The 115720-nt window shown below is 34.9% G+C and overlaps 7 protein-coding genes, 3 long non-coding RNA genes and 2 pseudogenes across 14 annotated transcripts; 4 read left to right on the forward strand and 8 right to left on the reverse strand.

Moving 5' to 3' along the window:
- Positions 1 to 6085: 6085 nt before the first annotated feature.
- Positions 6086 to 10123, reverse strand: LOC133674764 (UDP-galactose/UDP-glucose transporter 7-like). 4 transcript variants are annotated; one of them, XM_062095988.1, is made up of 8 exons: positions 10036 to 10123; positions 9625 to 9667; positions 9377 to 9482; positions 8899 to 9144; positions 8375 to 8485; positions 8117 to 8275; positions 6817 to 6960; positions 6086 to 6598 (listed from the first exon to the last, which is right to left on the reverse strand). In XM_062095988.1, exons 1-8 carry the CDS (start codon positions 10106 to 10108, stop codon positions 6434 to 6436), a joined length of 1047 nt encoding a protein of 348 aa, XP_061951972.1. In that variant the 5' UTR covers positions 10109 to 10123; the 3' UTR covers positions 6086 to 6433. The 4 variants fall into 4 exon arrangements, with proteins under 4 accessions (XP_061951972.1, XP_061951974.1, XP_061951973.1 ...); XM_062095990.1 differs by lacking the exon at positions 10036 to 10123 and adding an exon at positions 9822 to 10021; XM_062095989.1 differs by lacking the exon at positions 10036 to 10123 and adding an exon at positions 9822 to 10021 and having other exon boundaries at positions 9625 to 9727.
- A 1660-nt stretch (positions 10124 to 11783) lies between these two features.
- Positions 11784 to 19372, reverse strand: LOC133674610 (ubiquitin carboxyl-terminal hydrolase 18-like). Its single transcript, XM_062095821.1, has 11 exons — positions 18882 to 19372; positions 17006 to 17204; positions 16828 to 16916; positions 16590 to 16675; positions 16325 to 16487; positions 15957 to 16080; positions 15031 to 15188; positions 13966 to 14050; positions 13593 to 13805; positions 13253 to 13314; positions 11784 to 12820 (listed from the first exon to the last, which is right to left on the reverse strand). The coding sequence occupies exons 1-11, from the start codon at positions 19157 to 19159 to the stop codon at positions 12115 to 12117; spliced, it is 2163 nt and encodes a 720-aa protein (XP_061951805.1). The 5' UTR covers positions 19160 to 19372; the 3' UTR covers positions 11784 to 12114.
- A 12898-nt stretch (positions 19373 to 32270) lies between these two features.
- LOC133674241 (histidine kinase 5-like) lies at positions 32271 to 37726 on the forward strand. The gene is made up of 11 exons (XM_062095271.1): positions 32271 to 32573; positions 33020 to 33924; positions 34023 to 34079; positions 34192 to 34419; positions 34503 to 34596; positions 34682 to 35019; positions 35274 to 35682; positions 35855 to 35958; positions 36129 to 36935; positions 37081 to 37248; positions 37494 to 37726. The coding sequence occupies exons 2-11, from the start codon at positions 33214 to 33216 to the stop codon at positions 37614 to 37616; spliced, it is 3039 nt and encodes a 1012-aa protein (XP_061951255.1). The 5' UTR covers positions 32271 to 32573; positions 33020 to 33213; the 3' UTR covers positions 37617 to 37726.
- Positions 37727 to 37913: 187 nt separating this feature from the next.
- LOC133674243 (glutamate receptor 2.8-like) lies at positions 37914 to 42849 on the reverse strand. The gene is made up of 5 exons (XM_062095273.1): positions 42172 to 42849; positions 39689 to 41007; positions 39258 to 39570; positions 38752 to 39158; positions 37914 to 38660 (listed from the first exon to the last, which is right to left on the reverse strand). The coding sequence occupies exons 1-5, from the start codon at positions 42443 to 42445 to the stop codon at positions 38082 to 38084; spliced, it is 2892 nt and encodes a 963-aa protein (XP_061951257.1). The 5' UTR covers positions 42446 to 42849; the 3' UTR covers positions 37914 to 38081.
- A 4349-nt stretch (positions 42850 to 47198) lies between these two features.
- LOC133674244 (uncharacterized) lies at positions 47199 to 48142 on the forward strand. The gene is made up of 2 exons (XR_009835173.1): positions 47199 to 47450; positions 47834 to 48142. It is a non-coding gene; the product is annotated as an uncharacterized LOC133674244 (long non-coding RNA).
- On the reverse strand, positions 47972 to 52011 carry LOC133674242 (glutamate receptor 2.8-like). Its single transcript, XM_062095272.1, has 5 exons — positions 51709 to 52011; positions 50039 to 51378; positions 49595 to 49907; positions 49119 to 49519; positions 47972 to 49024 (listed from the first exon to the last, which is right to left on the reverse strand). Exons 1-5 carry the CDS (start codon positions 51977 to 51979, stop codon positions 48386 to 48388), a joined length of 2964 nt encoding a protein of 987 aa, XP_061951256.1. The 5' UTR covers positions 51980 to 52011; the 3' UTR covers positions 47972 to 48385.
- Positions 52012 to 58733: 6722 nt separating this feature from the next.
- On the reverse strand, positions 58734 to 65325 carry LOC133674042 (glutamate receptor 2.2-like). 2 transcript variants are annotated; one of them, XM_062095000.1, is made up of 5 exons: positions 65004 to 65323; positions 60645 to 61990; positions 60200 to 60512; positions 59684 to 60090; positions 58734 to 59581 (listed from the first exon to the last, which is right to left on the reverse strand). In XM_062095000.1, the coding sequence occupies exons 1-5, from the start codon at positions 65278 to 65280 to the stop codon at positions 58991 to 58993; spliced, it is 2934 nt and encodes a 977-aa protein (XP_061950984.1). In that variant the 5' UTR covers positions 65281 to 65323; the 3' UTR covers positions 58734 to 58990. The 2 variants fall into 2 exon arrangements, with proteins under 2 accessions (XP_061950984.1, XP_061950985.1); XM_062095001.1 differs by having other exon boundaries at positions 59384 to 59613; positions 65004 to 65325.
- Positions 65326 to 74925: 9600 nt separating this feature from the next.
- On the forward strand, positions 74926 to 86282 carry LOC133674643 (uncharacterized; annotated as a pseudogene).
- Positions 86283 to 89560: 3278 nt separating this feature from the next.
- LOC133674259 (glutamate receptor 2.8-like) lies at positions 89561 to 93988 on the reverse strand (annotated as a pseudogene).
- Positions 93989 to 94801: 813 nt separating this feature from the next.
- On the forward strand, positions 94802 to 96700 carry LOC133674369 (uncharacterized). Its single transcript, XR_009835216.1, has 2 exons — positions 94802 to 95643; positions 96396 to 96700. It is a non-coding gene; the product is annotated as an uncharacterized LOC133674369 (long non-coding RNA).
- Positions 96701 to 98568: 1868 nt separating this feature from the next.
- On the reverse strand, positions 98569 to 99141 carry LOC133673790 (uncharacterized). The gene is made up of 2 exons (XR_009835063.1): positions 98917 to 99141; positions 98569 to 98782 (listed from the first exon to the last, which is right to left on the reverse strand). It is a non-coding gene; the product is annotated as an uncharacterized LOC133673790 (long non-coding RNA).
- A 3416-nt stretch (positions 99142 to 102557) lies between these two features.
- Positions 102558 to 108067, reverse strand: LOC133674230 (glutamate receptor 2.8-like). Its single transcript, XM_062095258.1, has 5 exons — positions 107752 to 108067; positions 104520 to 105865; positions 104075 to 104387; positions 103553 to 103959; positions 102558 to 103450 (listed from the first exon to the last, which is right to left on the reverse strand). Exons 1-5 carry the CDS (start codon positions 108035 to 108037, stop codon positions 102869 to 102871), a joined length of 2934 nt encoding a protein of 977 aa, XP_061951242.1. The 5' UTR covers positions 108038 to 108067; the 3' UTR covers positions 102558 to 102868.
- Between the last annotated feature and the right edge of the window lie 7653 nt (positions 108068 to 115720).

Genomic DNA, 115720 nt, shown 5'->3' on the forward strand with positions numbered 1-115720 from the left:
AAGGTGATGCAAGAGGATTTTTAGAATAAAATTATTTTTCTTAGTTATTATTATTTCTTATTTAGTTGAGGAAAATATATTTTTATGGTGCTTTTACTTTTTTCTATTTAGTTTAGGAAATCAAGTATTACAATTGATAATTTTTTTTTTCCTAATTTGTTTAGGATTTTTATTATTTTTCCTTTATTTTTAGGTTTCTTAGTTTGTTTAGGTTGGTTTTTTGGTTTATTTAGGGTGTTGTAAACCTCTTAAAAGGTAGACCATGATAGAGTTTTCTCTTAAGCAAAAAAACTATGAATTAAGATTCTTGTGTTCTACATTATTTCATCTATTAATTTGTTTTCTCTTACTATTGTTCTATTGTTTATGTTTCTATCTGTGTTGGTATTAGAGTCCAACAATCTAGGGTTATTGCTCGTTGTATGTTGCAATCCCGTGGATATGTTTTTGCTTGTTATGTGTTGCTAACAACTATGGTAGAAAGAGGTTGCAGAGTAAGGCATAGTCAATGAAGTGATGAGGGGGTTCTCCCCTTGCAAAGAAATGTCCAGGGGCTTGTGATAGAAGATATATAGAGGCAGATCACAATGTTTACTCGTTCGTTAGAATATAGAGACCTATAGGAACAGAGTAAGGAGGAAAGTGATCATGGATCGCTGGGCAGCACCATGAATCCATTCAGAAGAAAGAGTAAAGTAGAAATCCTATTTATTGACAAAAAAAAAAAAGAGCTTGAGATTTTGAATTTAATATCAAAATCCCTGAATTTGCAGGAACTGTACGGGAAGAAGATTTCATTAATTGATTGAACAAGTTTTTTACTATAAAAAGGTTCCAGAACAAATGAGGTTGAAATTGATTATGATTATATTGAAGGATCGATCTTCTGCCCAATGAAAGTAATTAAAGAGATCATGAAAGAGACAAGGAAAATTGAGAATCAGTGACTAGGATAAGATAAAGGAGTATTTTTTTTTTCCTTTTATCTATATGCAAACCCTATACTAACAACTTCACATATTGAGACAATGAGGTAAATTTATTAACAATCATACTAATGACTTGGCATAAATGAAATAACATTTGGTATCGAGATATCAAAGCATTTTACCGCAGTAGATCTAAGACATGTTATGTTTGTTATCTTTGCGAACAATTTTGAAGGCATATTAAAGGGCTTTGACATTTGAGAAATAACATGTTGTTAGGGTAGTTAATAGGAGTTTTTGGGCTTATCAATACAGTATTGAGGACCCAACAATAATCAAATGCCACCCACCTCCAAGCCAGATCTACTCAGAAAACTCAACAGATAATAGATTAGGGTTTTGGTTCCACATTTTGAATTTATTTATGGAAAAATTATTTTTCTTAGTTTTTTTTACTTCATGTTTAGTTTAGAAAAAATATTTTTTTATGGTAATTTTACTTATTTCTATTTAGTTTAGTGAATCAAGTATTGAGATTGGTAATCAAATTTATAGGGTTGAACTAGGTTTCGATGGTGGTCTATAAAATTAATCAATTACACTAATTTATTCTAAACTTGCTAAATGGACAAAATGTCTAGCATTAATTATCGAGGGGTAAAAAAATTGTCAACTTTGCTTATAGAGAAGGTCAAGAACTCTTTTCTCTCCTCTTTCACAATTCTTTTTTTTTTTTTTTTGATTTTGAAGAACCTTGGCCTTTGGAAGATTCAATAATGCCAGCCAACAACTTACACAGCCCGTTTTCTCTTGTGGCTTCTTTGCCGATAAATAAACTCTCTCAGTAGATTTCTTTGTCTTTAGCGTTAGTGCTTGATCCAAAATGCCATCGACATTATGCACTAATTTTTTGACACATTGTTAAGCAATCACAAATTAACCTTTAATTATTATCGTGGGATAAAAAAAAATGTAGATAGCCTAGACAAATAAATTATTTCATATTTATTTTTCTAATCAAATATATTTCTATCATCATTGTATACATTTTTTTTTATCATAGAATAATAACCAAACACGGATATATCTAATGTTGTTCCTTTGAAATTTAGTAAAATTAATTTATTTTTTCCCTTGATTGTGTGTGTAATATGATAAATAAATTATCATGAATCTGATCCAAGTAATAAATGTTCAAGTTTCTTTGAGGTCCCAATTCCAATATAATCTCCATGCTTCATTAGCCCAGACTGCTCTGAAAGAATACATATAGTTAAAAATAAAAACCCTATACTAAGAAAATGAAAATGTTTTCTAGAGAGAATTCAACCTTTGCACGAAGCATGTGTTCGGATAGCCTAAAGTCTTGATAATGTTGGTAAAGACGTGTTGGTGCACTATTTCATAGTGAGGTTTGTAACTTTCCATGAATTTAATTGGATTTTAAACATGTTGTTTATATATAAAAAATATTTTTTTACAAATTATTTCAGAATTCAAATTCGAAATGAAATAGAACTCAACCCACCTCTTCATTTTTCATAATATAAATGCTCAAATGACAAGTCATTTGAGAGTATAATAAGAAAAAATAAAAGCATCCCATATTTTGGTTTATTTTCTGCTTGCTTGGTTGGAACTTATCAATTATTTGTGGATCTGTCTATGCAGCAGCATGCATGTGAGCTCGAGAAACTCAGCGCAGTGAGCTGGAGAAGCAAGGAGGATCACAGTGAGCTGGAGAAGCAAGGAGGATCCTCTCACAGACACTCTGCTGTAAGCCTTCCAAATTCTACACACAGACACACACACACCGATGGGATAATAAATGCAGAAGTAGAAAAATATTAGGAAAAAGAAGGAAAATATCTGATTGCATCTGGGCTTATCCCAATGCATTGGTTTTCATTAATTATTATTAGGGAAATTAATGAGGTCAAGGCAGAGTCAGCGTTGGATTTGGATCACATAATTAAGATATTGGATTGAAAATGCATAGAAAACTATGTATTTGTGTGTTTGATAATTCATCCACTGTGTTTTTTAATTAAAAATATATTTAAATTTTTAATAATTAAATATTATAATATATAAATATATTGAAAATTTGAAAATTTACTTATTTGTTCATTATTATCTACTTCTTTTGCAATCGAAAATAATTAAGATAACATAATCTCATTTATGATTACATCCTCTTTAGACGGGGGATAAAAATATTTTTAATTTAAAATATATTAAAATAATTTTTAAATTTTTTTTTAGTTTTAACATAAACACATTAAAATTACTAAAAAAAAATCTAAAAATTATCAATTTCATACAAAAAAATAATAATCTGAAAAGCATGTTATAACTCACAAACAAATACTCACTAAAACTGCCCAATTTCTTGAATTATGAAAATAAAGCAAAGTGTTCACTCCTTCACCCAAAATATAAATACACGAAGAACCCTAATTTTTTTTTTTTTATTGTGTAAGTAATGAAGAAGAAGAAGGGAATGATAAATTATTTGTTCTTGCTGTAATCCAACATCTCAAATCTTAATCATGAAAAAGAAAATCAAACGACGACGGTAACATCACGAGGGTAACATGACACAATACGTACAACCATTGAGACGTGACATCTACAAGGATGGAGATTTGAAGCCATTGCTATTAATTGTGATATCACTCTCAAAGACGACTTCTCGTCTTCTTACTTTGTGATTGCCATTGTTGGTAGTGAAGAAATTTATTTATTTATTTATTTATTTTTATAAATGTAGTTGTGTTTTAGATCAATGTTTATGCACCGACATTGTAACATGATTTTAACAAGGTATTTGGAAGGTTTTGAACCAAATAAATATGTATTAAACTTAACCGAATTGATAGGTTAATTCAGAATTTAATCAATTTTGATACATAAATTAGATTGGATTTTTTAAAAAAATTTATATAGAGAAATGTTATTCTAAACATAAATTTTAATTATATAAAATATAAAAAAACATAAATGAATTAGAATAATTTTTTAAAAAATTAAATACATACAAAATAATTAAAAACAACCATGGTTTAAAAAAAGCTAAATTTAAAAAATATAATTTAGAGAGAAGGTGTATTAATTTAAATATGAATTAAAAAATTATTTAAAGAAACACATATAAAAGTATGATTTTCATTAAAAAAAATGTAAAATTAAAAAAAAATCAGGCATTGCTAGACTTGAAAATTCAGGCTAGCACCTAGCTTATTTAAAATCAAATTAATAAGTTTTAAAATTTATTTAGTACCCTGGATTTAATAATAATGAAAAATAAATCTAATTACAGAGATTTGGTTTTGGCATTTGGCACTACCAGTAGCCATCCCTAAAGTAAAGGCTAAAGCACAATTTTGGAAGCCATAAATAAAGGGAAGATGGAGATTTAAAGTCCTACAAGCGAAGGGACACCAACCCACAGCCACAGGAAATGCCCCACTTGCCCACCACAATTTGCCCCATGAGCCCTCTTTTTTTCCTTCCCCGGCGGCCTCAATTGGTATAACAAGGCAGATTATACATGGACCCATCCACTTTGGAGTTTACATCTTCCCTTCAGTCAATTCATCTCAAATGTTTTCTAGTGGGACTGTTTAAACGGTGTGTTTGATCGTGTATTATGGTTTAAAATATTTTTTATTTAAAAATATATTAAAATGATATTTTTTTATTTTTTAAAAATTATTTTATTTTAAAAAAACATAATTTATATCGCGTTAGCAAACATGCTATATTGATGGAAGATTTGGTCCTCTATTATGCATGCCAACATGGACCAGGTCATATTGGTTTGATCAAAGACAGTGACAAAAAAAAATAAAAATAAAAACAATACCATGTGCTTAGATTTTATTATGAACATGACGTTGGAGGGATATGGGGGACGTTGGAGGGATATGGGGGTGGGGGGTTGTCCTCATATGATGTGCTCCATGATTGTCTGTTAGGGTTAAAAGTTAAAACTTAGGTTAGGACGGAAGGTAAAGGTAGAGGGAAAGTATGGAGATAAAGGATGGAATCGTCTCTGTTTTTTTTTTTTTTCAATAGTTTGGGGATGGTGGATTTTAAGCTTGAGCTAATGAACCCTAAATCCCTAAAATGTTGTCAGAGGAATTCGTTTTTCAAGTTGAAAAGAAGTCGAAGAGGGACTCATAAAGAAACGGTGGGAAATGTGTAGTAATAGCAGAACATTTTCCAGTACGATTCTTGAAATCATGTTCGGTTGCTATTCAATGTTGAGTAACCTCCAACAACAGAAGGTCCACTTCTTGCTGAACCATCCATGGATACCACCAGTTATCACCAAGCTATGGCCAGCTTTCATTAGGCGGAAGAGTTATGGCGAAACCATATTTGTCCTATGGGCATTGTATGTCCCACCCACATTCCATTGCCATATTTTTCTATGCATCACGAAACGGTGATGAATATCTAATCTACTGAAAAAAGGAAAAGAACGAACGGCTTTTTCGAACTTTGAAATGATTGCTCAAGCTCTACAAGACTCCTAGGGTCATGTTATAATGTAATGATTCCTCAGGAATCTCTAATGCAGATGTGAATGGCATTATTTTGATTAGATTAAGGATATTGCGAACAACTAGCTCGAGTAGTTGAGTACCGTCCCGTCCAAATGCTAGGGAAAGAAATGAAAACACTCGAGACTTCAAAATTAATCATCCATGAAAGAGACAATTGAGAGAGTTGAGACAAGGAGCAATGGATCAAGTCAGAGAAAATTGGTATGAACAATGATTTACACTTGATTGGACTGATGAGAAGATGTTTTCTTAAACTGGGGTGGATTCATTTTGCCTATGGCAGCGAATAAGGTCTCTCACTTTCTGTCATGATTATTCACCTGAATGTACCATTTATTGTGTGCCCTTCTAAGGGGGTTAAGAGCGGAGACCATTCCAGCTGAGTGGACAGATCTTAGTATGGGATGAGTGTTGAGGAACTCTGGCGTCTCAGTTTAACTCCAGGATTTGCATTATCATGACGAATTGTCTCCAGACAATCACAGAAGTAGATTAGGTCATATCATTTTCGCCAGCTCTGGACAAGAACCATCCATGGCAACTGAGAATCAGACATAATGCCATTACAGAGTAGAAAGTAAATGAGCTAAGAGAAGCTTTTCATTTCACAGAATTAAAATGCTTTGAACAACATACTGCGGCTAGAATATCAATTTCAAGCACAATAATCCAATCTAAATCAGCCGACAGCATCAATCATTTCGATCGTGACATTTTCTCACTGAAATCAAGAGCCTGTAGCAAGGACATGCTATAGAATTGAATATTCTTTAACAACATAAAAATATTGCTGTACTTCATTTTTCACCCCTTTTGGTTGTTACTATGAGATCATTGTGAATGATTACAGTGTAGGGAAATTGACAAAAATCAGACAAGGAACTGCCTGAAGCAGCAATTCATCACCGTTGGTGATCCTCCAAAGCAGACCTATTTGTGATGTGCCTCTACATCTGATACTTGCCTTGGAGGTTTGCTCATCTTCTGCTGGTATTTGGCATATGAGTACCACACCCCACCAGTTGTGTTGATAACCAATCCAGTCACATTCAAAGCATGGACTTCCACGCCACCCAGTACGACAAAACCAAGGGTCTGAGCAGCAAAGGAAAAGGAAACTTAATGCACTTTTACATTTTATTAAAATGTAACTAATGATGCAGGTTCAGTTCAATTATTGAGAAGCTAGGAAAACAAAAGGGTAATGGAAAAAACCAAAACAAATTGGTTTAATTGTTAAAATTTCAAGTTTTTTCATTTCTTCTTGTAGGTTCTCTACAAAGACAAAAGCAACAAGGGTTATATGCACATACCGTGGACCCAACACCTTTGAGAACTCCCACGATGGTTGTTGTTAGAGCTGAGTTGACTATGGTACACAGGAACATGGTGAAGTTGAGAACTATGCCCATTACTAAAGAAATAACGAGGATCACCAAAAATGATAAAGAATTACTCTGCAATAAAAAACAGATTTCAGGTTAGAAACCAATTCTAAATAAACTGCACATGAGCGCAAAGTGCTGCACTTTGTAGAGGAAAAAGAAAATTTGAACTGTCACTGCACTTTATAGATGTTTTGATTGCCATTCAATTTGTTTCACAGCAAATTAGATGATCAGGTTAGAAAGATTTACCAGGACACATACCATATCAAGAGGCAAAACAATATTTCAGACTTAAGAGAAGGCCATGCATGGGGAAGCCTAGAGTTTCATGGATACACTAGATGATGGCACCTTGAAGCACGATAAAAATCTAATGATTGAATAGGGCATGATGCACCGGATAATAATGCTATAACTTTCAAAGGACTTAAACTGAGACGGGAATATAAATGGAATATGATCAATAATAACTTTGGCACTTAAATTTAGCACAAGTACGTGAGGTCAAGGTTTCAAGATTGTTCATTACATGAATCCAATTTTGGATTACAAGATACAATCAATACCCTCACCCCACCGTCAGACTTGGTATTCATAAGACATGATGAATACCCTTACCCTTGCACTGCCCTCGTAAGAAAATGAGTTCTTAGATATTAAAAATGTTATCCTGAAATGACCAAGTTTTATGTTGTCCTGATTTCAGTAATCAGGCTAACACTGAAGACATAAATCAACAATCCCAAATTGAAAAATATGAAATACAGGACTCTAATTGAATGTGGCTTAAAACCATTCAATCCTTTTCAGTGGGGATACCAACTGGAAGGACAATGATTGAAACTTACATAACTGACTGCTCTCTGAAACATGTTTGACCAATGATGTTGTACAATTGACATGAAAAACTGATGTGTTAAGTGGAACACAGAATTTTCCAGGTAATGTATAATCCCCTATGCAAAATATATTAGACTGGAATTCGATGATGTTAACTCCCTGACAGAAAAGCCCAAACTCTCATATAAAACTTTGAAATGTTAAACGTTTTGAGCATCAATTATTAGATCAAAGTTCCATTTGTAAACAATCAGGAGAAGAGCATATGCAATTACACAAGAATAGCATGCTATCATGCTGAGAATAGGCTTCAGAACATCAGCATGCCATATTTTCCTAGCACAATCAACAACTGAGTCTAAATAAGAGGGGTTAAGATTCTAACCTTTGCAAACAATAATGCTAGAGAGTTTGGAAATTCTCCTGTTGCTATGATGAGAAACATCAAGAATGGAAGAGAAAGAAAACTGTTATAGAACATTATCTCAATAGAAGAGAGGCCATCCTCTGCACCAGATCTTTCAACTAACACAAGGTACATTGTCTGCAGTTCCAAAGCACAACTGCTATTAGTTAACAATGAGAAGGAACCATCGTGCTTCATTATTCACATCCCTAAGCAATTAAGGAATTACTAGCAAACCTGAAAGAAAACAGAAGTAAGGGCCATGCTGTAACCCCAAAGGTCAAAAGAAAAATCTCCAAGTGCTGCTATAATAACTCCAGCAGCAATTAATAGCACAGAGAGAGTAACCTGAAACATGTAAATGTGTCAATAATTTGAAGGAACTTCACATATTCAAGATCTCTAGTCACAAAGATGCCTTGTCAAGGATTCAGTGGGTTGATAACTAAATTGTGTGTATATAACATAACAATTGGTCTTTCAGCAACAGATATCTGCTAGTTGAACAGCGAGCTTCCTTTTTCATTTATAAAATTAAAAAATCAACACAGGTGGCACTGCCTGAATTGGAGCCAGAAATGTGAATTATGGATCATTCCGTCAATATCATTAAATATAATCATTCGACTAAGAACAAATTTAAAACAACAGCATATAAATAAAACAATAGGCAAAACAGAGTCCCATGTATATCTAAATACATTACAAAAGAACACGTAACTATATAAGTGCAAAGTGGTTTAATAAGTGGCAGCGCAAACCTGTGTTGTAGGTTTTCCCTTTCTTGAAGAAAATCCAGCTATAAGTACCGCAAGTGGTGTGAGTCTCTTTATTGCAATATACATAGGAATATTAACTCCTTTCAAGCTAGCCAAAGCAAATGCCACATTAGCATTGTAGAATAGTGAAACCGGGAGAAGTTTTTTAGCTGTTTGCATATCTACTCCCCTTGATCTCGTATACCCCATTTGCCTACCAAAATGTATAAGCAATGCTGTCGCCAGTTGCTAATCCAACCAACCAACCAATTGCAGCATCCATTATCAGTAATCATAATCACCGAAAACACACATTAGAACAACAACAACAACAACAACAACAAAAAGCCTAAAAATCTTCAGTACTCATCATCATGTGGATCCCACAAATATCCACGATACAACATTAGCCCTGATTTTTTTTTCCAAATAACAATACAGTAAACAAAAGGGTGTATTACATTTTTGAAAAGTTCAATACCTGCAGAGTGAGAAGGGTCATTGAGTGACCATATTGCATCAAAATGGCCTTATTGATAAAAACCATAGCCATTGAAGCAATCCCATATGATACAGCCGCAACCAAACTACATCCATTCATTCACACACAATCATCACTAACATGCATTCAAACAAATCAATCAGATAACAAAATGTGATTAAGGATTACACGCATTAATTAATGGGCTTCGAATTAAGAACTCAATAATACAATAATATAAAAAAAACCTCTTAAAAGGACTTGATTCTGCTTCACTGCGATTCTCCATTGCTGTCAATAGAACCAAACAAAACCCAGAATTTTATAAAAAATAACAAAGAAAACAAAACCCTACAAAATAATCAAACAAAAAGCATCAAATTAGAGAAGCACGTATAAAAAGAAAACATAAAAGGAATCTGGGACATCATTAAAAAACAACCACCTTGGTAAAAACAATTTTTTTTACATCACAGTAACAAAAAAAAAAGAATCTTTTTTCTTGGATCAAGTGAGAGGTTTTAGTGAGTGGTTTTGCTGGAGTGGAAAACCCATAAAAAAATAATGGAGGGTTTGGAAGAGAGAGATGTGGAGTGAGGGATTTGTTGATAAAATAACATGTCAAGGAAAGGGATAGACAAACAGCTGGCAACACCCACGGGAGAAATCGCCATCAGATGAGACATGGTTTTGCTTTGTTGCTGGTTCCAACCTATCTTCCACACTTATCATTTTCAAGATAAACGGTCTACAATGTCAACCGCTACCTAATCACATCATTATTGGATCCACTCTAATAAATAGCGCACCATTACTGTAATTATTATGTAATGTTTGTTTTGTATTGTGTTTAAAGAATGATAATTTTTTTTATATAATTTTAATGTATAAATGTTAAAAATAAAATAAAAATATTTTAATGAATTTTAAAGTGAAATATATTTTTTTAAAATATTTTATTACCATAAAACAAGATAATATATGTTTGTTATTGTGATTGATTTAAAAAATTAAATTTAAAACAAATATTTTTATTTATAATTAAAAAAATATGTTTGGCTAAAATTACTTTATGAAAAGTAGATTTTCAAGAATAAAAAACAACTTCTTTTAATTTTTATAAAATTAATATTTGAAACGTAATTATACATGAGATCTAGTAAAAAAAAAGAAACTATTTTATAAACAAATGATTTTTTTTCTGATTGGATAAAAAACATAAGTTACTACAATACCAAACACGTTTTAGTTTGTGTTTAATATTCTGATAAGTTTTAAGAAAATAATTTGAAAAAAATTAAAAAACCTACAAATTATAGTTTTCTTTCAAACTCCAGTTTTTACCATAATTTAAAATGAAAAGTAGATTTAATTAATAAAAATCAAATAACTTTTAAAATTATAATCAATTTAAAAATATTTTTAACCGCACCATATTACAATATCAAACGAATACTATGTTAAGGTCAGTTTTCATAGCTACTTCTCATGCTTAGTAATTTAAAGGGTGTTTGGGATAATAATAATAATAATATTTTTTCATTAAAAAAATATATCAAGATATTTTTTTATAAAAAATAAAATAATTTTAAAATTTCAAAAATTAATTTAAAATAAAAAATAAAATAAAATTTTAGTTGTACCGCTGCCCAAACAATACAGTTAAGAAGTTACAGCTGGAAGTTCTGTCTAATCCAACGAAGCGGGAGATGCTAGCAAAATTACTAACTAAAATGATTTCTTATAAAAACATGACAACTTTGAATATAGATGATGTGTTTAAAATGGATGGAAAAAATAGTTAAGTCTCATGTTTAGAAACATGATTAAAATATTAATTATAGTTTTTATTTTGAATTCAATTAATTAATTAATTAATTAAATTCATGAATTTAGAAAAAAATATTATATTATATTATTAAATTTATTTTATTTTCTATATTAGTCTAGTGACAAAAGGGAGAAAAAAAGGAGAAGAGTGATAAAGAAAACATGTAAATAAATATTTTAAAAATACTAGTTTTAACATTAATTTTTATTTATGTAATAAAATTTAATTCTTAACATTTAAAATAATTTCTAATATAAAATTTTAATAAAATCTCTAAATCAAATTTAATCAGAGGCTTGATGTTAAAAATCTCGAAATTACAATTTTCGGCGGTAAAATGGTTAAATGCTGGCCTGAGCTTAGGCCCCCACAATTTTTGGCGGTATAATGGTTGAATGTTGGCCTGAGCTTAGGCCCCCAGTTTGGCCAACGGTTACTATAGCCACACGTAACTCAAACCAGCCCTATCATCCTAGGCAGTTCCAGTTCAATTATGCATATCAGTCATCATTCAATCAGGAAGGCCCTTTTAACTTGTTCTTGACACACAAAAAACAAAAAAAAAAGAGAGATTCCTGGAGGAGAAAGTTAAACAGTAAATTCTTCATTAATCAACCTGTCATTTGCTTACCTTGGACCAGACTTTCTTAGCAACTTACATGGTAGACTATAAACAAGTTCCTGCTCATGATGATATGGCATCCTCCTATTCTGTCTCTTAGATGAAGGCAAAGCTCCCCATCTAGAACTGTTACAAATGGAATCCGAGATTTCTGCAAATAATGAAACCCCAGATGAAAAATGCCCAACACAAATTTTCCTTCTATGATTGGGATCGTTTAAAAAATATAAACAATTGATTAGGGATTTTGATGATGCTTCATTGTCATCAACAACTATCTACTGTTTATGCTCTTTTAGCTCCATTTGTGTCCTCGCCATCCGAATCATGGAAAGGTGGCTGACGTTTCAAACTATTAGGTTTTGTTGAAATCTCTTCGTTCGAGAATGAATGAATACTGCCATTTACTTTGATATCCTTAGCAACAGCAGAATCTGATTCGTACATAACTGTATCTGAATGGTCCAAGGAATGCTCTATCACAACAGCTTCTGAATCAAGTGCAGTTGAGGAATCCTTCTTTAAGTCAGAAACCCCCACTGGAATCAAGGAACTGGAGCTGGAATCAATTCCATTCATATCCTCTGGAACTTCATGAATAATCCCAGAACTCAAAGCAACTGGTATGTCCCTAGGATCCTCCTCCATAGCAGATGAAGATAACTCAGAATTATGATTAACCCCTGAATCTTCTGCGTCTTTCATGTCAGCTTTAGATGGTGACTCATTTTCACAGGATGAAACACCCTTTGAAACTGCTGTGCTTGACTCAAAATTTACCACAGCATCCTCATGACATGCACTTCCAAATTCAGAATTTCTACTTTCAGGTGCGGGTGCTAGGAACCCAGAACTTGTGGCATCCGTTGACTCCATTGGTGAAAGGTGTCCAGCTGGTTTCTCAGTGCAGGAGTCTAATTCTACTTTCACGATTGATTGCTGCTCCTTTGAGGGCTCAATGGTTCTGAGACATGATGGTCGAACAGAAACCCTGCCCAACATCAAGCAAATATAGTCTTTAGAGCACAACCAGAAAGCATTTATGGAAAAAAAACAGGACTGCATTTGAACATAAGATGCTTGTATGCCCCAATTCAGATCAACAAATCGCAGTATCATTCTGCTGTACAATTCTTCCGTCACAAATGTCATGAAGCTTAAATAAATGTTTCCAACAAGGAAACCAAAAATTTCAACATTCCTTTAACATAAATTAAGAATTAGAATCCGCCTTTTATGCTTGTATTTTCCTGAAGTTCTAATACCATCAAGTTTTGATGCCATGGTTTTAAAATGTACGCATGGCTATGAACTCCGAATTATCTACTTCGCCAACAACTGGTTATAGCAAGCTAAATACTATATATAAGCAAAGCAAATGTTGCAGCAGTCATAAATAACCATCAGACACTAAACTGTATACCTGCTGTATAAAAGCATATAGGCTCCCTGAGAAAGCACCTCATCCAATTCAACACTAGAAACCTGAGAAAAGCCAAAACCACAGTTAGAGGAAAACAAGTCCAAGTAGATTGCAACATCTTAGCTGTCTTGCTTTGCTGTAATAATGATGGCATAGAAATATTATAAAGCAGGAAATCATTTCTTACACTAGACTTAAATAAACAAGCAAGAAGGTTTCACATTATGATTTTAAAAAGATTAGGCTACCAATCCTCACAAGTTACAGTTAATAGATCAATTTAGAAGTGCATAAAGCATGTGCATGCACACTCACACAAACAGAGCGAGTGAGTTTATACCTTAGAGTCATCAATTCTGTGCCAGTTTCCACGGAAATCCTTGGTGTAGCAGATGTAATGACCAAAAAATGATGCATTTAGCATGTCAACATGGACAACAACTGCATAAAGCTTGTACACATCTGCGCCATCTCCTTTTTCACTCATGTAGGGGCTCAGGTCTAAAGTCTCAGGAAAAGTTACCCTTTTGTTAAGTTTACCAAACCTCCCACTCTGCAAAGGTATGTCCACGTACAATTTCAGAAGTTATAAAAAAACTCTAGGACTAGAATATCACAAACTTGATGAATTTTCATAGAAAAGGTAGTTTAGATTCAGAAAGGTAATAACGAGGTGGAGATATCTGTAACCATAGAATGTATACAAATCTGACCTGGAATCTCTTTAACGCGATTGTAAGAACATTCGGAGCTCGTTGAATGGTAAGACGCTTCCATGCCTTGACATAGTCATTGCACCTATAAACAGTATAAAATTGTACCTTAATCAAAGCAGATGCACACGTCAAAAGATAATAAGTGCAGACTTGTGATCCATTTCACTGCTATCCTTGTTCTATTAAATTCTGCTGGGCTCCAACTATATTGGAAAATTTGCATGAAAAAGGGAAAGATTCCATGGCAAGATATATTTCACTTTCAATTATTAAACCATCAAGACTTCATGCCAAACTATCTGGAGTTGGATTATTAAACCTTAACAAATCATCCTTTCATTCTGTCTGGTCTAGGGCCATATTTGAGCAGATATTTAGAGACCACATCCTTACAACTAAGAAGTCATTTTCATTCTACACATCTACAGAAGCCATATTCGGCCGCGGTGAGTGGATTACATTGAACATTTAGTGAGGCAATTGTAATGTCCGTGTTAATTGTGCCAGAGCAGAAATGAAGATCAATTAACCAATAAGCACATTTTTCCCCTTTTTTAAGAGAATATTTATAATACCAAACCAAAGAATGACTAGGAAGAAAAATAACACACTACTTGACTGAATTCAGCATCTACCATCTAGCTGCCTATCTTTTCTCAAAATGCAAGGGAAGAAAGATTTGCTGAAACCAACAAACCCCATCACCATCCAGGGAAAAAACAACTCCTCAAGACTCACATCCCAAACTGGCTGGAGCAAGATAGATGCATATGCTTCTTCCATGCAGTCTAAGCCATACCAAAATTCATATTTCAATTGCAGCCACCTCCATCAAATTTCATCACAATTTAAAATTACTAGTAGAGTTATAACAAGGGTGGAAGAATCCAAGAGGACAGAACTCCTAGTCAGTCACTTTAAAGAAAGATGGCAAATAAAAAATAGAAAATGAATAAATAAAGATTGTGTGCAGAATGAAACAAATATGGTGAAGAAATGCAAACAATAAAGTAAATGATTTAAGCTTCTGGGACTCAGAAATCACAGATTAAGCAGCCATACCCATCACATTTGTACATATTTTCTCCATGGAGCCATTCTTTGTCTGTGAATTGATTGAGGCATTCCTCCAAGGATTCAGCATCACCATGAATCTCAACAGTTAAATCCATCATGTTCTCAAACTGATTTGAAATCTTATTGCACTTTGTACATATCACCTAAAGAAGACGAAGCATGTTAGGACAGCATCCCAATCTAAAGATAGGACTAGTCCAATCATTTTTAGAAAGTTTCAATAAAAGAAAGCCATATTTGCATATATGCCAAAACAACAAGGAAAGATTTATCACATTGCTAAACAATCTTTCTCATGCTAGACAATTCTAAGTGAGAAGCCTGCTAACAAGAAGAAAAACGGTATATGCATTTACTAGAATAGTGCCAAAAGTTTTCTAAAAGACATTTCGAACAAAGAAAAGGATCAAAGTGCCTGATAGTTTTCCCACATCCTCTGGATTTATTTCTATCTACTGTACATGGGAAACCTCGTCGAGGGCATTGGTATTTCAGCTCTGTTAAGTCTTTCAGATGCAAAACTTCTTTTATTTTCTTCATTTTAAATAAGTAGAAGAAGGTGTGATCAAGATAGGCAAACATTTCTAAGCCACTTCTAAATTGGCATTTAGCTTTTCTCCTTGCATGTGACTCCTGTATAAAACAGGAGCAGAAAAGTGAATGCCATTTTTTGTTTCATGTCAACCAGCACCAGATATCAGACTTCTAGAGAACAGCTCAGTTCAAGAGTCCATCAACTTCTATTTTATTTTATTTTTTTACTATCTGTAATGACTAATGACAGAAAAGGATGACAAGCTCTGGATAATGTCATGACAGTGGAATTCAATACAGTATATACAAGCTGAGGAAAAGGAGTTTTCACAAACAAGAACAAAATCAAACAGCTTCAGTATAACAGGATGCATGACCTGAGACTGGAGGCGACCCCCAAATATGTGTTGAATTATTGTAGTCTCTTGGGAGGCAGGTTCAACAGCTTTTTCTCCACCAAATTCATCAAGGCAAACTGATTGCATTGTATCAATAGCAAACCTGCAGAAAAGACAGAAAAAAGCTTACAATATTGAACTGGGCATAGCATCAAACACAACCACAACTTATTCTGCAGTCAATCACTTTCTTCAACTTATCCTTCCCTGTTATTATATTTGGAGTGTGACTATGTTTTGGGGTGGGGGGTGTTTATCTAAGAAAAGAACATGGGTAGAAATTATGTAAACCAGATGAAACATGGGTAGAAAATATGTAAGCGAGTTGGCAGGCCAGTAATAAGAACCTCATGAACTCATGAGCATCCTCCTGTCTTCCATAGCCAAGATTACCACCAATATTGCGTAACCGAGACAGAATATTCATCGGTGAAAAAGGAAGTGCACTTTGGCTTGCTCTTACAACATGGGATTGAAATTCACAAAGAAAACACCAATCATTATGTCTACCTGCAAAGCAAAGATGAAAAATTGTGAGAGGGAAGAATTGTCCAAACCAGCCCCAGAAAGGAGGACAAAGGGGCCATATATAATTACAATTTCTGAACTTACATTCTGTTTGATGACCTTTCTCCAACAAGTAGGCAACAAGTGGCCTAGTGTAAGTGAGACATTGCAGAACCACATTGGCAAAGCAACTGTGCAGCAAAAGAAAAGGAAAATTGAATAAAAAAAGAATATGTGCCCAGGTGAAAAATATAACACAACTAACAAATGTTTATGTCTGTGCCCATGCATAGTTTTTGCTCAAATGAACAAATAAAGGGGTGTGAGGATCACAAACACATACCTGTTTCCACAATTTAAGAGCCCACAGGGAGGGAATCTGGGTTTGTCTGAGTTGTAAAGTTTGATGAATTCATCATACGGGAAAAGAACCTTGAATAGAAGTGCATGTTAATTGCAGAACAAGAATTCACTAAATAATCTAAATAAACAACTAAATGAAAAAAGGTTAAAACATATACCTTTCCTGGCTTCTTTATAGGCTTAGAGTTAGAACCTCCACTGGCAGGAACAAGTGCAATGCTAGAAAAACTTTTGCTCCCGCCACCTGAAGGTTTAAAACCAAAGTTTGATTTTGCTGTTTGTGATGAGTTTGCTTTGAAATCCTTGCATTTTAACTTATGGCCTGCTTTCCAGTGTGCTTCTTGGCATCCCTGTGAGCTGGGGCAAAGGCAAAAAGAACAGTTGTATAATTTAAGATGCTGAAAAAAGAAAGAAATATGCACCTAAAACCCACATATTAAACTTAAATCTCACTGAAAAGGATAGGCAAACCAAAAAAAAATAAATTAATGCATCAAAAATATAAACTTAAAAATAGACCTAAAAAACCTAGATGTAGAAGGCAGTACAAAAACACACGACCAATTATGAGGAAAGATAAAAACACAAAACAGGTAATTAAACCTTCATCATCAAATCATTAAAAAGTAATAGCATATTATATCATAACCTACTATTTATACTTCCAATTTTGTCTCCAATCGCTAGAAATATTATCTTCTTGAAATAAATCATCCATGAGTAACTAGCAGTCCATCAATTACCCTAAAATTGCTAATTAAGATTGCAAATCAATTACATCACAAATGGTTAAGGCACAAAACCAAAGAACAGGATGAACCCAGTAGTTTCTAAGCATAAGAAAACACCTTAAACACAAAATAACACATTTTTAACCAAACCATAAAAAACAACCCCCCACCCTCTCCCCACAGATTAAAAAAAAAAAAAACACCAACAACAACACTCATAATACAATTAATTACTTACAAATCACCAATTAAGCTGTTAAACCAAAAACCATAAATGATTAAGCTCACAAAACCAAAAGAACTACACAAACGCAAAATTCCCAAATTCAAAAACCATCTTCAAAACAAAAAGATTGCATTTCTACCAACAAACCATCTAGCACAAGCTAGATCATTACTCTGTAATAACTGATTAAGCTAAAATGTGCATAATTAAGCCAAACCTTCCAGCACAATCAAGTTCACTACTTGCCCTACTGATCACTAATTAAGCTAAACCTATTCATTCAGCACACAAAAATCACAGTTTTATGAACCCCAAAAAAAATCACCTATAAGCTTTAGAAACCAATATTAACAAAGACTCAATTCATTCTAATACAATTAAATTACCCTACAATTACTAATTTAAGCACACATCCATTTAAACCATACATAAACAACCTACAAAAACCAGAAGAACAAGAAAAACCCTGGTAATTTCCAGATGTAAAAGAGCACCTTCACCACTATAAAAACTTAATCAATTTCAAATGCCCCTCCCTCGAATCACTAATTTGGCCACCAAAACAATAAAACATATACAATTAACCAACAAAAACAAAAAACAATAGCATTTTTACCCCGAGAACAAGAACCCTCAAAAACTACCAAAAAAGAACCATAACTACAATTAAGCAACAACAAAACATTAAGAAACAAATCGAGCCATGCAGTTATTTACCCTTCAAATCACAGTTTTAGCTTCAAAACCCAAAAAACAACATAAACCCATTAATTCCCAAAATCATAAGAAACAAAACAAGATTGCTATTTGACCAAGACCCAGAAAACAAGAAACCTCAAAAACACTAAAAAACCTTAAAAAAGGAACCATAACTTCAATTAAGCAACAAGAAAACATAAAGAAACTAATTGTGTACCACACAATTAATTACCCTACAAATCACTAATTTAGCTACAAAACCAGTAAAACCATATAAATCACCAAAATAACAACAAAAACCCATTATTTTCCAATATCAAAAGAATCCAAAACAGAAAACCCAACAATCAAGAGCCCAAGAAAATAGCAAATACTTACCAATATCTCACAGATTTGCAACGAGAACACGTTTTAGACCCCGAATTGCCACAATTAACACAACGAAGAGAATCCTCTTCAGCTTCCATTGCCTGGTTAACAATACTTGGATCAATAACAGTGTGGTTACTCTCAGCCGCTTCGAAATTGGCGTCGACTTCGAAATACTTCGACGCCGTATTCTTAACGAGGTGTAACAAACCTAAACCTATTATAAAGACAGTGAAAATAAATTGTAGTAACCAATTCAGATCCACTGTTATTCCACCGACATGCATCTACACTTTCCTTTTTATTCTTATTCTTTTCTGCATGCATTAAGCGATGAATTTTTTTTCTTTATTTTTTTATTTTTTACATGGAAAATAGGTATTTTGAGAGGAGAGAAAGGGTGTGTTTCCTTTTGTATTTGGAGTTCCGTGTTTTATTAGGGTTTTTTTAATTCCCTTTTGGTGTGAGGGATTTGGGGATTTTTTTTCTTTTGCATGGAAACAAGGTGGGTTGATTAGCAGGGTAGTTAATTATTTGCTAGTAATTAGCCTTAGGGTACGTTTGTTATCGCCTAATTTGCTAATAATTAGCCTTATTTGTTAATGGGTTATTAGTGTATAATTAATATTGTGATAATTTTTATAATTACAATTAAAAAAATAGCATAATTTACCGTAATTTTAAATATGCTTTTAAAATGTGCTTAATATTGAGATGATCTAGATTAGCATATTCTAAATAAATCTAAATTCAAAAACGATGAAAATGAATTTGTGGAGAATTTTTTATTTTTTATTTTTTGAACTTGACAAAGATGGATTCCTTAGCTGAAAAGAAAAGAAAAGAAAGAAAGAAAGTACTGGTTTTTTTTCGCCCTTTCTTCCCTTCCAAGCTATGCTTTTAGTCGAATGTCTTCAACTTGGGAGTGCTACATGAAAGAAGTGACAAGTGAGAAAGACTGCATTTTTAATATATATATATATATATATATATATATATATATATATATATATATATATATAAAGACAATGGGGAGTTCAGTTGACCCAGTGTTATCATTTTTTATTTTATTTTTTTGATAATGGAGTGTAATCAAGTAAAAACCTCCCATTTTGTTTTTTTTTAAATTATTTTATTCATATTATTTTAATCTTTTTAAAATAAATTAATCTAAAAGGATCTAATTGATAAATCCCAGGTTAGATTTGATAAGTATGGATAAATCAACTCCGCTTGGTTAGGTTTGGGAATCAATCCACGCTAGCCCTTTCACAAGTGATGCTTCTTTATTTCTCTTCCATATATGTTTGCCTGAAATTGCTATGGCAGAAACGATGATTAGCTGAAATTGCTAATTGTGTACGAGAAAAATGATGATTAGGTAGTTTTTGATGTTATAGTTTAACCACTCCATGAATGTGTGTGTGTGTGTGTGTGTGTGTGTGTGTGTGTGTGTGTGTGTGTGTGTGTGTGTGTGTGAGAGAGAGAGAGAGAGAGAGAGAGAGAGAGAGAGAGAGAGAGAAGCCCGTTGGCATACGCTACGATGCGAATCAGAGTACTTCTTTTTAAAAAAAAATTAAGTCTACATATTAATAATATGTCTTTTAAAGAATAGATTTTAATCATAAATTTAAAATCAACTGTATATTAATATAATATTAAGATGAAACATACTGGATCTATCTAGATCAATTCGGGTTGACAAGCAAAACTTGAAAAGATAATCTTGAAAAACATAAATTGAAAATCTAAATCTTCAACTAACTTAATATTAAAAGACAAAATTATTAAAAAAACAGAACAATTTTAAAAAAACCATGTGAAGTTAGTTAATCAACCAATCTCGCAACGTAAGTCATACATGTTATCGGATTTAATAACTTTTTTTTACCTCATAGATTATTTTTCATTTAATAAATTTATATAACAATAAAGCACATGAAAAAAAATTGCATGAAATATTTTTTTTTAAATCATGCAAGGCGTGTGGGACTTAGATAACAAGTGGAATATTGATAACAAATGGTCAAATTATTATTTTTTTGTTGTAAGTTAAATAAAAAAAATAAATTATTGATAACAAAAGGTTTTGAATTGAGAGACAAAAAATGAACTAAACAAAAAAAAAAAAGACCAGATGTTGTGGTTGAACCCTTCAAACTTGCGATCCGGGTTATGAACTCAACTAGATTTAATATATATTTTTTATAAATTTATAGTTAACCTAAATATACTTAAAAAAAACTTACTGAAAAATAGGCTAGTGGTGTGGGCTCGTGGGCCAACACCCTAAGCTTGTGAAAGGATGAACTTAGGCGCCTAGGCATTCAAGTCCAAGCCCGCATGCTCGGGCTTGTAATTTTTTTTTTTCATTTAAAAGGATAGACAATATATTGTTTGTTCCTATTTTTTATGAAAAAAATAAACAAATGACATATCATCGCTGTGACAATCTATAATCTGGCCATCACCGAGGTGACCATAAAATTAGCTCTATGTGATTCTTATAAAAAAAAAAACCTGTTTTCAACTCATTTTAACTCAAAATCACTTTTAAAACATCAATAAACTAACATATCAATCTAATAAATAAATAAAAAAGTCTAAATCAACACCCCTAAATGATTGGATATAGATGTTATGTTTGAACATAGTAGGTGACACTGGCATGACAAACACCCCTAACTTTTGCTAGATGTGACAACATGAGCTTAGGTTATGAAGCCCAAGTCCATGTATCTTGATTGCAATTAAACCTGGGCTTGATAGCTCGAGTTCAAAAGGAATGGTTTTTTATATTTTAAGGTTTTTTATTTTTTTCAAGAAGATTTTTGTACCGTTAATTTTAGATTCAATATCTTTCCATTAATTCCTTGCAAGTCATCCTACCTATATTACGTCCTCCCACCCAAACGTGGTGCTAGAAAACTGGAAGAAGCAAAATATGGATCCGTCATTTGGTATACTTTTCGTTGAACATTTACTAAACGTTTCTTTCTTTAGAATGAATGTACAGTTATCAAACAAGTAAATAAAAGTACGCAAGAAAACCAACTTGTGAATTAATTAGGGATTAAGCGTTCGGGCCCTTCAGTTCCAAGGTGAGGCGAGTCTGATGGTTTCCTTGATGCCACAGATAGCTAGCATTGGTTTCCTTGTCACGCTGTACTTCTTGTGTTGGGAAGCCACAAGATAATCCATAGAGAAACATCACAAAGCAGAGTTCAAAAGACCATACACAATTAATTACCCTGCAAATCACTAATTTAGCTACAAAACCATACACAATTACCAAAAAACAACAAAAACCCATTATTTTCCGACATCAAAAGAATCCAAAACAGAAAACCCAACAATCAAAAAACCCCCAAAATGGAAATACTTGCCAATAAATGACAGATTTGCAACCAGAACACCTTTTAGTCCCAAAACTGCCACAATTAACACAACGACAAAAACCCTCTTCGGCTTCCATTGCCTGATTAACAATACATGGATCAATAACAGTGTGGTTACTCTCAGCCGCTTCGAAATACTTCGACGCCGTGTTCTTAACGAGGTGTAACAAACCTAAACTTATTACAAAGACAGTGAAAATAAATTGCAGTAACCAATTCAGATCCATTGTTATTCCACCGACACATCTACACTTTCCTTTTTATTCTTGTTGTTTTTTGCATGCATTAATATATTAGTCAAGATTTTTACCATTTAGCATTCGTTTTTTTTCTTTAAAATATATGAGCCGATAAATTAGTAGTTGTTCTTGTTTTTTTTAATGACTTAAATAGATTTTCTTTTCTAAAACAAAAGTGTTGACTTTTTTTTTTAATCTTCATTTCATTTTTGTTTTTGAACCTGACAATTATGGGTTTCTTAGCTGAAAAGAAAAGGAAGAAAATACTGAATATTTTCCATTCCCTTTCTTCCCTTCTAGGCTTTGCTCTTAGTCGATTGTCTTCGACTTGGGAGTGCGAGGTCTGGTGCTACATGAGAGAAGTGACTAGTGAGAAAGACTGCGTACGTATTGAAGGGGGGGGGGGCTTGCATGGAAATAATCTTTGCTTGGTTAGGTAATAATCTGTTGAAGTGATTAAATCTAGGACAAACCCATTAACCTTTTCAAATTATTGTCAATATGTCCTTATAAGAAAATGTTTTTTTTTTTGTTTTGTCAATATACAGTGATAGATCTCCATGGCCACGAAAAAAGGGAGAAATTGAAGAGTTTTGAGGAAAGAAATTGAAAAAAGACAAATACTATCATACTGGGCAAAGCTAAAAACTAGTTGCTGGGCTTTATTTTTTTGAAAGCATTAGTTGATAGGCTTAGAAAGGTCTCAGACCAAGAAGATTTTAGAATAGACATAACATGGGCTTAGCCATGTGAGCCATGACTAGTTCAGCTATATCCAATAATGAAAGAACATGCAAGCTTTCGTAATTACATCCCAACTCAAAACATGCAAATGGCTGTCGTAACCGAGTGAAAAAGTTGGATAGTTTTGAATACTCAGTTAATGAATCATGTAAAAAGCCTAGCGCAGACTTGTTTGTGAATCAAGAGGAGAAATTTAAATAAATCTTGTCGAAATCGTTTAGTTTTTTATTGGTTCATTGTAGGACGGGGAATTTATTTAACACTTCGATAAGTTCATGGTTTTTACTGCGAAGAAGTGGGCTGGTGGTTTGAGCTGGTTGAGGAAGGAGAAAAAGGTTTAAAATGTTGTCAATTCTGTTTCGGTAGGTGTTTTATTTTTTCAATTGGAATGGAATGTTTCAGTTTCAGAGTGTTTCGGCGTGTCGTTTTATAGTTGTACTGTTCATATATATATATTCAACAAGATTTTTATACTTGGATGATTTAATTAATTAAATTGAACAAGATTCAATTTGATTCAATAGTTTTTCAAGAGCGGAACAAAACATGTGGAATGAAACCGGAACGTTCATGCCAGAATTTAGCCAAAAAATCCGGAACGGACCAAGATTTAAAATGAAATGAAAATTATTTTATTTTGTTTTGTTTTTTGAATTGTTATGGAATGTTTCGTCCATTCCGAACAAAATAAAATGAGATTAACAACTTACTTAAAATAGCTATCGTAGTCTATGGAAAGTAAGATATGTGGTGCTTTTGTGATCAAGCAATATTTTGTCTGATTGTGAGTAGGTGCAGAAAGAAGGAGAAAAGGAACAGAAAAGGCTAGTAGCTCCATAGATTTTAGGATTGTGTGATGCACAGAGATATGAAACTGTTTTTATCAGCAAGCAATCCTTTTGTTCTAAGCTCCTGGTTTCACTTAGTAAGAACCAAATCAAGTACAATATTATACTATCTACAAACGAAAGTGACATGCAATTACTTAATTATCATGCTAGCTAGAAATTAAAGAAACCCTAGCTATCAGAAAGCTAGGCAAGAAATCCCGGAGTGGTGTGTCCACTACCCATATATATTATGAACATCATTCTCGATCAAGAACCCTTCGATCTAGCCCCCTAATGCTTTAATGGGTCCTCAATCATATCTTCGGATGGCTACGAAAACTCTTTCGACATGGATGTAATGTTCTTTCTAGCAGAAAATTAGCTAGTATTTTCGAAACCAAAAACCTATCAACATAATTTACTAACCATAAAAAATAATCTTTTAGATCTTTTAATAGCATCAAATTATGGTATAATCAGATATCTTAAATGATTTTTTTATTTTTTGTTGTAGCATATTGTTTTTGTTTTCTATGTTATTTTTTTGAAGTTTGTTTCTTTTTTTTTCTTTTTATCTCTATATTTTCTTTTGGCTATTAATTTAATAACCTTTTTAATACTTTGGATGATCATCATCCAATAAAAAACCATTCATTTGCACCTGGTGGGCTTGGGAGATCATATATCGACTCAAAGTGTGTGTGTGTGTGTGTGTGTGTGTGTGTGTCACTCACCATGGGTACAAACACCAAATTACATGGAGAGAATATTGAGAAAAGCCATATCAAATCAACATGGATATATGTCCTACAAGGAGTGGAAATGTAGGGTTCATGGGGCGGGCATTTCTTTTGTCATGGAGGTGTCAAGATCACAATCTTTCATGGTATGGCGCTTCCGGGGTTCGAGGGATTTTTACACACTAATTTATATTGAATTATGTTTTGGCAACAATGTTGCAATTTGCAAACCATTTTTTTTATGATACAAGTATACAAGTGGTAGATGACGCAAGAACATCCATGCATGATTGAATAATGTACTTTCTTCCACTTCTTTTATTCCCAATACTCTTTGGCTTTACATAGTTTTTTCACTCTAAGATTTGGCTATCCTCTACTAAAGTAGCACTATAAACAATCTAATAAGATTATGTTTATTTTTACATTTCAAAAGTATTTTTAAAAAATTTTATTTTTTTTATTTTTTAACTTTAAATTAAATTTTTATATATTTTCAATTCGTTTTGATATGCTGATGTCAATAATAAATTTTAAAAATAAAACAAATATTATTTTGATGTATTTCCGAGTGAAAAACACTTTAAAAAACAACTGCTACCACATTATAAAAATTAACTCGGTGGGTTAATCCATGAACCAGTCAAGACTTTACTTAAATTTTTAATTGTTTTAAAATCATGTTATTTTAATTTTTTTAAAAGAATTTTGAATGATATTATTTGAGATTAATCTAATTAATCTATATACTAACTTGTGATCCAGATTACATTTAATAATTTTGTTAGTAAGATGGTAAAATAAAATCTCGATCGTTAAAATTAAGATCAATCATCAACATGAAAGATCATATTACTATTAACTTGAATAAAGGGTATCCTCTTTTTTGCAATGTTGTAAAGTTTGGTTTCATTTGCATAATAATGATGCATCACATGGTGTGTGATGGATGTATTCGATTGTATAGGTGGAGCTGCCCTCATGGTAACATGAACACAACAGTCTTACTTTTCCTCTCTTACATGGAGACGTTGACCCTCCATTGAATCTAAACCCACTTTATTACTTCTTTAAAGAAGGCCCACGCCTTTCTATACAGGGGCCCACTAAAACTTTTTAGGGGTAAAATACCTTTTAGATCCTACACTTCAATCCCTATAGTTTAGGTTTTTCAATTATGATTTCATATTTTGAAAAAAAGCTTTTAATCTTGTTTCTGAAGCTTTTGGTATGTTGTCTGGGGTTGCGGTTGAATTTATTTATTTTTTTAAATTATTTTGATATAATATTTATCATATTATATCAAAAAAATAAATATTATTTTAATATATTTTTAAATGAATATCATTTTAAAATGTGATCTCTATCGTATTTTATTCTAATCGCTGTCAAATAGCTAACACAAGTGAAGAATCAATTCCTTTGTTTTTTTCTTTTTTTTTCATGATTTTCCACTTTTTTTTTTCCAGGCTTCTATATACATCATAATACCTCGCAACAACCCTTCAAAAATCCAAAAAAAAAAAAGTGGTCTTGTACTTTGATTTCCTTAGCCTTTTAAAAGGCAGGAGCTAATCAGAACCTTTAGGGACTACAATATCAATATTAAAAAATCTAAACTACAGGGACCAAAGCAGAATACTGCCGAGTCCCTAGGAGATAAACCATAGCTTTTCAAATCCAAGGAATTCTTGCATTTTAGTATTGATAAAATAATAATAAAATAAAATAAAAAAGAAACAAATGTGTGGAATTCTTGCATCAGCAAGCAATTTGTATATTATGATTGAGAGATAATGGTGGTGGGTCGGCTGTCCATAATAGCAATAATAATAATAATAAAATAAATACTTACTACAAGGAAGCATGTGGGTCAGCATCCCAACTCAAACACATCTGTACTGCCTCCTCGTGATGAATATTTCTTTAATTTTCGTCTTAATAATTTTATATTTTTATTCACTGCACCAGCAAATTGATTAAAGGCTCCAATCCCAAATGATGAACGCGAGCAAAAGTATAGTATTTGTTTGGACTTGCACACTAGCCCAGGCAGACGAGTCTGCTATGGTTAATTTTAGCACACCCAATTGACATTTGCCACACCAGGCACAGAATTATGAGACCCAGCATGAATCTTGTCAGGACTCGCAAAACCCATGATGATCCATGCAATTACTCCTTGAGTTTTCTCAGATTTCTTTTTGATAATTAATGATTAGTGATTGTTAATCCACTTTGCACTCCTTGCTCCTCGTATCTTTAATTTGTTGAGCAATGCATTTAGCTAGCAGCTAGCTGCAGAGGCTATTTCTTAAATGGATTGTAGCATCAATATTAATTACGATTAATATATATATAGGTAGATTGGTTATACTTTCGAACCCAATTCATATATATATATATATATATATATATATATATATATATATAATAATAATAATAATAATTGTTCATGAAGACTTGGTATACAAAATTTGTTTCCCAAATGAAACTGCTAGGGCCTCTGAGAGTGGAATAGGGATCTATCCTATAGTTTAAAGTTGTGTGCTGGGATCTTCCAAGCTATTTGGAAAGGAGTTTGGAATGACGTTTTTTAAAATTTAATTTTTTAATTTTAAATTATTTTTTGATTGTTTCATATACTAATAATAAAAATAATTTTAAAAATATAAAAAAATTATTATTTAATATATTTTTAAATATTACACTCGCCCTTAATTTACAAAGTCATATTAAAAATCAATATCTTAAGCAATTTAGCATAATGCCGACCATGAAAAGAAAAATCAAGAGGACATGTGTCTTATTCCTCCGTATCTAAAAAGAATTATGGACATGTGATGGCAAAGCATACAACTCTTGATTAATTATGCGAAATTAACCTTATTTTATGTGTGTGGGGGGGTTTTATACTTAAATATGTATTAAAATCAAAGCTAATCCGATCAAATTAAATCTAAAAATTTAATATTCAATTTTTTTTTAAAAAAATATATTATTTTAATAAAAATAATTTATCATAATTGACTTAATAACCTAATCATCTAGATTTTTTTTTTATTAGGTCATATAATTTATTGTATCTCTACTATTTATTTTTCCATAAATTAAATTTCCACATCACATCACATCAACATCAGGCAAGAATTTATGAAATACCAATGTGAACTTGTGGAAAAACTTCACAAACAAATCCTCAATTGCATGAAAGCGACACGTGTAGTTCTTCAAGGTCGGTAGGTACGAGAGCCAATCACATTGGTGTCAATTTCTGTAGTTAATTATACCATTATGATTTAATTAATTAGCAGCAGCTCTAAAAATAAAATAATTATTACCATATTTGATAAACACATGGAAAGGGATTGCATCACGTTTACCAAAATTTCTTTATAGTTAACTAATCCATGTATTGAGGATGCTGTCTCGACCAATCATCTTTCTCTTTTAAGGCTGATTAATTAATCTATATATCAGTGTCACTAATCTCACTTTCACCATCCTTTCTTTATGATCATTAAAGGGATTTAATTAATTTATTCCATAAAAAGGGGATTCAATTATTTAATAATTAGGTGGAGCTAGCTTGCTAGGACGAACTCGATTAAAATATGCTTAAGCAAAGTGGTTTCTCTGAATTAATTCTATTTTATTTGAGATTTTAAATTAACCATAGGTTCTACGAAAATAGTTGACATTCATTGGTAATTTTACTCGATTAAAAATTCTTTTTGTGTTACATGATTTTGAAGAACTAAAATCAAATCATCACAAATTAGAATACGCTATAAAATTACTTGAGTTCTAGCTCCTCTGATAATAAAGAATTATCTTAATCTAAAAATTTAAGTTGTTGGATAAGATTTTAAAATATAATTTATATTATTTTTTAACATACCCAATTAAATAAAAGCATTTTGGATTTGAAACTTCTACAGATTTATATTATCTTGTGCTTAATTTTTATCAAATAAATAAGGATGATGAGATTTGAACTCGTGACTATTTGGTTATCAGGACTCTAATACCACGTTAAAAAACCATCTCAACCTAAAAGTTTAAACTGTTGGATGGAGTTTTAAAATATGATTTATATTATTTTTAAATAAACATTATTAATTATCTTGGATTTAAATTTTATCACCATAAGGTAATTTTTCATGAATAAATAGCCAATTCAAATTGTGAATTAAGATTTTATATCCAAAAATATATATTCTTCCGGAGTAAAAATCAACATCATGTTATTCTAATTTTCTCCGACGGAAATTCTAATTTCAAATGAATAATTAACGTACGCATGATTCTATGCTGTGGATGGCAACAGATTGTTCTGTGTCAATTGCGTATTTTAGAGTTCAAATAATAGAACACAGATATTGGCTATAAATTAAAATATTGTCTTTTGAAGACCAAAAAGCTGATCCCTTGCTGTGTCCTTTCAATCATCATTCCATCTTTTATTTATTTTTTCCTTACTTGGACTCTGATTTAGAGTGCCGTACAACTTGGAAAACGTTGGAATTAATAATAATAATAATAATAAGAAAACTGTTTAATTAATGGAATATCAAAATAAATCATAATAAAAAAATCAATGGAATATCGCAGCAGACTCAATCCGCAAGGATTACTTGGGAAAATAATTTGTAATAGAGTACTGCACACACGAGAGGATTAATTAGAGGAGCCAGGAATTAATTAGAGGATTGCATATATATATATATATATATATATATATATATAAACAATTGCCATGATAAAGTTTATCATCAAAGTATAGATAATAAAAGTAATTATCAATAAACCCTATACTAAAATATGAGAGTTTTAATTATTATTTTTATGAACTAAGTATATTGATATTTATTTTTTTACTTAAACCTATAATTTAAGATAAACCCAGTACCATCGAGAATCAATCATGCCAATTCCTTTAGATGACCTAAGTCACATGAATCATTAGAGGCATTCCATGTAGTTTATACTAGTTAGGTAACTCGTGTTATGCTGCGGGTTAATTTTTTTGGGATAAAAAATATTAAAAAAAAACTAAGACTCAAGAGCGTTGGGTTTATCTGCAAAGCTAAATCCAAGAGCCGTGGGACTGGCTGCAACGCCTGACCTAAGAGTAATATTTATAATATAAATAATAATATTTATAATATTAATAATGATATTAAACTTGCTTGACCTAGATTTAAGTGAGTCTAGCTGCAACGCTAGACGTAAAAGCCTTGGATGTCGGTTTAACTGCAAGGCCGTGTCATGAAAGTGTGATAACTAAATAAAAAAATTTAATATTAAAGAATGAAATTAAACAAATAAAGATTAATTGAAAAGAAAAAGAAAAGGCAAAGCACTATTTCAATGAATAGTATTTTGGGAGGAGGGGTAAAATAAAGCCCTTTCATGAGATTATGATAATCCAATAAAAAATAAACAAAACAAATTATGAAGTTTAATTCTCAATCAAATCCATATTAAAAGAAGAAATTTAAAGAAAAAAACTAATTAAAAAAAGAAAAAAATCTGAGTCAACTGAGTTAACCCACCAAACCAAGTTAACCCATCAAACCTAGAATCTGTGTTATGAGAGTATGATAACTAAATAGACAAAAATTTAATAAAAAAAAGTAAATTAAAAAAATGATTGATGGAGGGAAAAAAACTATATACCTAAAAGGCATCTACCTTTTACTGTGGATTTGCACAATAAAATCCACAGTGAAAGGGGATTTACATAGTAAAATCTACAGTAAAAGGCGGCTAACCCCTTTTAGTTATAGTTAATCAATGGAATGACAATTTTTTCTTTTCTGTTTTTTTGGCAGTATAAACTATAGGCATTGCCTTTTTTTTTTTTTAATAGATTAAACCAACTGATCACACCATTGCCTTCGAACTAATCTAATTTAATGTGGGTTTGCTAATATAAATTATTTAAACTTTTTAATTTATGTGTATTTTAGTGTTCCTTTCACAAAGGTTACGTAATTAATGCCCAACTTGATGACTCCATTGCTTATATATAAATCAGCTGTAGCAGGCACCGTTTTGCTTTTGCGTTTAGAACTTTGTCCAGCTGTATTTCAATAGTATATTTAATTTTAAAAATATTAAATCAATATTTTTTAATGATTTTAATATATTTATATAAAAAAATAAAAAATTTTATTTTAATACAAATAATAAATAGATATTGCATGGAAGGATTGTGAGTATGAGACTTCAAATTAAGTGTAGTTTTGGTTGTTTTTTAAAGTATTTTTTATTTGAAAATATATTAAAATAATATTTTTTTTATTTTTTAAAAATTATTTTTAATATCAGCACATCAAAATGATATAAAAACACCAAAACAATTATTAATTTGAAGTAAAAAAAAAATAAAATTTTTAAATTCTTTTTTAAAATACTTTTGAAACGCAAAAATAAAAGCAGCTTATTGGATTTTTGTATAATTTAATTCCTCACAAACCATTTCTTAATTGTTTTTAGATTTTTAGCTAAACAATGTTCAATCAAATTGGATAGGACTTGTTAACTTCAAGGCCCGTGAGATTAGTCGAGGTACGTGTAAGCTGATCCAAACACCAACGTTAAACTAAAAAAATAAAATTGGATAGGACATGAGAATTTCAATTACATTACTAGTGTTAAAAGCATATTGAAAAAACACGTTTAATCTAGTTTTGTTAGGTCATATCTTCACGTCAAAGACCCCCGAATTTCAATGTCAAAAGAATACAATCTCAAGCAAAACCCAAATTTCAATGGATTAGGTAGACTATTCCATGTTTAAAGCAAAAAATGGACCGACAGAAATTTTGGTTAAAAAATTAAATGGGTTAATTTAAAATAATATTGTTTCACGATTTTATTTTAAAAAAAGTTAAAATAATATTTTTTTACTTTTTATTTAAATCAAACCAGATCTCTCGTTTGAGTTTTAATTAGTGGACTAAATTAATTATTAACCTTCTAACAATTGTAGATGCATTTGACATAAACTTTCCAGCAGCTTCCCTGTAAATGGAGTGCATTCTCAGCATACAAGCTCCCATTTCCTGGCGCAGTAACCATGCGCCACCCCAACACGTATCCTAGGAATAGTATAAGGCGGGGAACAAGGAGAGCTTCCTTCCCATTTTAAAAAATACTTGATCAAAAACTTTCCAAAAAAATAATGAAAAATAAAATATCTCTCTCAGAGAAACAGGAGCAAGAAAACAGAGAGAGCAAGCTGGTGATTTCCTTTTTTTTTAAGTTCTAGCCATGAATGTGACCTTAAAAACGAAAAAAGAAGAAGACAGAAACTTTATTGTATAAATTATTACACAAATTAAAGATTGAATAAAAAGGTCCAAATTTAAGGAATTCTCTAATATTTTTGACCTCCAAATGCACATGGCTTCTTGATGCTCGTACTAGCTAAACTATAGTGTTGGTATTATACCTTCTCTTCTCTCCACATTTTTTTTGGTTATCTTTTTTTCCCCTCACATGCTCTCCTCTCTCTCTCTCTCTCTCTCTCTCTCTCTCTCTCTCTCTGTTAGTGGCTGATTATTCATTGACAACTAACGACTCAGTAGTTAAGACCAGTATCCAGACTCTTCATCAGATCTACAGTGAAAAAGTTTTAGCCCTTAAACTTTCATTTTCTTGTCTGCCCATGTGTTCTTTCTTGATCTTCTTTGCTTCTTGGTTGCATGAACTTTGATTCCATCACCATTGATTCACCAAGGTTAGTCGGCTCCTTTGTTTCTTGAATTGTTTTCGTTGATGGATCTTTTGCTTTGTACGTGAAATGTTTTTGACAATGACATGTGTTTGCACTTGTTGTCTTCTAAAGTTACTCAAGGTTGGATAGATTAATGACGTAATGCAAGGATTCCTTTGTTTGGTTGATAGAATGGAGAGCGAATTCTTTTGTTTGGTTAACTGTTTTAAATCAATGAATCCTCCTTTCTCTATAACAAGTTTTATTGTTTTTTGATATTTGGTTAAATTACTATAGCCAATCGACTTCGCTGTAATTTTTATAGCCATCCAATTTTGCTGTTGTTGCTTCTTCTGCTCCTCCTTTAAATTCATGATCTTGCTGCATGATATGTTTGCAGATGCTTATTTGATTTCCTATTTCTGAAGTGTAGGATGTGATTTCCTCTGGTAATTCATTTTGTTCTGTAGGTTCCAATAGGAATTCATAATTTTCTAGTCAAAATAAAGTGCTTCCATTTCATGGTTTTGGAAGCTTTTCTAATGCGAGCAAAGGGTTTTAAAAGGTTGAAGTTTTTGACTGGTTCCGGGGACTAGAGTGGCGTAAGTAGCTTGATTCAGTAGCCTTTTCTGGACAGAAGCAAAGATTTGATGCAAGTAATTTAATGGTCAGCGAAATGGAGAACGAACAAATGGAGGATATGGACATTGAAGCCCTCCCTTCAATGTGGCCTGAAGATATTGATAGTTCAAAACCATATGTAGAGAAGCCGGTAGGGGATCAAGATATGTTAGAGGAGGTTACAATAGTTGAGGAGCCAACTATAGTTGATTTCCACCATCTCGTCGAGCTCACCAATTACACTGATAGAGGCTCTTCTCAGTTGACGCATCTTGTTCAACATTGGGAATACAAGCATGCAAATGCAGTCCGCCTTCTCAGAGAAGAGCTTGACATCTTAAGCAAACAAAGGGAGGAAGTTGAGCTCAAGAAATTGGAGATCTTGGAGGATTTTCGCTTTGAGGAAGAAAGATACAGTGGCGATAAACGACCGATTTCTATATTGGATGAAATAATTGATTTATATCAAGATATTCCTCGGAGAAAACGTGATGTCATTGTTCAAAGCAAGAAAGTAAACATAGATGCCGAATTCGACACTGTTGCATACTGGAAACAACGAGCAAAGGATTTAGAGAAATTGTTGGAGGCCAGTGTCCACAGAGAGCAGTTACTGATGGAGAAGTTACAGGAAAGCTTACAGAACTTGGAAAAGCAATCCTCACCAGTTGAGGAGTTGACACAGATTCTGAAAAGGGCTGATAATTTCTTACATTTTGTGCTTCAAAATGCTCCTGTTGTTATAGGTCATCAGGTATTAGGAGTAAAAATGATGAAAACCTACATATTCCTTCTGCCATATGGCCAATTTCTAGCTAAAAGGTCTGATTTGCTGGCAATTTCTTCTTTCAGGATAAGGATTTAAGATATCGCTTTATCTACAATCAGTTTCCGCGTTTGCAAGAGGAGGTAAGAAATTGTAATCGAGGCAGGGTTTTCGTTGTTCTTCTTCAAAGAATTTTGTTAGCTAGCTGGAGTCGCTCTGAGTTACCTATCTATATTGTGCATTTCACATTTTCAGGAAATTTTAGGAAAAACAGATGTCGAAATTTTTTCAGGCTCAGGAGTGAAGGAATCTCAAGATTTTAAGAAAGAAGTTTTGGATAAAGGATTGCCTGCAAAGAGGGAAATCACATTTGAGACAGAATTATTTGGTTCAAAGACATTTTTGATTTATGTAGAGCCAGTGTTTAGCAAGTCCGGAGAGACGATCGGTATAAACTACATGGGAATGGATGTAACTGATCAGGTAAATAATTCTTTTTCATGGTTATTTAGAATCTTCATTATCATGGAGAAGTATGGGCATTTATGTTCCTGAATGCACAACAGGTGAGGAAAAGAGAGAAAATGGCACAGCTTCGAGAGCAGATAGCAGTACAGAAAGCCAAGGAAACAGAACTTAACAAAACAATCCATATAACAGGTTAGTTTTTCGGCGGAAAATTGTGCAGTGGTGACTTCTGTGGAAGAGAATCTCAATCTGACCTTGTCTCTCTGCACTTTTTCAGAGGAAACAATGCGTGCGAAACAAATGCTAGCGACCATGTCTCACGAAATAAGATCTCCACTTTCTGGAGTTGTCAGCATGGCTGAGATTCTTTCCACTACAAACCTTGATCGCGAGCAAAGACAATTATTGAATGTGATGATATCTTCAGGAGACTTGGTTCTTCAACTTATAAATGATATACTCGACCTTTCCAAGGTTGAGTCAGGTGTTATGAAGTTGGAAGCAACAAAGTTCCGACCAAGAGAGGTAGTAAAACATGTATTGCAGACTGCTGCAGCATCATTGCAAAAGATTCTGACCTTGGAAGGACGTGTAGCCGATGATGTTCCCATTGAGGTCAAAGTTTCTTAACACAATGTTTAGCTGTCTTTTTTGAGGCAGCATTTTCTTTGAGTACTGCGTTTCTACTAATTGAATCTGCAACATAAATCCTTCTGTACCGTTTAGCTCTGTCAGAAGGCAAAATCTGTTTGTGTTAGTAAGGGGTTGCAACAATGTGCCAAACTCATCATTTTAAATTCAATGATACTTGTGCAGTAATTATTTAGCTTTTCAAGTTTCTTATTAAAGACAACCTGCTTCGATTTCAGGTCATTGGAGATGTTCTCAGGATCCGGCAAATCCTCACCAACCTGATCACCAATGCAATCAAGTTTACTCATGAAGGGAAAGTAGGTATAAACCTTTATGTCGTATCGGATCCATGTTATGGAAAAGCTGAAGGAAACCATCAGAAGTCATCTGGAGATCAGTTAACCACAACTGAGATAAAAGAAGACAAGCCTAAGCTGTCATCTCAAAATTGCAGTGATAGAAAAGGTTTCCACAGTAAAAAATACAGTGAAGGTCCATATCCAGATCATTTGCCTAGTGATGAATCTCAAACCCCAGTTAAGAATGGAAACACAACGGATGGGGATGAAGGGGAGGAACCTCAAGTACCTGGAACAACAGTGTGGCTTTGCTGTGATGTTTATGATACTGGAATTGGAATCCCAGGTACAGTATCGATACCTTGACTCTATTCTAAAACTATACACCAAGTTGAAGAAGAATTGAGAATACCTTTAGCTTCTTTTCTGTGGCTATTAACACTGCGGCTGTCTATTACATCTCAAGTTAGTTTCTATTGTGAAAGCAATATTAAGTACATTTCTCATTCATGCAACAGAAAATGCTCTGCCTACTCTATTCAGAAAATACATGCAAGTTAGCGCAGATCATGCTCGAAAATATGGTGGGACAGGGCTTGGCCTTGCTATATGCAAACAGCTGGTAAATTTTCTTTCCACCAAAGCTATTTTTGATTTGCAATTTGACTGTAACAAAGTGCTCAGAAACATTTTGGTATAAACATGCGTTCATAACTTAAAATACTAAAACAGAACATCATGTGCTTACGTATTTTCACACTGCCTTCTTACAATTCTATTCGTTTGGAATAGGTTGAGCTGATGGGAGGTCGTCTCACTGTGTCTAGCAAAGTGAAATGTGGATCTACGTTTACCTTTGTGCTACCGTACAAGGTATCATTAACCTGTGATTCTTCTGATGATCCTGATGATCTATCAGAGATGGCTGATCATGAAGCTCCACTAGAGGATGAAACTGCCGGCTTCTTTCAGTTCCAACCACGTACTTTGGGCTCTCTATTCTCTTCTAATGGATCCACCAGGACCCAAAAATTATTGCCACATAGTATCGGTTTTACCAAATCCCCTAAAATTATTGGAATCTCAGAGGATTCTTGCTCATTTCCTTCTGGTAACGTTAGACTGAAAGAGACGACTTGTGTTGAGGATGCCTGTTCTATGGTTGAAGTTGCTGAGACCTTATCTGAACCTGAAAGCTCATTTAGTCACAGCCCTGAACGTGACTACGAGGATTTAGTTTTTAGAAGTCAACAAAGTCAAGGCGACACAAACTGTAAAATCCCGAATGGCACTACAAATTGCAATAATCACACAGAATCAAGCAGAGAAGTGAGCTTAAGGGCAAATACAGCCGAACCACCAGGATCGTGTCAGGAAGAAGAAAAATCTGTCATTAATTCTCAGTGCACTTCTACCAGCATCCCACAAAAACCAGAATCAAAACCAAAGCCAAAGATTCTTCTAGTAGAAGATAATAAGATCAATGTAATGGTGACGAAATCAATGATGAAGCAGTTAGGCCATACCATGGATGTTGTGAATAATGGAGTTGAAGCTGTGCGTGCAGTTCAGTCCTGTTGTTATGATCTAGTTTTGATGGTAATTTCTAGATTCAAATCATTTCTACCGCCACCTTTTCTTTGTTTATGGTTCTTCTGATGGGATTATGCGAGAATGCAATTTTGATTAAGCTGAACACTTAGATCTTAAGTTTCAGTAACCATGTATGACATTAATTTTGCAGGACGTCTGCATGCCGGTAATGAATGGCCTTCAAGCTACACAATTGATTCGTTCTTTTGAAGAAACTGGCAATTGGGATGCTGCTGCCAAGGCTGGAATAGAGCCTTCAGCTTCATTACAAGATAGTCAGAGTTCTATTCATTATGATAAGAGGATGCCTATAATTGCGGTGAGCACTTCACTCTTAATAGCCTCAAATTCTGAGACCCCATTCTATCTCCTGATTCACTAGAAATCTTACCACCCTGAGTGTTTTTAGTTGGATGTTTGTTATTATCAAACAACACAAAGCATTGTGGCTTGCTTTCTATAGTAGCCGAGCTACGCTGAAGCACTGAAACATGTCCTTATTTCATCACCCTTTAAGCCTTAAATCCGTCTGCATATACTAACAGATTCAGTTGGTGAATGCAGATGACAGCAAATGCATTATCAGAGAGTGCAGAGGAATGTTATGCAAATGGTATGGACTCATTTGTTTCAAAGCCTGTGACTTTTCAAAAACTAAAAGAGTGCCTAGAACAATATTTACCATGATGTCTGATGTAAATTTGTGTACAAAAAATGCTAGGAAAATTTTGTGACCAATGTAACATGCTCTTTGCAGCCATTAGCATCTCAATAGAAGTTGTATAGATCCATGTCAATATTCTTTCCCTTCTTCAAGATTATTTTAACATTGTTCCTTCAAAGATAAGGAAATCTCTGGTTTCTAGTCAAGTTAGGACTTGAAAGAAAAGGCAGAGAAGCCTACAACAGACATGAAGGTACAGAAGTTAATGCAGGATTCCCTTCAGCAACACTAACAGAAAACAGAATTTTCACTGAAAGAGATAAAGGGCAAGAGATATACTTGTGATAATTTACTAAAATCCCGAAACTCAGTTTATTCCTACTTACATCCTTATAAAATCGTATTACTTCTATGTATCCGCAATACAGTAATTCAATGTCTTTACTAATGGCTACTGGGGTTCTAATTGTCAAATGATAATGTACAAGTCAATTATTTTCATGGTCAATTTCCAAAGCTGTTGGTCTCTCTTGATTTTGGTTGGTAAGCTGATCAATATTTATTACTGCCTCTTGAGGTGATTGCCTATTTGGACTAGAATCATAATCTGTAGAAGAAGGATCTTCAGGAAATTGTGTGTGAACTGAGAAGGCTGACGGACTTGGCACGCCCATAGAAGGCAGACTGATTCCATTTCTATCAGTCAGTTCCATTTGTCTGGATGTTTGGGACGTCGAGTCCCTTTGAATGAAGATTCTGAAGAAATTTTTAGTTCTATCCCATATTGAAGCTGTGGGATCAGAGGGCCTCAAGTCTCTTCTTTCTCGGTAAACAAACATGGCAATGAAGATAATGAGAGCTAAAAATGCAGCTAGTCCGGCAATTAAGAATAATCCCCAGAAACTCTTGAGACTAAGGATATTAGATGAAACTGAGGTGCTGGAATCTGGACAGCTGCCTTTTCTGCCAAACCATGCATCCTCTATTTGCTTCATTTTATCCCCCTCTGTCACATTTAAAATTGCCCTTGATATATCAGGCACTAGAGGAGAACCTTTAGGGAAGACCTGGAGTCACGAAAACAAAGCATAGATGAGAAACCATGCACTTATTAGCCATATAGAAAATGGAAATAGAAAGATGGAAAAGTGAACTTACAAAGCCAAAACCGCCGGTTTTGAATGTAGGATCAATCATGGTATATTTCGTGCAATATTTTGACAGAAAGAGTTTCATATATGGCACTTCGTCGAAAGCAGCAGCAATACCACCATTTCCACTTCCTTTGGAAAAGAGTTCGTGGCATTCTTCTGGAGAATTATACATCATGAGCTTGGACTCGTCGAAACCCAAGCCTAACAGGATTTCTCGAACAAAAGAACCCTTCAGGTAGCCCACATACCCCCCCTTCATAATGAGATCATGTACATCAGTAACTGTAGGCTGCAGCTGCTGGACTGTAAGTAAGCTCGTTAAACTGGCGGTGTAGCTCTGTGTGAGGACCAACACAACAAAAAACCATATAATTACCACTGCCCGAGCCAAGTTGCTAACCAATTTCTCCCCTGCAAATATAAACATAAAGTCAATTTGGTGTTTATATATATATTGGTGAGTGCTAGTACTACAGAAGAAGGGAAATTCACAAGGGGAAGGGAGATTACGCTGTGCAAAAACCATTGTTGAGAAGGAAAACCAGAAGCTAGTTCCTGCTTGATCTGAAGCAGACCCTCGAAAATCTTCATTTATTCTGTGCTCAAGAACCCAGACAACAAATCCAATGAAAAGAAAGAAAAAAAAACTGCTCACCCAAAGGTCCCATGTCAAAGGTTTCATGAAGACCCATGCATTTTTACTATTGTTGTCTGCTATAGGAACAATCATGGAGACACCACTTTCTGTGAAAGGCAAGGTGTAATCGATGTACAAGGACCTGTTGAAGACAATGGACACGTCTCCAACCACAGCATCATAATTCTGTTCGCAGTAAACAAAAATGCAAAAGAAAGAAATTTACTTGCATCAACGTGGATGATATCAATGCAATATCATAAACATAGAATAAGTACACAAAAAAGATATAATTATATTTTACCTTTAAATACACTTGATAGGCCAGATCATCGTAAGTTCCAGCAGGCATGGCATGGGGAATGTACTCATAAGGCAAAGCATAAGGCAATGCTTTCACTACTGCATCAAAAACATCTATGCAGTATCCGGTGACTTTTGTGGTGTTGGAACTAGGATCCTTTGTCACAGCCACAAACTCAACGAAGCCATCCTTCACTGGCACTCCTATTTTCAACTTCTTCTCATTTGTGGGAATCTCCCAACCCTTGGGAGCGACAGTTGCATCCCCGGGAAAAATTGCAGTTGAAATGCCGGACATAGAAGTTGAATTTGTAGGTTCCAATTGTTTCACGAGTCCTTGTGTTGGTGTCCAAAGCCCAACCTCTCTTCCTCCATTTCCATTCACATTAACTATCTGGAAAGCTGGAGATTGCAACTGCCCATCAACAAAATGGTAATCTCCTGTAAGGCCTTTGAAACTAGTGTTTGATAAAGCTTGAAGAAGGTTTGGACCATTTAAGGAGACGCCAAGAGTTGCGAGATCCGTTGATGAGCTGCTAGAAACATTTGCCTTCTGAAAGCCAAAATTTGTAGCTCCAGCTTTCTCTACTGCCCTGGCCAATGCTTTCGTAGCATCATACGCCCATAGTCCATAAATGCTCAACTCAGCGTCAATGTTATTTGGATTATCTTGCAAGAATTTCCTTTTCCACCGAACTCGAAAATTTTCAAGCTCTTTTGTTCTTGGAACGTAAGGTTTAATACCCAGTACCCCTTGTATTGTATCAGTGACGGAAGGAATTGGTGAACTCAAGAAATCAGTAGTCAGACCATCAGTCATGATCCAAACATAGCCTTCACTCATCATTCCAATCTCTTTAGCTTTGGCAAAAAGCCGAGTGCCTAGATAGCCATACATGTGCACAATGAAAACTCTAGTTTGCATTGTCATCAACTTATAGAGCTCCTCGATAATTTGATCATCAGTGGCTGATGGAGAAATGACGCTCCGGTAGGGGACACGAACATCAACTGCTTGCAGAGAATCAATTAAATAAGGTATAATTCCCTCTCCATATTCATTTTCAATGTAGATGGGTACTGCTTCTATCCATCCAAAGGCTTGAAATAATGCACTTATGGCGTTCACTTGAGCTGAGTCGCTATGTGTAGCTCGAAAAAAATAGGTACTCTTAATGGAAGTAAGGAAAGGACTTGTTGCAGAAAACGACATTATGGGCACCTGAGCTTTTTCTCCAAGGTCAATAACAAAATTGGCTTGCATTGATGTTGATGGCCCTAAGATTGCTTGCACTTCCACGTTTTTTATCAAGTCGAGGGCTGCGTTCGGCAAAGGAGAGAAGAAAAATCAAAGACATTACGTGAACCAAATTTGTGCAGCAGAGAGAGCAAGCAAAGGACCACCCTTTCTTATAGGATGACATTCTAAAGAAATCAAATTCCATTTTCTTATAGGATTACCATTCTGAATACATGTTTTATGATTTGTGAGCTCCTCTCCTCTGCCCCCACAGCGAAAAAAACTAACCTACACTTCTCTGGCCTAGCCATTCTTGCTGATCTAGCCATGTATATCTCTCACTATCAATCCAGATTTTTGGGCAGAATATGAACCGAACTTTTTATCTTCGTAACTCGAGGAGGCAAAAGATTTTAATGTCAATTAAAAGTCCTGTTCCAACTTGAGTAAAAACTGGCCTATTCATTGATGATCATACATATGCAAGAACCACTGTTCCTATATAGTTTATGCATAAATGATAGGTATATCTAAGGTTGTAGATTTCATCAGAAGACGGCCGCTAAGGCAATAACAAGTTAAACAGATTATACAATGAGCTAATCCAAAAGTGAACAAGCTTCTTATGACATATTCATCTACCGAGTACTGACAGTTGAAATTGGCCTACAAATGTGCAGATCGCAATATATTCCTCTCTATGAAAAGAATATTGCTTTTGTCAAACATCTGCTCTGAATTAATATTAGAGCAGAGGTTTCTTTAGAAGGTTTTTTCCTTGTATTTTGATATAGTTCTAAAGTCAGATGATCTCCATACGCAGATAGCCACGTTGGAAGTACAAAGGAGACAATTCTATTGTGTGGAGTGCAAAATGTCTAGCCCACAATATCAGATACGAACAAGAAATACAGCTCACAAAGGATGACTCTTGAAGCAAGATAGCCACAATTTATGATGACTTTTATATGTTCTGACCCACCTTATCACTGATGGACCTAGTAAAATAAAGAAGTATTTTCATTATCATCACATCCCTGTATAGCCACAATTATACACAGGGATTTCTATGATCAAACTAAAAGAAGTTCCAGATTGAGAACCTCGGATAATGAACACAGAATGTGTAGATATCTACCGTTAAAATGCTGACTTTCTTAACACTTTTTGATAAAAAAACGATTCATAATTGGAGAAAAGAGAAGATAATATCAAGAAATTGAGAGGGGAGGCAGAGAGGGAACCTGCAGCAGCTGCACCAACAACATCTTTCTTGGAGTCCCTGATGGCGAGGACCAGTCTGGTTTTGTAGTCACCACGAGTGGCATAGAAGTCTGAAAGGGCCATGTTGATGCAGCTCAAAGCAATATTGACATCAAAATATTCCAAGTCTAGAACCACACCTACATTCACTGGGATAGAAGTTGTGTTTTGTGCCTCTCCCATTTCCATGAACAAAATCTTCAAACAAAGAAAGAGTAAGAAGGAGATAACAGGCTTTAAGGGGGTTTTCCTCATCTTGCTGACTCTATCTAGATTTCCTGGTTTAAGCTATGATAGGAAAAATGTCTTGTCTTGTTTATAAGGTGGTGCCACTCACGGGTTTAGCACAAGAGGGTTTGAAACTGCACGCGGGGAGGACCCGAATGTGTCAGTTTGAAGAGAGGAGAGTTTCATTGACTCTTCTTGCCAGGAAATTGCATAATTTGATCAATCAAACCGTAAGTTTGGTAAGGCTACTCATACACAAACAAACAGTCAGTTCATTAAATATACTTTCCAAATCCAATCTCTTTTTTGAGCTATGAACTAACCTTAGAGTCGACTCCTGTGTTTTGTGCCCTCCATTTTTAAGAAAAATACAAAATCAAAACTTTTTATTTTTTATGTGAATATTTGAGCTAGTTAGATTAATTAAATTTTAATCAAGTTTCATTTTATTAGATCATAAAGGTTAGATTATAAATCTAACCTGTTGATTACCAATTTCTAAATCAAGAGATATTTAATCAAGTTGTCCAAAATTGGAAGAACACGATGCAAGAAGATTTGCATTATTTCTAAATCAAGAGATATTTAATCAAGTTGTTCAAAATTGGAAGAACACGACGCAAGAAGATTTGCTTTTACTTTGACATTTCTCATTTGACTCGTTATATCACTTGTTATAAGGTGGAATCACCTTGCATCCGTAGTAAAAAAAAATTTAATTTTTAGAGATATTTAAGCAATTGATATACATAAATAAATATAAAAAACCGAAAAACCTTTGAATCGAAGAGAAATTTTTAAAGGGTCATTGATAATTATATTATAGAAAATAAATATAAAAATATTGATTAATATTCTTCTTTAATATAATTACTAATAAGCCTAGTAGAAAAAACTCGTATATCTCTAAACCAAAACTTGCTTATCTTGTAGTTTTACTGGTGAATTGTATTGTGCATAATCCCCACTTGTAATCTCAACTGTTGACTGTTCCAAAGGAAGTTTATAAATTGACAGCATGTTGTTAAATTAAGACAAGCCATTATTTTGAATTGCCTACTTTAGCTACTTCTTGTTTGCTACGTTTTAATATCCGTCCCTATCCCAATTAATAACAATACACAAAGATATGAGTTCTAGACGTCTCTATCTCTTATCACCATCCACCATAGAAACTAATGTTACAAACTCACGGGAAAAAGCCTTAACCAAACGGTGGCAACTACTTTGAAGGCTAGAAATTACCAATGTTATAAAATCCAGCTTATTTCATGTTTCGAATCACAAGTATTTAGATAATTAAAATGATATTATTTTGATTATTATTTTAAAAATTAAATCAGATCTTACCTGGATTTTGATTAAATTACAAGTTAACTTATTAAATCAACTTTCAACTTAACTCAACATAAAACTTGACTCAAGTTATGGGTTTACCCACTCGATTATGTTTAATAACTCTGGAAATTACTATACGAGAGTTTAGTTATAGTTTGTCTATGACTCAATGGGAAAGAATTGTATCAACAAACAAACAACCATAAAATAAGCTAGCAAGCAAGAGTTCTAAATAATGTAGTCCCCCATCTTAATAATGTAACTCATTTTAATCCTATTGATGCCCTAATAGAATTATCAAAGCTCTATAATGATGCAATAAAGTAATTCAACATTTACCCTGGCATTGGAACTAATTGCAATTAAGATCATTTCTAATGATTATTATGAGATGTAATTATAGTGGATCATAAAATAAAATCAGTGACCACATAACTATAAATATTTTCACTAAAATATTAACATAATAATTCTAATGGAGTGTATTTTTCTAAATAATATACTAACATAATAATCCTTTTTATGCTGTAATTATGAAGCGTATTTGGAATTGAAAAATGCGGCTCCCTGATTTTCTACTGTCGGAAAATCAAGTAATCACAATTTAGCATGTTGTTTATCTAACAAAAATTGAAACAGCAGAAAGGCCCAAAAGTAGGCCCATTAAGGTTGTAACAGAAACGGGTCGGGTTATGTTATATGCTTGCATTGATTGGTGCAAGCTTGATTCAGGAAGCTGAAATTAGTACAACTTCTTGTGCGTTGATAACAAAAGAAGTTTGCTGTATACTGCCTTAGACTACATGTAGCTCCAAACTTTGGAGATGGAGAGACAAACGACAAGTCAATATGCATTCATAGATAAATTTAATTTATAATTAAATAATATTTTTGTTTGATGCCAACTTAAGTATTAAATTTAAATAATATAATTAATAAATTTTAATAATCACAAGAATATCAATTTATAGAAATTTTCCATTATGATTTTTATTTTCAATGTTTGGTTATAGAAAATTGAACCTAGCTAGCTAGGGTATTATATTTTTTTTATATTAGACTATAAAGAATATATATTCGAGATTGCTTGAGAATCAATCAAACTAGCCATTTACTCGATCAATTAATTTAATCATGCCACTAATGTTTGGCAATGAAATTTTAGTAAATAATAGACCACAAGTTTACAGCACATTTTTTTTCTTTATAGTGATCGGAGGTTATTTTTTTAATTTTATTTAAAAATATATTAACATAATATTTTTTAAAAATAAAAAAATACTTTTAATATTATCACATTAAAACAATTTAAAAATATATAAAAAAATATTTTTAAATAAAAAAAATAATTTTTTTAGAAATACACCGCCTGCAAGAGCCTGTGCCAAGCATTGAATAAAACATTCAAACAGTGGTCTTTCTCAAAGCCCTTATGAACATGAAAGCGTTGAAACCATGGAATTCAAGTGTTCTTGCGTTTGTCTTAAACTCTTAAAAATTAATTACTCAAAATTCTTAAATTTCCACATTTAGCTTTCGACCTTCTTTGTACGTACCACTACTCATCATTTTGCAAGGATAGCAACAGGCAAATCTAGTTGGGGGGTTTGTCACTGTAATCAGATCCGCGCGAGAAGTATTTTTATTTGCAGACACATACTACATAGAATAGGTTATCCATGAATTCACACCGATAAAATCCTTGATGTTAATTACCATGGCTTGTAAATTACAGGAAAACTTGCCATGGTTTAGGATATGTGGAAAGGCAGTCATCTGGACTGCGTACGAGCCTTAAAATCTCTTGAAAGATGAAAGCAACCAGGTACGTATCCAAACAAGAACAGTCACCATACAACATGTGGAAATATTTGTGGAAGTATATTCATTGCTATATACTGTCTAGTCTCAAGGTAAGATCGTAAACTTTCCACGAGGAGTCAAACTAGAAGATGGAAAGCCATTAATCGACACTGACAAACGAGAAGTCAATATGCATTCGTAGATCCATTTCTATTATGCGATCCAAATATTCATAAGAAATGGAATCAAAAGCTTTATGAAAATCTATTTTGAAAACAAACTCGTCGAACCCTTTTCTCTTGGTAGCGATCCAAATATCAACCTAATTATGGGTTTTAGAAGAACAAGTTCCGTGTTTTTGAGACTTGTATTTTTGGAGACTAGCATATCAAGATTCTGAAAATCCTTATTGATTAGTTAATTGAATCAGCTGATTGATTGACTAGTTGCTGCTGGTTGACTGGTTGTTCTAAACCAGTTGATTGTTGGTTGATCATTTCAGTTAACCGATTGACCCGACAGTAGAGTTTTATCGGCTCTATTAAGTTAGATTAGTTTGAGTTATGTTCGAGATTGATCGGGTGAAACAATTCGGCTTTATATTTATGTTTTGGTCTCTAAGTTTAGAGTTTTCAGTCTTTTATGATACTTTTTTTTGAGTTGATTTTGAGTGTTTTTTGTATTTGTTATAGGTTCTACTAATGTTTCCCCTAACAATCTTCAGTAGTTTTTGGTTTTGTATTTATTTGTCTTTTGCTTTTGTTTTCCAGACGAGTGAGATAATCTTTAATATGCATGTAATATAAATAAATATGTATGTTGATCATAAGATGAGTACAATTAGTTAATTGCTTGAATATTTATATATGTTGCTTTATTTTTCGAGTATTCATCGATTCTTGAAATTGTACTCAGCATTATGTTGAACTAAATTCTATTCAATATGATATATATTGCTTTAATAATTATACGAATATCCATTATTTATCAATATTGGTATACTTGTCAATAACTCTATGCTAACGGAGAGTAATTAGTCTATGTGCACATAATATTATGTATATGTAGCTGGTGAGAGAGGCACCAGCCTGTGGTGACTGATCTTCCCAAAGTGGTCATCTTCAAGTGTCATCTGGTCACCTTCAAGTGTCATCTGATCTCTAATATGTATTTCACTACTTTAAAATAATATGCTTAGTATGTATATTTATATTAAGATAAATCAACTTGCAAATTATTAATATCTAAGATGTATGTTAAATGTTATTCACTCAATGAGTTGGTTGAACCCACCCCTCTATTTTTAATATTATTTTAGGTTCTTAGTTTCTGTTAGCAAGTGGGTCTTGTTAAGTGTTTCTGCTTCTTAACTTTTAGTCGGTATGCCTTGTTTGTTCTGCGAGACTTTTCTTTTAGTTTTGATTCGATATTTTAAACACTCTATTATTATATTGTTTTAATTAAGTTTAGATGTTGATAATATAATAAGTATTATGGATTGTTGCTTTATTTTATTTGATGATGAGAATTATTTTAAAGTGTTATTTGATTTTATTAGTTTTAAAAAATATAGTATCTAGAAAGATAGTGAAATGTTATAAAATTTTTATATAATTCTTGGTGGTATCATATCCTCGAGATTGCCGCACAATGATGTAAACTCCATCCCTTTAAATATTTATAACAATCATTCATAACAAATTAATTATACATTAAAAATGATTAAAAAACAACAGATATATTTATCATAATATTCAATAGGTTTTAAATGGACCTTTGAAGTGGCTGCAGTTGACCAGAAGCAAATTGAATCAAGGATGGCAGTGTAGGAGTGTAGGGTATGGTGGCAGATCTGGTGTGCTGCTCCTCCTTTTTTCTTCCCATGTCGGCGGTGAGTATCACTACCACTTATCGAGGGATATCAGTCGCTTGAAGATTTGGTCTTCTTTTTCTCTTCCTTCTCCCTGCTGTTTTTTCTTGAGGTGGTTGTCGTTACGACTGTGGACTTTTAAATTTCTCTGCACACCTTTTTCCTATTTCTCTCTTTCCCTCTTTCTGCACTTTCTTCTTCTTTTTTTTTTCCTTAAAATTTTTCCTTATCTTATCACCTTATCTTCACTCACCTTGTATAAACCTCTCTTTCTATTTATTTTTCAATATTATCCCCTTGTTTATTTGTTGCTTGGAGGGGGCAAAACTTTGTGTTTATTTTGGTCCCTCTTTTCTTTTTTGATTTTCATTTCACTTACTAATTTTTTTTGTTTTTTTTTAAAGAAAGTGCTGGTAAAGTTGGTGGAGTCCCGGCGGGATTGGGCTTTCCAGCTCCTATAAGTCAGCAACCAGGGGAGTTTTCCAGCGGAAATTCGACTGAAAGAAAGAGGAACAATTCTAAAAGAAATAGGGGAAGAGAAATACAGGAATAAGAGGCATCTTATGCTGAAGAAACACCCCTAAAGTCAGCCACTCAGTCAGTCATTCTTAGTTCTCTGAGTTGAGTAGTTCTGACTTAAGTTCTGATTTCTAATTTGTTACAGCTATCTTAAATAAATATTATTATTCTTATTAATGCCTATTTCCCAACAAGTAGAGTCATTATTAGACTAGGATATAATGAATATTTATTCAAGCAATAAGAAATCATCAAAAACCTTTCAGAAATTTCTAAACCTATCAATCTTTCTCTTCTCTATCTGAGTTTTGCCTATCAATCTCTCTTCTTTTCTTGAGTTTTCATCAATATTATAGGACAGAAAGTCATATAAGAATGTGAAGAACCGAGAGTGTAGCTGTGCTGGACCGTTGTTGTGATCTCGAAGAGTAGGAGTCCTAATAGGATTTAGACCTCTGATGAATAATAGCATAAGACCTCTGATCAGTACGGGTCCGCGTCTGATGATTAACATTAGACTTCTGATTTCCCTTAACAGGCCTCTCTTGATTTGGGTTGGAGAGCTTATCAGCACTTACTATCACTACTTCATGAGATGCTTGGCTATTTGGACTGGAATCACGACCTGCAGAGGATGGATATCCATGAAATTCAGTGTGAGCTGAAAAGCCCGGCGGACTTGCCCTGCCCACACTTGAAGAATGAATCCCATTCCTGTCATTCACTTCGATATGGGATGTGAAGTCCCTTTGATTGAAAATGCTAAACAAATGTCGAGTTTTACTCCAAATTGAAGTTGTGGAGTCAGAGGGTCCCAAGACTACTCTCCCCTCCTGATGAACAAACATCACTATGAAGATAATGAGAGCTGAAACTGCAGCTATTCCAGCAATTAAAAATAATCCCCAGAAAGTCTTGATACTAAGGGTATTAGACGGAACCGAGGTGCCGGAATCTTGAAAACTAGTTTGATCGCCAAACCATTTATCCTGGATGCCCTTCATTTTATCTCCCTCGACCATATTCAAAATCGCCCTTGATATGTCAGGTACAAGAGGAGAACCTTTAGGGAAGACCTGAAATTCACAAAACAAAAAATGGTAGTATAAAACTATACACTAATGAGCTTTAGAGACAAATGGAAATAAAAAGATTTGAAAGTGAACTTACAAAGCCAAAACCTCCCATTTTAAATGAAAGATCAATCACTTTATATTTGGAGCGATATTCCGGCATTAAGAGCCTAATATATGGAATTTCATCGAATGCAGCAGCAATACCACCATTTCCACTTCCTTTGGAGAAGAGTTCGAGGCATTCTTCTGGAGAATTATACGCCAAGATCTTGGACTTGTCGAACCCCAAGCCTAACAAGATTCCTAGAACAAAAGAACCCTCCTGGTAGCCCACGTACTCCCCCTTTTTAACGAGCTCATGTACATCAGTAACTTTTAGCTGCTCGACTGTAAGTAGGCTAGATAAACTGGCGGTATAACACTGTGTGAGGATCAGCACAACAAAACACCATATGATTACCACTACTCTAGACAAGTTGCTAACCACTCTCTCCCCTGTAAATTGAAAAAATTAAAGTCAATTCGGTGGTTATATATATTTAAGTGTTTCAACAGGAGAAGAGAAATTACGTTGTGCGAACACCATTGTTGAGAAGGAAAACCAGAAGATAGTGCCAGCTTGATGTGAAGCAGGTCCTCGAAAATCTCCATTTATTCTGTGCTCAAGAACCCAGACAACAAATCCAAAGAAAACAAAGGATAAAAGACTGCTCACCCAAAGGTCCCATGTCAGAGGTTTCAAGAAGAACCAAGCATTTTCGGTAGTGTGACCTTCTATAGGAACAAAAACGGAGACACCGCTTTCTATGAAAGGCAAAGTATAGTCGACGTACAAGGATCTGCTGTAGACAATGGTAACATCTCCAACCACAGCATCAAAATTCTGTTGGTTGTAAACAAAAATGCATAAGAAAGAATATCTCCGAAAAATAAGACTTGCGTCAATGTGTATGATATTCAATGCAATATCAAAAGCATAAAATAAGTGCAGCAAAAGATAAAATTAAGTTCTACCTTTAAGTACACTTGATAGACCAGATCATTGTAAGTTCCAGCAGGCTCGCCGTCAGGGTTGGCAAAGGGGACATATTCATAAGGCAAATCATAAGGCAATGTTTTGACAACAGTATCAAAAACATCTATGCAGAATCCGGTGATTTTTGTGGTGTTAGAACCAGGATATTTTCTGACGTCCACAAACTGTCTGAAGCTGGACTTCACCGGCACTCCTATTCTCAACTTATTTTCTTTTGTGGGAATCCTAAATCCCTTTGGAGCAACAGTTGTGTCACCTGGGAAAATCACGGTTGAAATACCGGACAGAGAAGTTGAATTCGTACCATTACTAGGAACGAATTGTTTCACAAGTCCTTCTTTTGGTGTCCAGAATCCAATCTCTCTTCCTCCATTTCCATTCACATTAACTATCTGGAAAGCTGGAGGTTGCAACTGCCCATCAGCAAAATGGTAATCTCCTGTAAGGCCTTTGAAACTAGTGTTTGATAAAGCTTGAAGAAGGTTTGGACCATTTAAAGAGACGCCAAGAGTTGCAAGATCCGTTGATGAACTGCTAGAAACATTTTCCTTTCGGAAGCCAAAATTTTTAGTTCCAGCTTTCTCAACTGCCAAGGCCAAAGCCGTGGCAACATCATAGCCCCGTAGTCCGTAAATGTTCAACTCAGCATCAATAATATATGGATTATCTTGTTGGAATTTCCTTTTCCACCGAACTCGAAAATCTTGGATCTCCTTTGTACTTGGAACATAAGGCTTAACACCCAGTACCCCTTGCATTGTCCCAGTAACAGAAGGATTTGGTGAACTCAACAAATCAGCTGTCAGACCATCAGTCATGATCCAAACACAGCCTTCACTCATCATACCAATCTGTTTTGCCTTGGCAAAAAGCCGAGTGCCAAGAGAGCCATACATGTGCACAATGAAAACTCTAGTTTGCATTCCCATCAACTTATGAAGCTCCTCAACAATTTGTTCATCAGTGGCTGATGGAGAAATGACACTCCGGTAGGAGACACGAGCATTTACTGCTCGCAAAGCATCAGTTAAATAAGGTATGATTCCCTCTCCATATTCGTTGTCGATGTAGATGGGTACTGCTTCTCTCCATCTGAAGGCTTGAACTAAAGCACTTATGGCATTCACTTGAGTTGAGTCATTAAGTGTAGCTCGAAAAAAATAGGTACTCTTAATGGAAGAAAGAAAAGGACTTGTTGCAGAAAACGACATTATTGGCACCTGAGCTTTTTCTCCAAGGTCAATAACAATGTTGGCTTGCATTGATGTTGTTGGCCCTAAGATTGCTTGGACTTCCACATTTTTTATCAAGTCCAGGGCTGTGTTTATATAGAGCATAAGAAAAATTAAGAACATGCAATATAATCTTTCACAATCAATGGAGATCAATGGGAAAAACCAATGACAAAATGGCAGTTTTGCAGCAGAGAAAGACCGTGCAATTATCAAACTTAGAAGATGCTTTTTTGGGTGACTTTGATAGCAAGGTATTGGTTCATATGAACAATATTCAAATTTTATAATTCAAATAGAAAAGATCTTGATTATTTGCTACGTAATCAAATATGATATGTTTATCAGACTCTTTTTATGTTTTTCGACACTAAACATCAAGTATGGTTTTAAAGGGAAAGAGTGAGAGAGGGAACCTGCTGCAGCTGCACCAACAACATCTTTCATGGAGTCCCTGGTGTTGAGGACTAGTCTGGTTTTGTAGTCACCATGAGTGGCATAAAAGTCTGAGAGGGCCATTTCGATGCAACTCAACGCAATTCTGCCATCCAAATCACTGTCCAGATCAAGAACCACACCAACATTCACTGGGATAGATGTGTTTTCAGCCATTCCCAATTCTGTGAACAAAATCTTTACACAGAAGAAGAAGAAGGAGAGAACAGCCTTTGAATGTTTTTTCTTCATCTTATTGTCCACCTATGGTCGTGCTGACTCTAGCTTAGTTAATATTTTTGTTTAAGCCTGGAAGGAAAGATCCCTTATTTATAAAGCTGTGGACCATGAAAAGTGTAGATATGTCAGCCTGGAAGAGTTTTGGAGCAATACGCGGGGAGGGCCAAACTCTACTGTAACAAAGAAAAGAGCAATTTACTCCTTGTTGTATTGCAAGGAAATTCATGATTTGGAATAGTCAAGTAAACCATATTAATAAATTGGCTCGCTACATAAGACTTGGACCTGATCAGGCGAGACAATATTATATTGATAAAAAGGTATTTCCCAGAGTTTAGCACTGACTTCAACAAGCAAAAGAACGGGAAAACCTCAATTTAGCTCTCCTAATATGAACCTTCACTATCAATTTTCTCCTATACGTAAACAATATTAGAGATTGTCACCCATCCATTCATCCACTTACAATGATACTTGGATTGTGTTTAGTAATAGAGTTAAAAATTTGAAGAAAAAATGTTAAGAAAGCAAGATTTAATGGTTGAGTATCAAGGGTGTAAAAAATGATAGTAGATAAAATGTCAATGATGCTTCGTAAGAGTTCAAAAAATTATGAATAATAGTGGTCCAAAATTTGAGATAGAATAAAAAATGACAAAAAAATGGTTAAAATTCAAAAACAAAAGGAAAAAGAGAGAGAGAGAGAGAGAGAGGAAATAAAATACAAAATTCAGAGCTTTTCCTCCTTGAAAAATCCTTTACTCCCCCATTATGAGGTTAACATTTAACCTCCTTTAAATCTTTCTCACCTCTAAAAAATGTATCAAACATGAGGTAGTAAAAAGGAGGTGATAAATTATAAGGATAAATTTTCATCGCTTTTACTTTCCTACCAAATATATCTTTAAGATATTCATCCATTTTGCATGTATTTGTTAAGTGTTTCTGCTTAAAGCACCAAAATGAGCTCCAATTTATTTTAAGAAGACAAATTTTGTGTTAATTAATAGTAACTTCACTTTTTCTTCACCATTTTATTATCTTATATAAGAGAAAATTTTACTTTGTTTTTACACTAAAATTGTCTTTATAAATTTATTGGTATTTATTTTGATGCTTTGAAGGGAAACACTTAACAATTAAGTGCAACTTCGCCATAATTTTGTCATCTCCATTGGGAGGTTAGGAGCCCAAACGTGAGACTTTCTTTTAACCAACCAGTCATTTGTAGAAACGTGAACTATGTGCTCTATATCATCTCCCAAACCCCTCAACTAAGAGGGCTACGATGATACTAATCATATCTCACATCAACTATCATGTCGAGGGTTTAATTAGGCAACTTATAAGTTTTATTATCAAAAAAATTATATTATTCTTTAATATATATTATTTTGTATTTAATTTTATCGAATAGAATAAGAATGGTAAATTTTAAATTTGTGATTTTTTTGTCAATAAAATTTTAATACCATGTTAAAAAACTATCTAAACTCAAAAACTTAATCTGTTAAATGAAATTATAAGATATAATTTATATTATTTTCTAAAATTTAGTTATCACCTCTCCTTTTACACGAGATGTTTTTTCAAGACAAAACTTGTTACGATAGTGTGAATTCGAAGGTGGAACGTACAATACCTCTTCTTGAGGATCAACCATCTAGCTGATTCAAACCACCATCATCAAATATATTTAATTTAGTTGTGTAAACAAAAAAAAATTGGAAGAGGAGGATGCCGACCAATTTGCATTTACTAGGAAATTTCTCATATTGACATCTAATGTCAACAAGTGTTGTGTGGTCCCGCACCATGTGATGGGGGGACCATTACATTAATTAGTAATAGACAGCCTTGCTGTCTCTTTAAATTAAATGAGCTGCCACTGTAGATGGCAGCAGCAAAATTTGAGAAGAAATAGAGGAGAAAAACGTGAGAAAGAAAGAAGAGGAGGTAGCAGAGTAGTCTGTCTTCTTTCTTCGATTTCCAGTTCGTTCACCGTTGGATCAGGCTGAGATTTTGACAGCAGCTTCTAGATACGTTCCTCTTCATTCTGAACGGTTAGATTGAAGATTGGTGGTGTGGAAGCTGGTCGTTTTGATAGAAAACGGGGCTGTCAGTGTTGTGAGCTTTTCTCTAACATTACTCTCTTAAATCTTGTTGTAATCCGAGAATAAGTTGTTCTTGATGATATATATGTTGTAGCCCTTAGTTGAATCTGAGAAAGAACAGTTGTGAACCCATTATTTGTGATAGTGGAAGTTTTTAGGTGGACTCCGGTCTCGTGGTTTTTCCCGCATCGGGTTTTCTATGTAAAAATCTTGGTGTTGATTTGTGTGATTATTTGCATTATATTTGGTCATTGTTTGAATCTGTTTTTTTACTGCACAAAGAAGAAAAAAGGATTGAGACTTGTGAATTGTGAATTGTATTCCGCTGAATTGATCCGGTTATTTATCCCTAATTTTCCCAACAACAAGACATGTAAAACAGATGCACTTGGATGCATGGATATATCGCGTATGATTCTACATATGGAGTAGTTGCCTCGGGTTTGCTGGAGTGGGATTCATACTAATCAAAGATATTCGTTGTCTTATTTCATTGCGTTTACCTTGACTAAATCAAAGTACATGTGGTCAATGGTTGTTGCATTATCATCAGATTCTAAATTTTAAGGTGTCGTTGGCAAGGGGTTACGCTCCCCCTTCATCTTCTTGAGTTTGAATTTATTAAGACTATACCAAATTGTAAATACATTAGTTATACAAATAATTGCGGATGACTTATTTAATATCTTGAAATTTCTTAGAACATTTTGCTCGACTTTGAATGTGAATTTAGGAAGCTGTAAAAAATAATAATCTTATAAATACAACCGGATTGAAAAACGTTGTCGTTTAAGATGCGAAAATTGGATGGTTGGATATTCGAAGATTTGAAAAATAAAAAAGGACCAAATCCCAGCCTCCTCAACCCAATTCCCTAGATTCTATAATAATGTAAGGGGCGCTGTTTGGCATCCTTTAATTTTTTATTTTAATTTTTTGTTTCTTAAAAAATGAAAATAAGATACAGAAATTGAAGTTAGATTTTTTTCCAATAAAATAAAAAATTAGTTTTTCACACTATTAGCTTATTATTTAGAAGTCGGTTTTGGTTTCCGCACTTCAGAAAATGGGTGTGAATCATGGCTAAGCTAGACCCGATATGTACTGGGGTCGGGTCTGGTTCGAGGCACCAAGGATTTGGGATGTTTGACGATCTAGATGGGATGGGGTAGGATGCTGAAGAGTCATTCCAAGTATTTAGGTTTCAAACTTCTAAAAAAAAGGTGAGTTTTCTTTGCTTCTTCTCGGTAGAAATATATATCTGTGTTCAGATTTTAGCTTTCATATCATTTTTTGTACTCACAGCTTTCCATGTCTTGTTACTCGTTTTTGGAGATCCAAGTAAACTAAAAATTTAGAAAAAAGAAAAGATAAAATACAAAAAAATATCCTGTAATTTCATCGGTGTGTTAACAACAACAATGATATTTGCAGTAATTATTTTTCAACACTTTGAAATATACCGACAGAATAATTCTGTCGATAACCCCATCAGTAATAGTGACATTTGCAGTTATTCTTTTCCAACTCTCTGAAATATATCGACATTGTAGTTCCATCGGTAAGCCCGTCAATAATGTTTTAAAAATATTTTTCTAAAAAATATTTTGAACATAAGTAGAAAAATAATTAAAATAAATTAGTATAGAAATCAAATATTTATTACAAATTTAAACATTTATATGTTCAAATACAATACATCTAAAATAGAGGCGGTGTTGGAGGAGGAGGCTGGTCGTCGCCGGGATCGAGGGGCCAATTAGGGGGTGCACATAAACCACCCATCTGTGACCTCATCTCCATTACCAATCGGCGGAGTTATTCATAATCAGTAGTGCGTCGTTCATATTTATCATTAAGATGGGTTATCTGATCTTGTTTTTGTTGGTCTAACATCACCGTGAACTCTAGAGTGTGAACGCTCTGAGTCAATTGCGAGTATCCAATTGTCGAAGCACTACGGGTTGATCACAAGTTTTTGGCTGTAGTGTTAGAGAGTCCATACACTCGATTTCTATCAGGCCTACCAAACAATCCTGCCTCCAACCACAAATCCAGATCGATATTCGAATGGGTCGAAGGATCGTTATATATATCATACCATCTGTATCTCTCCTTCAACTAGCTATTATATATATCCTGAAAAGAAAAAACAAATTCATCAAATTTAAGGAAAAAATAACTTAAAAAAATGATTAAAAACTAACATACCAAAAAGTGCTGAGCTTGACTATCAATGAACTATTGCACTATTTTTTGGCGGTTATCACTCTACACATGCGTTTCAACAAAAAGCTTTTTTGGGTTTGGCTTGAGTCCACGAACCGTTGCCTAAAATAAAAATGTTGTCAGTTAAATATATTTATAAAAAACAACTAATAATAAAAAAAATGGATGTAATAAAAAAATCATACCATCCGCTTCGCATGCGAAAGAAACAGAATGGAGCTGCTGGTATGTGTGGTAACGGAACCGTGAACACGTCGGTTCTGCCTTATCCGAACTGGACTGTGATTATCGAGCGAAACGCACGGATGTCACGTGCTTAATGAATTCCAACCATACAACCTCTAAGACAAACGACAACTTGAAATCCTTCATAACGGCCACATCATTCCAACCTGGAAGCTCTCTTTCTTTCGCATATTTTTTGGTTTTTTTTTGCACCTCGTACCAAAAATCACGCAACCTATATGGTACAAATTAATTATCTGTTAATAAATGAAAAATAAAATCTTAATATTTGAAATAAAAAATTTATACTAAATCTGATCTTACCTAATTGGAATGTGATTCTCCTAAACCCTTCTCGCAACATTATCATCAGCTCTCACCCATTCAAATTTTCCTTTGAAGTAAAAATTTATAAAAGAAAATTTTCAGTAATTTTAATAAATTGTCCAAATTAACATAAAAAAATATTTAAGTTAATACTAACCTTGAACCTTGAAAACCATGCATCAGCATGCGGTTGCCATTCAAGATGTTTGAAAACCTGGCCTCATTGAAACAATTGAATTTTCCTCAATGATTTAAAGGCTGATGTTATTATTCTAGTAGCCTCAATGTTTATAAATCTAAAATTGCATTCGTTAAATGATATATTTTTTTAAAATCATTAAACATGTCATTATGAAAGCAAAACAAACTTACATTGAAAGGTTGTCCTTTCACTAGGCCCTGTACTTGCAGGTAAATGGATCCAGCTGTGAAGAGACCCTCCCTCGATGTTGTGGCATCGCACTCGATGAGCTAGCGTCGTAATTAAATGTTTGTGCCTCATGTGCTTATTCTTGGTCGGCACCTAATGACTCATAGTCATCATCATCGCTCCTAGAAGAACTAGCAGTGATCTTATCCTCGCGACGTGCAACAGACTTTCCCCTAGACATCTACACAAATTACAGAAAAAAATTAAATAATTCCTATTTTTTAAAAAAATTCAGCAACACCTCCTCTATACAGGAAACTACTCAAAAATTTTAAACCTACAAATACACAACATATATGCCACAATCCAGTTAATTTTATTCAATTTTTGCGAACAATTTAGCATAATTTAATTTCGTAGAAAATTTTCATTTCTACACGATAATATTTTTAAACATAAATTTACAAAAACTTATTATAAATTAATATACAAAATTTCAAAATAATAATTAAAATTAATCCTACATATTTAATTGAAATTTAACAATAAAATTGAAAAAACAACAACTAAAATTCTGTAAAATAATGCAAACTTATTACAATAACAACAGAATTCAATACAATTATTTCTAAGTGATAATAATTTTAATCCTAAATTTTCAAAAATTTATTCTAAATTGAATAAATGCAAAATAATTATTAAAATTAATCCCACACATATAATTGAAATTGAACAAAAAATTTGAAAAAAAAGATAACTAAAATTCAACAAAATAATGCAAAAAATTATTTCAATAACAACTAAAATTTCACCATATTTATTAATTCATAAAATTATTAAGAACACAAAATTGAACAAAAATAATGCAAAAAAAAAATACAAAAAAAGGAAGAAAAACGAATGAAAAATACTTATATTAATGGCGTGCTTGGTTTCAGTTCTTAATTAAAAAAGAAGAAAAAAGAAAAAAAAGACATCTCTCTTGGAGTCCCTAGTGGTGAGGATCAGCCTGGTTTTGTAGTCACCGTGAGTGGCATATAGAAGTCTGAGAGGGCCATTATAATGCAACTCAAAGCAATATTGACATCAAAACATTCCAAGTCTAGAACCACATCAACATTCACTCCAACATATGCTCTTGAGTTTTGGGCCAACCCCATTTCTATGAACAATATCTTTAAAGAAAGGAACAAGAAGATCAGAACATGCTTTGAAGGTACCTTTTCTTCATCCTCTAACTTGTTTCCAAACAATTTGATAAAAATCCTGACAAAAACTTGAAGATGGTTGGAAATATGAGGGGGGTTTCTTTATAACATGGTAACTTAATTTTGGATAATGCTTTTGTTTTCGTTTTCACAATATAATTTCTCTGGAAAGTCTGTAGAATTTATGTGACCACAAACAAGGTATGCCACTGCTTGCATTCCGACAATATCTTGGGAAATTGCTGAAGAAAATCTATAATTTGCGATAATAATTTACTAATTCTGACACTCAGTTTAATCCTACCTAGCTATAAATATGTTATATCTAGTAATTCAATATTTACAATTTGAAGTTCGAGTGTCAAAAACGAGGAAATCAAACAGAGTAATATGTATTCTATAGTATTGCCTCCTGCATGTTCCTTTGGACTTTCCCATGAATTGCCAGGCCTCTGATGGCCTACAATTATATTACAATGCTACAACTACAACTACATCTACAGGTCTATAAGTTTCCCAGTGTCAAACTGTCAATGGTATCATCTGAAAGTCAATTGTGATCAGGTTCTACTTCAAAAGCTGCTAGTCTTTCTTGATTTGGGTTTGTAAGTTGATCAATATTTATTACTATCTCTTGAGATGTTTGCCTATCTGGACTGGAATCAACAAACTCTGTAGAAGGCTGATCTCCATCTCCAGGGAAATAACTAGTTTGAACTGAATAGGCCGATGGCCTCGGCGCACCCATACTAGGCATACTAGTGCCATTGCTGTCATTCAGCCCACTTTTTCTGAAAGTATGGGATTTTAAGTCCCTCTGAATAAAGATCCTGAAGAAATTGCGGACTTTTCTCCTTATGGAAATTCTGCAATTTAAAGGCCGCAACATTTTCCTTTCCTTGTAGACAAACATGACCATGAATATAATGAGAGCTAAGAGGGATGCTACTCCAGCAATTAAAAATAAGCCCCAGAAACTCTTGAGACTAAGGCTGTTAGATGTAACCGAGGTGCTGGAATCTGGACAATTGCTTTGTTTTCCAAACCAAGCATTCTCGATTTCCTTCATTTTATCTCCCTCTGTCATGTTTAGAACTGCCCTTGATACATCTGGTACCAGAGGAGAACCTTTAGGGAAGGCCTGAAAATCACAACACAAAGCAGCAAGCCAGTCTTTATCAGGGTTGACAAACTTTGCACTTACAATACATAAAGAGAAATGGAGAGGGGTGAATGAACTTACAAATCCGAAACCGTCTGTTTTAAATGTAGGATCAATCATGGCATATTTAGAGCAATACTTTGATAGAAAGAGCCTCATATATGGTATTTCATCAAAAGCAGCAGCGATACCACCATTTCTACTTCCTTTCGATAAAAGGTCATCACATTGTTCTGTGGAATTATACACAATGAGCTTGGACTTGTCGAAACCCAAGTCTAATAGGATTCCCGGAACAAAGGAACCTTCCTGGTAGCCTACATACTCCCCCTTCTTAATGAGCTCATGTACATCAGTAACTGTAGGCCGCAGCTGCTGGACTGTAAGTAAACTAGTTAGACTGGCAGTGTAGCTTTGTGTGAGAATCAGCACAACAAAACACCATATGATTACCACTGCTCTAGACAAGTTGCTAACAACTATCTCCCCTGCAATCATAGTTGGAAAAAATAAAGATGAAGTCAATTTGGTGTTGAGACACTAAAAAAAAGTACGTTAAACAAAAGAAGAAAAATTCAAAAGGGAAAGGAAAATTACTTTGTGCAAAAACCATGGTTGAGAAAGAAAACCAGAAGCTAGTGCCGGCTTGATGTGAAGCAGGCCCTCTAAAATCTTCATTGATTCTGTGTTCAAGAACCCAGATTACAAATCCAATGAAAATAAAGAAACAAAAACTTGTCACCCAGAGATCCCATGTCAGAGGCCTCAAGAAAACCCATGCATTTTTGCTGTTGTTGTCCACAATAGGGACGATCATGGAGACACCACTTTCTGTGTAAGGCAAAGTAAAATCAACATACTGGGATCTGTTGAAAACAATAGTTGTATCTCCAACTACAGCATCGAAATTCTGTTGATAGCAAGCAAAAGAAACTAGATATCAATAAAAATTAGATTTGCATGCATGAATCTGTCCCAAATCTTTTTTCAGATATAAAACTGAATGTGATCAAGTACAGGAAAAGCTTGGTGAAAGTTTTACCTTCAAGTACACTTGATATATCAGATCATTGTAAGTTCCAGCTGGCTCGCCGTCAGGCTTGGCAAAGGGGATGTACTCGTAAGGCAAAGCATAAGGCAATGCTTTGACAACAGAATCAAAAACATCTATGCTGTATCCAGTGACGGTTTTGGTGTTAGAACTAGGATCTTTTGTTACTTTCACAAACTCACTGAAACCATCCTTCACAGGCACTCCTATTCTCAACTTCTTCCCATTCGTTGGAATCTCCCAACCCTTGGGAACAGAAGTTGTATCACCCGGCCATATGACAGTTGAAAGATCGGAGTTCGAACCTGAGTACGCAGTCATATTATTTGTTGACTTCAATGTTTTGACGATCCCTTTGGTTGATGTCCAGAATCCTATCTCTCTTCCCCCATTGCCATTCACATTTATTATCTGGAAAGCTGATGACTGTAACTGTCCATTATCGAAAAGGTAATCTCCCGTAAGACCTTTGAAAGTAATGTTTGATAAAGCTTGAACGAGGTTTGGACCATTTAAAGACACCCCAAGAGTTGCAAGATCTGTGGATGAATTGCTAGAAACGTTTGCCTTTTGGAAGCCTAAATTTGCAGTTCCAGCTTTCTCAACTGCCGAGGCCAAAGCTGTTGCTGCATCATATGCCCATAAGCCAAAAATATTCAACTCAGCATCAACAATATCTGGATTATCTTGTAGGAGTTTTCTTTTCCACCGAATTCGAAAAGTTTCGAGATCTTTTGTTCTTGGCACATAAGGTTTCACACCCAATGCACCTTGCATTGTATTGGTGACAGAAGCATTTGGTGAACTCAAAAATTCAGCGGTTAGACCATCAGTCATGATCCAAACATAGCCTTCACTCACCATTCCAATCTCTTTAGCTTTGTCAAAAACCCGAGCGCCAAGAGAAGGAAACATGTGCACTATGAAAACTCTAGTTTGCATTGTCATCAACTTGTAAAGCTCTGAAACAATTTGATCGTCAGTGGCTGATGGAGAAATGACACTCCGGTACGGGACACGAGCATCAACTGCTTGCAGAGCATCAGTTAAATAAGGTATCACTCCCTCTCCATATTCATTGTCAATGTAGATGGGTACTGCTTCTCTCCATCCAAAGGCTTGAACTAATGCACTTATGGCATTCACCTGAGTTGAGTCATTTTGGGTAGCTCGGAAGAAGAAGGGACTCCTGATGGAAGTGAGAGAAGGACTTGATGCAGAAAATGATATAACGGGCACCTGAGCTTTTTCTCCAAGTTCAATAACAAAATTGGCTTGCATAGATGTTGTTGGGCCAATGATTGCTTGCACTTCAATATTTTTTATCAGGTCCAGCGCTGTACTTGGAAAAGCATTAAGAAAACAATTACTCGTATAGATCAATTATTTTCATTAATCAGTAAAGACTAAAGATGAATCATAGAGACTTAGTTATGATTATATTGTACTTTATATTAAATTAGACTTCTGATAAATCATGAATGTAGTGGTTATGCAGAGAAAGCAAGGAATGGATTGTACTTGGCATTTGGGGTTCTCCTGCCCCTCCTAAACAACGAGAAGAAACAGCAACCTAAAAATCAGCACACCTCAATATCTTCTTTCATTGATGTGTCGTGGGATATATGAAAAGTAAAGCTCGTAAAAAGTGGAGGCTACGAGCATTCATGTAGGGATCAAACGTATTTAGATGGTTTAGCAGAAGCTTTTATACATGAATAAGTGGAATAGATATAGGTTCAAGAAAATGTATAATTACATCAAACTAGGTTAGTAGTTTAAAACTGTAATAACAAGAGATATGTCCGTGGGATGGAGTTTAAATTTTTTTAAGAGATTCTACAAGCAATTTTTCTACATGAAACTATTTTGTCGCTTATAAAATCTTTAGATATCCCAAAATTAGTCATGTAAATTGCTATTTGGACCAATTTTATTACTTTTCATATGATTTTTTGGATTTTTTATACTGTTTTAATTTCTTTTTATGCCTTTGAAATTTAAGTTATTTTATAGTAGATATCGGTTTTCTTGCCTATTTAAATTAAGGTCTTGAAAATCTCTTGAGGAGGCTCAACATATATGTAAAACCTATATTCTTGACCTATTAGACCTAAGCCCAAATTTCAGTCCAAACGCAACTCATACTAACATATATAGGTATTTAAAGAGAAAGTTTAATATATAATTCACATGTTTATTATCAAAAAAAAAAAAAAAGTTACCAAAGAATTTTTTTTTTATCTTCTCCTTTTTTTTCTCCCTTACAATGAATTTTCTCTTTGAAAACACCAAGGAAATCATTTATGAACTTAAGTTTTGGTTTCAAGAAGGGTGGAAGAAACAAGTATCTCCCTCCTTATTGTTTTCAAATAGGAAATTGTTGGTGTAAGGATTAAAGAAAAGTTTAGAGTTTTTATTATTATTTGTTAATTGAACAACTTAAGGGATTTAATTAATGTTTTAGGGTGTCGGGTGGCTTAAAACAAACTAATTAGATGACTAGAATTATGGGTCTTGATTGTTTATGGGGATCTGTAGAATTGATGGCTGTCAGATCGAGATTCTGGAAATCCCAATCAAACGATTGTCCGATTGGTATGAACCGGTCAACCGGTTGCTTGTGGTGGCAGTCGACCAGTTGATCTTTTTGGTCAATTGATTGACCTAGTAGTAGGGGTTAATCAAGTCTATTAGGTTTAATAAGTTTGAGTTATGTTTAGGATCAAATATGTGAATCAGTTCGGCTTTATAATTACATTTAAGTGTCTAAGATTAGAGTTTTAATCTTTTATGTTATTTTTCTCTGAGTGTTTTTGAGCATTTTCTGTATCTGTTATGGGTTCTGTTGACGTTCCTCGTAACTTTAGTACATAGTCTTCGGTTCTACATCCATTGGTTTTTTGCTTTTGTTTTCCAGGTGAGTGAGATGATATTTAATATACATGTAATGTAAACAATATATGTATGTTGATTATACGATTAGTGTAATTTATTCTTGAATTTTCACTCGCATCATGTAGAATTAAATTATATTCGATATGATATTTATTTGCTTTGATAATTATCTAAGTATCTATTATGTCTTGATATCGATATACTTATCAGTAACTTTATGCTAATAAAGTGTGGTTAGTCTATGTGTGCATAGTATTTTGTATACCTAGCTAGTGAGAGAAGCACCAGCATGTGGCGACTGATTCTCCTATAGTGATCAGGGCCGCAAAACCTTGTTTGTTATCGGAACCTTAGGGTTTTATCTATTATCTGAGCCAATGACTTTGTCTGATCTTTGACATATATTCCTTTACCATATGCTATTATACTTAATGTACGTGTGTGTCTATCTCTTTCAGTTCTTATATTTATAAATAACTAAAATATATATTAAATATTGTTAATCCCTCAATGAGATGGTTGAATTCACCCCTCAATTTTAATATTATTTCAGGTTCTTAGCTTTTTTTAGCAAGTTAACCTTTAATTGAGAGTTCCTACTACTTTGTTTGTTGGTATGCCTTACTTGCTTTCGCGAGGCCTTTTTTATTTTTTGAGATTCGATGTCTTAGATGCTCAACTATTACGTTGTTTTCATTCAAGTTTTGATTTTTCTTCAAAGATTGGATTTTATTTAATGTAATAAGTATTTTGCTTATGAATTGTTTTATTAGTTTTGAAGAATATTTGAAAGATTATGAAATACTTTATGAATTCTATATATATTTGTTTTATGATATATATGTTCAAAGGCCAAGCACATGTGGGGTGTCTCCATAGCACCGCTCCTGCGTTGCCAGACTTAGAATTTAAATCATGACAATATAATTATTTTTCAGAGAATAAAAATGTAAATTTAGAACTCACATCTGACCGTTTTTGCACATATAACCATCGATCCCACTAGTTAAAAAAAATAACAAACCATGTCCCATAGAGTACAGCTCACATATATGACTTTTAGAAGGAAGCTAGCCACAAGTGTAAAAAAGAATAACAAACCATGTCCCATAGAGTACAGCTCGCATATATGACTTTTAGAAGGAAGCTAGCCACAAGTCCACAATTTTTGGATGACTTTTGACTCTCCTTATAATACTATAATGTGGTAAGTATTCATGAGAAATCCTTAATTTCATTAAATTTTCCCCACTGCTATAGTTCAGTAGTAATGCTAATTAGATCATAGCTAAAGGAAGTTGCAGGGCTCATGATCACATCACGGGGCGAATAAATTTTTACTATTGAATTGTATGCATAAGTATGTTGATCATCAGTTTAAAACAAGAGAGTAAATTTTCAATATTAGATCAAATCAACAGTTTGAGAGAAAGCTGGGATCAGAGAGAGAACCTGCTGCAGCTGCACGAACAACATCGTTCCCGGAGTTCCTGGTGGTGAGGACCAATCTAGTTTTGTAGTCACTATGAGTGGCATAGAAGTCTGAAAGGGCCATGTTGATGCATGTCAAACCAATATTACCACCCGAAAATTCCAAGTCAAGAACTGCACCTACATTCACTGGAATTGTTGCTGTATTCTGGGCTACCAGCACTTCTATGAACCAAATCTTTAAAGAAAGAAAGAAAAAGACCAAAGAGAGAAAAGGCTTCGAAGGGATTTTCTTCATCTTGTTGTATTGTATGATTCTAGTTTGTTTGGTTGAAGCTTGAATGACTGCATCTCTTATTTATAAGGTTTGTTGGGAGTGGAAGATCAATCAAGTTTGAAATGAATTTGAGTCTATAATTAAGGTCAAAAGAAAGAATGAAAGAATATCCTATTGGATGATTTTTTTATATTTTATATTTTTTGCTTCCTAATCATGTAACTTCTTGGAAATTGTAAAGATTTCATGAAGATTTGCTTTGGTATTACAATTCTCTTGTTAGTCACTGAATCACATTTTAAGTTAATATGTAAAATACATGCACTTGGGTGTCTAGCTATATTAACTTATTAAATATTGAAGAGTTGTCCTTATACTCTAAGGTATCCCCTTGGTCTGACTTCATCATCGTTTACCTTGTCAAAGTCAAATACGTATCTGCAATGATTATAGAATATTCAAGCTTGTAGTTACATTATTGGCATCTAGTTTTCTAATCAGCATTTTTTTAATCAGAAAAAACAATCTTGCTTGTTGTAGCAGAAAAAAAGAAGCCTAATTCAGTTAAAATTCAGTGAAATCTCAAGCCAATATCATCAAGATTCAACTATAGTTATAAAATTCAAAACGATGAGGTTGATAGAGTCTAATCGATCCCTTCAACATTTTTTTTTTTGGCAGCCAATCATCAAATACTTTTTTTTTATATAGTACACGAGAGCATTATATATTAATATTAAATAGCCCCATCAAGTAGGTGGAGTTGAACGAAAGATAAAATACAATGAGAATATAAAAGAAAAGAAAAGACCAAAGCGACGAGCGACCTAATTAGTTAGTCCAGTTCATAATACATTCAGGATTTCTAAAAAGATTTGAGTCTGTATAGCTGAAATTTCTAACTAAGAACTTCAACTAGAAGGCCAAACGGTGAAAGGTGAGATAAAAAATTATATCCCAATCTGAAGCCTTGGATTTGAAGATTAGGCGGTTGTGCGCTATCCAAATTGATCAGTACAAACCTTTACAAAGGAGAGTAATAGCACGTAGCTGAAAATTTCTATTAATCAAACCAGACCATTCCTATAGATTTTGATTTGGTCTTTGTGCAGACAACCTAAACACCCGAACCAGTTCAAGAAACGACCTCAAAGAGACCATGTTATAGGACACCAATGGAAAAGATGATTAATTGTCTCAGTTTCCTTGCAGCAGAATGGACAGTGAGATTCCTCATAATTAATGAGTCTCTTCTCAGCTAAAAAACTTATTATACTCAAACTGCCATGAAGAAGAAGCCATATGAATACATTCATTTTTGGAGGGGCATAACCATTCCATAGCAGAACAAATGAGTGATTATTTTCAGTGGCCGATAAACTATCAAAGAAGAAGCAACCTAATTGAGATGAGTACATGCCAGAGCTGTAGAATTTCCATAACCTGCGATCTGCACCATTTGAAAAGATGAGACCATGCTGCACCTCTACGATCAAGCTCTCTCTCATGTAGTTCTCACGGGGCCAAAGGGATCTTTTCCAGGATAGGTTGAAAGATGTATGATGATTAAATACTACATGCGTTATTACTCTAATACAAAAGAAGTGATATGATGATTAAAAATATATATTTTTCTATGGTTAGAAATCTTCAAATTCAAATTAAGTCTTTAAAATTTTCTAATCGTGACAAGAATGACTACCTTTTAAATTCCTTAACCTCGCTCTATAACCAAAAGAAAAGGAAAAATATTGAAGTCTTTATCTCAATCTAATCAAGAATAATTAAAATTCTTGGTTGTTATTTTCAAGGGCTAGATCCCTTCAACAATTTTATTTTTCTTGGAAAATAATCATTAAATACTGCATTCGTTATTATTCTTCTACTGGCCTGACAAGGCCTTGCATAGGAAATTCAATCATTGACTTGACTTGCTTGTAAACCGGAACCATCGCTTCCATTATCGGAAGCATCCTTTGTCACGTCACAAAATCTATTTTAAAGACACATCGTTTTCTCAAGTTCAACATGAATATTCTAACTTATCTAGCCTAGTTAAGAATTGAGGTAGGTCGTGTCAACTTTAATACATTTGCTGATGGTTGCAAGGATGATGAAATCTGAAAACTGACCTAACTGGAGTACTCTATTATAAGAATATCTTCGACTTCTGTTTTATATTCTTTTGATTGCTTGGAAGTAAAGCTTGACACGTTGACTTTCTCCAGGTTTGTTGTAAGTTAAAACCTTCAATGACTATAACTAGGGGAAACTCCTAAAATACTTCATTTTTATTCATCCAAGTCTACTGCAAATACAAGCCAAACAATTATATTTATACTTGTCCATGTGTAAGCCCTGATCCTTAAAAAGAAAAAAAAAACTTGCAATAAACTATCAGAATCCCTCACTAATTGCTTGACTTTAAGTCCTGAAAAATCAGGATCAAGCTAGGCTACACCTTCTATAATCTGTACTCTGCATATATTGAAAACACTTAATTCGCCTTCAAAATTAACTGTACAATATTCTAATTAATAGCTAAGAGCTAGGTTGGCTTAGCTTGTAACCTGTGACTATGAAGTTGGGAACACCGCTGAATTGAGTGACAAGGTGCATAACAAAGTTGGCACCTAACAGACCGTGTATTACTTAGACCACTGATTTGAGGAAGAGGAACGATTGCCTTGCTGCCAATTGTTGTTGTTAGGACCACTGTTCCTGTTGTTACTCATTTTTAGGTCCCCACAAAAATAAATAAATAAATAAATTATTAAAAAGAAAAAAACCCAAAATAGTGTAGACACCGTTCCTCTCTCTCTCCCCGCATACTGCTGCAAAAACCAAAAACCCCATGACTAGAAAACAGCGCAGGCGTGCCCTGCAAAGCCACCCCTATTGGAGACCTCACCCGATGTGCATGCGCGACAGAGCCCGCTCCACTTGTGTACCGCTCACAATTAATTAACAAAAGGAGGGGGAAAGAGTTTTTAAAGAGGAGAGAGGGCTGGAAAATGGAGGGGGGGGAAGAGTTTTTGAAAAACGGAGGGAGAGAGTTCAGTTTTTTAAACGAGAAAGATAGAACACCCAAAAGGAGTTCCCCCCCTTGGCCATTCCCCTCTCTCGGCCATTTTCTTCCCTGCACACGAAACAGCCTTCTCTGCCAAACGTTGCCAACGCCCTCATCATCATCTAAGGACTGGGACTGTTTCCCTAAACAGAGACGGTGGAGATGAAAGAATGTGAGGGTGGTCTCCGGTTCTGGCATATATAATAGACTGCTTTCTTCTTCTTCCAGCAGAGGGAGGAGGAGCCGAAGAGAAGAGTAAAGAGTAGAGAGGGTTGGCATAGAAAAAAAAACAAAGAGAACGAGAGAGGAAAAAAGGAAGGCTTTCTTCAGGTTTCAAAGGCAGTAAAGCAAAGGTTTTCACCCCTGTTTGCACCGCATCTTCTACATCCGAACCAGCAGCCACATCAGGAGGACGAGCAGCTGCAGCTCCCGCTCCTGCACCGGCCCTTCATTCTCCTTTCCTCTTCGCTGCTAACAGCAGCTCATTACGGGGAAGATTGAGAAGTAAGAGGGGAGGCCAAAGGACAGTAAAGAAGGAGCAGAAAACCGAGACTCCAAGGGCGCTGATCATTTGCCATGCCAGCAGAACACTTTCTTCCACCTGTGAAGGAGACGACAACACTGTGAGCAGCCGCAGCAACACTAGAGAGGAGGAAGAGTAACCGCAACAACACCACCAACCGCACCAGCTCATCATCTCTTTCGGTCTTTACTTTTATTTTTATTTTTACATATAACATTTGCAGAACAGGGAAGAAGAAAGAGCAGACAACTGGGGAGAGAGAGTGACAAAGACGTAGAGGAATGAAAAAAAACAGGGAAACTGACGCCAACATAGGACAGGAGGGAAAGACTGGGAACGGACGAACGCAGACAACTTCTTCATCTCCAGGTTTGTTCTCTTCACCTTGTGTGCGCAGTGGTTTTCTTTGCATTTACACTGTTCAAGTGAGTTTTAATTCACTTGAACAGTAACAGGTTCTCTTTGTCTGCATTTCACCGCACTGTTCAAGTGAATTAATTCACTTGAACATTTAATCCGCCAACTTTGTTAGAACTGTAACCTCCCGCACTGTGTAATTGTTTGCTTTGTGTTTGCACTGTTTAAGTGAAATTTAATTCACTTGAACAGTAACGTGGTCTTTTGCATGCAGTTTGCTTTGTTAATGTGTGAAAACGGGGTTACTGTGCATGTGCACAGTAACTGGAAAAATAATTACCCGGTTACTATGCATGTGCACAGTAACCGTAAAATTAATTAACATGTTACTGTGCAGAGGAACAGTAACACTGTTACTGTACAGTGAACAGTACCAGTCATGTGGTTTGGGCTGGGCTGAGTCCAGCCCCTGTAGGAAGTGGGCCCATTTTATGTTGGGCTGATTTCGGCCCAGTCTCTTTGTGGGCCGGGTCTGGCCCGTTCGGAAAATTTTCTTTAAAAAAATGATTTAAATATGTGTTTTTTTCTAAAAGTTTGTTGATGCATTGTTTATCAATATCTGCTTGTATTGTTTTATATGGTAAAGATACAAGTCCGGTATGAAAATACCCGGTTTTCGTCGAGACATAAAAAAAAATATAAAATGAAAAAATGTTTTGTTTTCCTGCATACGGCCAATACCCTAACATTGTTTTTACGTTTTATATAAAAAACAAATATTTGAAGTTTTGAAAATGTGTTTTCGCATGGATTTCTTAAACACAACAAAAATCATTTTTCTTGCATTTCTGGATTTTACAACATGTTTGTAAAACTCCAAAGGGTATTGGCCAATATTCCAAAAAATATAAAAATCTTATTTTGGGGAAATTCATCTATTATTCACCGCTAATGTTTGGATAAAGAAATCCTTAAAGGATGAATATCCAAAATATTATTGGGAATAATTTGTTATTATTCACTGTTAATATTTGGATAAAGAAACCCGGAGTGGTAAATATCCAAAATAACTTTCTAGGAATAATACATCCGCACAAATCCTTGAAAGAAGCCTTGATTATAATCGAGGACATTTCAATTTTTTTTACTCCACGGTTTAGAGCCGTGAGAGTATAAAACACTAAGACAAAAAAATAGATTTTTAAGGCACCCTAGATTTCATTCATCAGAGCAGACTTATCCTAGGAAACTGATAGGATTAGAGAACATCAACACTATAACAATTATAAGGCAAATCAAACACCAAGCAGCTTACCTTAGGTAGGGCGTACTAGGGGTGCTAAAACCTTCCCTTTACGCAACCAGTCCCTTGCCTTAGAATCTCTGAAAGACCAGTTAGGTTTCCTAGTGACCATAATACTAGGTGGCGACTCCCTTTTTCACAACAGAAAGACCCCAACATCAATCCCCGCTACGAAGGATGGGTCGCCGCGACGTCGAGCTCTCGGGAGGGTGCGACAGGATGGCTACTCCACTGGGGACCCTTGGACTAAGCTTGGTAATTGTTTTTTTTGTTATGCCATGTGTTGTTGTTTTTTTACTATGAATGATACTTTGTTTAAAAGCTTTAGCATGCATCTTTACATCCTATCATGCATGGTATATCAGATATGGATATAGATTTTATTGCACCCTATCATGCATCACTTGTATTATTACTATCTGGTCGAGAACACACACATTAAACTTTAAGTTAGGTGGGGGACTAGCAGCTTGCCTTATGACTTGAGTCAAGGTTTAAGTTTGTGTAAACCCCAACTCTTTGTTGAGTGTTTAGACTGATAGTGATTGGTACATGTGCCATCCCACTATCTGCTGAACCCCCATATTGCCTTTATGAGGGCGATCACTGGGACAACAAGAGACCCTTTTTTAGAGACCAAGTAGTAAACCTACCCTATGTCTCACGTAAAGGAACTAGAACCTATCCTTAAGGTTGTATGCTCCATAATATCTTTTGCATCAAAACCCCAAGGCATTTTGAACCACAGGATTTGAGCCACCATTGCTAAATTTTCCATCATAGAATATGAAAAATTTTGAAATGTCACAATTGACTGAAGGAGACTGCTTTAGAAGCGATGCTAAGAAACTGTCACCAATTAAGAACCTGAATTGCATTATGAATGAGGTGAACTAGTTAACGACTCACTTTCAGAATGTGGATAAGGATGCATTTTTAGTAGATACGAACGTTTGATGGAAATTGCAAGGGTAGAAGTTTTAAGCCCAGTTGTGCGAACCATAATTCATTTTTGGGATCCAGACTACCGATGTTTTTCTTTTGGAAGCAATGACCTATGTCCTAATATGAAGGAATATAGGATGTTGATTGAGTTTCCAAACAATTTGTATAGGATTTATTTTCCTTTGAGATCTGACAAGATCATCCCCGAATTGTCAAAACTGCTTAGAATCTCAAACTTGGAAAAAGTTTTGGGAAAGAATGATACCAGTCTGAAATGGAGGATGCTAGAAATTGAGCTGGAAAAGAAGTCAGGATCAGAACAAGAGAGATTGATTGCCTTGGGCATTTTTGGCCTTCTGTTGTTCCCAAGCCAAACGGGTGCAATGATTTTGAAGGTCCCTGCTGCTTATGTAGAGTATGAGAATACACAAATCAATCCAGTGGCTGTCAATTTAACTAAAACCATCTTGACACTTAACCATTGTAGGAAGACCGGAAAAGAAGCAATGAGATGTTGCATGCAGTTGTTGTATATCTAGATGGTTAGCCACATCGAAACGAAAAAAGCATGTCTTCAATAATTTTTGGTGGTTCACCCAAAGACCCCTGAAGTTCTAGACAACCAGGGTTGGATTGACAAATTAGAAGGTTTGCCTAATAGTGATTTCAAGTGGAGAGCCCCGTGGGTAACGGCAATGAAAGTCCTCATGAGTTGTGGACAGAAACGTTGGGCGCCTTTGGTAGGGATCACAGGTTATGTAAGTTATGCTCTTGCCCTTGTGGTAAGGTAACTTGGGGGCATGCAGTTTGTTCCAAGGACGATGGGAATTGCTTAATTCTTTGGTTTGTTCAAAGATCCCATCGCACAAGAAGTTGTGGAGATCATCACACAAGATTGGAAGCATCTGATTTTGGTTGAGATAGAAGGTTTAAAGGATCCAGGTGCAAGTGCAGGATATGCAAGATTGAGAGACTTAGCTGCTTCAGCCATGCCTTGTGTAGGAGTCAAATCTCCCCAAATTATAGAAGAGCCTATCAAGAGAAAAAGGGACAATAATAAAGAGGAGTTGAGAACACACGACAATGTTAGAAGAAATGATTGCTGGAAGAAGATAAAAGAAGAGCATTTCTAGATGAACAAACACAATCTAAAGACGCGAGAATAACAAAGCTTGAGTTAAAGCTAAGTGAAGAGAAGATTGCTAGGAAAGAAGTGAGAAGGAGCTAGGGGGGATGAGTTTGGATTGGATGCAAAATTGCTTTGAACTTGAAGCAATGGAGGTTGACTTTAAAGATTGCTAAGGAAGCACAAAATATACCCAAGAAAAATTTGCACAAGTTCAATTCGAACTGATGGATAGGATTAGGAAGTATGAGGATTTGAACAAGAAATATTGGAGTTGGAAAACCATTCGACGGATATTGTAAAGGAAGAGGGTAAAAGGAAAGGTTTTAAGGTTATTGAAGCAGAGTTAGCGGTTAAGACAAATGAGATAAAAGTTATGAGGATAAAAACTTGACGAGAAGCGCGAAAAGGTTGAAGTATTTTGACAATGGAAAAATACAAAGATCAAATCGACGCTAACAATGCGGCTTTGAACAAAACCAATATGTTGCTCATAGAAAAGATGACCGAGATGGATGAGCAAATGGACAAAGTTGCTGCACATACTCGGATTATTAGAATCAATGCGTGAAAAGTGTGGAGGGGACATCATTCACTATTGCCGAAGCCTAGCTAAAACCAATGCCTTTCTAGGGAAGATTGAGAATTGCGGCTTTGCCCTTTTTACCTTTGGCTAGAGAGTTTGTGGAGGAAAGGTAATAAACTTATCAAGCATTAATGAAAAGGGCGTTGACCCATCTTCTTATGCAAAATCTGTCTCTTGGTGAACATGATTCAAGTAAACGACTTGAAAGGCAGTACTCCTAGCAATGTGACAAGTGAACCTATGTTTATAAGGGGGTGGCTGTTATTCGTTCACAAGAAGGCTGCATCCACACCCAATATACAAAGCATTCTTATGACAATCATGCATTATGTCATGCATTTTTTTTATACATCTATGCACGCATAAGATCTAGAAACATAGATCCCCCTTCTAGAATCCACAACACTCGATTAAAGAAAAGGATGGAAAATGAAGAAGGTTACACCCAAAAGCTCAGTACCAAAGAAAGCTTGAAGGAGTCTGGAATGATGTTGCGCACCTAATCGGTTTGCTCAAGCAAATGTTTTGAGACAATTTTTTTTCCTTCAATGAGATCATGCATTTTCAAAAGTTCATCTTGATGTTTTTACACATCACTTTCCGTTTTCAAATCCGATCTTTCAAAACAAACATCTACACTTTACACTGAGAATGAATGGCCAAACTTAAGAAAACATAGTAGCTATAGAAGAGGAAGAAGTGGATGAAAATAGGACAACATGAACAAGCTCGGAAACCCGCCAGAGAGGAACTTGAAACCATAGATGCGGGCAATGAAAAAATAAGAGAAAAATTGAAGATATGGACTATGATCACTCCTAAAGAAACAGAAGAATTAATTACTTTGAGATTTTATAGATGTTTTTGCTTGGTCCTACAAGGATGTGCCTGGTTTGTATAGGGTACCACTAGTAGAAGGATGGAAATCGGTTAAAAAAAGTAAAAATTGAAAAGTAGTGGAACACCGGTTTTCTAGAGGTAGTTAAATATCCACAATAGGTGTCCAACATAGTGGTATTACACAAAAAGGAAGATAAAATCAAGGTTTGTCTACCACGCATAGAGATGTTAGTTGACAATGCAGCATATAACTCCACGTATTTTGATGGATTTTTGGGCTAGAATCAGATAAAAATGGTGTAAGAGGATAAGAAAAAGACAACACTATAGGGAACCTTTGTTACAAGGTCATGCCATTTGGGTTGAAGAATGTTAGGGCCACCTGCCAAAGGGTCATGGTAACTCTATTTCACGACATGGTGCACAAAGAGATTGAAGTATGCGTGGATGACATGATTGCTAAACCTAGAGAAGGAGAGAATCATGTCCAAATATTAAAGGAATTGTCTTGAAAGACCAAAGAAGTATAAGTTGAGGCTTGACCACACAAGGTGTTCATTCGGGGTGAAATCTGGAAAGTTATTGGGATTTATGATGAGTGACGAAGGGATAGAAGTGGATCTTGGTTAAGTAAAGGCTATTCAATCTATGCCACCTCCCAAGACTGAGAAGGATGTAAGGAGGTTCTTGGGAAGGTTGAATTACATTGCTCGATTGATATCCCAATTAACCATGACTTATGACCCCATCTTCAATTGTTAAGGAAGAAGAATCTTGGAATAGGGAATAAGAGTGTGAAGAAGCTTTCGAGAAAATCAAGCAGTACCTCTAAATCCACCCCTATCTATCAAGCCAATTTGCAAAATGGCAAGTTATACTAGCTGAGTACAACATAGTAGATATGATAAGGAAAGCAATGAATGTCATTGCCAATCACCTAGCTGACCATGCTAGAGAAGATTATGAGTCATTAAAATTTGATTTTCCTGATGAAGATGTGCTTTCAGTTGAGGAATGGAAATTAGATTGGTGGACTATGTACTTTGATGGTGATGTAAACGTATGTGGTAACAGAGCTGGTGCAATGATAATCTCTCCTGATAAGAAGCAGTATCCGGTTTCAGTCAAGCTACAGTTTGGGTGCACCAACAACACGACTGAGTATGAAGCTTGCATTCTCGGTTTAGAGGCTGCATTGGAGCTAAACATCAGAAAGATAGATGTGTATGGAGACTCAATGCTGATCATTTGCCAAATAAAAGGAGAATGGCAAACCAAGGAAGAGAAGTTAAGGCCTTACCAAGAATACCTATCTAAACTGACTGGAGAATTTAAGGAAATAAAGTTCACCCATCTAGGAAGGGAAGGAAACCACTTTGCAGATGCTTTGGCTACACTAACATCTATGGCCAAAATAGACTTTGGGCACAAGGTACAACCAGTACACATCAATATCAGAAATAACCCAGCTCATTGTTGCTCAGTCGAAAGAGAAATAGATGGAAACCCTTGGTACTATAATATCAAGAATTTCATCCAAAAAACCAGACATATCCCATGGGGGCATCCAAAATCAACAAGAAGACTTTGAGAAGGTTGGCAAGGGATCTTGATGGGGAAACTTTGTATAAGAAATCATCGGACAGAACTTGGTTGAGATGTTTGGATGATGTAGAGGCAACAAGTGGTGAAGAAATTTATTGAGAGAGATTTGATTTGTCAGTATGATCCACTAGAAAAAGATTATAACTGATAATGCCCAGAGTTTCAATTGGCAAGATGATAATAGAACTCTGCGCCAAATGAAAGATCAAGCATTTACTCGCCATATAGGCCAGGGATGAAAGGAGCGGTAGAAGCTACTAACAAAAATGTCAAGAAGATTACTTAGAAGAGATGTTGGCATGAGATGTTGTCATTGGCCCTTTACGCATACTGCATCGCAGTCTGAACCTCAATAGGAGCCACCCCATATACGTTGGTATATGGAATGGAGGCAATTATGCCTTTAGAAGTGGAAAACCCCTCATTAAGAGTTTTGGTAGACTCTGAGTTTAGAAGAGGTGGAATGGGTAAAAGTTAAATATGAATAGTTGAATATGACAGTGAAAAGAGATTAGCTGCAATCTGTCATCATCAAAGATGGCCTAATCATATGATAAGAAGGTCTGACCTCGAGAATTCCATGAAGGAGATTTTGTACTGAATATAGCCTTTACCAGAAGAGGATCAAAGTAAAAGGGCGCCAAACAAGGAGGGCCCTTACCTGTTAAAGAAAACATTCTCGAGAGGAGCTTTATTTGTTATCTAGAATGGATGAAGAAGATCTAGTTAAACTTGTGAATTATGACTCTATAAAGAAATACTATGCTTCCCAGTCAATAAAAAGGTTCGGCCATGAATTCTCCTTGTAAAGAACCTTTTTTTCATAAAACGTATTATCTTATATCAGTTGAAATCTTTTACTTAAAAGAGCTGTTTTTAACGCATGACTAAGGAGATGACTCCATCAATTGGAGAGAATCAAACCAAATCAAAACTTGACATGTTTTTGCACGCCACACTTGGGGCAAGAGGGATCCAAAGTTAACCAAAGCCAAAAAGGGGTATCATCATAAAAACTTCTGAAAATACATCTTTTATGGGAATTGCTAATTGCATTGAAAGTTTCAGTTTTCATGAACAAAACCAAAATAATACTCGATGGAGCAAGAAAGGGCCCCTTAAGGAACCAGAGATCTCTTCACCAAGAGGATATGAAGTATAGTGTGCGGAGCATATTCCGATTCAAGAGAAAAGGTCGGACAAACAAATGGAAACAAGAGCTCGAAGAAGTTTACAACGAAAGGGGGACCTATGTTTCCAAAATAGGTAACAAAAAAAAAACATACATGCTATTTGTCATAACACTAACCTGGCAGGAGAAGGTGTGGTGAAAGCCAAAATAGTTCCAAGTTTTTGGGAACCACTGAGATATCGAATCTCAGTTCGACAGAACCGCGAAGGAGAATTGTGAACCAGCACTGCTTCATTCCTTGAGGTCACCCGATTTTGAGACCATTCCTTAGAAAAACGTGGAGTTTTCTAAAGAATGTTAAGAGGGGCTGGTTACCTGATATTGAAACCGTCTTAGAAAAGCATGGAGTTTTCTAAGAATTTTAAGATGGGCCGGTCACCTGATATTGAGACCATTTCTTAGAAAAGCGTGGAGTTTTCTAAGAATCTTAAGATGGGCAGGTCACCCGATATTGAGACCATTCCTTAGAAAAGCGTGGAGTTTTCTAAAGAATTTTAAGAGGGGCTGGTCACCCGATATTGAGACCATTCCTTAGAAAAGCGTGGAGTTTTCTAGGAATTTTAAGAGGGGCCGGTTACCTGATATTGAAACCGTTTCTTGGAAAAGCATGGAGTTTTCTAAGAATTTTAAGACGGGCCGGTCACCTGATATTGAGACTGTTGCTTAGAAAAGCGTGGAGTTTTCTAAGAATCTTACAACGGGCAGGTCACCCGATACTGAGACCATTCCTTAGAAAAGCGTGGAGTTTTCTAGGAATTTTAAGAGGGGCCGGTTACCTGATATTGAAACCGTTTCTTGGAAAAGCATGGAGTTTTCTAAGAATTTTAAGACGGGCCGGTCACCTGATATTGAGACTGTTGCTTAGAAAAGCGTGGAGTTTTCTAAGAATCTTACAACGGGCAGGTCACCCGATACTGAGACCATTCCTTAGAAAAGCGTGGAGTTTTCTAGGAATTTTAAGAGGGGCCGGTTACCTGATATTGAAACCGTTTCTTGGAAAAGCATGGAGTTTTCTAAGAATTTTAAGACGGGCCGGTCACCTGATATTGAGACTGTTGCTTAGAAAAGCGTGGAGTTTTCTAAGAATCTTACAACGGGCAGGTCACCCGATACTGAGACCATTCCTTAGAAAAGCGTGGAGTTTTCTAGGAATTTTAAGAGGGGCCGGTTACCTGATATTGAAACCGTTTCTTAGAAAAGCGTGGAGTTTTCTAAGAATTTTAAGATGGGCCGGTCACCTGATATTGAGACCATTTCTTAGAAAAGCGTGGAGTTTTCTAAGAATCTTAAGATGGGCAGGTCACCCGATATTGAGACCATTCCTTAGAAAAGCATGGAGTTTTCTAAAGAATTTTAAGAGGGGCTGGTCACCCGATATTGAGACCATTCCTTAGAAAAGCGTGGAGTTTTCTAGGAATTTTAAGAGGGGCCGGTTACCTGATATTGAAACCGTTTCTTAGAAAAGCGTGGAGTTTTCTAAGAATTTTAAGATGGGCCGGTCACCTGATATTGAGACCGTTTCTTAGAAAAGCATGGAGTTTTCTAAGAATCTTAAGATGGGCAGGTCACCCGATATTGAGACCATTCCTTAGAAAAGCGTGGAGTTTTCTAGGAATTTTAAGAGGTCGCCAGAAGGGATCTCATCTTTCAGCTTTGGTTAAAGGGAATCGCCAGAGGGGATTCCAGGTTGACCGAGCTGCAAGATAGTTTTTTTGGGTTTTGGTTAAAGGAGATCGTCAGAAGGGATCTCAGGTTAACCCAACCGCAACACAGATATCAGCTTTGGCTAAGGGAAATCGCCAGATGGGATTTCAGGTTGGCCAAGCTGCAAATATAAATTTTTTGGTTAAAAGAGATTGCCAGAAGGGATCTCAGAATGGAATTCCAAGTTAAATTAATCGAAGTTAGAAGTCAGAGGATCGCTAGATTGGGATCTCAAGATGACAAAGTTTTGATCGTTGTTTCGGGTTGAAGGGGAATACCCATAAAGACAAAGTTTCAGATCGATCAATCTTCGACAATATCAGTTTCGGAAGTTCAGTTTTGTTTATCTTTATAAAACTTACTGCGCAAAACCCTTGTTGCTCCGTAAGTATTATAAAGAGGGGGCATCTGTTGTTACCCATTTTTGGGTCCCCACAAAAATAAATAAATAAATAAATTATTAAAAAGAAAAAAACCCAAAATAGTGTAGACACCGTTCCTCTCTCTCTCCCCGCATACTGCTGCAAAAACCAAAAACCCCATGACTAGAAAACAGCGCAGGCGTGCCCTGCAAAGCCACCCCTATTGGAGACCTCACCCGATGTGCATGCGCGACAGAGCCCGCTCCACTTGTGTACCGCTCACAATTAATTAACAAAAGGAGGGGGAAAGAGTTTTTAAAGAGGAGAGAGGGCTGGAAAATGGAGGGGGGGGAAGAGTTTTTGAAAAACGGAGGGAGAGAGTTCAGTTTTTTAAACGAGAAAGATAGAACACCCAAAAGGAGTTCCCCCCCTTGGCCATTCCCCTCTCTCGGCCATTTTCTTCCCTGCACACGAAACAGCCTTCTCTGCCAAACGTTGCCAACGCCCTCATCATCATCTAAGGACTGGGACTGTTTCCCTAAACAGAGACGGTGGAGACGAAAGAATGTGAGGGTGGTCTCCGGTTCTGGCATATATAATAGACTGCTTTCTTCTTCTTCCAGCAGAGGGAGGAGGAGCCGAAGAGAAGAGTAAAGAGTAGAGAGGGTTGGCATAGAAAAAAAAACAAAGAGAACGAGAGAGGAAAAAAGGAAGGCTTTCTTCAGGTTTCAAAGGCAGTAAAGCAAAGGTTTTCACCCCTGTTTGCACCGCATCTTCTACATCCGAACCAGCAGCCACATCAGGAGGACGAGCAGCTGCAGCTCCCGCTCCTGCACCGGCCCTTCATTCTCCTTTCCTCTTCGCTGCTAACAGCAGCTCATTACGGGGAAGATTGAGAAGTAAGAGGGGAGGCCAAAGGACAGTAAAGAAGGAGCAGAAAACCGAGACTCCAAGGGCGCTGATCATTTGCCATGCCAGCAGAACACTTTCTTCCACCTGTGAAGGAGACGACAACACTGTGAGCAGCCGCAGCAACACTAGAGAGGAGGAAGAGTAACCGCAACAACACCACCAACCGCACCAGCTCATCATCTCTTTCGGTCTTTACTTTTATTTTTATTTTTACATATAACATTTGCAGAACAGGGAAGAAGAAAGAGCAGACAACTGGGGAGAGAGAGTGACAAAGACGTAGAGGAATGAAAAAAAACAGGGAAACTGACGCCAACATAGGACAGGAGGGAAAGACTGGGAACGGACGAACGCAGACAACTTCTTCATCTCCAGGTTTGTTCTCTTCACCTTGTGTGCGCAGTGGTTTTCTTTGCATTTACACTGTTCAAGTGAGTTTTAATTCACTTGAACAGTAACAGGTTCTCTTTGTCTGCATTTCACCGCACTGTTCAAGTGAATTAATTCACTTGAACATTTAATCCGCCAACTTTGTTAGAACTGTAACCTCCCGCACTGTGTAATTGTTTGCTTTGTGTTTGCACTGTTTAAGTGAAATTTAATTCACTTGAACAGTAACGTGGTCTTTTGCATGCAGTTTGCTTTGTTAATGTGTGAAAACGGGGTTACTGTGCATGTGCACAGTAACTGGAAAAATAATTACCCGGTTACTATGCATGTGCACAGTAACCGTAAAATTAATTAACATGTTACTGTGCAGAGGAACAGTAACACTGTTACTGTACAGTGAACAGTACCAGTCATGTGGTTTGGGCTGGGCTGAGTCCAGCCCCTGTAGGAAGTGGGCCCATTTTATGTTGGGCTGATTTCGGCCCAGTCTCTTTGTGGGCCGGGTCTGGCCCGTTCGGAAAATTTTCTTTAAAAAAATGATTTAAATATGTGTTTTTTTCTAAAAGTTTGTTGATGCATTGTTTATCAATATCTGCTTGTATTGTTTTATATGGTAAAGATACAAGTCCGGTATGAAAATACCCGGTTTTCGTCGAGACATAAAAAAAAATATAAAATGAAAAAATGTTTTGTTTTCCTGCATACGGCCAATACCCTAACATTGTTTTTACGTTTTATATAAAAAACAAATATTTGAAGTTTTGAAAATGTGTTTTCGCATGGATTTCTTAAACACAACAAAAATCATTTTTCTTGCATTTCTGGATTTTACAACATGTTTGTAAAACTCCAAAGGGTATTGGCCAATATTCCAAAAAATATAAAAATCTTATTTTGGGGAAATTCATCTATTATTCACCGCTAATGTTTGGATAAAGAAATCCTTAAAGGACGAATATCCAAAATATTATTGGGAATAATTTGTTATTATTCACTGTTAATATTTGGATAAAGAAACCCGGAGTGGTAAATATCCAAAATAACTTTCTAGGAATAATACATCCGCACAAATCCTTGAAAGAAGCCTTGATTATAATCGAGGACATTTCAATTTTTTTTACTCCACGGTTTAGAGCCGTGAGAGTATAAAACACTAAGACAAAAAAATAGATTTTTAAGGCACCCTAGATTTCATTCATCAGAGCAGACTTATCCTAGGAAACTGATAGGATTAGAGAACATCAACACTATAACAATTATAAGGCAAATCAAACACCAAGCAGCTTACCTTAGGTAGGGCGTACTAGGGGTGCTAAAACCTTCCCTTTACGCAACCAGTCCCTTGCCTTAGAATCTCTGAAAGACCAGTTAGGTTTCCTAGTGACCATAATACTAGGTGGCGACTCCCTTTTTCACAACAGAAAGACCCCAACATCAATCCCCGCTACGAAGGATGGGTCGCCGCGACGTCGAGCTCTCGGGAGGGTGCGACAGTTCCCACGGTTACCACTGTTAAAATTTATGTTGTTGTTGCTGCATGAATTACCATCTTCATTCTCTCTTCTAATTAAAATCTAATTAATAATACAAGGTAGTGTGAATTTATACATATTTCAAGCCTAAAATTTTTTTACTTAATAAGATATTTTATAAAATAATATAAATAATATCTTATAGTCTTACCTATCAGCTAAAATTATTTGGCTGAATTGTTTCTTTGACATTAACCATTAGGATTGGCAAAGGGAATGTACTCATAAGGCAAAGCATAAGGTAAGTTTCCACTACAGCTTCAAATTAAAACAACTATGCAATTTCCGAAAATTTTGTAGTGTTATATTTGGGATCTCTTGTCACTGTCAGAAGCTGGTTGAATCCACCCTTCATTGGCACCCCTATCCTCAACCGTGTTAGAATTATGAGATTCTGCCTTGAGATAGATAGAGTTAAGTGTAGTTATGTTATTTGAATTTTATGCAATCGTTTTTCTACTTCAGGATTTGCAGCAGTAACATTCTGCTGCAGTTTGTTATTTTCAATTCCAATAATCTCTCAAGTTTATTGAGAGTTTCAATCCATTCCAAGTTCCATGTAAGCCTATATATAGGCATTTGAAATTAATTAAAAGTATTGATCTTTCTACTCAACTCTGCTCCTTTGTATCTATTTCTTCTATACTTAAAACTGTAGTTTCTGGATCTTAAGATTTCTATCAGTGGTATCAGAGCTTTATATCCTACGGGTTGTGAGGCAAGTATTGTGAGTGACAAACACAGAGAGGGTGAGGCAAGTATTGTGAGTGCTAAACACAGAGAGGGTGAGCAGAAATACTAGTGAGTTATTTTCCTTCTATTTCAATGTCTACTTCAAGTAATATAGCATCTGCAATTCCAATGTTTAGTGGTGAACTTTATCATATTTGGGTTGTCAAAATGAGATTTTATCTAAGATCTCAAGGCTTGTGGAATGTTGTGGTGACTGATTCTGATCCACCACCATTGAATGCAAATCCCACAATCGCTCAAATGAAAGCACATGAAGAAGAAAAACTCAAGAAGGACAAAGCCATTACCTGCCTACATTCTGGACTTGCAGATCATATTTTCACCAAAATAATGAATCTGGAAACACCAAAACAAGTATGGGATAAGCTCCAAATTGAATTTCAAGGGAGCAACAGAGTCAAAGCAGTTAAGCTTCTTGCATTTAAAAGGGAATTTGAGTTGATGAAGATGAAAGACAATGAATCTGTCAAAGATTATTCTGGCAGATTAATGGATGTTGTAAATCAAATGAGACTTCTTGGAAATACATTTGAAGATCATAAGGTAGTAGAAAAACTTATGATGTTAGTCCCACAAAAGTTTGAAGCCAAAATCTCTGCAATAGAAGAATCTTGTGATTTGCAAAATCTTACTATTGTAGAGTTAATTAGCAAACTACACGTACAGGAGCAAAGGGTTCATATGAGAGATGATGAGGCTGTTGAAGGGGCTTTCCAAGCAAACAACAAGGGAAGGAGTGCTGGTAACCTGCCAAGAAACAAACTTGTCAAGTTTTCTAAAAGGAAAACAAATACACCTTCAAGAAGACAGATTTTCTTACCATGCCCTTATTGCAGAAGAACTAATCATACTGAGAAAGATTGCTGGTTTAAGGGTAAACCTTCTCTCCAGTGTATGTTCTGTAATAATCTGGGTCATAGTGAGAAATTTTGCAGAATCAAGAAGAAGCAATCACAGCAACAAATACAACAACAAGCAAATGTTTCTGAAGAAGGCAAAGATGATGAAGAGCATTTGTTTATGGCATCACAAGCTAGCAATACTTCTGAACTAAATACATGGCTTATAGACAGTGGCTGCACAAGTCACATGTCTAAGTTTCTGTCAATCTTTTCTTCTATTGACAGATCAGTTCAACCGAAGATCAAGTTGGGAAATGGAGATATTGTGCAGGCTAAGGGGAAAGGCACTGTTGCGGTCAGCACAAATAAAGGTATTAAAACCATCACAAATGTTCTTTACATTCCAGAACTAGATCAAAATCTCCTTAGTGTTGCACAGATGCTCAGGAATGGTTATGAAGTCTCTTTTAAAGAGAAATTTTGCTTTATTACTGATACACATAATTCAGAGATAGCAAAAATCAAAATGGATGGTAATAGCTTCGATTTGAAGCTTGATGCTGTTAAAGGACATGTGTTTAGTGCTAAGATTGATGAAAGCATTCTTTGGCACAAAAAATTTGGTCATTACAATCTCAATTCATTAAAGTTGCTGTATGATACTGGAATGGTAGAAAACATGTCTGAAATTCATGTTACTGCTCATACATGTGGAAGCTGTGAACTGGGAAAGCAACACCGACAACCATTTCCCAAAGGTATATCTAAAAGAGCAACTCACAAGCTGGAGTTAGTCCACTCAGACATATGTGGACCAATGAGCACAACCTCCTTGAGCAATAATATGTACTTTATATTGTTCATTGATGACTTCAGTAGAATGACTTGGGTCTATTTTCTGAAAACCAAGTCACAAGCACTATTAATGTTCAAAAACTTCAAGAGCATGGCTGAAACTCAAAGTGGACAGAAGATCAAGGTGTTGAGAACTGATAATGGAGGAGAGTATATTTCGAAGGAGTTCAATGCCTTTTGTTTAGAAGCTGGGATTGTACACCAGCTGACAATTCCATACTCTCCACAGCAGAATGGAGTTTCTGAAAGGAAGAACATAACTGTGATGGAGATGTCCAGATGTATCTTGTTTGAAAAGAAGTTGCCAAGGTTTCTTTGGGCTGAAGCAGTAAATACTTCAGTATATTTGCTTAATAGACTTCCAACTAAGTCTATTCAAAGCAAAACACCATTGGAAGCATGGTCTGGTGTCCGGCCTACTGCCAAACATCTCAAAGTGTTTGGATCATTGTGCTACTTTCTTGTACCATCTGCCAAAAGAGGGAAACTGGATGAAAGAGCAGAGAAAGGAATTCTGGTGGGATATGCGACAGAATCAAAAGGTTACAGAATTTTCAATCTGAATGGAGCTAAAATTCAGGTCAGTAGAGATGTGCATTTTGATGAGAATTCCTGCTGGAATTGGGACTTAAAAGGAGTTGATCAGAATATCACAGCTGCACTTGAACCAACAGTAAGAAGTATTGGTGTTGAAGTTCAACAAAACATTAAAGCAACTTCAGATACAGCAGTACTTAAGGTTAGACCATTGTGTGATGTGTACGAAAGATGTAATCTTGTACATGCTGAGCCTACAAATTATACTGAAGCTGCAGGAGTTCCAGCTTGGATTGAAGCAATGAAATCAGAAATTGATTCCATTGAAAGAAATGGGACTTGGAGATTAACTGAACTTCCTGAAGATAAAAAGGAAATTGGAGTGAAGTGGGTCTTCAGAACCAAATTCAATCCAGATGGTTCAATCTTCAAACACAAGGCTAGATTGGTTGTTAAAGGCTTTGCTCAAGTTGCTGGAGTGGATTATGGAGATACTTTTGCACCAGTAGCTAGGCATGACACTATAAGACTCCTACTTGCTCTTGCGGGATAAAAAGGATGGAGAGTATATCATTTAGATGTTAAGTCTGCTTTTCTAAATGGAATACTTCTTGAAGAGATTTATGTTCAGCAACCAGAAGGCTTTGTAGTTGCTGGTAATGAACACAAAGTATACAAGCTACACAAGGCTCTTTATGGCTTGAAGCAAGCACCAAGGGCCTGGTACAGCAGAATTGACACTCATTTGATTCAACTGGGATTCAAGAGAAGTGAAAATGAAGCTACTTTGTATCTGAAACAAGATGAAGATGGTCTGCAGCTGGTGATCTCACTCTATGTAGACGACATGCTAGTTACTGGAAGCAATGCAAAGTTGCTGGAAGAGTTCAAAACAGAAATGCAAGATGTGTTTGAAATGTCTGATCTTGGCATTATGAACTACTTTCTTGGAATGGAGATACATCAATGTAGTTCGGGTATTTTTGTTTCACAAAGGAAATATGCTGTTGATATACTCAAGAAGTTCAAACTTGAGTCATGCAAAGAAGTAGCAACTCCTTTGGCACAAAATGAGAAGATTTCAAAGAATGATCGTGAGAAACTTGAAGATCCCTCTGGATTTAGAAGTTTAGTGGGCAGTTTACTATACTTGACAGCAACTAGACCTGACTTAATGTTTCCAGCTGGTTTGTTGTCAAGGTTCATGAGCTCACCTAGCAATATTCACATGGGAATTGCTAAAAGGGTGTTGAAGTACATTAGAGGAACAACTGATCTTGGCATCTGGTACTTGAAGACAGGAGGAGTAAAACTAATTGGTTATGCAGACAGTGACTGGGCAGGGAGTGTTGATGACATGAAAAGCATCTCCGGGTATGTTTTTAACATTGGTTCAGGTGCAATTTGTTGGAATGCAAAGAAGCAAGATGTGGTGGCACAATCAACTGCAGAAGCAGAGTATATCTCCATGGCAGCTGCTGCAAATCAAGCAATTTGGTTGAACAAGTTGCTTGCTGATTTGGGTCAAGATCAAAGCTCACCAGCTGAGCTTTATTGTGACAACAAATCTGCTATTGCTATTGCTCTAAATCCGGTTCAACATGGCAGAACCAAGCATATTAATGTGAAATTTCATTCTATAAGAGAAGCTGAGAAGAATCTGCTTATAAAGCTACACTATTGTCCAACAGATGTTCAACTTGCAGATATAATGACTAAAGCTCTTCCTAGATCAAGGCTGGAATTTCTAAGGATGAAACTTGGTTTGTCCAAGGCAAGTCTCAAGGAGGAGTGTTAGAATTATGAGATTCTGCCTTGAGATAGATAGAGTTAAGTGTAGTTATGTTATTTGAATTTTATGCAATCGTTTTTCTACTTCAGGATTTGCAGCAGTAACATTCTGCTGCAGTTTGTTATTTTCAATTCCAATAATCTCTCAAGTTTGTTGAGAGTTTCAATCCATTCCAAGTTCCATGTAAGCCTATATATAGGCATTTGAAATTAATTAAAAGTATTGATCTTTCTACTCAACTCTGCTCCTTTGTATCTATTTCTTCTATACTTAAAACTGTAGTTTCTGGATCTTAAGATTTCTATCAAACCGCCTTCATAGGCCATATAATAGTTAAAGGATTGGAATTAGAAGTTCTGTACGTGCTTTCGTTGGTTGTTATGTCCAATGTGTTGACGAGCCCTCTAGGTGTCCAAAATCCAATCCCTCTTACTCCATTTCTCTTCACGTTAACTATCTGGAAAGCCGATGGTTGCAACTGCCTATCCAATAACCTGCAAGACCTTTGAAACTAGTGTTTGATAATGCTATAAGAATGTTTGGACAATATAAAGAGACCCCAAGAGTTGCAAGATCCGTTGATGGATTGCGAGAAACATTTCTTTCTGGAGGCCAAAATCTGTAGTTCCAGCTTTCTCAATTGCCAAGGCAAATGCCGTGGCAGCATCATAGGCTCGTAGTCCATAAATGTTCATGTCAGCATCAACATGATCTGGATTTTCTTGTTGGAATTTCCATTTCCACGAGCTCGAAAATCTTCGAGCTCTTTTGTTCTTGGTACATAAGGTTTAACACCCAATACCCCCTGCATTGTAGTAATGTGGGTGATGTCCATAAATCAGCAGTAATACCATCAGCCATGACCCAAACATAGCCCTCACTCACCATTCCAATCTCTTTCGCTTTGGCAAAAAGCCGAGTGCCGAGAGAAGGATACATGTGCACAATGAAAACTCTAGTTTGCATAGTCATTAGCTTGTATATATAGCTCCTCAACAATTTGATCGTTTGTGGCTGATGGAGAAATGACACTCCGATAGGTGATACGAGCACCTACTGCCTGCAAAGCACCAGTCAAATAAGGTATGATTCCCTCTCCATATCCGTTGTCAATGTAGATGGGTACTGCTTCTCTCCATCCAAATGCTTGAAATAACAAACTAATATGACATTCACTTGAGTTGAGTCATTTTGTGTTCCGCGAAAAAAATATGAACTCCTGATTGAAGTAAGAGGACTTGAAGCAAAAGATGATATGATGGGCACCTGAACCTTTTCTCCAAGGTCAGTAACAAAATTGACTAGCATTTATGTTGTTGGGCATAAGATTGGTTGCATTTCCACAATTTTTTTTATCAAGTCAAGGGCTATCTTTTGAGAGAGCACAAGAAAAATTAAGGACTTCAATTCATTGGCATAATCAATGAAGATTAATAGGAAAACAAATGACAGTAGAGAAAGAACATGCAATTAATGGATTACACTTTCTTATAGGATAATCTTCAAAATGAATTTTCAATTAAGGAGAGTCTTGAGTCCTGTAATTCTACAGTCATGTCATGTCTTTGGATTTCAGATCTTTTCTCTTTCCTCTGCCCCATCACAAATCAACACAAGACATGACAAGGAAATGCCAAACTTGCCATGATTCGAGCACGACGCAGAGATGTTGGCTGTAAGAGTCCTAAACAAGTGATCACGCATGAAGAAAGCTTTAGCTTATTGTGAACATTTCATCCACTGACCTATAAATTATAAAATTTTGCGAGTCAGCTATATCTAATATGTAAAATCAAACTATAAACTTGAAAATCAGTAAAATCAGATTTAATTCGTGCAAAATTGATAAAATCAGTAAAATCAGACCGAACTTACAAGTTTATTGGAAGTATAAAATGAGTGGTTTTCTTGGTCTTGTATGAATAATCGGTCGATTAGTTCTGGGTTTTCCAGAAACTAATCGACCAGTTACCCTGCAATTTTTAGCTTTTTATGTATTTTAAAGTGTTTGAACTTTTCTATTGTTTATTTTACTTTTGTTTTAATTGTGTATATATTGTTAGTAATTTACTACGTGACTAGAATTATCAATATATAATTAAATAAAAAAATTTAATTATGATTTTACAACCCTAATTTACATTGTATTATCTATATCGTGGAAAAAAATTTGTTTTTGACAAAACTTGTTTGCATCCATCCTGTTTAATCTATAAATAATTTATTTTTACTACTTTCTGAAGCTAATTTTTCAACAGAAGTTTTTCCTGCTTTTTCTGAAGTCCAACGATTTCTATATGAAAAACAGAGGGGGCAATTCTAAGGCCCACTGTCTACAATAGGAAACACAAACCAAAGAGTACAGCTCACAGAGATGATCTTTGAGAGCAAGTTACCCACAATTTACCAAGACTTTTTTTTTTTGTACCCTCCTAATTTATGGAAATTATGTTTTTAATCACTAGTCATTTTTATTTGAAAAATGAGATATTAAAAATTTTAAATTTTATTTTGATTTCTTATTAATATTTCAAACAAGGTATTGGAATTAAAATGTTATCCTAATTAATTTTTTCATTTCTATTTCAATTCCTACCTTTCATTCCTATTTGATCCTTTCATTCCTATTAATCAAACAACATTTAAGTGCTTTGATCACCGGGCAACTTTTCATAATTATAAATATTTTCTTTTCTTGAAGGTGCATCACAAATGTCAATTATTCAGGCCAGCCACCATAACACATTTACATTGGAATTCATCAAAATCTTGGAGGGGGAAACAACATACGCATATATATAAGGAATTCTCCAAATTCGTACAAGGGAGCAGCCCCTTCTGGTGTCTTCTAGGCTTGTTTATTGGATTTTAAGCTATACAATGAACTTGAACCGGTTATACTAAAATTACTGCATATGATAACGACAAGTGTATCGACATTAGTGGTAAGAGTACAATGTATTACAGGACAGCAAGTCATATGAGAACGAGAAAAAACGAGAGTGTAGCTGTGCCGGACCGTTGTTGTCTCTGTTGGTGGGAGGAACCACTGGTGGTGGCTTTGAAATACTCAGAGGGGATAAAACACAAAGTTTTATTTCAAAAACACAAGCTTACAGGAGCAAAAATAAATACAACAAGCTTAACAATACACACCCTCTCTTTCTCTCTAGTGTTTCTCTCTATTCTCTCTACTCTCCCACACATAATAGCATAAGCTCAGCTTGCTATTTATACACGAATTCAAAACAAGATAATTCAACCTTTCCAAGTGTGAAGGCGGCTGTGGACGGTGGTGTGAAGGCGGCTGGCGGCTGGCGGCTGCGGCTGGTGGCTGGCGGCTGGTCGGTGGCAGCTGGTGGTTGCCTTCCTTGACCATCTAGATTGAGTTTAATATTCAACAGTCTCAAGGAGTAGAAGTACTAGTAGGATTCAGTCCTCTGATGAATAATAGCATTAGACCTTTGATCGGTACGAGTAGGGGTCTCATGATTAACATTAGACTTCTGATTGTCCTTAACAGGCCTCTCTTGATTTGGGTTGGTGAGCTGATCAGCACTTGTTACTTGAGGTGCTTGGCTATTTCGACTGGTATCACACCCTGCAGAGGACGGATATCCATGAATTTCAGTGTGAGCTGAATTGCCCGATTGACTTGCCGTACCCATACTTGGAAGGTGAATCCCATTCACTTCGATATGGGATGTGAAGTCCCTTTGATTGAAAATGCTAAACAAATGTCGAATTTTACTCCATATTGAAGTTGTGGAGTCAGAGGGTCTCAAGGCTACTCTCCCCTCCTGATGAACAAACATCACTATGAAGATAATGAGAGCTAAAAGTGCAGCTATTCCAGCAATTAAAAATAATCCCCAGAAACTCTTGATACTAAGGCTATTAGATGAAACGGAGGTGCCGGAATCTGGACAACTTGTTTGATTGCCAAACCATTTATCCTGGATTTCCTTCATCTTATCTCCCTCAATCAAATTCAAAATCGCCCTTGATATGTCAGGTACAAGAGGAGAACCTTTAGGGAAGACCTGAAATTCGCAAAACAAAAAATGGTATTATTAAACTATAGACTAATGGTATATTTGGAGGAAATGGAAATAGAAAGATAGGAAAGTGAGCTTACAAAGCCAAAACCGTCGGTTTTGAATGCAGTATCAATCATGGTATATTTGGAGCAATATTTTGACAGAAAGACTTTCATATATGGCTCTTCGTCGAAAGCAGCAGCAATACCACCATTTCCACTTCCTTTGGAGAAGAGTTCGAGGCATTCTTCTTCAGAACTATACACCATGAGCTTGGACTTGTCGAAACCCAAGCCTAACAAGATTCTTTGAACAAAAGAATTATTTTGGTAGCCCACATACTCCCCCTTCTTAAGGAGATCATTTACATCAGTAACTTTTAGCTGCTGGATTGTAAGTAGGCTAGATAAACTGGCGGTATAACTCTGTGTGAGGATCAGCACAACAAAACACCATATGATTACCACTACTCTAGACAAGTTGCTAACCACTCTCTCCCCTGTAAATTGATAAAATTAAAGTCAATTCGGTGCTTATATATATTTAAGTGTTTCAACAGGAGTAGAGAAATTACGTTGTGCGAACACCATTGTTGAGAAGGAAAACCAGAAGACAGTGCCAGCTTGATGTGAAGCAGACCCTCGAAAATCTCCATTTATTCTGTGCTCAAGAACCCAGACAACAAATCCAATGAAAACAAAGAATATAAGACTGCTCACCCAAAGGTCCCATGTCAAGGGTTTCAAGAAGAACCAAGCATTTTCGATATTGTGACCTTCTATAGGAACCATAACGGAGACACTGCTTTCTATGAAAGGCAAAGTATAGTCGATGATCAAGGATCTGCTGTAGAGAATGGTAATGTCTCCAACCACAGCATCAAAATTCTGTTGGTTGCAAACAAAAATGCATAAGAAAGAATATCTCCGAGAAATAGACTTGCGTCAATGTGTATGATATTCAATGCAATATCAAAAGCATAGCATAAGTGTAGCAGAAGATAAAATTAAGTTCTACCTTTAAGTACACTTAATAGACCAGATCATTGTAAGTTCCAGCAGGCTCGCCGTCAGGCTTGGCAAAGGGGACATACTCATAAGGCAAATCATAAGGCAATGTTTTGACAACAGTATCAAAAACATCTATGCAGAATCCAGTGACTATTGTGGTGTTAGAACTAGGATATCTTATGACGTCCACAAACTGTCTCAGGCTAGACTTCACCGGTACTCCTATTCTCAACTTCTTTTCTTTTGTGGGAATCACCCATCCCTTGGGAACAGCAGTTGTGTCCCCTGGGAAAATTACAGTTGAAATACCGGACACAGAATTCGAATTCGTACCATTACTAGGAACGAATTGTTTCACAAGTCCTTCTTTTGGTGTCCAGAATCCAATCTCTCTTCCTCCATTTCCATTCACATTAACTATACGGAAAGCCGGAGATTGCAACTGCCCATCAACGAAATGGTAATCTCCTGTTAGGCCTTTGAAACTAGTGTTTAATAAAGCTTGAAGAAGGCTTGGACCATTGAAAGAGACACCAAGAGTTGCAAGGTCCGTTGATGAACTGCTAGAAACATTTGCCTTTCGGAAGCCAAAATTTGTAGTTCCAGCTTTCTCAACTGCCAAGGCCAAAGCCGTGGCAGCATCATAGCCCCGTAGTCCGTAAATGTTCAACTCAGCATCAATAATATATGGATTATCTTGTTGGAATTTCCTTTTCCACCGAACTCGAAAATCTTGGATCTCCTTTGTACTTGGAACATAAGGCTGAACACCCAGTACTCCTTGTATTGTCGCAGTAACAGAAGGATTTGGTGAACTCAACAAATCAGCTGTCAGACCATCAGTCATGATCCAAACACAGCCTTCACTCATCATACCAATCTCTTTAGCTTTGGCAAAAAGCCGAGTGCCTAGATAGCCATACATGTGCACAATGAAAACTCTAGTTTGCATTGTCATCAACTTATAGAGCTCCTCGATGATTTGTTCATCAGTGGCTGATGGAGAAATGACACTCCGGTAGGAGACTCGAGCATCCACTGCTTGCAAAGCATCAATTAAATAAGGTATGATTCCCTCTCCATATTCGTTGTCGATGTAGATCGGTACTGCTTCTCTGTACCCGAAGGCTTGAATCAAAGCACTTATGGCATTCACTTGAGTTGAGTCATTAAGTGTAGCTCGAAAAAAATAGGTACTCCTAATGGAAGTAAGAAAAGGACTTGTTGCAGAAAACGACATTATGGGCACCCGAGCTTTTTCTCCAAGGTCAATAACAAATTTGGCTTGCATTGATGTTGTTGGCCCTAAGATTGCTTGGACTTCCACATTTTTTATCAAGTCCAGGGCTGTGTTTTGATAGAGCATAAGAAAAATTAAGAACATGCAATAATCTTTCACAATCAATGGAGATCAATGGGAAAAACCAATGACAAAATGGCAGTTTTGCAGCAGAGAAAGACCGTGCAATTAAATCAAGAAAACACATGACAACCGAAAATTGTTAGAAGATGATGGTAGTTTAGGAGGTAGTTTAAAGGTTTTAATGCTTTAGGATTGAAATGAAAATAGTTTGATAGTTAAGATGTTTAGTTGTAGTGGTTTGGTAAAAGTATTTAGTTTATAGTTTGGATTCTGTGGAAATGATTGAAGAATGTGGGACAACCAAAGCAAAACTTTGTCAATAGAAATTACAACATACTAGGCTGCAGAGGAGAGTTTTAAGACTTAGATTTTATGATTAGCATAGTTGTTTTGGCTTGGTTTATAAATGATGGTTGCGTGGCTATTTATAGCCTTCTTAACCGACCTAAATGTAACAATCTAGGCAAAGTTTCCTATAGCACACCATACAATTTGCTGAAAATTTTGCCTTTCCTAGAACAATTCTAGAGTACTTGGAATTGTGGACTAGAAGTCTTTCTCTGACTTCCCTAGAATAATCCTAACTTAGCTTTGCACTAACTTGTAGTTTGCTTACAATAGCACACCATACAATTTGCTGAAAAGATCTTGATTATTTGCTATGTAATAACAAGTATAGTGATTCATGATTGGAGCATACTGATGATAACATCAAGTTTTAAAGGGTGAGAGTGAGAGAGGGAACCTGCTGCAGCTGCACCAACAACATCTTTCTTGGAGTCCCTGGTGTTGAGGTCTAGTCTGGTTTTGTAGTCACCATGAGTGGCATAAAAGTCTGAGAGGGCCATTTCGATGCAACTCAACGCAATTCTGCCATCCAAATCACTGTCCAGGTCGAGAACCACACCAACACTCACTGGGATAGATGTGTTTTCAGCCATTCCCATTCCTGTGAACAGAATCTTTACACAAAAAAGGAAGGAGAGAACAGCCTTCGAATGGTTTTTCTTCATCTTATTGTCCACCTATATATGGTCGTGCTGACTCTAGCTTAGTTAATATTTTTTGTTTAAGCTTGGAAGGAAAGATCCCTTATTTACAAAGCTGTGGACCTTAAAAAGTGTAGTTTCCTCACTGCTAGGATATTCACGATTTGGAAGAGTCAAAGCCAACCATTTTAATAAATTGGTTCAAGACTTGGACCTGAGGCGAGACTATTTCATATATTGATAAAAAGGAATCTCCCAGAGTTTAGCAGGCTTGTTTTTTTGTAATAATAATTGAAATTATATTATTTATTTATGGTTAAAAAAGTTTTTAAATGTATGGTAATAATTTTTTGTGAAAATATTTTAAAATAATATACTTTTATTTTATAAAATTAATTTTTAATATTAAAACTACAAAAAAATATTAATAAATAAATAAATTTTAACAAATCTGTCATTTCGGCACTCCCAAACTAGAGCCAGATTGGTATTTTTGGAAATGCAATACAAATCGTGTTTTTATAAATTTTAATTTTTTATATTTAAAATAAAATTTTTTATATTTTAAAATTATTTTAATATATTTTCAATCAAAAAATATTTTAAACCGCCAACATTATTAAAATTCCAAACATGTTTACATTGAACACCGACAAAAAACTATTCCTAGACCACATCTTTTTTTCAATGAATGGGAATGTTTGTTTTCACACTACACCTCAGTTTTTTAAATTTTATTTTAAAATTATTTTAATATATTAATATAAAAAAAAATAAAATATTTATTTAATATATTTTTAAATAAAAAATATTTTAATAAACAATAGTTAATGTAATTCCAAACATTATCTAAAATTACAAAATGTTTTAATAAATATTAATAGCTATCAACCACTGTCCCATCAAAAAAATAAATGAAAACAGACTCTTCACCTAACCAATAAGATAACCTCAAAAATTAGAATTACATATCTACCCCTTCCCGCTTCTCCCTCCACCAGAAGAGAACCAGTTGCACCAGACCCCCCGGCCGTGCCACCCTCTTCCTCCACACCATCAAGCCAACGCCAAACTCCAGCTGATAACCCATAGATGCCCTGCCCCCTTCTTCCTCCTTTCAAACCGACAGACAGCCCACAAACCATCCGATCTCTTCCCAAAATCCAGACACCAGATATCCCCCCACCATTATCAGCAGCAGAACCGTGAAAACCCAGTCGTGCCACTATCCACGGCACTATAAAACCTAGGCTAAAGACGGTGTTTGAAAATACGATTGACTGTATTTCTCAAAATTTTAATTTTTTTAAAAATTATTTTGCAGCCCCCAAAATGGGAGAAGAAGGTGTTCTGTCTCTCTTCGTATTTTTCTTTATTAGCTTTCTAGAGAGAGGTCAGATCTTCTCTCTCTAGAAAGCTGTTCTGCCATCTCTCACTGTCTCAAGAAGTTTAGCACGGACTTCAACAAGCAAAAGAGCGGGAAAACCTCAATTTAGCTCTCCAAATATGAACCTTCATTATCAATCCTCAAGCCTTTTGGTTTTATCAGTTTTCTCCTATACATTACAAAATTACAATTACATTACGAGAGAAAAAAACCTAATTCAGGAGGCGTTTTTACTGTAGCACGCGCTGCGGATACAGACTCATCTAAACTGTGGATTTATAAGGGTTGATGATTTAATCCTAAAAAAGAATGGAGCAGAAAAGATTGTGTGTTTGTTTATTGCTTAGATATCATCAAAGCATGTCAAAGGTGCCATTCTTTCCCTTGATTCTGGTTTCATTTAGGGTTTGATTTTGTTGGTCTCATTTAGGGATTGACTAGCTCTGTATTTCGGAGAAAGATCCCCCTCCCCAATTCCCTTTTATCTGTCTAGGCTGATTTTTGAACCGTGAGGATTTTACTTGCTTGCTTAGTGTATTGTTAGTTCAAAATACAATAAAAATGATTCTTAATTAATGGTAGTCTTAAATTTTAAGATTTATCTGGTTGAATGTTCTTTCCTTTAATTATAATTTTTGTTTCAATATCGCAACTGGAAATTTGAGCCTGGGCCCTATAACAGAGATACTCGACTGCACAAGCAAGCTGCTTTCAGGTTTTTGGGTCAAGCCTTACGGGAATGCTTTGAAAATGCAAGTAGTGGAAAGCTCTAATGAAGGAATATTACTAGATTACTCCTTTTGCATGTGTTTGTTCAAAAGATGGATTTCTTTTGTTTGCGAAACACTTGGAACTTGGATTGCTTAGCATGCTGATTTTGTTTTCTGAATTTATGCTCATTTTCCAAAATTACAATTTGGAAGTTTTTGTTTTTCACTTGATTCTTTGCATTCCATTACTTCAGAGATCTCATTCGAACAAGCACAAATCCGTGATCAATCCCACGCACATCATTTTCGATTCCCAACATGCCTGCCGCATTTTGCATTCCATTACTTCAGAGATCATTTCCCTTTTTTCTCCCTTTGTAGCTGACACTAACAAAGATCACCGTGTTTCAGGTCCGGTCGGTCTCTAGAATGGCCATAGTTGTTTGCCAGGGTTTTCTGTGCGTGTTGGAAGGAGGCTGTCCTCAACAGATCTGGAGTTTTCTTCTCTGCTGGAACTGTCCCAGGAAACGTTTGGTAATCAATGAACTCGAGACTTTTCTTTGAGTTTCATGGTTCATATTTTTGTTAGATAAGATATGCAAATTCATCCATGCCTGTAAACAAAACTGATTGAATTAGCAATTTTTCCTTTGATAAATTGCAACATTTGTGCAACCTTTTTTTAAATTTGATGAAAGAAGAATTTTGATGTTTCAGATCTCTGTCTAATACAAGGGCCAACTTTTAAGGCCGATTCAAGGCACAAAACGTATCTGACCCCGCGGCCAACGGATCTAGCAATCAATATTAGACGTTAAAAATTTGAAGGAAAAATGTTAAGAAAGCAAGATTGTCTTTTAGAAGATATTGGTATTTATTTTGATGCTTTGGAGGGAAACACCTAACAAGTAAGTGCAAATTAGACATAATTTTTTTCTCCACCGGGAGGCCAAACGTGAGACTTTCTTCTAACAGACCAGACATATCGTAAATCTGGGTCAACATTATTACTGGTGGCGTTTATAGAAACGTGCACTCACCTCCAGTCCACACGTAGCGCCTAAACCCAACTAATTTTCAGGTGCTAGCCCAAGCACCCTTTAATGGATCCAGATATTATATTTAGACTCAATTATTTTGAGTGTTGGGTCACGGAACAAGTCTAAATGATCTAGGCATAACACCTAGACCTATTTAATTAAGGTATTGGGTGCATCAGCATCTAAATTTTTACGGGTGCTAACACATGTACCCTAGCACCTTCATGAACTCGAGCTTAATATTTTCTAAAAAGGTTTTTTAATACTCCACACAGGTTTTTTAATACATTATACTGATTTAATATATTTTATTTTTAGTAGAATACAACTCAAAATATCATAAATGTAAAGTTACACTCCAATTCCTTATTTTTATAAAAGGACAAGATTTATAGGTTATAAATACCATATAAATTCTTCAAAATTCAAGTTCACAATCTCTTCATTCTTAGTTTTTTCAGTATTTATATTTAAAAAGTCTATTTCTCTAAAATATTATTGTATTTTTTCTCTATAAAATTACTGACTTAAGCAAAGAAAAGTCCACACATTCATCAAAGAAAATTTTTCCAGGTACCAACTATCAAACACCAACTACTATTAGCTATTAATTATCTGAATTTTCTATTTCAAGTCATCAAACATCTTGATCGGGAAGAATAAATAAGACTGGTTGAACTAAAAGATTAATCAATTATCCAACATATCAACTTTATTTTTAAAAATCTTGCGTTTAGGGACTTATCAACAAATATTTCATATAGACTAAGAATCGAGGATATACCTATTAGGAATCAAATTTTTTCAAAAAAGGAATCGAGAGTCCTATAAATTTTAGGTACCATTTTCTTCTCATGAAACGCTTTTTCAAGACAAAACTTGTTAAGATACTGTGAACCCGAAGGTGGAACGTGCAATACCTCCTCATCAGGGTCAACCATCTAGCTAAAACTTATTTGTTAAATAAATAAAAATTTATTTATTCAAACCAGCATCATTAAATATATTCAATTTATTTGTTAAAAAAAAATTTGGAAGAGGAGGATTCCGACCCATTTGCATTTACTAGGAAATTTCTCATATTGACATCTAATGTAAGGGGCTGTTTGGTATCCTTTTATTTTTTTTGTTTTTTGTTTTGTTTTTTGTTTTAAATGAAAATAAGATACTGAAAGGTATTGGTGTTAGTTTTTTTCTCTTTTTTTTCAATAAAATAAAAGGTAGTTTTTTACACTGTTAGCTTATTATTTAGAAGTCGGGTTTGGTTCCGCACTTCAGAAAATAGATGTGAATCATGCCTAAGGTTGATTAATATTTCTGTAGTTGGACTCGAGTCATCCTCATTTAAGGATGGATCTCCAGGAAGTTCTGTGTAAGCTGAATCCACCGGTGGGCTTGGCGTGACAAATTCAGGCAGATTAATTCCACTGTGGCCATTCCGTTCGTTTTGTCTAGAAATTCATTAGATTGAGTCCCTTTGAAAGAAGATTCCTAACAAATTTCGAATTCTAGTCCATATGGAAGTTCTGGAATCGAAGATAATAAGATCAGAAAGTGCAGCTATTCCTGAAATTAAAAATAAACCCCCGACACTCTTGAGACTATGGCTAGTAGATGAAATCGAGGTGCCGGAATCTGGACAGCTGCTTTGCTTGCCTAAACATATGCATTCTCGATTTTCTTTATTTTACCTCATCCAGTTAAATTTAGTATTGCCCTTGATATATGAGGCACAAGAAGAGAACCTTTAGGGAAGACCTGAAAGTCACAAAACGAAGAATCGTCTCAACGCTGAGGCCCAAGAATGGTTTATATGAATTTTGTAACAGTATGAACTATGTATGCACTTAAACGAGCATTAGCAAGACAGAGAAATAGGAAAGTGAACTTACAAAGCCAAAACCGCCTGTTTGAAATATAGGAGCAACTGCGGTGTATTTAGTGCAATACTCTGCCAGAAACACTTTCGCATATCGCAATTCGCCGAAAGCAGCAGCAACACCACCATTTCCACTTCCTCTGGAGTAAAGGTTGTCGTATTCTTCGTAAGAGTTTGTTGGGAAAACTCGGGACAACTAACCGGATCAATTCAGCGGAATACAATTCACAATTCACAAGTCCAATCCTTTTTTCCCTCTTTGTGCAGTAAAAAAACAGATTCAAACAATGATCAAATATAATGCAAATAATCACACAAATTAACACCAAGATTTTTACGTGGAAAACCCGATGCGGGAAAAACCACGGGACCGGAGTCCACCTAAAAACTTCCACTATCACAAATAATGGGTTCACAACTGTTCTTCCTCAGATTCAACTAAGGGATACAACATATATATCATCAAGAACTACTTATTCTCGGATTACAACAAGATTAAAGGGAGTAATGTTAGAGAAAAGCTCACAACACTGACAGCCCCGTTTTCTGTCAAAATGACCAGCTTCCACACCACCAATCTTCAATCCAACCGTTCAGAATGAAGAGGAACGTGTCTAGAAGCTGCTGTCAAAATCTCAGCCCGATCCAACGGTGAACGAACTGGAAATCGAAGAAAGAAGACAGACTGCTCTGCTGCCTCCTCTTCTTTCTTTCTCTCGATTTTCTTCTCCTCTCTTGTTCAAAATAGCTGCTGCTTCTACAGTACCCGACCCACATTAATTTAAATTCCAAGAGACAACATGTCTCTTGACAATTAATGTGGTGGTCCCACCATCACATGGTGCGGGACCACACAACAGATTTATACCCCATGAGCTTGGACTCTTCGAATCCCAAGCCTATATAACAACATTTCCAGAAGAAAAGAACTTTTCTGATAGCCCACATATTCCCCCCTTCTAATGAGCTCATTTACATCTGTGATTTTAGGCTGCAACTTCTGGACTGTAAGCAGGCTTGTTAAGCTGACAGTGAAACTCTGTGTGAGGATCAGCACAACGAAACACCATATGATTACCACTACTCTAGACAAGTTGCTAACCACTCTTCCTTCTGTAAATATAAACATAAACTGGTTAATTTGATATTTGAGACGTGTAGACACAATTTTAACATGAAATTAAACAAGCACACATATACAAATATATAATTTTATAAAACATACGACCATGTAAAATCTTTATCTAAAATATTCTTTCAAAAAAATAAGATAATTTTTTAATTCTTTCCTTGAATTTGGTATATAATGACTTGATTTATTTGTAAAATTAAGCTAAGATTTGTACTTTGCAAGAACTTGAATTTTGATATGTATTGTGAAGCGAGATTTAATGATTTAATGCTTTGAAGAAATACTTTTGATTTGTCTTCAAAGTATTGTTAAAGAACTCCTATGAAGCGTTTAGGCTTGATTCAACAAAGTTTTGTTTTTGTAGTTGTCAAGCGTAGATGAAAGAGACTTGAAAACTTTCGAGAGAACTTCTTTACGTGAAGAGAGATTTCTTGCTTTAAAAACTTGTTTTGAAAAAAATTTGTATCACCAAAAATTCCTTTCTTCTGTTTGTAGGTTGAAACCTTCTGTTTATAGAGATTTGTATGGGCTTTCAGGTCTTTTTCAATAACACATGACATGATTTTATTGATTTTTTTTTATTGATATAATCTTGTATTTATAACAAGATATATCTTGAATATCTAATCTTAGTGTTAATCTTTCATTGACAAAAAAATATATGAAAATTTATTTATTTTTTATGTTATTTATTTTTTAAAAAAATAACATATGATAGAAATTTTTTTGTTTATACCATATGAGACACATATATATTGGAGTACTGCTTCAACAGGAGAAGAGATTCATAAGGGGAAGGAAGATTACGTTGTGCAAAACCAATGGTTGAGAAGGAAATATTTTATTGTTTTTTTATAATAATAATTGAAATTAAAAAATATTTATGTTTGTGTGGTAGTTATTTTTTTAAAAAATATTTTATTGTTTGTTTCGGCACTCCAAACTAGAGCCAGCTAAGAATTAAGATTTAAAAGTACATGGACCAGCGACAAAAGACTATTCCTAGACCACATCTTTAATGTTTGTTTTCACATATAATTTTATTTTTAAATTATTTGAATGTTTTAATTTAAAAAATAAAAAATATTATTTAATATATTTTTAAATAAAAAATATTTTAGAAAACAATAATTAATGTAATTTCAAGAATTATCTAAAATTACAAAATGTTTTAAAAAATATTAATTGCTATCAACCACTGTCCCATCAAAATAAAAATATGAAAACAACAGATTCCTTTTATCCTTTACCTAACAAATAAGACAACCTTAAAAATTAGAATTACACATATTAGATGCCCTGTCCCCTTCTTCCTCCTTTCAAACCGACAGACAGCAAACCATCCGATCGCTTCCCAAAATCCAAACACCATTACTAGCAGCAGAACCGTGAAAACCCAATTGTGCCACTATTCTCGATACTATGAAATCTATTTTAATTATAAGTATTGTTGAAATTATATTTATATTATTTATATTTTTAAATTGTTTTGATGTATGAAGTAAAAATAATTTTTTTTAGAAAAAATATTATTTTAATATATTTTAAAATAAAAAATTATTTAAAACCACAGTCACAATCTTACATGCAAACACTAGCGTTACAACCTGCAACAAAAAACACACTCGATTTTGGCCAGAAATTGCAACCCCGTTCTCACCCAAGAAAGAAGAACCACTTGCAGCTGAGTGGAGGAAAGTCGCCTCCGAATATATGACCACTGTTATGCATCTCTTTTTGGCATACCCACAGACCCATCATCGAAACCCCAATGGCATACTAACGGTTACCTCAGACCATCCCTCTGACAGCCCCCAAAAACTGATTTCTCCCCCTTCTCTCTCATGGTCTCCGCTGGAAATTCCTAGGCCGATCTGATGTGGCACTTCAGTTGATACAAGCCTTCAATTCTTGATTTGGGAGTCAGTAAAAAAAGATCAGGTTGGTAAGACAAGTACATGCCATCAAGACAATGACTAACAGCTAAAGGTATAAGAAAAGGGACAACAGAAAAAATGGACAGGTAGAGAAGGACCTGCGGCAGCTGCTCCGACAACATCTCTCTTGGAGTCCCTAGTGGTGAGGATCAGCCTGGTTTTGTAGTCACCATGAGTGGCATTTAGAAGTCTGAGAGGGCCATTATAATGCAACTCAAAGCAATATTGGCATCAAAACATTCCAAGTCTAGAACCACATCAACATTCACTCCAACATATGCTGTTGAGTTTTGGGCCAACCCCATTTCTATGAACAATATCCTTAAAGAAAGGAACAAGAAGATCAGAACATGCTTTGAAGGGTACCTTTTCTTCATCCTCTAATTTGTTTCCAAACAATTTGATAAAAATCCTGACAAAAACTTGAAGATGGTTGGAAATATGAGGGGGGTTTCTTTATAACATGGTAACTTAATTTTGGATAATGCTTTTGTTTTCGTTTTCACAATATAATTTCTCTGGAAAGTCTGTAGAATTTATGTGACCACAAACAAGGTATGCCACTGCTTGCATTCCCACAATATCTTGGGAAATTGCTGAAGAAAATCTATAATTTGCGATAATAATTTACTAATTCTGACACTCAGTTTAATCCTACCTAGCTATAAATATGTTATATATAGTAATTCAATATTTACAATTTGAAGTTCGAGTGTCACAAACGAGGAATCAAACAGAGCAATATGTGTTCTATAGTATTGCCTCCTGCATGTTCCTTTGGACTTTCCCATGAATTGCCAGGCCTCTGATGGCCTACAATTACATTACAATGCTACAACTATATCTACAGGTCTATAAATTTCCAGTGTCAAACTGTCAATGGTATCATCTGAAAGTCAATTGTGATCATGTTCTACTTCAAAAGCTGCTAGTCTTTCTTGATTTGGGTTTGTAAGTTGATCAATATTTATTACTACCTCTTGAGATGTTTGACTATGTGGACTGGAATCAACAAACTCTGTAGAAGACTGATCTCCATCTCCAGGGAAATAAGTAGTTTGAACTGAATAGGCCGATGGGCCCATACTAGGCAGACTAGTGCCATTTCTGTCATTCAGCCCACTTTTTCTGAAAGTATGGGATTTTAAGTCCCTCTGAATGAAGATCCTGAAGAAATTGCCGACTTTTCTCCTTATGGAAATTCTGGAATTTAAAGGCCTCAACCTTTTCCTTTCCTTGTAGACAAACATGAACATGAATATAATGAGAGCTAAGAGGGATGCTACTCCAGCAATTAAAAATAAGCCCCAGAAACTCTTGAGACTAAGGCTGTTAGATGTAACCGAGGTGCTGGAATCTGGACAATTGCTTTGTTTTCCAAACCAAGCATTCTCAATTTCCTTCATTTTATCTCCCTCTGTCATGTTTAGAACTGCCCTTGATACATCTGGTACCAGAGGAGAACCTTTAGGGAAGGCCTGAAAATCACAACACAAAGCAGCAAGCCAGTCTTTATCAGGGTTGACAAACTTTGCACTTACAATACATAAAGAGAAATGGAGAGGGGTGAATGAACTTACAAATCCGAAACCGTCTGTTTTAAATGTAGGATCAATCATGGCATATCTAGAGCAATACTTTGACAGAAAGAGCCTCATATATGGTACTTCATCAAAAGCAGCAGCAATACCACCATTTACACTTCCTTTCGATAAAAGGTCATCACATTGTTCTGTGGAATTATACACAATGAGCTTGGACTTGTCGAAACCCAAGTCTAATAGGATTCCCAGAACAAAAGAACCCTCCTGGTAGCCTACATACTCCCCCTTCTTAATGAGCTCATGTACATCAGTAACTGTAGGCCGCAGCTGCTGGACTGTAAGTAAACTAGTTAGACTGGCAGTGTAGCTTTGTGTGAGAATCAGCACAACAAAACACCATATGATTATCACTGCTCTGGACAAGTTGCTAACAACTATCTCCCCTGCAATCATAGTTGAAAAAAATAAAGATGAAGTCAATTTGGTGTTTGAGACAGTAAAACAAATATGTTAAACAAAAGAAGAAAAAATCGAAAGGGAAAGGGAAAGGAAAATTACTTTGTGCAAAAACTATGGTTGAGAAAGAAAACCAGAAGCTAGTGCCCGCTTGATGTGAAGCAGGCCCTCTAAAATCTTCATTGATTCTGTGTTCAAGAACCCAGATCACAAATCCAATGAAAATAAAGAAACAAAAACTTGTCACCCAGAGATCCCATGTCAGAGGCCTCAAGAAAACCCATGCATTTTTGCTGTTGTTGTCCACAATGGGGACGATCATGGAGACACCACTTTCAGTGTAAGGCAAAGTAAAATCAACATACTGGGATCTGTTGAAAACAATAGTTGTATCTCCAACTACAGCATCAAAATTCTGTTGATAGCAAGCGAAAGAAACAAGATATCAATAAAAATTAGATTTGCATGCATGAATGTGTCCCAAATCTTGTTTCAGATATAAAACTGAATATGATCAAGTACAGGAAAAGGTTGGTGAAAGTTTTACCTTCAAGTACACTTGATATATCAGATCATTGTAAGTTCCAGCTGGCTCGCCGTCAGGCTTGGCAAAGGGGATGTACTCGTAAGGCAAAGCATAAGGCAATGCTTTGACAACAGAATCAAAAACATCTATGCTGTATCCAGTGACGGTTTTGGTGTTAGAACTAGGATCTCTTTTTACTTTCACAAACTCACTGAAACCATCCTTCACAGGCACTCCTATTCTCAACTTCTTCCCATTCGTTGGGATCTCCCAACCCTTGGGAACAGAAGTTGTATCACCCGGCCATATGACAGTTGAAAGATCGGAGTTAGAACCTGAGTACGCAGTCATATTATTTGTTGAGTTCAATGTTTTGACAATCCCTTTGGTTGATGTCCAGAATCCTATCTCTCTTCCCCCATTGTCATTCACATTTATTATCTGGAAAGCTGATGACTGTAACTGTCCATTATCGAAAAGGTAATCTCCTGTAAGACCTTTGAAAGTAATGTTTGATAAAGCTTGAACGAGGTTTGGACCATTTAAAGACACCCCAAGAGTTGCAAGATCTGTGGATGAATTGCTAGAAACGTTTGCCTTTTGGAAGCCTAAATTTGCAGTTCCAGCTTTCTCAACTGCCAAGGCCAAAGCTGTTGCTGCATCATATGCCCATAAGCCAAAAATATTCAACTCAGCATCAACGATATCTGGATTATCTTGTAGGAATTTTCTTTTCCACCGAATTCGAAAAGTTTCGAGATCTTCTGTTCTTGGCACATAAGGTTTCACACCCAATGCACCTTGCATTGTATTAGTGACAGAAGCATTTGGTGAACTCAAAAATTCAGCTGTTAGACCGTCAGTCATGATCCAAACATAGCCTTCACTCACCATTCCTTTCTCTTTTGCTTTGGCAAAAACCCGAGCGCCAAGAGATGGAAACATGTGCACAATGAAAACTCTAGTTTGCATTGTCATCAACTTGTACAGCTCTGAAACAATTTGATCATCAGTGGCTGATGGAGAAATGACACTCCGGTACGGGACACGGGCATCAACTGCTTGCAGAGCATCAGTTAAATAAGGTATCACTCCCTCTCCGTATTCATTGTCAATGTAGATGGGTACTGCTTCTCTCCATCCAAAGGCTTGAACTAATGCACTTATGGCTTTCACCTGAGTTGAGTCATTTTGGGTAGCTCGGAAGAAGAAGGGACTCCTGATGGAAGTGAGAGAAGGACTTGATGCAGAAAATGATATAACGGGCACCTGAGCTTTTTCTCCAAGTTCAATAACAAAATTGGCTTGCATTGATGTTGTTGGGCCTATGATTGCTTGCACTTCAACATTTTTTATCAGGTCCAGGGCTGTACTTGTAAAAGGATTAAGAAAACAATTACTCGTATAGATCAATTATTTTCAATAATCAGTAAAGATCAATCAGAGAGACTTAATTATGACTTTATTGCACTTTATATTAAATTAGACTTCTGATATATCAGTAATATAGTGGTTGTGCAGAGAAAGCAAGGAATGGATTATACTTTGCATTTGGGGTTCTCCTGCCCGTCCTAAACAAAGATAAGACACAGCAACCTAAAAATCAACACACCTCATCTCCTTTCGTTGATGTGATGTGGGATATCTGATGCAGCCGATCTTCTATAGAAATTGAAGTTTCCAAGCATAGAGATGTATCTCAAACACAGAATATGTTGATAGCCTAATAGATATTATATAAAAGATATGATAATTAGATCAAACTTAAATTTTTTTAGATGATTCTACAAATAATTTTTCTACATAAAACTATTTTGTTTTTTATTAGACTGTTTGGTCTCCCAGAATTAGGCTTTGAAATTGGTATTTCAACTAGTTTTGTTATTTTTTCTATGATTTTTTGGATTCATTATTTATTTATTTTGTTTTAATTTCTTTAAAAGTTGTTTTCCAACAGAGATAGGTTTTTTGATCTATTTAAAAGGAGGGTCACCATATATTTATTTTTCAAGGAATAAAATTGTAAATTAAAGGTTTACTCATTAAAACTTTTATGTTTTCTTATGTTATTATTTTCTTATTAGCTTCCACCTACATCAATATATTTGAGATAAATATTAAAAATTTAAGAGTTCCTTCCTTACAGTTTTGTTGTGTGCTATTTTAATGATTTCCCTTCTCGTCCTATCAGTTCAAATTCTAGAATAATATGAATCTAAGTTTTTCTCCTTTTCACCAACCAATAATTTTGCTCAAATAATTAAGATTTGGCGTAGCATTTTAGTATGTAGCTACTGATGGCTACAGCACTCCAAAACAGCGCACAACCTCTATTACATCAGCGTTGCTGCTGACAACAATTAGCAAAATAATTTATTAAATGAGTTAGAAAATCCTAAATTATTATCCAAGCAAAAGCTAAACAAGTGACTTCTTTGGCACGGAGTATTCAATAGCTAGGTAGCTTTTAGTTACTGTTTCAAGAAAGAAAAAACAAAGACATAGGGGACAAAAAACATGTTTTCATGTCCTTCATAACATGTTTTCATGTCCTTCATGTTTTGAAAACTCTAAAATTATTATAGAAACATATTTATTTCTGTGTACGTCTCTATCCTTCTAAACATGTATTTGTTCTTTCTATATTTTTATTTTTTTAATTTTAATATTGAATGATAAAATTAAAAAAATTGATTAAAAAAAGTAACCTAAGTAAACCTAAATAAACTATTAAACTCACGACCTTGGTGACCTGGATAACCCAATAGAAAAAAATTAAAATAAATTATGAAGCTCAATCCTCCAATCAACCAAGTATTGAAAGTTAAAATTAAAAAAGATTTGGATTAAAAAAAAACACAAAAAATACTCGAGTCAACCTAGGTTAACATGTCAAATTCATTACCCGAGTCATGAGATGAAAATAACCTCATAGAAAGCAAACCGAAACAAATCTTGAAACATAATTCATAATCAACCTAATGTTGAAGGATGAAATTAAGAAACAAATTCAATTAGAAAAAGAGAAAAAAAACTCAAGTCAATCAAGTTAACTCGTCAAACTCGCAGTCCAAATTATGAGACTGAGATAACCTCATAAAAATTATATTGAAAAAAATTATGAAGCTCAATCTTTAATAAACCTAATATGGGTTGTAACGTTAGTGCATACATAAAACATAGTTTGAGCAATGATTTATAACAGAAGCAAGCTGACTACAGAATCAAGAAAGAGGAGGGAGAGAGAGGAAACCTGCAGCAGCTGCACCAGCAACATCGTTCTTGGAGTCCCTGGTGACGAGGACCAGCCTGGTTTTGTAATCACCATGAGTATCATAGAAGTCTGAGAGGGACATATTGATGCAACTCAATCCAATCTTGCCATCCAAGTCATTGTCCAAGTCAAGAACCACACCTACATTCACTGGGATTATAGATGTCGAGTTCTTGGCCATTCCCATTTCAAAGAAGAAAATCTTCAAATAAAGAAGGGAAAAGAAAGAGAGAGCAGGCTTTGAAGGGTGCTTTTTCCTGATCATATTGTTGTCTACTTGTGGTTGAGCTGATCCCAGTTTGTTGGTTTAAGCTTGAAAGAACTCTCTCTTATTTATATAAGGCTGTGGCCTGGAGGGTACTTCAAACATGTGGATCCTTAAAGCCTAGAAGAAGATCTCAGAACAGGGGGTGGAGAGGGCCCAACCATTAATTTAAGCTTGAAAAGCAGGAGAGGTTTACTGAGTTTTGTTGCGAGGAAATTTCATGCTTCGAAATTTCCTTGAAAACTATCCCTCCCCTCATGAATTGTAATGTAAAAGAAGTCCAAAACATGGAAGGATGTTGGGATATGGCTAAGTAAATTAGATTTAGAAAAATATCAAATAATTGCTTAACATATATAGTTCCTAAAACATTGGAAGCAAATCACACTTCATAGGAAAAGAGATTGAGAGGACAGGAGGAACGAAAGGTCATTTCCCTTTTCTTATTTTTCTTGTTATACATGTCAAGATGACAAGTATTTGTATGACTTTTCCCCCTGGCTTGTCTGCTATTATTGATCAAGTATCTTCCATGTCTCTGATTTCACTATCGGTTACCTTGACTAATAAAATCAATGGACGTATGGTTGCCTCATACTTGTTAGACTTTTTGAAGTGTTGGCTTAAATGATAAATATTTTTGTTTTCAGGATTATTATTTTCAATTCAAATCTAGAAAAAATTGCAAAAATAAAATAAAATATGAATACTTCAATCCGACTGTGAATAATTTATTTAAAACTCGATTGAGAGGGAGAGCTGACAGAGAGTGCCCTAATCATACCTATAACAACAAAACAAAGAAAGAAAGGTATCCGATTCCTTATTCCTTATTGCAGCCAAACAATAGCTTTTATGGGAAAATCTAATTCAATAAATTAATTATCAATATCCCATTAAGTCTCAATCCTATTATATTATTTTATGCTTAAAAAACACTAATGTGTTGTCTAGCATGCATTTTCTCCCCTGCATCATCATATTGTTTTGGATCTTTTCGAATGTTTTCTTGTAAACAAGCATCAAACAGTGCACGCTTGATTTTCTTCAACTCAAGACAAGATTTGTATATGTAAGTCGTCTATTTCACTTACTAAGATAATGAATAGCATCCTTTCGACGAAGCATCCTTTGTCATGTCACAAATTTGTTTTCGACACACTGCGCCATCTCATATCATGTTTGAGGTCTCTATAAGAACATATTTGGAAACGCGGTGGAAACTATTTTCTCAAAAAATATAATTTTTTTTACGAAAATTTAATATGGTTTATATATTTTGGATCGTTTTAATGTGTTGATATCAAAAATAATTTTTTAAAAATAAAAAAAATATCATTGGCATGCATTTCAGCACAAAAAGCTATTTGAAAAGCAACCGCTACCACACTACCAAGCACCCTCTAAGTGTCGTACTAGTTGCTTTTCAAAATATTTTTTTTATAATTATATCAAAATAATATTATTTATTTATTTTTTAAAAATTATTTTTGGCATCCGTACACCAAAACAATCTGGAAACACCAAAAAATTAATTTGAAGTAAAGAAAAAAATTAATTTTTTTTGAAAGCACTTTGAAACACAAAAACAAATGGAGTTTATACTATTACCTACTTCTTGTTTGCTATCTAAATCTCAATCATCCATCTTCTAAACTAGCTTAAGATATTGAAATACTTCATATGAGCTCACATTAAGTATGCTAATAAGTTTGTAGTTTATATATATATCATGTATATATTTCTGGATGTGACTCACGGGTGGGCACCCATGATCGATGGCCATTTCAAGAGCCAAACCACTAGAAAAAGCCCGCCAACTCGAGGTCCCTAGTCAATTACACACTTACATGTTGGTTGGGAAATTCAAGTGGTGGGATTCAAACTAGGGATGCCATCTCCCCCTAGTTAACTCTTTACCGATTGAGCTACTAGCTCACTTGCACTTTGTAGTTTAATTGACATTCATTTCTCCTTTCTATCATGAGAGACTTGGGGTTCAAGTGTGTAAGAAAACAATTAAGAAAACAACTAGGGATGCCATCTCCCCCTAGTTAACTCTCTTCCTTTCTTCCTTCTTGTCATGACCTACACCCATTTACACAAAGAGATTTTCATTTTTAAGCTTTAGTTTAGTTCAAGAAAGGTTGAAGAAGCAAGTGGTTCCCTCTCATATTATTTTCGATTATGATTTGTTTATGGAAAAATTAAAAAAGATATTAGGGTTTTGTTATGATTTTGATGATGTGTTATGGGTTGAGAAATTTGTTTCAACTTTGATGGAAAATATGGACATAATGCTCTGGAGGTTGAGGATAAAAAATTAAATTTTGGTCCTTGATTTATAAAAATTTATATTAGTCCCTAAACTTTGGAATATTATAATTTGACCCTTGAAATGTATTTTGAAATTATAGGCAGTATTATTATTAGGTTAACGGTGATGAATCTCATTTTGACAATTGATATGTGAAATTTACAATTTAGTCCCTCAATTTTGGAAATTTACAATTTAGTCCTTAAACTTTGAAAAATTTGCAATTTGGTCACTGGAATGTAAATTGAGATTCTGGACTGAGTTAAGGATGGATTATAGGTGAAGTTTTAGTATTTATGTATTTATAGTTTTGTCCTCCAATCTTGGTAAAATCACGTTTTGGCCCCTATTTTTTGGAAATTTGTCATTTTAGTCCCTAAACTTAGGAGACTAAACCTGATTTTCTTTTATACATTAGAATATTTTATTTGTGCTGTTTTTTTAATTTATTATGTATTTTTGTTGTAGGTTCTTCTAACGATTTCAATAGAATTTTCGGGTCTTTCATCTGATATTTCTTTTATTTCTATATTTTTTCAGGTGAGTAGGATAATATTTAATATACATGTAATATAAATAAATTATGCATGTTGATTATATGATGAGTACGGATGATATTCTTGAATATCTATATATATGTTGATTTATTTTCCAATTACTCATTAGTTTCTTGAATATGTATTCACATTAAATTATATTTGATATAATATTCAATTGTTTTGATAATTATATGAATATTTGTTATGTCTGGATATCGAACTTGTCAGTAACTCCATACTAACAGAGTGTAGTTAGTCTTTGTGCACATCGTATCTGTATTCCTAGCTGGTAAGAGAGGCACCAGCCTATGCACGACTAATTATCCTAAAGTGATCACCTTTGATGTCATCTGATTATCTTCGGGTGTCATCTGATCTCTGACATGTATTACACTACTATATATTAATATGCTTAGTATATATGTTTATATTAAGATATGTATGACTTACAAATTATTAATATCTAAGATGTATACTAAATGTTATTTCCTCACTGAGTTGGTTGAACGCATCCCTCATTTTATATTATTTTGAGGTTCTTAGTTTATGTTAGCAGGTTGACCTTGTTGTTTGTTCCAGCTTCGGGTGTCATCTGATCTCTGACATGTATTACACTACTATATATTAATATGCTTAGTATATATGTTTATATTAAGATATGTATGACTTACAAATTATTAATATCTAAGATGTATACTAAATGTTATTTCCTCACTGAGTTGGTTGAACGCATCCCTCATTTTATATTATTTTGAGGTTCTTAGTTTATGTTAGCAGGTTGACCTTGTTGTTTGTTCCAGCTTCTTCCCTTTTATTTGGCATGTCTTGCTTGTTTCCGCGAGGTTTACTTTTAATTTGTCTTAGAGTGCTACACTATTACACTATTTTATTTAAAGTTTGGGTTTTATATAATGTAACACGTATTATAAACCCTCGTTTTGTTTTTTTCTGATGAAGAGATATTTTGAAAGTTTATGAAATGTTGTGTATTTTATATAATTTGTTTTATGATATATATGTTCTGAGATTTGGCGTAGGTGTGGTGTCTTGCTAGCACCACTCTTGCATTGCCAGTCATGAATCTAGGATTTGGATTGTGACAAATATTTATGCCTAGTAAATTAGAGTGGTTAATTTATGATTAAATCCATGAATTTTCCTTTGTGTTGAACCATTGAAATTACAGTCCCAACTATTGACTGTTCTAAGGGAGATTTTAGAAAGGAATATACAATATAAAATATGCTAGATTTTTTTCTACTTAAATAGAAATTAAGAATAAAAAAAAATTGAAAGTGATTGATGTCTAATCTCCCGCTGACAATAGAGTTAGTGTCATAGACTCAAGTTTTTTGAAGCAACACCAAATAGATGGCTATTAGATGATTGACTTGTGCTACACTACATGTCATGTCAAGTAAAATTTTTATTGAACATAAAAACAAATATTCAAATGTTGCTAATGTTTTTTTCCTAGCAAAAAAAAATTAAATTGTGTAATGGTTTACCCGATGTAACCCGATTGACTTTATTAGGCCAAAAGCAACCCATACAACTTGTGAAAATAAATTTTGACTAAACAAAATTTTAAGATAATATCTTTTCTTAATATTAAAATAAAAATATGTTGGATTGACCTTGGACAACCCAGGTTAACGTGTAAAATTCATGACCCGAGTTATGAGACTATGATAACCCTATAGAAAGCAAATCAAAATAAATTATTAAGCCTAATTTCCAATCAACCTAATATTGAAAGATGAAATTGAAAAAAAAATCAATTAAAAAGAGAACCTAAAAAACAACTCGGGTTAACATGTCAAATTTGCAACCCTGGTCATAAGACCGAGATAACCCCATGAAAAGAAAATAAAAAAATTACAAATTCCAATCCCTAACCAACCCAGTATTGAAGGATGAGATTTAAAAAAATCAATTAAAAAAAGAATATAAAAAATAACCTAAGTCAATCTACCAAACTCATGACCTAGGTTATCAAACTAAGATAACCTTATAGAAAAATATTAAAAACAAATGATTTGATTTAACATGGATTAACCTATTAAATCCGTGACTTTGATCTTGAGACTAAGATAACACCATATAGAGAATTTCAAAACAAATTATAAAACTCAATTCTCAATTGCCCTTGCACGACCTAAAGTTGAATGATGAAATTTGTAAAAATTTTAAGTAAAAAAATGACATAAAAAAAATCGAGTTAACCGTTAAGCACTATTATCGAGTCATGAAACCAGGATAACTTAAAAAAACAAACCATGAAGCCTAATTCTCAATTAAACAAAAAATTAATTGATGAAATTGAAAAAAAAAAGTCAATTAAAAAAAAAGAGAGAGAGAATGAGTGAATTGGGTTAACTCGCCAAACTCATGACCTAGGTCATGAGATGGGGACAACTTAATGAAAAACAAGCTTAATGTTGAAGAACTCATGACCTAGGTAATAAGACCGATATAACCTCTCAGAAATTAAAAAAAAAAACGACTTGATTTAATTAGGGTTAAAATCCCAAAACCCGTGACCTTGATCTTAAGACCATGATATTCTCACAAAAGCAAATCAAAATAAATTATGAAGCTCAATTCTCATTAATTTATTGTTGAATATAAAATTAAAAAAAAATTCATTAAATAAAAGACACAAAAAACAATCCGAGTTAATTCGTTAAGCATTATTCTCGTGTCATGAAACTAAGATAACCTAATGAAAACTAAATAAAACAAATCATGAAATTTGATTGTCAATTAAATTAATATTAAAGAATGAAATTAGAAGAAAAGAAATTAATTATGAAAAAAAATCTAAATCAATTGAGTTAATTTATCAAATCAAGTTAACCTATGAAACATAAAATCAATGTTATAAGAGTACGATAACTAAATAGAAAAAAATTAAAATTAAAAAAAAATATTAATTGAAAAACAAAATAAAACACTAGTGATTTGTGAGCAGGGCTGCAATAAAACCCCTCCTTTTTTTTTTAGTTTATAGTTAATTAATATATGAAATGAGAAAAGCCTTGAACCAGATGATAACAACTTGAAGGGGAGAATTTGTAGGAGGTTAAAACACCTGGAAATTGGTGCACAAAAAGGTTCTTATGGATCAAAATCGTCTGATTGGTTGGTGCATTTGACCTGTAATGGATGGCTAATGTGATTGGTTGGGTAAGGAACCAGGTCCGTGCTATAATTTCTCACTGCTAGCTAGAACATAGAGAGGAAAAGGTCCATATGCACGTTATTGGGTGGGGACTCAAACTTCACCTTAGTTTACCAGCTCCTTCACCATACAAAAACATGCATTGCAAAATACTCTTGGTTGTTTTTCTTTTTTTTAATATCATGGGCACAATTTTGGACATAATCCATTGGTAAATAATTACTTTCAAGAGCCAAACCATGGGAAAGAGCACACTCACTCAAGGTTCTCAGTCTATTGCACATTTATATGTCGATTGGAAAATACAAGTGGTAAAATTCTAATCAGGAATATTCTTTTTTTTCTAGTTAACTCTTTACTACTTGACTATTGCTTGCGTAGTTACTAGCTCACTTACCAGTATTGGTTCATTACGTTCACCCCACACTGCTCATTAAATTACAGAAAGGAATCAACATTAGATAAGCAAAATATGTATGTATAAGGTTAGTACTTGCATTTTCTCAAGCAAAAACTAGCTTGTTTACAATGTTTAAATAAATCAATTGTTTCATGGTTTACTTCAGCAGCTTATAGTCATTTTGATAGTCATTTCCCTTTTCTTATTTTTCTTGTTATTCATGTCAAGATCGATGACATGTATTTAGATGACTTTCCCCCTGGCTAGTCTGAGTGGGCCTGTTTCTGATCAAATATGTTCCTTTGTCTCTCATTTCGCAATCGGTTAGACTTTTTGAAGTGACTTTTTGAAGTGTTGGCTTAAATGATAAATAGTTTTGTTTTCAGGATTATTATTTTCAATTCAAATCTAAATAAAATTGTAAGAACTTTTTTTTTTTATGAATACATCAATCCGACTGTGAATAATTGATTTAAAACTCGATTGAGAGGGAGAGCTGATAGAGAGTGCCCTAATCATACTTATAACAACAAAACAAAGAAAGACAGGTATCTGATTCCTTATTGCAGCTACTTTTCTGGGAAAAATGCTAATTCAATAAATTAATTATCATCCCATGAAGTCTTAATCGATCCTATCATTTATGCTTAAAAACCACTAATGTGTCATCTAATATACAATATTTTCTCCCTTACATCATCATATTTTTTTGGATCTTTTGATTTTTTTCTTGGCAAACAATCATCAAACAGTGCTCGCTTGATTTTCTTCGATTCAAGACAAGATTTGTATACTTTAGTCGTCTATTTCTCTTACTAGTTAAGATAATGTAGAGCATCCTTTCGACGAAGCATCCTATGTTGAATGGCTACTGTGGAGCAATATGTGCTGGAAATGACAATTGTCAGAAGATGGAAATGGGAAGGCACATATATCAATAAGAAGAAGCAAGATAGTTGAAGATAATATTAACAGTAACAACCATCTCTGTTTCTTTTGTTGCAGAAGCAACTTCAAGTACATGTTGTTTTCCATTCTTTAACTTCGCTGACTTTAACTAGTTTGCAGTAGCAGTGGTGAAGAGAAAAAATAGAAGAATTTTGTTCTAATGGGTTTTATAAAGCTCAAGTTATGAAAAGACTTCTAATATTGCCTAGATCCCTACAACAAAATAGCGTGGTGGAGAGAAAAAATAGAAGAATTCTCAACATGATAAGAAGCATATTTAAAACTAAGAAGATGC

This window comes from Populus nigra, chromosome 15, assembly GCF_951802175.1.
Source record: "Populus nigra chromosome 15, ddPopNigr1.1, whole genome shotgun sequence".
In the NCBI taxonomy this organism is placed as follows: Eukaryota; Viridiplantae; Streptophyta; class Magnoliopsida; order Malpighiales; family Salicaceae; genus Populus; species Populus nigra.

Coding starts and splice junctions, on each gene's coding strand:
- LOC133674241 (XM_062095271.1), top strand. CDS start 33,214: ATGGTCAGCGAAATGGAGAACGAACAAATGGAGGATATGGACATTGAA. Junction 35,959..36,128: donor TTGCTATATGCAAACAGCTG/GTAAATTTTCTT, acceptor CGTTTGGAATAG/GTTGAGCTGATGGGAGGTCG. Junction 36,936..37,080: donor GTTATGATCTAGTTTTGATG/GTAATTTCTAGA, acceptor TTAATTTTGCAG/GACGTCTGCATGCCGGTAAT.
- LOC133674042 (XM_062095000.1), bottom strand. CDS start 65,280: ATGAAGAAAATCCCTTCGAAGCCTTTTCTCTCTTTGGTCTTTTTCTTT. Junction 60,513..60,644: donor TATATCAAGTGTACTTGAAG/GTAAAACTTTCA, acceptor TGCTATCAACAG/AATTTCGATGCTGTAGTTGG. Junction 60,091..60,199: donor AACCATGGTTTTTGCACAAA/GTAATTTTCCTT, acceptor CTATGATTGCAG/GGGAGATAGTTGTTAGCAAC.
- LOC133674764 (XM_062095988.1), bottom strand. CDS start 10,108: ATGATAAGTGTGGAAGATAGGTTGGAACCAGCAACAAAGCAAAACCAT. Junction 8,486..8,898: donor AGGGAAAACCTACAACACAG/GTTTGCGCTGCC, acceptor TACATGTTTCAG/GTTACTCTCTCTGTGCTATT. Junction 6,599..6,816: donor TCAAAGGTGTTGGGTCCACG/GTATGTGCATAT, acceptor TTTGCTGCTCAG/ACCCTTGGTTTTGTCGTACT.
- LOC133674230 (XM_062095258.1), bottom strand. CDS start 108,037: ATGATCAGGAAAAAGCACCCTTCAAAGCCTGCTCTCTCTTTCTTTTCC. Junction 104,388..104,519: donor TATATCAAGTGTACTTGAAG/GTAAAACTTTCA, acceptor TGCTATCAACAG/AATTTTGATGCTGTAGTTGG. Junction 103,451..103,552: donor AAACAGACGGTTTCGGATTT/GTAAGTTCATTC, acceptor TGTGATTTTCAG/GCCTTCCCTAAAGGTTCTCC.
- LOC133674242 (XM_062095272.1), bottom strand. CDS start 51,979: ATGAAGAAAAAACATTCAAAGGCTGTTCTCTCCTTCTTCTTCTTCTGT. Junction 49,908..50,038: donor TCTATCAAGTGTACTTAAAG/GTAGAACTTAAT, acceptor TACAACCAACAG/AATTTTGATGCTGTGGTTGG. Junction 49,520..49,594: donor AACAATGGTGTTCGCACAAC/GTAATTTCTCTT, acceptor TTCAATTTACAG/GGGAGAGAGTGGTTAGCAAC.
- LOC133674243 (XM_062095273.1), bottom strand. CDS start 42,445: ATGAGGAAAACCCCCTTAAAGCCTGTTATCTCCTTCTTACTCTTTCTT. Junction 39,159..39,257: donor AACAATGGTTTTTGCACAGC/GTAATCTCCCTT, acceptor TTATATTTGCAG/GGGAGAAATTGGTTAGCAAC. Junction 38,661..38,751: donor AAACCGGCGGTTTTGGCTTT/GTAAGTTCACTT, acceptor TCGTGACTCCAG/GTCTTCCCTAAAGGTTCTCC.
- LOC133674610 (XM_062095821.1), bottom strand. CDS start 19,159: ATGCATGTCGGTGGAATAACAGTGGATCTGAATTGGTTACTACAATTT. Junction 16,676..16,827: donor CTCTTAAATTGTGGAAACAG/GTATGTGTTTGT, acceptor TTTGCTGCACAG/TTGCTTTGCCAATGTGGTTC. Junction 16,488..16,589: donor GAAAGGTCATCAAACAGAAT/GTAAGTTCAGAA, acceptor TTTGCTTTGCAG/GTAGACATAATGATTGGTGT.